We start from the raw sequence: 144179 nt of genomic DNA on the forward strand, positions 1-144179 counted from the left end.
GAAAGGTTTTCAGCTTATCATCAGCAGTTAAAATCTTTGTAGAATGTAGGCAAAAACAGACCAGATGTGATGATCTGAAACAAATGAAAGAAGTGTGTACAATAGTAGAAATCATTTGTTCAACATATGTTAATATAACATTAAAAATAAATGAAAAACAAAAGACCATGTATGGAAAACTTATAAGAAATTTGTTAGCACTAAACTCAGATCATATTATTAGATTAAAATAATAGTTATAGAGATATTTCATTATACAATTAACTATCTAAATGTCACAAAACCAGAAAGAACACAGCATAGGAAATTAGTTATAATCCTTCAAAATCAATGGCACTATGAAATATGGAAAACTTTCAACAAATAGAGCCTTTAGTAAGTGCATAAATATATATATATATATATGTACATGTGTATTGTCATACATATATATGTATATGTTCATGTGAGTCACAATATACAGCTTCATCATGAAATGTCATACAAGCACATACATATGTATGTTTACAGATCCATACATACATACATATATGACTACCTAAATAATGGGATCTAAATTCCAATCAAAAAGCTTTATTCTTGCATTGGAGACTGGCTTCTTTCTATGTCGAGGGCAAAAATTATAAACAAGGCATATAGACACAAGAAGATAAGAAGGATATATAGTTGTAGAGATCAGCAGCCCTGCAGATATTAATTTTTCTTTCCAAACCAGTAAGAGTGAGAATATCTGCAGATAGTTGCTTCAAAATCAATATCTTCTCAAACCAAATTATAAACTCCCATAAGCAGCATAACCGTCACTAGCAAGCGAGTATGATTTCATAGCATGTGTCATGCTAATTGTTTCCAATGTTTATGTAGCTGTGAGCAGATATAGAGATCTTCTTGGCCCTTCCAACCCTAAACCAGTGGAACATCAAGGATATGATACCTGGAGGTATGATACCAGCAGTGGAGTGGTACTGATTTTCAGCTGAGATGACAGGAGCATCATCAAATAAAATAAATTATTGAAGGAACTAACACATTGCCTGACCCACGGTCTCATGTTCATGAACTTAACACTCCTGACCACATATATATAAGCCTTGATTATATAAGTAAATACCTATATAGAAATCTTGATACACTGAGGTTTGCAGATAAAATTAAATGTGACCAGCTATGATGTACTCTGTAAAATCGATCTGTAAGCAGAACAGAAGAAATAAGCAGAACTTATGTAAAGTTCAAAGTATAAATCTTCACCACAATTATTATTTAAATTCTAGCGTTGCTGCTTTGTTTCTTTCTTAGAACCCAGTACTCAACCGTTTCTTGTTTTTCGTTTTTTATTAAAAAAATGATCCAGATAATTAGAAAAGCGAGATGTACATTCGGAGTTTTAGTTATACAATTTTGAGACCTGATCTTTAGCTTACTTGACATCGAAAATTTACATTTAATTTAAGGAAACCTTGATGCTACAATTTGAACCCTCAGAAAATATATAACTACAAACTAAAAGTCGATTGAAATAAAGTAATGGGACGTAACTCTCACAATTTAAACCTAATACAATACTTTTCTCCTGCGTTTTTACTTTTTCTCTTTCTCAACTTCTCATCTATCTATCTATCTATCTATCTATCTACACACACACACACACACACACACACACAGTGAGAACAACTATATCTAAGACGTTTCTGTAGACTTGACGGGGAAAAAAGTGTACACGAGTGCACACAAACATGCTAAAAATATAACTGTACATACATATATTTAATAACCGCTGCTTTGTACACCTTTAGTTAATTAATTTCAGCTTAATTAAGCTTTGTGCATATCACCAAATGTACAATTTGTTATTTAAATTCAGAGCAGCTATTTCTTTGTGGGCTATGAACAACAGATTCAATGTCCATAGTTGATGAAGCACATGAAAGCAGAAACGCATGCATTAAAGTAGAAATGCATGTATCCTTTGATCTGATGTCATTCATAGCCCAGTGATGTGTTTTCACATTATCTCATAAGGAGAATTTTTCTCCTGAGACAAATTCCACAGTAAAGATATTTCAATGTCTGAGAATACACAATCATGTCACATGCGTTAAAAATAATTCAATTCACATTTATTTCAAACAACACTTTGTGCTCATCTAATTGACATATACATACATACATACATAATATATATATATATATATACATACATACACACACACACACACACACACATAAAAGAAGAAAAAGAAAATGGAGATTGGGAAGTTAATAATTGTTTATTATTAACAGCAAATTAATCATCATCTCTTACAGCTGTTTCAATTAATACTCAGTAAATATTAAATTTATATGACCTGAGCATATAAATTCAGTCTGCTATAATAAATAAATAAACACATATATAACATCCAAGGGTATATGTTTTTCCCCTCTGAAGATATTATGCTTGGGTCATATAAATTTAATATTTACTTAATATTTACTAAGTATTAATTGAAACAGCTTAAAGGATGATGATTAATTTGCTGTTAATAATAACAATTATTAATTTCCCCATCTCAATTTTCTTGTTCTTCTTTTATATGAATATAAACTATATGTTTTTATATATATACCTATTATTTTAAGGAAATTAATTCCCCCAAAATACTTAGTGTTGAACCAGTATTCTCTTGGATGAAACCATCCCTTCATGAGGTTAACATAACCTCTAATCAAATATGTGTGTGTGTGTGTGTGTGTGTGTGTTAATAACACATAGAAGGAGGTGCTTTATCCTGCACACAGCTATCCTTTGCCCCTTTCCTCTTGTTCCAATGGCTGTGAGCAGGGAACCCCACTACAGCCAACCTTGACTCGGAAAGTCCATAACTGCTATCCCTTCTTCCTGCAATCCTGCAGAAGGTATGGTATGCTTCAATTCACGTGCCTCATTACATACAACTGTTGCTTTACTTGTTCCGAACTGTGAGCTGCAGTCATGCTGGGGTATCACCATCTTTGTTACTATAGTGATCTTTGATGAATTAAGAAGTTTGATACTACCACCCTCATTTATGTCTGTTGTAATGTAGGTTCATCTAAAACTGAAGACACCATGGATCCTCCTGTCATAGATGACTGATGAGGGTTCTGCAATTTCTTGTCGAACAACCTGCACAGATGATTTGTTTATAATGATCAAATGTTTCTGCTGCACATTAGCTCACTCTCTCCATCAAATTTATGTTGCTTGTATGGATGCACAGTGTGCCACACATCAGATGTTCAAGAACACCATGTATTGCCCAGTCCAATTCAGGAATTGAAACTATGATCTTATGATCGTGAGTACAACACTCTAATTTCTAGGCCACATTCTTTTTCTCTTTTTAATTCAGAGTTTATCTTAAATGGCGTCCTGATTAATAGCAAGGTTGTGATGGAAAGTTTCTTGTTTTGTTCATGCATATTTTTGTTGCCCCAGATATTGTGGTCATTTATAATGCATGAATTAAAAAGTTGCATTCTCTCACATGGAATCTGAGTTCAATCATACTTTGCTCCAGATAAGTTGGTACATGTTTTGTTTCTCTAATAATAATAGGTATGAATAAGGTGGTGAGCTGGCAGAAACGTTAGCACACCGGGCGAAATGCTTAGAGGCATTTCATCTGTCTTTATGCTCTGAGTTCAAATTCCGCCAAGGTCAACCTTACCTTTCATCCTTTCGGGGTCGATAAATTAAGTACCAGTTTTATACTGGAGTCAATCTAATTGAGTGGACCTCTCCCCAAAAATTTTGGGCCTTGTACCTAGAGCAGAAAAGAATAATAGGTATGAATTTGAAAGTGTATCTTGGGGTACTGGATTTGAGAATTCTTATCAATTCTTCATAAATGTTTTCTTTCTCCTGCATTTTTCTGACCACATTGGTGTCCAGAGGGCAGCTGATTTCCACAATAGAGCAAATTTTTCCTTGTGGATCCACACAGCAATATCTGCCCAGTTTGTTTTTAACTTGATGGCTGTTTTAATGTTTAAATTCAACCAATATTCTTTGACTTATTGGTGTCAATTTAGTCAACTTTGTCTGATGATATTTTTTTTTGTCTTATGTTGTTCCTGACAGTGCCATCAATAGCATCGTGCCTTATAGGAAGATGATATTCCTCTCACAGTTGGCTGATATCTTCATCTTAGTTTTGCACAGCCCACATTTGTTGTTTATAAATGTCTTCTGTGGGCTGTGGGTATTTGGTAGGGATCTCTTGTTTTTGAATTGCATGGAGTAGGAAGTCATAAATTTGTCAGTTCTCCATGCCAAGATTTTGATATCATTTAATCCCTCCTTGCTGCTGCTGCTGCTGCTGCTACTACTACTACTACTACTACTACTACTACTACTACTACTAACAACAACAACAACAACAACAACTGACATACAGACAGACAAGGTATCAGAGCACTGAAGGCCGGCTATAGTAACCTTTAGGAGGGACAAGCAAGAATGCCTAAAAACTGATGTGACAGTGTCCGGAGATCAACATATCCTCATGAAAGAAAGAGAAATGTTTGATAAATATGGAGACGTGAGAACTGAGATGGCCAAGATGTGGCAGCTATGAGAGTCAAACATAAAGGTTATGCCTATTGTCATCGGAGCATGATATTGTATACTGTGTGACGTCTATAACAACAACAACAACAACAATGATAATAATAATAATAATAATAATAATAATAATAATAATAATAATAATAATAATAATAATTCTTTCTACTAGAGGCACAAGGACTGAAATTTGTGGGGAAGGGGTTAAGTCGATTATATTGATAATAATAATCTATTTATGCCATCAACATCATCATCATTTAACGTCCATCTTCCATACTAGAATGTGTTGGACTACATATATTTATATATATATATATATATATGTAATCTCACATAGTTCTAAAAATTAACCTTCCCCCACCATCCCCATTCCCTACATCCTCTTCACATCTATCCTACCCTACCGTTACACTATTCCTCACTCAGCAATCAAATATCTTGCTTATTAGAATGGACATTTTTGACAAACCCAAATCCCAATGCAAGGGACATAACTCCGATGAACTAAATAATTCTTACATTTACGGGGGCTTTATCTGATTTCATCCACGAATTATGTTGGGGGTTTTACAGTCGCACCAAGGCCCATAAAACAGGTGTAAATGTTTTGACCCTCCAGTGTCAAAGGGCTAAGACCTTATATTTCCTTCAACCGTTTGTGGTAATTGCTAGGACTTGACTATCCATTTCTAGCATGAAAACCATTTAACTATTGTGACAATATATTACATAACTGCTGCTGCTACTACTACTACTACTACTTATAATAATAACAATAATAATAATAATAATAATAATAATAATAATAATAATAATAATGATAATAATAATAATGATAATGATAATGATAATAATAATAATAATAATAATAATAATAATAATAATAATAATAATATCAGCACATACCCTCATCAATTTAATGCTCATGGAAATCTTTAATATTTATAGAATATTCTCTGTAAATCTGGAGAATATTCTATAAATATTAAAGATTTCCATAAGCTTTAAATTGATGAGGGAATGTGCTGATATCAAGTTAAATTACACTTTACAAATTCTTCTACAGTTGGATGTGAAACATGGGCCATAACCGCTGAAGACATGTGTAGGCTCACAAGGAATGAAGCCAGTATGCTCCGATAGATGTGTAATGACAGAGTGTAAGTACCTTGAGAGAAAAGCTGAACTTAAGAAGCATCAGTTGTTGTGTGCAAGAGAGATGATTGTGCTGGTATGGTCATGTGGCGAGAATGGATGAGGATAGCTGTGTGAAAAAGTGCCACACCCTAGCAGTTGAGGGAACCTGTGGAAGAGGTAGGCCCAGGAAGACCTGGGATGAGGTGGTGAAGCATGACCTTCGAACACTGGGCCTCACCAAGGCGATGACTTTTGACTGAGACCTTTGGAAATATGCTGTGCGTGAGAAGACCTGGCACCCATGCTAACGTCGTCTTCTTCATTGCACATGAAACTCGGCTTGCGAAGACCTGTTAGGGGAAGCAAAAGCGAAATCGTGATGGCACTTGTGCCCAGCATCGCCTTCCTGGCACTTGTGCCGGTGGCACGTGTAAAGACATTCGAGCGAGATCGTTGCCAGTGCCTCTGGACTGGCTCCTGTGCAGGTGGCACATAAAATGCACCATTTTGAGCGTGGCCATTGCCAGTACCACCTGACTGGCCTTTGTGCCAGTGGCACATAAAAGCAACCACTACACTCTCGGAGTGGTTGGCGTTAGGAAGGGCATCCAGCTGTAGAAACTCTGCCAAATCGGATTGGAGACTGGTGTAGCAATCTGGTTCACCAGTCCCCAGTCAAATCGTCCAACCCATGCTAGCATGGAAAGCGGATGTTAAACGATGATGATGATGATGATGATGATGATATATATATATATATATATATATATATATATATATATATATATATATATATATATATAATATATATATATATATGGGAGAATATACAAAAAATAACAACAGACGAGGACAGGTGGTGTAAATAACAAAAGTATATATTAGTATGACGCTCGGGAATACGGAAATATATATATATATATATATATGTATGTATATAAAGCAGTTGTATACTGTCAACTTAATGTGACAGTCCCAATAAGGGAATCATACTGCTGCTCTTTAGCCCTAGGAAGCTGGACCGCTTCTTGTTCGCCTTGACACATTTCCTGTGTCCTTATGTTTGTGAGGGGGAGACAAGCACCTCCAGCCAGCCTAGTCTGCATTCAGGGACATGTTTCTGAGTCTTTGCTTGTCATCAGCCTGAAGTAACAGGACCAGCTGGCTGAAGATGCCTGTCAACCTCTCACAAATATATATATTTCTAGTGAAAACACAAACATTAAGACACAGGAAATGTGTCAAGGCCAACAGGAAGTGGTCCAGCTTCCTAGGGCTAAATAGCAGCAGTATGATTCCCTTATTGGGACTGTCACATTAAGTTGACAGTATACAACTGCTTTATCATAACACTGCTGCGTAAGTCTCTCTGTGAGATTTATAATTAGATCATTACTAATTTTTGTAATCAGTGAATGTGTTTTCACTAGAAATATATATATTTGTGAGAGGTATCTATGTGTGTGTGTGTGAAATATTTGTTTATCAATCTAAGGAAAATCTTTCCTATACAAATCTTGACACTGAGAGTGACAGGTGGATCAAACCAAACAACATTTCTGTGGCACTTCCTTTTCCAGGTGCTAGGACCAGGCATGTAGGAGATGTGGTCCTTAAACCCACTCAGTGCCAATGCCTCATTGTAGTAGGGGACAGTGGCATCAAAGATATCTTGGCTCAAGGTTAGATTCGAGATCCTCTTGCTTACACCTTTCACTAGGTTTTGGAAACTATAGAGGGGTGGCAGGAGGCTGTGCTAATATAAGACAGTTTCTCATTTGGATTGTGATAGGGTCTGTATGTACCAGAGCCTAGATCTAAAGTAACATCTAGGAAATCTACTGTAGTGAGATTAGTCTCAGTAGTGATCTTGAGTCCCATTGAGCCTAAGGTGCTCCCCTAGAGATGGCTAGGGCGTCATCTCTGTAGAAGCCAAAGAGGACCAAAGGAAACCTCTTTCCTAAGATGTCCAGGATGTACAATCCAATAAGATCACAGTGGCTGCATTCCTTTCAAGCATTGGGCCTCATGGAGGCAAAGTGGCTGATATCCTTTCAAGCATTGGGCCTCACGGAGGCAAAGTGGCTGAGTTTCGTTCAAATGTTGGGCCTCACGGAGACAATAACTGAGACCTTTGTCATTATGTCATGCTTGAGAAGAAGGCTCATCAAGCTGAGCAAAATAGCAGTCATGGCAGATACTGGTGTCACGGAAATGGCACCTGTACCGGTGGCATGTAAAAGCACCCATTACACTCTCAGAGTCAGTCTCTTGCTAGTCTGAGTTTTACCTGTAGGTGCACATGATCTTCAGGTGTTTCAACTGTAGGTGAAACTCAAAGTAGCAAATTACTGATTCAAGCAAAATAATATATGTATGTGTGCATTTTTCCATCACATATATAATGAAGGCCGCATGGTTGGGAAGTAAGTTTCTTACTCTCACATCCAAAATATATATATATTAGACAGAATGAGATAGCAAATCCAAGGCTGTGAGGAGTTTTCAGGACATTTATAATGAAATAGTCTTACAGCTGTTTCTGGAATATTATGGATTCCCTTCATCGGAGACGGTGTGAGAAAATATTTGAGTTTGAATTATTGTGGAAAAGGAGGAGACATGGAATATAGAGGGAAATAAGAGAATGAAAGTAGAAATAAGATCTATAAAGATAGTGTAGTTTCAGTTCCATTATTTGATGAAAATGGTGTATAGAAGTGGTAAAAAAAGTTTCCTGTACATGGTATGTAAGTTGGAGTAGCAGTTCATGTTTAGTCATTTCAAAGTATGGAGCTGTGGAATCAATGTTGCTTGTCCAAAATGGTTTTGTGGTGTGAATGAAAATTTGAGAATGTATTGGTAGTATTTGTGGATAGATGGAGGGAGGAGAGATGTGTATGATTAGAAAGAGGAGATAGGTCAAATTTAAAGCAGGAAGAGAAACTGAGAGGAAGAAAAAGAGAAAAAAATAAAATAGGGAGAGAGAAAAAAAATAGTGAAAAAAGGGTGAAAGAAGTGAGAAAGGGAGTGTTAGTTGGTGGTCAAGATAATGTGATGGGAGACGTATGTGATAGGTAGGAAAGAAGATATAATGGCATACGTACGCATGCACTCACATACATATATAGACACATACATACACCTATATATACATATATATATATATATACATATATATATATATATATATATATATATATATATATATACGTACGCATGCACTCACACATATATTCAGACACATACATGCTCACGCGCATTCGTAGATGTATTCATACACGCGTATGTGTATGCATACATGTATATATATATACATGCACACGCATACAGGTATGCATATATACACATATACACACTCATTCATATAAATTTATATACACATATGCACGTATACACACATACATACGCACACATCTATATAAGTGTACATACATACATACATACATACATACATACATATTATTTGTATACATCATGCCTTATTGGTACATTTGCCATTGAATTTGAACACAAATATAGTCGTTCAAATAGAGTTGTAAAAATGGTAAAAAGTGATACAGTAGCATTAAGAACATATGAAATTATTAATGAGTTTTATGCCAATCCATTTTAACACAACCAATAATACATAGGCAGAACTTTATATTGTGTGCAGAACTTAATGTTGTGTGCAAAATTTATTGATAAGTTGAAGCAAAGAATAATACAGAAATTCCATGCTATTGGCTTAGATTAGTGGTTCTCAGTCATTTCTTTTTTTATCTATGGACCACTTTGATTCTTATTTTACGTGTGTGGATCCTCATAGCTATTCAATGTTTAAAAAGATTGCATAGGCACAGGCGTGGCTGTGTGGTAAGAAACTTGCTCTACAACTACATGGTTCTGGGTGCAGTCCCACTGCATGGCAAATGTCTTCTACTATGGCCTTGGGTTGATCAAAGCTTTGTGAGTGGATTTGGTAGACGGAAACTGGAAGAAGCCCGTCATATATATATCTATACGTGTGTGTGTGTGTGTGTGTGTGTGTGTGTGTGTGTGCGTGCGTGTATATGCGTGTGTGTGTGTGTGTGTGTATCTTTGTGTCTGCGTTTGTTCCCCACCACCGCTTGACAACCGATGTTGGCGTGTTTACATCAAAAAAGTCCGATAGAATAAGTGCTAGGCTCAACAAATAACTAACTAACTAAAAATAAGTACTGAGGTCAATTCATTCGACTAGAAATTCATCAAGGCGGTGCTCCAGCATGGCTGCAGTCTAATTAATAACTGAAACAAGTGAAAGATAAAATACTTTTATGAGTAAATATTATTAGGAGTTGTACTAAAATTTCTTAAGATATTCTGTGTATTGTAGAAGTATAAAAAAATAATTGCACATAAATTTTAACAAAATTTTACATGGGCCCCCACCTAAAGGGTCATTTGGACCCTGGTTGAGAACCACTAGTTTAGACGATCTGGAACGAGCAATGAAAAATATATCCCAAGATGAGCTGACTCTATTGAAAGAAAATCATTTTGAACGTTTGTTATAAATTATTCAGTCAATTTCAAATAAAATCGTTGTTCAGTTTAAATATACCATCACATAATTGGTTAATTCTGTGAGTGTATTTGACAATATGTAAATTCTGATGTGTAAATCTGGAATACAAGTCACATGTGTCTATAATATTGTAGTTATGTTCTTCCATACTTTTCATTATACAATATACAAATCGACTGCTAATACGCTTTCTCGCAGATTCAAGTTACGACTGGTTATAAGACGATAGAAGCTTATAGGTGCGCATGTTTTGATTCAGTTTGATTGAAGTGATTCGTTAAGTTTTGACATTAATCATATGCTTTGTAATATTAGGGATGTTTTTAGTTTCATGGCGGCCATAAAGTAAAGATGCCTGAACCTGATGTGAATCAAGCTACCTTTTCGATTAGCGGCATTTGCAATATGAACACTGGCAGCCGGCTATTGAATTGTGCTCCGGCCACTTCGTCAACAACACATAAGCATACGGCTTACAAAGATTTGACTTCAAGACTTGTCCTTAGTATTGATCTAGGCACTACTTCCATAAAAATAGCCCTTGTAGATAGCATCACCAAAAAACCTCTCAAGACTGCTGCTCAAGTTACTAAAGCCGATATTGAAAGTCAAATTGGACTAGATGGTTGCGAGCAGAACCCTGTACAGATCCTTCATGTACTTCATCAATGTATATCAACCTTCGACAAGGAACATTTGAGCCGAGTTGTTTGTTTAGCAATCACAGGACAGATGCATGGTGTTATGTTATGGCGGAGTGAAGAGACTTCTAAGAAAGAACTATCAAGTTTCGGCTCCTCGTCTCACAAATGGAATAAACAAGAACCCAGTCAACTCATTACATGGCGAGACCAACGCTGTAAAACAAAATTTTTAGCTTGTTTACCACCAGCAGACTCACACCTTAGATTAGCCACGGGTCATGGTTGTGCCACATTATTCTGGATGGCCCGACATCAACCTGATTTTCTTAAGCGCTTTGATTGTGCTGGAACTATAATGGACTACCTTGTTTCACTTCTTTGCGGCCTTACTCATCCTGTTATGTCACCTCAAATAGCAGCCAGCTGGGGCTACTTCAATACTGAACATGTATCTTGGAATACTGGAATGTAAGTTAACTCACTTTATAAAGTACTGCACATGCATTTCATGGCAGCTGTTATTAAAGAGAAAGGTGCTTGTGTTACACATGTTTTGGTCCTTTCAATTATATGCGCGAGTGGATGTGTATCACTGAATGGATGTGTTTACACATTAAAAAAAACCCACATTTTTCCAACACGTTTTTTCTAGTACTGTAGTTCTCAACCATTTCTCTTTTTTCGCCTATGGACCGCTGATTTCTATTTTACCCTGATGGACCCTCACATTAAAAAAAAAATCCTATTGTATTTTTATAATTGGGTTGCAAAATACACGATCCGATTTTACCCTCATAACTTTCAGGAAAATCAATATATATTAATTAAATTTTATAAAAAATACCTTTCAAACTGCATAGGTTACGACTATAAAGAAATTTGTAGGGAAAATGTTTTCCAAAAAGGTGTGGAGAGGATTTTGGGAAAATTCACACGATCTGATTTTTTCTCTCCTAACTTTCAGGAAAATGGGCATCTTTTAATGAAAGTTTATACAAATATCTTTCAAACGGTATAGATTACGATCATAAAGAAATTTGTGAGGAAAATCTTTTCCATGGGGTAGGGAGAAAAGTTTCGAAAAAACGGAGTTTCGGATCAGGAAGACCACATAAGTTCATTTTTTTTTTTACTCCTCATCCAACCTGCGGACCGATTTTGGCCAATTTTTTGCACTTAAAAACTAGGGGAGGAGCCTTTTCGGTAATAATGTCAACATTTTCAGAGGGAAAAGTGTGATTTAAGGGAGATTTGGCTGCTGTTTCTTGCATATCCCAGGACAACCTTCCTCGTTTCCTTCTCACTCTCGCATATATTGATGTTTTTCAATATTTTCTCCCCATAAACACATGCTATAGGAAAAAATTTGAAAATTTATGATTTTTTTTTTCAACCCCTGATTGTTTCTGTTTATAATTTAAAATATTGGAGAGCCTGAGGTCGTTTTTGGTATTTATCCACAGTGGTTTTTAAAAGATAGGTATGTAAAAGATAATTTTAGATAGCATACATTTCTGTTAGAAAAATGTTTTTTTTACACACACACACACGGCCTCGCTTAATTAAAGTGGGGGTAAAAGTTAAAATTATTTTTTTGTTGATGCTTACACATCCCACCAATAGAGCACTCGTTTGGTCCATTTGTATCATCATTAGGGAGGAAGAAAAAAAAAATCGTAAATATTCCAAACCGTTTTTTCATAAAAAGATGCTCCCTATCATATTGAAGGCTGTGGTGAAAGACAATTGGAAAAATCCCCGTCAAAACGGAGAAATTCCAACTTATGTGGTCTACTTGATCCGAAACTCCTCTCCCCACCCTCTTGGGAAAATTCTTCTTCCACAAATTTCTTTATAATTGTAATCTATACTGTTTGAAATGTATTTGCATAAACTTCACACTAAAAGATTCCCATTTTCCTGAAAGTTACGAGGGAATGAAAACGGATCGTGTGAACTTTCCCAAACTCCTCTCCCTACCCCTTCGGAAAAAAATTTTCCCCACAAATTTCTTAATAATTGTAATCTATGCCGTTTGAAAAGTATTTCTATAAAATTTCACTAATATATACCCATTTTCCTGAAAGTTATGAGGGAAAAATCGAATCGTATGAATTTTCCGAAAGTCCTCACCCCACCTCGCCGTTCGTTTGCGCAAATTTTTGTTTTCATATTCGTTTTCTACACATTTTTTTACATCTTTTACACGTTTTTTTGTTTTGTTTTGGTGACCGGGAGGTAAAGTAAACATTAACCATTATTAGGGGTTGTATATAAACTGTTAAAATATTTTGTGTATTGTGTATAACTAATTTATTGTTTATTAACTTCAACAACAAAATCTTATACGGACCCCAATTGAGAACTCTTGGTCTAGTAGAATAGTTCAAATTTTTTTGTTTAGGTAGAAACAGTTGATTTATTGTTTAAGTAGAAGCAGTTTGATTTATTGTGAAAGGTAAAATTCAGTTACATTTTTTCTTTCTTTTTAGTAAGATTTTGCCCGCGAAAGTTAAACCCAGCCCTAAAGTTATTAGTTTCCAAATTACTGAGATCAAGTTTTAGGAATCTCATCAGAATTGCAAATGAGCAGGCATGCAGGGCAACGGCGTTCCATACTTATAGCTCACAAAGCATCAGTCTCCTATTGCATTAATTATGTGAAGGATTGACTCGTTCTACAGTGAAATTTTACAAGAAAATAATGTCCCACTGCGTGGCATCTTGGGCAAATGTTTTCTACTATAGCCTCGGGCCGACCAAAGCCTTGTGAGTGGATTTGGTAGACGGAAACTGAAAGAAGCCTGTTGTATATATGTATATGTGTGTGTGTGTATATGTTTGTGTGTCTGTGTTTGTCCCCCCCCCCAACATCACTTGACAACCGATGGTGGTGTGTTTACGTCCCCGTAACTTAGCGGTTCGGCAAAAGAACCGATAGAATAAATACTAGGCTTACAAAGAATAAGTCCTGGGGTCGATTTGCTCGACTAAAGGCGGTGCTCCAGCATGGCCGCAGTCAAATGACTGAAACAAGTAAAAGAGTAAAGAAAACAATATTCGTTCCTAAAAATATACTATATCTGCGCAAAATGACATATGAATAGCTTGTTGCTTTCTTAAAATACCTTCCAGTCCGTAATTATCAGAATATAGAGGATGTTCACTTTTTTTGCTTTTGAAAATGTATCCCTTCTTTAAAAATAACTCGTAAAATATTATGCGGATATTTTCTTAGCGCTGGCTCTTACAAATTCCTATATTTCGATTCCTAGTTTTGACTGACAGGTGGTCTGAAGTTATGAATCATGTTTTGCACAAATACCATGATTTAAAATCGAAGACTTTATATCGTAGTTTTGGTGTGTTTCATTTCTAGTTGCTATTTCACTGCTGGTGGCCGATTCACTTCTAAACATAACTGCACGTTTATACTTGAATAAACGCGTCTCCTTTTTTTTGTGACAATTTTATTATGTAAATATACATCTGTAAATAAATTACATCCTGTGTGTATGTCATTAAAAGAAAATGGGATGTGTAATGATAAATATAAAGATGTAGAGTGCTACAAGTTAACTAATCAGACTTGTTATCAAAAGTGTACGAGCCTTGACTCTTCCATCTTTTGTAGGAGGAAGCATCCAGGACTACATTAATTCGTCCTCTTCGTTTTTTAGATAGTGGTTTGTGGTCTGATTTAGCTGCTATTTCTAGCAGTTGAACTTGTTTGAATTGGTACGCGCTTACACATGTGTTTGCGCCAGCCGCAGTCCAATGAAAAGTAATTATTAAGTCCCATTTACGCTTTTTATTTTCTATCAACCATGTCATCTCTTTCACGTCAAATGTCAACAAATCAGCATATATGATTATCCTTCTCTCTTCCTTATTGTATTACTCTAAACATTTTCCCTTGCCAGTAGCAATTAGCGCTTTAAACGAAGCGTTAAACCTGTTTAATCTATAGTCTTACACACCGGCCCCCACTATTACAGTGTAGAAGCGGAGTAAGTCACGAGATAAACAAAAAATAATTCATAAGTAATTATTTAGTTAAGATAGGATGCGGTTAATTGATTAAATTCCAGAATTTGGTTGATGTTTTGTTTTTATCGACCCATCAGAATAAAATAGCGCTTATTTCTCTGCCGAGAATTACTACTTCCCTAGCGAGACAATTGTTTTGCATGTCTGTTTAAGAACTGTTGATGTAAAGGTGTGTGTGTGTGTGTGTGTGTGTGTGAGTGAAGGGAGTTGAAACATTTACGATGTAAAGTTAAACGCTCAATGAAATTGAAAGTGTATTATTGACGTTTCGGGCTTAAGTCGTTCTTCAGTAAGATAGGGGAAAGGAAGAAAAAATAGTTGTAATGAATGTGTATGTGTGTATGTGTATATGTATGTATGTCTGTATTGTTTCAGTCATTGGTCTGTGGCCATGCCAGGACACTGATCGGAATTGTTTAGTTTAAGAATTCGCCCTCCAATACTTATTTTAAGTCTGGTATTTATTCTGTTGGTCTCTCTGGCCAAGTTACTGGGATGATAACAAACCAACATCAGTTTCCAAGTGGTGGTGGGACAAACACAGACAGACACACACTTATATACTTCATTGTTCTTTTCTTCAAACAACTGCACAAATCATGCATACATATAGAGTAGAGAGAAAAAAAAAGACAAATTCCCATGGTCTGCACTTGTATTATTTCTGAAAGACATATGTTGGTCTGTCATTTTCTTTATATGATAATATATCTATTTCTTTAATGCCCACAGGGGGCTAAACATAGAGGGGACAAACAAAGGAATTAAGTTGATTACATCGACCCAGTGCATAACTGGTACTTATTTAATCAACCCCGAAAGGATGAAAAGCAAAGTTGACCTCAGTAGAATTTGAACTCAGAAAGTAACGGCAGACGAAATACTGCTAAGCATTTCGCCTGGCATGCTAATGACTCTGCCAGCTTGCTGCCCTTTATATGATTATATATTGATGTGAATATATAATGAGTCCATATTTTATTTGAAAATACAGATATTGTCTATATAATCGGGTATGTATTTTGCAGTGGCAGGATATGTCAACTGTACGGCATGGTTTCAAGTCTTAATGCTCTTATGGGATAAAATAGCAAAATCAATGTAACGTAGATTTGAATTCTCTTCAATGCAGCACTTGACTCCCTACTGATTACTCCATTATCATTATCATCTCAAGACAAATAATTGTTGTTACATAAGCATGGAGATTAAGGTTTTTAAAGAATGCGAATTAGAAAGCTGTAAAGTTATATCATAAAAATGTTTTCCACTCTGTGACTTGTGTTAAAAGTTCAGTTAGCAACTATGCAGTAGACCCTATAGCTCTAAAACTTCAACAATAAAAAAAATAAAAGGTACAAAATTCATCCTGAGGCCTTTATAAACTTACAAATATTTATTTTTTAACAGATATAATCAACTTGTGTTACTAACCAGGTTGCATAAGTGTGATAAATTTTGATACCTTAAGAATGAGTGAAAAGGGACAATAGCAACTCTTGTGTTCTTAGGTTAAAATAATCCTTTCATGATGTAATTACATAAAATGAATAATAGAACAATGAATTATAATAGGTAAATCATTCTTTGTCACTTATTCAGTCTAAAGCCTCATGGTAAACAATATTTTGAAGTATTTCCTTGTGATATTATGATGAAAAGACCATCGGTTTCCAACTTTTGAAGTATTAAAATGAAGATGATCATATGAAAAGATAAGGCAGTTTATCCACTAGGTTCAGCCCAATAGCTTTTAATATTTTCCCTTGAGATGTACTGATAGTCATGGTGAAACTGAGTCTGGCAGGAAATTGAGGCTTTTAAATTCAAAAGGTAAATCAGTTGACTTCAGAGGTATTTTGGAAATAAACAGTTTAATCTAGATATTAAACAATTTTTATCCAGCAAGTTTTCCTGATATGACTATCATATCCAAGACGTGGGGCATTGTATTTTATCCCACACTAAAGTTTTAGAAAATCTAAGCTGTGATTTGCTACAGATTTGGTTGCTTTTCCTATCAGCTACCATGTAATCAGCTCCCTTGTTGGTTCATACATACATATACACACAATGCTGTCTTAAGGCATGGACACACTGGGATGTTGCACAGGGGCCTCGCAGGTCTTGGAGCCCAATTTTTATCTATGTACGCTGTATTTTATAGGGCCCAGAGCAGTGATTTACCCAGGGCTTCTAATACTGTTAAGAGGTTCTGTATAGATATACATATATACATTTGTGTGTTCTTATATCATATGTCCTATATATATGTATATATATATATATATATATATATATATATATATATACACATACATATATATACGTACACAGGTGTATATAATTGGCACGCCATCAGTTTTGATGATGAGTGCTCAAGTTAATCTAATCAATGGAACAGCCTGCTCATGAAATTAATGTGCAAGTGGCTGAGTGCTTTATAGACACACGTACCCTAACATAGTTCTCTGAGAGATTCAGAATGTGACAAGGCTGTGTGAAACAGAATGTGACAAGGCTGACCCTTTGAAAAACAGGCATTGCACTCATTTTTGCCAGCTCATTGCACTGGAGTAACATGAAATAAACTCTTGTTCAAGGACACAATGCACTGATAGGAATAAAATTCATGATCTTATGATAGTGAGCCAAATGCCTTAATTACTAAATTAAGTGTTATTAGCATATACATACATGGATACATGAAACAGCAGGGTGTACTTTTAGGGGGATGTAGCTGCTAATTCTACAAAGTCTACCTACCAAATAGAAATGTTCCCCATTGGTATATATGTACATAAGGCAGTAGGGTGACCTGAGGGAGATTTGGTTGTTGTTAGGTTTAGTTTGCTCATTCATGTGCACATAAGATAGTAGGATGTGGTTTGAGGGAGATTTGGCTGTTATTGTCTATCTTATCTACCAATCCTATAAAAGTTCTCTCGGCTCATACATAAGATTGTAGGATGTAATAAAGTGATGATTTAAATAATGTTTCTTTGCAGGTCAAGTTACTATATTGAATTTCTTCTAAGTTCATACATATATTTATATATGCATGAAATACTATTGTGTTTTTGCAGGGAAATTTGCTTGCTATTTCTATCAGGTCTCAATCCTCTATATGCATCACACTGTAGGGTATGATTTCAGGGAGATTTGGCTGTTATATCTCTTAGGTCTAGATGCTATGTAGCAGCTACTTTATTGGCTTGGACACATATAAAACAGTAGGGTGTGAATTAGTGGGAAGATGTGGCTTCTGTTCCTATTAAGTGTAGTTACATATGTAGAGGTCGCCTCTGTTGAATAATATGTATGACCATGCATAAGAGAATATTTGTGCTTTGAGGCAGATTTTGGCTAATATTTCAGAATGCCATGTTGAGGAATTTTCATTTTTGTACCCCACTCCTTTTTACTATCAATATAGATGTAATGCTTCACCAATATATAAAGCATTGTGGTATTGTATATATATTGCTAGTGGAAAGTGTTTTTCTTTTTTTTTTCTTTTTGCACATGTATATGCATTGAAGTTCCAAAGATGGAAGTTTAGTAACTGTTTTAAAAAAACTGTCATTGCTTTCTTCAGATATATTTCTCTACATGTGTGTTTACCATTTCCTCTGATCCAATATGCTAGCTAGAGAGAGAAAATTATTATAAAGACTGAAAGAGAAAGTAAAACAGACTTATGGAAGGATTTTCCATTCCTTCACAGTACATCTTGTTTTCAACTTTATGCATGCATATCTACTTTTTACTATTACGACTAAATTTCAACTTCATCTTTCTCTATCTCTTTTCTTAACAGACAGTAGAGTGTGGGTCGAGGGAGATTTGGCTCTTATTTCTCAAAATAAATATTATACAAATCTATCCTATGAGATAATGGATAATAATATATATGGTTTTGTGGGTGTTCATTTGTTTTGTAGTTTCTGAATATAAGGTGGACATACAACCAGTTCACACTATATGTGTATATATATGTAAAAAAAAATTATTTAATAATAAGTATGCAAATATTCATTATATATATATATATATATCATCATCATCATCATCATCGTTTAACGTCCGCTTTCCATGCTAGCATGGGTTGAACGATTTGACTGAGGACTGGTACAACCTGATGGCTACACCAGGCTCCAATCTAATTTAGCAGAGTTTCTACAGCTGGATGCCCTTCCTAACGCCAACCACTCAGAGAGTGTAGTGGGTGCTTTTACGTGTCACCCGCACGAAAATGGCCACGCTCGAGATGGTGTCTTTTATGTGCCACCCACACAAGAGCCAGTCCAGGGGCACTGGCAACGATCTCGCTCGAAAACCCTACACGGCCAGTCAGGCGGATATATATATATACTAGCAACCCGGTTGGTTTGGATGATGTAGCTGTAAAACTTGCTCTTGTTTGGGCACGCTTACATTAAAAAACAATTTTAGAATGACTTTCTTCTGTGAAAACGCTAAAAACAACTGACCAACAAAAAAAAAAAACAACCAAGATTCAACCAAATCAAAAAATAAACCCAAATACTAAGCGAACAAAGATGAAACATCCCACTTCCATTGCGCGCGCACATGCACACACACACACACACACACACACACACACACACACACACACACACACACGCACACACATTCACATACCCCCTTTTACATACCTACACATATATTCACACAGAGTTGAAACACTGTTTGATTTATTTTTTCCAGTGTACAATTTTCATCATCCCACTACCAAGTATGACATCACCCCTTCCTTTCTCATTCATAAACACAAGTGTATTATTATAGTAGATTATCTCAGTGACCATGGGAGCTATGAAAAAATACAAAGCCCAGCATCACCACTGGATCATTCTACACATCTCTGTAATTTTTCGCGCAACTCTACCCAGTCCTTTGACCGTGAACCCAAGACAAGAAAGAATCGCCCATGTCAAATTTATATGTATGTATATATATATATATGTGTATGTGTGTGTATGTGTGTGTTGATTATTTTCCCTCATTTCTTTTTGCAGTGTCTACTACTTCTCTACACCCACAATTTATTAAAAATGATGATTCAACTCCTATTTCAACTATTTTGTCTGCTGCCTTCTATGGGGATGTTTTATTTGGAAGGAGCACTTGAGATATGGATTATGCCACATTGAATGGCATTTTCTATAGGTTGCTACTTAAACTTCAGTGGATACCTGTTATCCTTTATATTATACATGTATGTCCTATATATATAAAGACAACCTCAGGACACTGAACCTTTCAGACAAGATGACAATGGACTGAGATACCTGGTGCCTTGCTGTATTCAAAAAGACGTACTCCACAGCAGAAATGTTAAGGCTACTCCTTCTAGTGAATAGGATTGATCTGCAAGTGTCCTGTGCCACATAAAAAGCACTCGTGCCAATGCCACATAAACGTGCCACGTAAAATCACCCAGACTGGAGCCAGGTGCAGCTCTCCAACATGTCAGTTGTGGTCAAACCATCCTGTGCATGCCAGCATGGACAACGGACATTAAATGATGATGATGATATATAAATTGTATGGATATATATGACCCAGAACAGATGTACCTGTCAGAATCTCATCTATGGGTTAAATAGATTTCCCAGGGTAGAGGAGGCTCCTATTATTTCAGAAATAATACAAGTGCAGATGTTTATGTGTCATAAACATCCAGCCTTCTCGAACAAAACACTACACTGAAACACATGCATCCTAATCCTTTAAACAAGAGATGGGCCTGTAGTTCCCAGCCTCTGCTCTGCTTCCACCTTTATGGATAGGACATATGATGCCTTCCTTCAGCTTTTTGGGAAGTTTACCACTTGCAAGAAAACTCTGGAAGAGTATCTGGAGTGGTCCCGCTAATTCTTGTTTACACAACTTTAGGAGGACAGCTGGGAAACCATTGGGGCCAGTTGCCGAATTTGAGCTTATTTCGTTTATGGCCGCTATTACAGCTTCCTCTTCAATGTCAATGTAGGTAATGGATGCAGTCTTTTTTTGCTGTGTGATTTGGCAAAGAAATCAGATATATATGTATGTATATATATATGTGTATATATATGTGTATATATATGTATGTATATATATATGTATGTATGTATATATATGTGTATATATATGTATGTATATATATGTGTATATATATGGAAATGTATGTGTATATATTTGTATATATATATGTATATATATATGTGTATATATATATGTATATATATATGTGTATATATATATGTATATATATATTATCGAGGTATTTCGTGTTGCAAGACAGTGTAGGAGAGAGAATAGTGATGTTGTAGGAGAGAAATGTGTTCGCATGGATGATGGTACGCTTGCATTAAATGAGGATGCAAAGAAAGAGGTCTGGAGATGCCACTACGATAGATTGCTTAATAAAGAGAATGAATGGGAGAAAGAGAGCCTGCCTTATGTCGACCCAATAGAGGGACCAGCTATCCGAGTTGATAGTACCAGGGTAGATAAAGCAATTAAGAGTATGAAGACTGGGAAAGCCCCCGGCCCATCAGGAATCACTGCAGAGATGCTCAAAATATCTGGCAGTGTTGGCTATAGCCTAGTCACCCGTATTACGAACCAGGTGATACACGAAGGAGTCATACCCTATGACTGGTGTAGCAGCATCATAGTCAACTGCTACAAAGGTAAAGGGGACGCTTTAGATACAAATAATTACAGAGGCATCAAGCTGTTAGATCAGGTTATGAAAGTTACAGAGAGGGTCATAGCCCAACTAATTAGGGAGCGAATCAATTTAGATGAGATGCAGTTTGGGTTCGTGCCAGGTAAAAGCACTACTGATGCCTTATTTCTAGTGAGACAGTTGCAAGAGAAATACCTAGCTAAGGATAAACCTCTGTACCTGGCTTTCGTTGACATGGAGAAAGCCTTTGACAGGGTCCCCCGATCCCTTATCTGGTGGTCAATGAGGAAACTTGGGATAGAAGAATGGTTAGTGAGAGCTGTGCGAGCCATGTACAGAGATGCTGCCAGTAAGGTGAGGGTTGGAAATGAGTACAGCAATGAATTCCGGGTAGAGGTAGGGGTCCACCAAGGTTCCGTCCTCAGCCCCCTATTATTTACCATAGTCCTCCAGGCAATCACAGAGGAGTTCAAGACAGGTTGCCCCTGGGAGCTCCTCTATGCTGATGACCTTGCCCTAATTGCGGAGTCACTATCAGAACTAGAGGAGAAGTTTCAGGTGTGGAAGCAAGGTCTAGAATTGAAGGGCCTTAGAGTCAACCTAGCTAAAACCAAAATCCTAATAAGTAGGAAGGTAGATAAAACACAAATCCCTTCAGGTAGATGGCCCTGCTCAGTATGTAGAAAAGGAGTAGGTAGTAACTCTATAAGATGTACCTGGTGCAAGCTATGGACACATAAGAGGTGCAGCAACATCAAAGGCAGGTTAACTAGCAAGTTAGTTTTTGTTTGTGGCAGATGTTCAGGTGCAATAAGGACTGCAAACAAACAGGAAACAACTTCTATCTCATTCCAGGGTGAAAAACTAGAGGTAGTCGATAGCTTCCGCTATCTGGGCGACCAAGTTAGTAGTGGGGGTGGGTGCGCTGAAAGTGTAGCTGCTAGAATAAGAATAGCCTGGGCAAAGTTTAGAGAGCTCTTACCCCTGCTGGCGACAAAGGGACTCTCACTCAGAGTAAAAGGCAGACTGTATGACGCATGCGTACGAACAACCATGCTACATGGCAGTGAAACATGGGCTGTAACTGCTGAGGACATACGTAAGCTCGCAAGGAATGAAGCCAGTATGCTCCGTTGGATGTGTAATGTCAATGTGAATACCCGTCAGAGTGTAAGTATCTTGAGAGAAAAGCTGAACATTAGAAGCATCAGTTGTGGCGTGCAAGAGAGACGATTGCGCTGGTATGGACATGTGGTGAGAATGGAGGAGGATAGCTGCGTGAAAAAGTGCCACACCCTAACAGTTGAGGGAACCCGTGGAAGAGGTAGGCCCAGGAAGACCTGGGCTGAGGTGGTGAGGCAAGACCTTCGTACATTGGGCCTCACCGAGGCGATGACTACGGACCGAGACCTTTGGAAATGGGCTGTGCGTGAGAAGACCCGGCAAGCCAAGTAAGATCGTTGCCAGTGCCCCTGGACTGGTTCTTGTGCAGGTGGCACATGAGATGCACCATTTTGAGCATGGCCGTTGCCAGTACCGCCTGACTGGCTCCTGTAGGATTTTCGAGCGAGATCGTTGCCAGTGCCCCTGGACTGGCTTGTGCGGGTGGCACATAAAAGACACCATTTCGAGCGTGGCCGTTTTCGTGCGGGTGACACGTAAAAGCACCCACTACACTCTCTGAGTGGTTGGCGTTAGGAAGGGCATCCAGCTGTAGAAACTCTGCCAAATCAGACTGGAGCCTGGTGTTGCCATCCGGTTTCACCAGTCCTCAGTCAAATCGTCCAACCCATGCTAGCATGGAAAGCGGACGTTAAACGATGATGATGATGATGATGATGATATGTGTATATATATATATATGTATATATGTGTGTATATATATATGTATATATATGTGTGTATATATATGTATATATATGTAGATATATATATGTATATATATGTGTATATATATGTATATATATGTGTATATATATGTATATATATGTGTACATATATGTGTATATATATATGTGTATATATATATGTGTATATATATGTATATAATATATACATATATATATATATATATATATATATATATATATATATATCTGTGTATATATATGTATATATATATGTATACATATGTGTGACCCATATTGTTAACCAGGTGATACATGAAGGAGTCATACCCAATGACTGATGTAGCAGCACCATTGTCAACTGCTACAACGGTAAAGGTGATGCTTTAGATACAAATAATTACAGAGGTATCAAGTTGTTGGATCAGGTAATGAAAGTCACGGAAAGAGTCATAGCCCAACTAATTAGCGAGAGAGTCAGTGTAGATGAGATGCAGTTTGGGTTCGTGCCAGGGAAAAGTACCACTGATGCTATATTTCTGGTAAGACAGCTGCAGGAGAAATACCTAGCCAAAGATGAACCTCTGTACCTGGCTTTCGTTGATATGGAGAAAGCCTTTCACAGGGACCCCCTATCCCTTATCTGGTGGTCAATGAGGATAATGGGGATAGAAGAATGGTTAGTGAGAGCTGTGTGAGCCATGTACAGAGACGCTGTCAGTAAGGTGAGGGTTGGAAATGAGTACAGTAATGAATTCCGGGTAGAGGTAGGGGTCCACCAAGGTTCCGTCCTCAGCCCCCTCTTATTTATCATAGTCCTCCAGGCAATCACAGAGGAGTTCAAGACAGGTTGCCCCTGGGAGCTCCTCTATGCTGATGACCTTGCCCTAATTGCGGAGTCACTATCAGAACTAGAGGTGAAGTTTCAGGTGTGGAAGCAAGGACTAGAATTGAAGGGCCTTAGAGTCAACCTAGCTAAAACCAAAGTCCTAATAAGTAGGAAGGTAGACAAAACACAAACCCCTTCAGGTAGATGGCTCTGCTCGATCTGTAGAAAAGGCGTAGGTAGAAACTCTATAAGATGTACCCAGTGTAAGCTGTGAACACATAAGAGGTACAGTAATATCAAAGGAAGGCTAACTAGGAAGTTAGTTTTTGTATGTGACAGATGTTCAGGAGCAATAAACACTGAAAATGTGCAGAAAACAACTTCTGCCACATTCCAGGGAGAAAAACTAGACATAGTTGATAGCTTCCGTTATCTAGGTGACCAAGTTAGTAGTGGGGGAGGGTGTGCTAAAAGTGTAGCTGCTAGAATAAGAATAGCCTGGGCAAAGTTCAGAGAGCTCTTACCTCTGCTGGTGACAAAGGGCCTCTCAGTCAGAGTAAAAGGCAGACTGTATGACGCATATGTACGAACAGCCATGCTACATGGCAGTGAAACATGGGCCGTGACTGCTGAGGACATGCGTAAGCTTGTAAGGAATGAAGCCAGTATGCTCCGATAGATGTGTAATGTCAATGTGCATACTCGACAGAGTGTAAATATCTTGAGAGAAAAGTTGAACCTAAAAAGCATCAGTTGTGGTGTGCAAGAAAGACGATTGCGCTGGTATGGTCATGTGGCGAGAATGGATGAGGATAGCTATGTGAAAAAGTGCCACACCCTAGCAGTTGAGGGAACCTGTGGAAGAGGTAGACCCAGGAAGACCTGGAATGAGGTGGTGAAGCACGACCTTTGAACATTAGGCCTCACCGAGGCAATGACTTGTGACCGAGATCTTTGGAAATATGCTGTGCGTGAGAAGACCCGGCAAGCCAAGTGAGACCATAATCCAAGGCCTCTGCTAGGGGTGTAGCCAGCCCACTTATGCGTACCTTTCCTTCATTGGACACTAAACTCGGCTTGCGAAGACCTGTTGGAGCAAGTGAAATCGAAATTGTGATGGCCCTGTACCAGTGGAGCGCTAAGAGCACCGTCCGAGTGTGATCATTGTCAGAGCAGCTGTCTGGCTTCTGTGCTAGTGGCACGTAAATAGCACCATTTGAGCATGATCGTTACCAGCGTCGCCTTACTGGTACATGAAAAAGCATTCGAGTGAGGTTGTTGCCAGTGCCGCTGGACTGGCTCCTGTGCAGGTGGCACATTAAATGCACCATTTTGAGCGTGGCCCTTGCTAGTACCGCCTGACAGGCCTTCATGCCGGTGGCACGTAAAAGCACCCACTACACTCTCGGAGTGGTTGGCGTTAGGAAGGGCATACAGCTGTAGAAACTCTGCCAAATCAGATTGGAGTCTGGTGTAGCCATCTGTTTTGCCAGTCCTCAGTCAAATCGTACAACCCATGCTAGCATGGAAGGCGGACGTTAAACGATGATGATGATGATATATAGATATATGTTTCCTTCATTGGACACTAAACTCCACTTGCGAAGACCTGTTGAGGCAAGTGAAATCGAAATCGAGTTAAATTGGACACTAAACTCCACTTGCGAAGACCTGTTGTGGCAAGTGAAATCGAAATCGAGTTAAATTGGACACGAAACTCAGCTTGTGAAGACTTATTGGGGCAAGCGAAAGTGAATTTGTGATGGCACCTGTGCCCAGCATCGCCTTTCTGGCACTTGTGCCCACGGCATGTCTAAGGACTTTCGAGCGAGATCGTTGCCAGTGCCCCTGGACTGGCTCTTGTGCGGGTGGCACATAAAATACACCATCTTGAGCGTGGCCGTTGCCAGTACCGCCTGACTGGCCTTCGTGCGGGTGACACGTAAAAGCACCCACTACACTCTCTGAGTGGTTGGTGTTAGGAAGGGCACCCAGCCGTAGAAACTCTGCCAAATCAGATTGGAGCCTGGTGTAGCCATCTGGTTTCACCAGTCCTCAGTCAAATCGTCCAACCCATGCTAGCATGGAAAGCGGACGTTAAACGACGATGATGATGATGATGATGTTGTGTGTGTATATATATATATATATATATAAAAACAATATTTGAGTATATGCATATATATGTACATGTATGTATATACATTCATCTACATGTACATATAGATACATAACTGGGTACATGACGTGGCAAAAGAACAAGGACAAAATGGTAAACAAGGTGCAACAAACAAGCAGGCCACATAGAAACATCCCCTTCATCAGCTGCCACCATTAAAACTCCGGCGTTTCGAAGAATTAAGGCAGTACGCATCGTTAAAATGGTTCTTCCCATGAACACAAATTAAATTGTTTTCGTGAGGGTAGTGGCGGACGGAAAACAAGACAGGAAAACAAAACGGTGAAATTAACAAACAAAAAGGCTGTACAGCCAGACGTGAAGTGTGTATGTCTTGAACGCTGTGAGGCACGTACAGGAGGGGCAAAGAAGTACGTGCGAGCTTGGTGATTCCAAGAACGAAAAGAAATAGCAGCCGGACACACGTGACCAAGGCTGTGTGAAGAGAAAGAGTAGCAGAGGGAAAAGGAGGGGAGGAAGTAGAATAAAAGTGAGCAACGAGAGGTAGAGAGAGAGAGAGAGAGATAGTAGTAGTAACGGTGAGAGGCAGAGGACGAGTAACAAGAGATAGAGAGAGAGAGAGAAGTAGTGACAGGTAGAGGCGAAGAACAGTAGAGGGAAGAATGAGAGGGGGAGATAGAAATAGAGAGAGTTGCGTTAGAAAAATAGTTAAAACTTACTGTATAAAGGTAACGCGTGCGTTCTGTCGTGATACAAACAATATATGAGTATATGCATATATATGTACATGTATGTATATACGTTCATGTACATATATGTATGTATGTATGTAATTATTGGGACTAATGAGTATATGTCAATTTGTATGTTGAGTAAAGCACATTCATAGTTTGGGCTACCTAATGTCATCCATAGTTGGGGTATATATCTACTGGATCTAGGTCAGGAATTTCACAGTGTTAGTTGAGATAATAAATAACTAACGAAGGAAACAGAATAGATTTAGCACTAGTCTTTATTCAGTACAATGATCATTTCAACCCATCCAGCAACTTGCAGGATGAGCTGAAATGATCCTTGTACTGAATAAAGACTAGTGCTAAATCTATTCTGTTTCCTTCATCAATTGTATATATATGTATATATATTTGGGTATCTTATTTGATACATACCTGGTTAACTTCCATCTGTTGCCCATCTCCATGTCTCACTTATCTTGACCACTCATACTTTCTAACCCTCACATTTATCTTTAATGCTCATTTTCAAAATTTTGATATGCCGATTTGTTTTGCAGATTCGGAATCTCCGCAGTCAAAAAAGTGGGTTTCTGTAGAAGAAAAACAAAACAAAAAAAAAGCCAAAAGAGGGTGCAGTCCATGTCCTTTACCTCTGCCATGAAATGTGGCCCCTAACTATTCTAGGAGGGAGTAACTCCAAATTAGAACTAACTCAGACCATGACAACGTTTCCAATCCATATCAGTATGGGAAGTTGATGTAAAAATGATAATGATGATAATAATATGTGTGTGTATATATACATACATATAAGAGAGTGTGTGTATGTATACAGATATATATATATATATATATATATATATATACATATATACATATATATATATATATATATATATATATATATATATATATATATATATATATATATATATATATATATATATATATATATATATATATATATATTAATATAAATCCTTTCTATTGTAGGCACAAAGCCTGAAATTTTGGTGGGGGGAGGGGTGCAGTCGATTAGATCAACCTACAGTACACAACTGGTACTTAATTTATCCAAAAAGATGAAAGGCAAAGTTGACCTAGGTATTAATATAAATGTGTGAGAGAAGGCAGTGACTGAGCAGAGTCATTGGCATGCTGTGCAAAATGCTTAGCAGCATTTCGTCTGTTTCTATGTTCTGAGCCCAAATTTTGCCATGGTCAACTTTGCCTTTCATCCTTTTGGGGTTGATGTAATTGACTTGCCCCTCCTCCTTAAAAACTACTGACCTTGTGCCAAAACTTGAAACCAATATAAATATGTGAGTCTTATGTATGTTTGGAGAGATAATGTTACCATTAGCTAGGTTGTACTGTATTACTTTTACAGGGTCAGGTCATTGATGAATATACCAAGCTAGCCTGTTAAAAAGGGTTGCCAGAAAACCAGCAGGATAAAATCAAAATTTGTTGAAAGAATGAACTCAATATACAGTGACTATTTAGCTATAGTATATGAAAATATGGAAATACTTATGATGGTGACAGGAGTTATAAGTCCCTAGATTTTGTCTGAACATCTGTCTAGGAGAGAAGTAAATAGCCTTAGCTGTGGATAAGTTGACCTATCTGTACTGTCTTAGTGTTTTGTAAGTGAATCCAAGATGATAAATGTTAGGCAGGTACTGCCAAAGAGAGAAACAAGCTGTAGTAACCTACTTAAGTCAGTTTCTGACAGATTAGATACCTGGAAAACTCCAGCAGCTGGGAAGAGATAATTGTTGTTTTGAGTCATCTTGCCACTTGTTCTATCTCCTCCACAGTGATGATAGTGAAACTGGAAAATACATGCTCTCAAACTTCTGTAAAGCTTCATTACACAGGTATCCTGCAATGTAGATCATGGTTCTAGGATTTCAGGCAACTGTTGTCATTTGCAGCAGAAGGAGCATTACATGCATCTGCAGTGTTGAAATATCATCTTCTCTGTAGTTTCCTCACTCACGAGGACATACAGGGTGTTATAGCATAGGTGTCCTCTGTTGCTACTTCGCTTTTAGTAGTACAATAGTACAATCCTCAAAGGATCCATTAGTGAAGAAGCTGTTGTCATCAAATTCATTGAGCAGCCATAAGCATGTGAAAAGAGCAACATTAAATAACAGTAATCATTTACTAAAAATACTCCTTGTTGCTTGCTTATTCAGGCTAAAAATGGAATTATATGAAATTAATCAGTATGTTGCATCTGTAATTAACTGGGAGTTAAACAGTAGGTCTCACCATAGCTGAAGATCTGTCTGTTGCACATCTTAAGAAAGAAAAAAACTCAAGTGAAATGGTTCATTTGGGAATTAAATCTATCACAACTATTTTTCCAAGAGCTTTCCATAACGCACACACACTCTCTCTCTCTCTCTCCTCCCCCCCCTCTCTTTCTCACACACACACACATATTGAATCTTAACTGCTCAACCCTGGAACATCTGAAGTAAATAACATGACCTGCTTGAAAGGTTCATCTGTAAAATAATAATTTCTTGCTGCAATCAATAACCTAGTGACATTGCATGTTAACAACAATGGGGTCAGGCCTGTCTTGTCTCCTGTTATTGCAATAATACAAACACAATTACTGAAGCAGATAATATGAACTACTTGGTAAGATTTATAAAGCAATAACTGCTTTATCTAGAAATTATTAGGATATTGCCTTAACGCTAAGTAATTTTTTTATATTTGACTTGTAGTTGTTCTTGTGCTGTCCCATTTAAACAGAATATAGGTAGTTGGATTGACTAAGTGTGAATCACAGACCCAATGTTCCAAATACTCCTTGCTTTCCTCCAGGTGAGGACCACACATCACATGATGATATACAGAAGTTTATTGTATGAAGTACAGTGTGACTGTCTGCACATATTGCATTTTTTTCACAGATTTTCCTTGCAGGTTTGTTGTCAGTAAGTCCCAGATCAAGCAAACCTGTGATCAAGGCATTCCAGTCATGTCTATCTTATCTTTTTAAGAGTATGTAGAACTATGTTATCCAATGTGGCCTTTTCTTTCTTAAGATGATAGAGTGAAGTTTGGCTGCTACTTCTTGCAGGTTAGGCAGCCACAAAGAGGCTCCATCATTGGCTCATGATATAGGCTGGTGGTGGTCCTAGAGAAAAAAAGTAGGTGTGGTGGGTTTGGTTGAAGTACCACAGTTGATATCCCTCTGCAATTATCTCTGGTATTCCAACACAATATTTAGGGCTACTGAAGTTAATGCTATCATTATATGTATTTCTGCAGAGTCGGAGGTTCAGTTTGCTTAATATGGTATAACAGATATATTTGAGGTTGATTGAATATACTCTGTGAGTTGCATCTTGTTGAAACATTCATTCTGTACTTTACATTTTGAACATTTTTGATTTTATTGTATAGGGGATCTGTGTATAGCATGGAAAGATGTGACATGTCATTTGTTGCAGGGAGATGAGGTGGGGTGCAAGAAAGTCTGGCATAAAACATTGTGGATCTAATTACTATTTATTTGTACACTATGTCTGTGATTTCTTTAATTGAAGAAAGTCAAATGTTAGGTAGATGTGTCCTGATTTCAATTAACCTGACCAAAATTAAGGAAAGCAATGATATGCAGGAGAAGCACTTAGCAAAAAGTAAACTGCTGAACTTGGCATTTATCAACATGGAGAAAGTCTTTGACAATGTCCTATGCTGATGACCTTGTTCTTATAGCTGAATCTCTACTAGAATTAGAGAAGAAATTTCATGTATGGATGCAAAGACTGGAATTTAAGGGCCTTAGAGTTTAATTTAGCAAAAACCAAAATACTAGTAAGCTGGAAAGCAGACAATTTACTTAACCCTTCAGGGAAAAGGCCCTGTACAATATATAGAAAAGATATAGGTCGAAATTTCATAAGGTGTGCTCTGTACAAACTGTAGACACATAAGAGGTGCAGTGGAATCACAAGAAGATTAACAGAGAAAGTAATCTTAGTGTGTGGTAGATGTACAGGTACAATAAATACTAAGAATATGTAGGAAACAGATTTCCTCATGTGTGCAGGGGGATCATTGGAGATAGTAAATAGTTTTCATTACTTAGGTTACCAAATTAGCTGTGGTGGAGGTTCTGAAAGCATAGTTACAAGAATAAGAACCAGCTAGGAAAAGTTCAGAGAGCTATTACCAGGGCTGGCCCTAGGGGTGCTGGCACCCCAGGCAAGCTGAACTTCAGTATGTACAAGCTGACAGTCGTGGAAAGTTCCTTGTCTTTGTCATGCCCTCTTTGGCCCAAGTTATCGGTACCTTGAGCCAGCTCTGACTATTACCTTTGTTGGTCACAAAAGGCCTCTCCCTTTTATATGATGCCTGTATACAGACGGCTATGTGACATGGCAGTGAATCGTGGGCTGTGACTGCAGAGGACATGCAAAAGCTTGAAAGAAATGAAGCCAGCATGCTCTGCTAGACATGCAATGTGCATGTACAACGAAGTGTAAATGTTTTTAAGAGAAATTGGGTATAAGAGGCATCAGCTGTAGTGTGAGAGAGAGAAGACTGCACATGTATGGTCATGTGATGCATATGGATGAGGACAGCTGTATAAAGAAGTACCAATCTCTAAATGTTAAAGGAATCTGTAGAAGAGGAAGACCTAGGAGGCATAGGATGAAGTGGTGAGAAATGACCTTCAAATGTTTAGCCTTAGATGACTAAGGACAGAGACAACTGGCATTATGATGTGCTTGAGAAGACTGCCCAGCAAAGTGAAATCCTTGTCCATGAACCTCCTCCCTCTCCCACAACTCACCCATACTTTCCTTTGATGTTTTCCCCCACTCTCCTTCATTCTCCTATGTATCCACCTATCAACCTGCATGTTATATGTTCCTGTTAGATCCCCTACCACATCTAGTTCCCACCCTCCTTTCGAAATCTTGTGAACTCACTGACCTACCCATCCTCTCTGATCCCTGGTTCACTCCATTATATACAATACCCTGTAACTTGGATGTACAGGCCCTCACCCATCTTCCTCTCTTCCCCATCTGAGGAAGCTGTATCTCTCTTCTACTGCAAGACACCTTTCTGTCCCTCCTCCCAATTGAGGGATCTTGTCTTGCAAGTTACTTGGTGACCCCACTGCTGCTAATGCCTCATAGAAAGCACCTAGTACTTCCACACAGTTTCAATCTACCAAATTTCAATCACAAGACTATGGTAAAAAATACTTTTCCCCAGTGTACCACAGTGAGGTTAAACCTAAATTCACAATGTTGCAAAGTAGATTAATAACCATTAAACCATGCGTGTGATGAATTGCAGATATATTTAACCCTCATAAGCATGGTAGAATAGAGATAAGGATGATGATGATGATGATGGTAAAAGATTATGTAAGAATGAATTTTAGTGGTAACTAATTATAGCTCAGTGGATGTTAAGATCTTCGTATAGATTTAATATGTATACATTTAGATAAAGATAGGGATTTGATGAAGGTTTTATGATGTGTCAAAGACAGATTCACTGGTGATACATGTACACACACATATATACATAAAATGAAAAAGAAAAAAATTAATAACTAAACATAAATGTCTCAATGAAATGTTTGCACTTTACAGTGTATCTGACTCATATAGGATATTGTTTCTTTTTTTTATATTTTCAAATTTATTATTTTATGTAAGTTCTTTATTTTTGACAATGTCATGTATTAGTACAAAGGTGTTATGTTGCCAAGTTATTTAGTATTTGAGACAATTTTTACCTTGAGTATGTCAGCAATATATATATATATATATATATATATAAATGTCGCGTGTGCATTGTATTTCTCTGCCAGAATTTAATTAGAAGATGGGAAGTTTATAAGGAAATATCGAAAGAATTTTGGTATATGTGTGTGTACAGAACTGCTGCTTTATCTTGTTGAATATTATAATTAACTATAACCTACCTGTTTTACTGAAGTGACTATTGTTATCCTTATACAGCCTAAGAGAAAATACAATACAAAGATTGTTGCCAACTTTTAGTGTTTATTTAGAGGATGTGACTAGGTGGAAACAAATGTTCTATACATTTTGTCTTCCTTCAGACTATTGTTTCTATAGCCAGACAAACTAAGCTCTAGTTTGATAAACTTCCTTCTGTTGTTTTCCCTCTAATGGTAGGTTGAGTATGTTTACTGAATGGATAAAACAAGCAAGTACGTAGATTGTGTTATAGTCAAGTTAATCAGCTCCAGTTCTTAGTGTCTTAGAATAAGAGAGAAATAAAAAAGAATAATAAGTTTTGATTATTGGGTAAGAAAATTGCTCCCATACAGAACTAACAACACCTAATTAACAACCCCAGATTTGTCACAGTTGAGAATTTAGAATCAAAATTTAGAAGGGAGACATTTTCAAAGAATTATTTTAAGCTAATGTAATCTTTTACACAGAAAACAAGGATTGGAAAACAAATGACAGAAAGGTTCGTAACAGTGAAGTAAAACAACTCTATGCAAATTTTGATTGTAGCATTTATGAGGAGGTGCTGAAAAGTTCTTGACTTTAAGGGTCTCGGGATAGGCCTGGTTGGAAGCCCAACCTTCTGAGTTCTTTTATGGGGCTTAAAAAAACTGAAGGACCATTGCAATAAGTGTGTGAATCTGAGAGGGGGATATGTTCATTAAAATCGTAATTAACTGATCCTCCTGTATTTTCTTTTACCCAAAGCTAAGAACTTTTCAGCACCCCATCATATATATAGTTTACAATTTAGATTGCAGTATCTTAGTAATTCAGTCACTGTTTGTCATGCTATCAGAGTGTTGACCTATTCTATCACTGGCAATGACCTGATTCACTAATGTGAAATAAGTATACTGGGAAATGCAGCACAAAACTGCATGTCAAGTAATTTTAGAGACTAAATTACTCAAAAATGACATCCCCGTGAAAAGCAAGCAAATATGATGGGGATGGGGAGCATTAATAAACTAACTAGAAATAATTAAACAGTCACGAAAAAAAATATTAGTGAGTATTTTAACTATTTTGGAACATGTGACGTGTTTCAATTTTATTGAACCTCCTTCATTAAGCTTTAACTTTGCTTTATTGCTAAAATAATTAAATATTGTACACTAGTTGGCATAGAAAACTATAACAGACTTGCTAAATGATAAATGTTTAGAGAATAAAATAATTTGGACATACCAACTGCATGAAAAAGCTAACCAGAAATAATTATGCTATAAAGAAAAAACATTTGGTCAATGAATGACTAATAATGTAATTGTCTTGGAAAATATGGGAAACAACTGTGCACATGACATCAACATAGACTTCCCCAAACTAATAGCAGAGTCACTGATTGTACACTGGTTGGCATAGAATATTGTTGTCTTTTTTTTCCTCACTGCATAATTTTTCTAGTTAGTTTTTTAATATTCCTTACATTAAGTAATTAAATATGTCAACACTTATTTAATTGATTGAAAACTGTTTCTTATAAGGTACATGGAAAAGGAAACTTCCTTTGGATCTTTTCCTAAAAGTAAACACATGTAACCCCATAAGGTTACAGCTGTTTATTTTAGTTGTTGTGTATCTCCAGGCCATCTCTGGTTGTGTCATGCTTTGATCAAAGACCATCTCAGACATGACCATAATGTCTTCAATTCTTTAATAGTATAGCTGGCGCAATATTATCTGATGTGTCCTTTCATAAGATGGTAGGATGTGGTTGAGAATGATTTATTTGTTATTTCTAGCAGATTGAATGGCCAAATAAAGGTTTCCTCATTGTTCAGTTACTTCTGTGTAATATTGGTATATGTTCTGCTGATTATATTTATTAGGTTTAGCATTACTTTGAAAGGCATAATAACTTAATGTGTGTGGCTATAATTTTTGTTTATATAATACTATGCATATTCTAAAAACAATTGTTAAAATAGTCTTCTGTTCATAACAGCACTTGTGACAAGAAGAGAACTTGCTGTAGAAAGATCTTATTAGAATATGATATGAAGGTAATAGGACTATGTTGGACTACTGCTAAGTCCAACAATTAATTTGATGTCATGCTGTTTGGGCTATTTGTGGGATTAAATGTGAAAAGGATAAAAGTTTTTTAAAATAGTGCAAGAATTTTCTGATACTCTCAAGAATCATCATCATTATCAACATTTAACGTCCATTGTCCATGCGAGCATGGGTTGGACGGTTTGACCAGGGCTGGTAAGTTGAGGGGGCTACACCAGACTCAAGTCTGATTTGGCATGGTTTCTACAGCTGGATGCCCTTTCTAATACCAACCAATCCAAGAGTATAATGAGTGCTTTTACATTCCATTTGTGAGACACCTGTATCTGCTATGATTTTACTTGGCTTGATAAACCAAAATCCAGTTGTTGAATGAAATGAAATTGAATGGAAACTTAATTTTAGTTTTTTTTTTTTTTTTCAATGTTGATTGAAGAAAACTTTAATTTCAAATTTACACAGTATTTTGTTTTATAGAATTCTTGTAGATCCCTTGATTTAATAAGTCAAACTGAAAATATTTTTTAGTTATTTATATATTTTTATTATTTTCTTATTTCTTCCTCGTGTCAAATGATTCTACATTGATATGAAACGGAAATTTCAATAACTGTTATCTTAGTACCTAAAAATGAATCACATGCTCCTACGGATGGTTAAGTTTTCAGGATATTCAACGTTGTGTTGTTAAATAAACAAGTAAAATGTATAAAACATAGATATTGTAATTTCTTCGAAAAGAAGAGTCCTGTTAAGTGTTTTTGTTGTGATAAATGTTAACCTCTGAGTTAATTTTTGTCTAATTCAGAACAGATTCATTAAAGAGAGGAATCTGTAAGAAGTTAATTATAAGTTAGCTAATCAATTAACAAACTCAAATTGGCAACGGAAGTTTAAAATTTTGTTGTAGTTCCTGTAGAAATACCTAACTTTTTATAAACTTTTCTAACTTTTAAAGATTTTGCATTTTTTTCTTTCTCTCATAATCATCATACACTTTTGGTTTTAATTTTGTTCTTTGCTTTAGTAATAACTGTTATTTTATACTCGTTTTATTTTTCTGATTGGAAATTTTAAATAGGAACTTTTTCTTTATTTTTTCCCCAATTATCAACAAACTTCCTCTTAGACACCAACTTTTGTGAATTTGTAAAATGGTCCTATGTTTGTATTCACTGTATACAATAAGAAAATAAAGCAAGTATTCACACAACCAAACTAAAATCTGTTTGCAATTTTTTTAATATTCTCTATTAATTTGACTTGGTTAAGTTAATAGAAAATATTAAAGTCTAGTATATGAGTTACCCTACCATATTCTATTCAGTGGCAGGGTTGACAAAACATGTAATATGGATAAATATACTTGACTGTACTCTCTTTTATAAATATGTAACCTTGTACCAATGGTTTGTTTTGGAGGACTTTTGAGTTTTGTCCCATGGATAATTTCCAGAAATCCCTGACATGGAGGTACCATCAGCCAAGCTTGTCCAGGATGCATGCAACAGTTCTTCATGCACTCATCCAGCATTTGAGCATTGCTGGTTTGTGGAGTTATGTCCTGTGTGTGGTGTCTTGCTGTCCTGTGTGTGGTGAGTCCAACTATCAGCTCAGTCCATTGTGAAGATCATCCCATTGCCTTCGTTTGGCCATCAAGGACAGGTAGCTGTTATCTTCTAAGGGCTTTGAGAAAAGAAGTTGTGTGGTGGTCTAGATTGAAAGGGCTGAAGACAAACACCTTCCTCTTTGGCTGAGCCCTTATCAACATTTTTTTAAGCTTCACTTAAAAAGGAAAGTGAAGATGAAGTTGTAAATGCTATGTCTAAATAAATTTGTTGAAAGCTGAGTGGCAAGCATGGTCCCAGTGAATGGGCCTGTTCTGAGCATGTGCCTGTAGATTAGAGGAGGACAACTGAGAAAAGACATGGTCATGGTGACTATGGTCTGGTTGGGTTTCTACAAATAACTCTCAGAGGTCTTCTTTTGGGATTTATTATTTGTTTGAATTTTTTTTATTTCTTATTTCTGTTATTTTGGTATTTTACACACTTTTATGTAATCCCACATTGTATAGTCCTGTACCATCCTCTATGTTTTTGTCAACTTTAAGTGGTTATTCTGTGAGCTAGCAGAATTGTTAGCACACTAGATGAAATGCTTAGTGGTATTTCGCCTGTCACTGTGTTCTGAGTTCAAATTCCGCCAAGGTTGACATTGCCTTTCCTTTTTTCAGGGTCGATAAATTAAGTACCAGTCAAGTACAGGGGTCGATGTAATCGGCTATTCCCCTCCCCTCTAATTTCAGGCCTTGTGCCTTTAGTAGAAAGCATTATTATTATTATTTAAGAAGGGAGGTAGATGACAGAAATAGTAGTACAGTAGACAAAATGATTTTATTTATGCTCCCTTACACTGATTAAAAGTCTTGCTGCCTTTTGCCGTTAATCCTTCCAGGAGTAGTAGTAAAATAAGTATTGTACAAAATTAAATGATCCAATCTACTACATTTCTCTCCATAATTTGCAGCTTTGTCAGCTTATGTAAGAAATCATTATCCATTTGAAAGATACTTGCAGTTTATATCAAATTTACATGCTTTGAGAGAATACTCAAACAGGATTTGAAGACTACGGTATTACTAATTTCTGGAATGTACTTGTCTCTTTATAGATGTCTTTATAGAAGTGATTGCATATCTTTCCAGGTATACCAATTATATGTGATATTGGGCACACATTTCTTAAATACCACACTTTCTATTCAATAACTAATGCATTGAATGTATTAGCGTTTGCACTGATGGTGCTCCATCCATACCAGGTAAAAACAAAGGCTTTGTGCCTCATGTATTATAAAAAAATTCACAACTTAAAATTGTCTATTGCATGATTCACCATGAAATTTTGGTGTCAAAATCTCTACCTGATGGTTTCCTGAAGACAATGGACAACATTGTTAAACTGGTGAATTACATAAAATCACATTTCCTATGGTGCAGACTTTTTGCATCCCTATGTGAAACTATGGATTCTGATTTTAAGTGTTTACTGCTTCATACAGAAGTGCGATGGCTCTTGAAAGGAAAATTGCTCTCTCAATTTATCTCTTAGTGAACTGAAATAATATGTTTCTTCGATGCTGAAAATTTTGGATTTGAATTTCTTAATGATGATAATTGGTGGCTGGAAGTAGTATTTCTCAACGATCTTTTTGAGAAGTTGAATGTTTTAAATTTGAGTCTGCAAGAAGCGAATGAGAATATTATTACAATTACAGGCAAATTAAAGTCTTTCACCAACAAGTTAGAACTGTGGATAAGGAAAGTTAAAAACTCGCAGTTTGATTGCTTTCCAGGCATAGAGGCTTTTCCAAACAAATTAAAAATTTTATCAGAAATGCAGAAGACAGTAGAAAACCTCTCTGTATCATTTTCTAAGTATCTTCCATCACTTGATTATCAAATGTATGAGTGGGTCATCAATCCTTTCACAAGATACGACAGTACACACCTGTCATTAACATTAACAGAAGAAAATTTAATAGACTTGAAAAACAATCCTGTGCACAAAGCGCCTGTACAACGCCACATAAAAGCACCTGTGCAGTATCACATTAAAGCTCCCAGCACACTCTGTAAAGTGATTGGTGTTGGGAGGGCCATCCAACTATAGAAACCATGCCAAATTAGACTGGAGTCTGGGGCAGCTTGCCAACTCTGGTCAAACCATTCAACCCAAGCCAGCATGGACAACAGATGTTAAATAATGATGAGGATGATGATGGAGACCAATATATTTTTTTAGTGGCTACCAAGACTGTACCACAAAACTTGTGTTTACTGTTTCTTACATTTTTAAGTTTTAGAGTTCTGACTATATATCTCAGAAGTTGCACTCAATACATACACACAGGCATACTAAAGCATTCACTCAACATTGCTCTACATCCACAAGTCTACAATCGGAGAAAGTCCTCTCTGTATTCTGTACTGATGCTACATCTGTTCTTTTAAATTTGTCAACTCTGAATTGCGTTAATGGACAGCTATCAGATATAAATGTGGTTTCTTGCTGTAGTGTAGCCAGGTTCTAAAGGTAGTGGTGAGGAAGCAGATAAAAAAAAAGACATCATGACACATACCAAATAATTTTTTATTCATTTCTCTTATATTACTCGAAATATTCCATTAGTTATAATATACATAAGTGTATTCTACAGTTGTTAATTTCATGTTTCAGTAACAGTGTCATTATATATGAAACTTACAACTACTGATATAGGCGTGATATGAAAAGATGAAACTCCACAGGATTGTCCAGTGTCAAGAGGTTATGACATTAGGGTTTGTTATAGTTCTTCAGATGTCAGTGGCCACCAACATATCACAGGAGATTGAGCAGACAGTTCAAAAGCACAGGAGGCTGGTCAAATAAAGTAATGATTGCCAAAAGTTCTTCCAAGGCCATGTGATTAACAAAAAAAAAAAGATTCAACTTTTACCTTACAAGTGAACTAAAGAGTTAAAAAGAAAATTGTTGAAAAGGCACCAGTTATGAAAAATGTGCTCATGGGGAGTGGTTGCTCCCCTTCTCTCTTATTAGTTATGCCACTGGATTCTTGATATGTTCATGAGTTTATAAATTTAAATGAGATTATCACCATTCATTAAGATCATTATGTAAAATAATTGTTTTAATAATTTTTATTTGTAATTTGTTTTGTTGTCTTTACCGGGGTTTTGAACACTTTGATGCCAACCTCTTGTTGTAAAAGTTACCATTCTAGATCCATGTATATCTGAGTGATATTTATTATCAAAGAAGAATAAATATTTATATTCATTTGAAAAAACAACCACAAAGTTCTCAAACTTTGAACAAAGAACATAAATATATAAGTACTTTGTTGTCTTGATACATTTCACTATTTTGTTTAAGTAAATGTTTATCTCCACTATAAACATGGTGACCTAATGTTGCTCTCTCTTTCTCTCTCTCTAAACTTCCTTCTAAGAAATCCTTTAATTAAAGAGATGCAGCCAATCATACAAGCTAGTCACTGTAATTACTGTGTAAATGTTCTTTGTAGTTTGTTTCAATTTCTATTATTCACACATTAAAAACAATGAGAGTAGTGAGTGGGGTGTTCTACCATTCATGCTTTGAAACATTTATCTTTTAGTTCTTTATATTTTTTATATTGAATACTTTTTTTTATATAATTTTACAAATCTTACTGCTTTTCTTTCTTTTTTTTATTTTTTAAGATTTACTAAAGAATGTATAGTGTAAAGAGTATATAATTTCAATGACATTAATTTCTAAGAACTATTGTGTCCTCTACCATAGCTGGTTCCATAGGCCAGTTATAAAGAAGAAATTGTAAGTGAAGCAAGTAACTCTGTCCTGTGAAAAAAAAAAAGAATTTACAACAGAATCTGTAAGGGAAAATTATCCTGGTGAAGGAAAAATCACTGTTCATAACATGTGAACTTTGATGATTTGAATTTCCAGCAATAAAGTAGCAAACATGTTTTTCATTGTCATCAACTACAAGCTATATAGGAGTTTTCAGTCACTCAACCTGCTAAAAACAGCACCAAAATCTCCCTCTAAACACATTTTATCATCTTAGATAGGAAAAGGACTCATTAAATTATGCAGTCTCGCATTCTTCTAAAAAGACTGCATAGTCATGTTGAAATGCACTTTTGAGCAGAAGTCTGCTCTCTCGGGTTTGACTTGGAACTAAACAACTATATTAGGCAAGAACTGACACCACTGGTGTTTGACTCCTAAGGGCTTGATTTATAATTAAGGTAGTCAAACCATGAAAACAATATCTATTTAAAAAAATTTTTGATATAAAACAGTAGAATATGGTTTGAGATTTGGCTACTGTTTTTAGCTGGTCAATGCCAACAGTGGCTTTGTTGCATTCAAAAGAAACGTAAAAATGTTCTGTCTGTACAAGCTGAGTATGACAGTGCATATAATGATGAAATCATGCAGATTGATACCATTTCTTTTGAATAGCCACACCAGTTCACATACCTTGACAGTTTACAGATGAGTGACAACTTCCAAAACATTGTTGGGCTTCAAGTTCTTGTTGCTTACTCAAATCAATATTTAATTGTTCATGTTGACCAGATATCTGTAAGTCTTAATCGGAGGAACAACTTTCTGCCTAAACCTCAATCTGCTACCAAGTCAACCATCAACTGTCAGTTGTAGAACATGGTCGTTGAATACCACAAGTCAACAAGTTATCAACAACAGGACAAGTACCACAAGCCAACCCTACTATCAGCAACATAAAATAGTCGTTTAATATTCACTGTATAGTAGAAGCCACAATTCATTTTTAAACAATGCAAAGTCTGTAAACATGGCTTTAATGGATCATCCTGGAGATGATCAATAGTAAAAAGTGTTCAAAATATATGTTACTCTACTCTGTCAACCTATAAACACACCAACCAATAAGACATTCTTTATGCAATCACTCCACCTACAAGAAATAGCAACCACATCTACTTCAAACCACACCCTACCATCTTAAATAAATAATATTACACTGGATATTTCTGGTATGCAAAGACACAAAAGTCAAGGCAGGAAAACTTTTGATTATAGGTGTGCTTGATCAGAACTGATTTGAAGCTAAACAACAACTAAATATTTAATCCTAGCACAAAGCCATTTGCAGAACTACGTTTGCATTCATGTAAAGATAGATGAAAATGTTTTGTTGTTTAGCTCACCTCTACCTTGATTGAGTTGACCTATGATCAATAGCATTCCAGCCAGGATCTGATAGTCTTATTATTTAATCATAATATAAAGCGGTGAGCTGACAGAATTGTTGCCATACTGAACAAAATGCTTAGTAGCATTTCTTCAGGTTTTACATTCTGAGTTCAAATGTTGCTAAGGTTGAGTTTGCTTTCATTCTTTCAAGGTCAATAAAATAAGTACCAGTTGAGACATCCATGTAATCAACTTGCCTCTTCCCCACAAATTTCAGGCCTTGTTCCTGATATATCTAAGACTGCATTATCCAATGTATTCGAGGATTGTGATTTGATGGAGATTTGGCTGCTATTTTCTTATAGGCCATTCAACTACTTAGAGGAGGCCTCCCTCTCTGACTTATTAGATTGCTGTATCCCTTGCACACCAGTGTGCAAAATTCTTTTTGTTGATAGTAACTCTAGTTCTGATCAATGAATCTAGAAATGACTTTGCATTCCACATCTGGCAGTATTTTTAAGTTACACTAGCCAGATAAAAAGTTCAAAAGCTGACCAACATATTCTCACGGAATGTAACCAAATGTGGTTTATTTTTCAACATAGCCCCCCCCCCCCCCCCCCTTGTGGTCCACACACTTCTTCCATCAATGTTGCAGTGCTTGGATCTTGTTGGTCAAAGAAATCAACAGCAGATATGATGTCATCATTACTAGTTCCCAACCAAGTGTTTTTTTCAGCTACTTGGGTTAAAAGTGTGACCTGCAACTTGGAACATAACATTCATTTCTGTATATTATAAGATAGTACTATATTCGAGGAGGATGGTTGACAAAGTTTTTAGAATGTCAGATAGATTGCTTTGTGGTAATTGTTTCAACTCTCTACACTCAAATTCTGCTAAAGTCAACTTTACCATTCATCTTTTTGGGATTAATAAAACACACCAGTTCTGTTCTGGGATCAGTGTCTTTTTCACTCACTCTTACTTTTTGTCTATCTTCTCATCTGGAAGAAATCAGTTGTGGTCAAATCTAGAGAGAAATGGGCTCTGTCATGCCTAAAAGGGGCCCCACAATAAACCCTGTGTTATGATGACACTTCTATGTCTCCATTAAGGAGTTGTGGGCCCAAGGCAAAGCAAGGTAATGTTATGTTAAGCTGACTTTTGTCATACCTTAAAACCCCATCAACAAAATTCATTGTTCTATATCTTAAATATTGTAAGGTGGCGAGCTGGCAGAAACGTTAGCACACCGGGTGAAATGCTTAGTGGTATTTCGTCTGTCTTTACGTTCTGAGTTCAAATTCCACCAAGGTTGACTTTGCTTTTCATCCTTTCGGGGATGATAAATTAAGTACTAGTTGTGCACTAGGGTTGATCTAATCAACTGACCCCTCCCCCAAAATTTTGGGCCTTGTACCTAGAGTAGAAAAGTATATCTTAAATATTGTAAATGTTTCTTTTTTTTTCTGAACATTTATTAATGGTGGTTAATGACTGAAACATAATGGCCAACATATAAAAATATTAAAACCAATTTATATTTTACGATCATATAATTTTTTAAATTATAAATATTTTGGAATGGTCATTTCTCAAGAATAGTTAGAACAGTTACATATTTTGTTTTCTCTCGGGTATTGTGCATTGCTTTGGTGACCTCATTCTATAATATCAAATGACATTCTCTGTAATCACACTTTCCGAACTAAAGATGTTGAAAATTGACCTGAGTTACCCACTTAATATCATAGCTTTGACAAGTGTTATTTTAATAACCCTTTAGGGATCTGACAGGAGTTAAGTAGTCCTTTGTATCTGCAATATTCAGGTCAGATGAACTGAGAGTAATTGCAAATAACACTGAGCATTAGTCAGCTGTAGATTACTACCTTGTTACAATGTATGATTAAAAGTATCTGACAATAACTAATTGGGTCTCTTTTTGTCTATAAATGTTAACACCTTCATGTTATTAGGAAAAGTTTCTTCCCTGAGTACAGTTGACATAATTACAAAGCATAAGAAATAAATTTCAAATCAGCATTTGCGTTGTATATTTTTCAACTTAATGGTTAGTAGGTTAAATGTTAATCAATTCACTTCATGATCAAATTAGGCTAGTAATTGTGCTCTGCTCTTGGGTACAGTATGTAACTAACTGTATTTGCCTTTGACTACTTGGCTAACAACATACTCTTTCAGACTTACCCATGTCAATCCAAATCATGTAGATCTATAACCAAAAGAATTCTTGTTGTGATCATTCCATCTTTTTAGGGGTGTATGAATTACACTGCATTATCTAATATATCCTTTCTTTATTTGAGACAGTAAGGAGTAATTTGGCTGCTACTTTTGGTAGGTCAAGTGACTATATAGCACTGGTATGAACACAGAGATGTGAAAGCATTACAAATTCTCCATCTTACAGAAATTCACTTTAATTTAGTATGAAAAAGAAAATCATTTGTTTGAAGACTGTCTTTGATGTCTTTTTCTTTTCCAATATGTAAAAAGTTTCTAGAAATTAGGAAGTTTACCATTTGCCATTACTGGTCATAAAAGTAGAAGCTCAAATTGAATAGAGACCACTTATTGAATGAAATATGACAATTTCTCCATACATTTTTTGGATAAATACTTAACAATTTGACTTTTAATACCATTATAAGAAATGTATATTTGATGTAGATTCTTGCTTTTCTTTTATAGTTGCCAACATCATTATCATTTTTCTATATGGCAGCAAGCTTTTATCTGCTTTCTTCTCTCCTTCACTAGAACCTCCTCAAATTATTGCAAAAATAATCTGTAATTTCATATAATTTCAGACTAAAAAAAGCTGACTTTCCAGTCAAACTATTACCACATGTCAAAGAATCTGGTTCTAGTGCAGGAAATCTAAAGTGTGACTGGTTCTCAATTCCAAAAGGAATTCCAGTGCTTGTTGCTTTAGGGGATTTACAATGTGCTATCAGATCCACTATAAAAGATAAAGCAGATGCAGGTTTGTCACATTTCTTTCTTTATTTCAGTCTAGGTTATGTTAAGCAAGAACTAAATTATTCATTTGACAGACAAAGGATGAAGTCATTAAAACAATTTGAAAAGTTGAGGGTTTATATTATCACCAGATTCCTTGACAGAGGTACTTAACTATCAATAACCAAAACCATGTTGTAGTAAAATAGGTGTAAAGTGCAGCCAAATCTTACTTAAATTATCCCAAATCACCTTAATGTTTTAAGAAGCAGAAGGACAAATTGGATAATGCAGTTCTAAATACACTGGGGAATATATCTGGATTGGTGAAGGGCAAGAGGATCACGTTTCACTTAATCAGAACTGACCGAACAAAAATATAGATACTATCCGAAGGCAAATTCATTACTGTAATTGAGCACTATTTAATTTTATTCACAAGTCATTTCACTCACTTGCAGCGCTTAGCTCAAATTCTTCCATTCCAACTGTAGGTAGTTTTATTGGAGGTGGGGTGGGGGGCTTAATGTGATTGCTAATTTTGTAAAAACTACAGGAATGAATTTTTGGAATTTGGCAATAGATTTTAATTTAATAATGCATCATGTTAAAATGTTCTCATATATAGAAAATACAATAAAATCATTGAAAACTGAAGACTATAAACTAAAAATTTCAATTGTTTCATCTTTTTTTTTTTACAATATTAACTAAAAGATGACCTATGTTTAAGCAAAATTGTTTAAAAAAAAAAAAAAAAAAAAAATTATTGCAAGCTTAAAAAAAATATCATTATGCTACCCTTTATTGTAATTGTTTGTATATTTAAGTAAGGCGTTGTTAATCATGCAGGTTAGTGACTTTTCATCACCATTGTCATCATTTTATGTATGCTTTTCATACCTGAATGGGTTTTAACAGGGTCCAATGGGTCACAGGACTACATCTTGGTCCAATGTTTCAGTTTTACCATAGTTTCTATTGCTGGATGCCCTTCCACTTTTTAGAGTTTATTGGTTGCATGAGAATCTGTCTAATCTGCACCAGCATGGAAAATGGCCATGAAATTATGATGACAAACATTTTTAGCTTTTTCTTGATTTTTAGTTTCATCTGTATTTTCCAACCATCATTGCGAAAATACCAAAGTTATGTAGAAATGATGGATCTTTTTTAAAACGGGGGCCACATTTTTCATTAATGTTTTACGTAGTGTTTTTGGTACCGAAAGACTTTCAAACTTCGTATACTTATCTATTTTGTGTTATAGAACAGAAAAATATTTTTGTATTCGAATTTATTTCATGTAAAAAATTGTCTTATTTTGATAATTTCAACCAATCACTGACAAGTATCCAGCTGTTTACATTTACTCCTTTGGCTGATTAAGCCATAGCTTCGTTTTTATTTGCTTTTTTCATTTTAAATTTTCTTTTTTTTCTTCTTCGTTTTATTTGCTTTTTTCTTTTTAAATTTGCTGTTTTACCCTAACCCTAATCCTATCACCGATAGAATTGTTTCAGAATCGTTTGTTTATGTAGTCGGCACTTAATGTATATCGGCTGAATGGACGTCAGTGATTGGTTGAAATTACAGAAATACAACAACTTTAACATGGAATAACTTAGTCTTCTTAAAAAAAAAGAAATCCCTAAGAGAAAAAGATGTTTTATATGACACATTCTACCAGTATTCCAAGTTTCAAAGTGTTTCGTTAATGAAAAATGTGGCCCCCGTTTTAAAAAAGATCCGAAACGATCAAATTGATTAAATTTTCTGTTCAATAAAAGCACATTTTATTTAATACAAAATTAAAACAAAGAAGTATCTTCTTAAATGTGTTTTGTGAGTTGCAGTATAATATTAAAAGAAAATATAAAATGTTATCTCAACAATTTAATGTAATTATGGAGAATATTATTTACTTTTTAATTTTTTCCCCCCTTTTTATTCAGTTCTTAACATCAGTACTTCAACTCAGTTGGGATTTCCCATATCCTTGAAAGGTTTCAAACCTCCACCAACCAACCCAGAAAATGCCATTGAATATTTCCCATATTTTGGCAACACATACATTGCAACAGTTGCTAGTCTTACTGGGGGCAGTGTGATGGCTAACTTTGTGAAAACTCTGCAGGAATGGTTTTCGGAATTTGGTAATTGATTTCAAATTGTTATTTTTATACATATTTTATGATAATATTTACAAATAGTAATATCAGGCGTTAAACAGATCATGTTCTAACTCACTGCTAGTACTTTATTGAATATTCAGTCCAGAAATACACTATCTCAGATCCAGTAATTATTAGAATAGGTATCAAATCATCAAAAAAGGTTCAACTTCAGACCTGTATCCAATAATCATTTCAGTTCATCTTGCCATTGGATTTGGGCTTTGGCTCTGATTACAGGCCGAATGTGGTGGCTGATATGCAACTGCTCATTCTGTATTCAACTCATACCTAGGCTTCCACCACTAGATAGATATCTTTAAATATTATAGGTCTCTCATCATTTCTCCACAAACCACAGGAATTCAAAAAGCCAGTAATTAGTTGTAGATAGTTTAGTTCAATACATAAAGTCTCTCACAAAAAAACTGAGAATAGTATGTTCTCCAAGTAAAGAGACCAAGTTATGTACAACGTGGTTTAAAGAATCAATCAAACACTGAGTCACCATCTCTGAAACAATTTATTTTTTAAATCTTAATCATTCAATTAAAAATGAAGAATTATATTGATTTCTATAGATAAGTATCCTGATATTTGTATTATCAGGATGTAGCAAATTACTGTCTGTTTTTAAAAGCAGCAGCCTTGTGACTATTTTAATTAGACTTAGAATTTCTACTGGCGTTCTAACTTTACAACCAACATGGCAATCTCTATGCAATTCCTTAAGCTCCCAGAAATATGAGTTCAAATATCCTCAAATCACACCCTACCATTTAAGAAAAATAAACATTGGACATCATACAAAAAGACAGGGTGATCTTGACTGGATGCCTTGCTCATAGCTCTACTTGATCGGAGATGACCCTTGGCCTAAAAAACTATGAACATATCCTTTTAGTTTCCAATGCGCCATGACTGCCATCATGTTAGTTTATAGAGTTCCTTCCTTTCGCAGAAAGTAGGCTAAAATTATCTCATTTACTACTCTAATTAGATGTTTTAGTTAACCTACATTGTTTTTTTTTTTTATATAGGTGTACAAGTAGAAGAAGAACAAGTCTGGAAAAAGCTTATAAAGCTTGCTGAAAAAGTACCAAATACTGACCTCCAGATTATACCAACTTTACAAGGGGAGCGCCATAAGCCAGATCAACGTGGCAGTGTAGCTGGACTTAACATGAATAATATGTCTCTTGGAAAAGTGTTTCGAGCTTTGTGTAGTGGTCTTGTTCAGAATTTGCATGAGATGATGCCAAACACTTACCTAGAAGATCATGGCATTAAACGGATCATTGCAAGTGGTTCTGGTGTGACTAAAAATCCTATTGTTCAACAAGAAGTTAAAAAGTTTTACAAGACTCCAATGGTCAATGGTGATCGCTGTGATTCTGCCTTAGGAGCTGCATTATGTGCTATTAATTCCTGTAATAGTTCACACTGAATTGGGACAGGCTTTTATTATATAATACAATGATTTCATAAAGGAAATTAAATTGTGAAATTTATTTCAGAAATACCACAAAGGGTTCTACTGTATTTTACAGGGAGTTGTTGAATACGTAAGCAGAAAAGTAAGTTACTATAAAGTTTTATAGTCATAATACTTACAATTTATCCAGTTAACAATTCAAAATCCTTAACAAAACTGTTTTATTTACATAAATCTATTGTATTACCAAGGCAAGAAATACGTTTTTTAAGACAGAAAATATAAAATAACATTAAACAAATGTAATTATAAATGAAATAATTTTCCCCCTTGCACTTTCTATTGACAATTTTCCATTGAAAAATCAGTCACAGTATTGCAGTATCATTTCATTTGTCCTCACTACATTGTGGAATATTGAGTTTAGTATTTTCTATGAAATATCATAACTTTATATTTTATGGGACTCATTCTGAACAAATGTTATAAAATGAATTTAGGGTTGGTATTTCAAAACAAATCATATCTTTTGAATTTTCATTTGTAGAATAGTGTATCTTATCACACCAAATTTACTTTTCTCATTTGAAATGTCTTTTTAAAATGACTTATAAAATCCTCTTTAGATTATTTTAAAAATTCTTATTTACATTCCTTTCATTGTATTACAATTTTTATGGCCAATATTCACAACTAGATGATGATAACCAAAGATTCTTCTGAACAACCATGAACATTATCGTTATTGTGTATTGATCCATATAGCTACTCTTTCATTTGATTCAATTTTAGCATGAACTTTCTTATCCAATTTAGATTTTCAAAGTTGTTCTGTCATGCAAAACATTCTTTATCTCAGTGACCCTTTTGGATTGATGCTAAGATCTTTTTCATTAGTTCTCTGCAATACCTACATCTCTTTCCAAACTGGAGATAAAAAGATGAAATTTAATTTGACTTGTGGATTAGTGGTTTCTATTAAAAAATAGTTTCTGGAGAGTGTAATTTTGAGGCAGGGCTGGTAGAAGTTTTTACTTTAAGAACATGGTGCAAGTATATCAAGTGGATTTAAACAGAGCATAGTCTGCAAATTCAAATTGAAAGAATCAGTATCCTACACACAGAAACAATGGAATACTACACAAACATTTGCAAATGATACACCAAGTCTAATTTGTCTCCTAACAACATGAGAGATCCCCTACCAGATAATGTTTTAAAAGGAAAAATATCTGTGAAAGGAAACAATGACACTAGTAACATTGATTTTAATATTAAACATTATAATAGAAGTTTTGACTGACTGTTTCTTCAGGTGTAATCTGAAGCTTATAGTTTGAACTATATCTCATAACATTCACTACATTTAGAGATTGTATCTTTAGCCTGTATACATGGCCGAGGATTTAAATATGGAGGGATTTAAGGATGTGGTATGTTCCACTATTTCATCACAGCAGGTTTCAGAGAGCATTGCCACTCTCAGTAACAGTGAGCTGAATTGAAATGTCATCAAGACACATTTTTTACAAGGCAGATAATGAAAGAACACAAAGACAAAAGAACTGTGTCAAAGGTACAGATATATATTTTCATTTAATATAACAGTATGTTTATTTAACTTTTTTTTTATTAATTCTACAAAAGAGCAAGATTCAAAGTGAATGATAGTCTAAAGAAGTAATTACAATGGGTGAATAGACAGAAACATTAGTAATATGTGGATGTTGTTCAGATAGAAATTGAGATCAAGTTTGTCACATAGAAGACACTTAGACATGTCTTCATTCAACAAATGTGAAATTTATTTAAAATTTTACTTCTCCAATCTAATGTTTTTTTATCTTAATAATTTAGTTGACAATCAAATACAAATGGAGGTCTTTTTTTTTCTCTTTTTCTGGTATAAACAAATTAAACTTGAGAGGGGAAAAATATAATGAACATATGTAAAGTCAAACAAATAAATTATAATCTCTCAATGATATGATTTATATAGCTTTCAAGTTTTAATGTTCATACTGTAAATTCAGTTTGCCACTCTGTTAAAACAAAAGAGTAAAACATTAAATATGAAAGCATGATTAATATGAATATTATACATACATCAATAATACATTAACATTTGTATGTTCTTACATGTCACACAAGTCCTGATGCTTCAAAAGATGGTAGCCTGAGAAGGTAAATTTATTATGTAATTCTGGTTAAAGAAAATTCCTGAAAACAATTTTCTCATAAAATGTTCATATTTTTCTTTTTGTCAAAATAATATATTTTTAATGTTATTTTTCAAAATAATATAAATATTAAAAGCAGAAAAAAATAAATGGATTTCAAAATATATTTTGTTGAATCAATACCAAAAAGAAAGGAAGAAACTATTGATTTCAATTTCTTTTTAATGTTTGCAGTTAGCTTGATTTGTATCTGTGTTGGCTGCAGCAGCCTCTCCATGTAAATGTATTCTATTCAGATATGTATGCAGACATGTGTAGAGGTTTGTTTGTAATCTTATTTACTGCTGATGGCTAAATATTTCTTGTTCCATTCTGTTCATTCAAACTCAAGAATATTCTATACAACTAAATTGAAAAACAACTGTGGCTGTATGTGTTATTTTTAGACAGGGATGCTTTTTGTCTCCCACTCTTTCTCTCCCCTATTTTCTTTTTGTCATGTTTGAAGTACTGACTCTTTTTACTTTCAATCTCCATTATTTAACTTTCAACCCCCCCCCCCCCCCCCCTCATTCACCTTTATACCTCAGTCTTCCAATCTTCTCACTTCCCTTGAGTGACAAACATTTTTTTCTCTTTTCTTCACTCATACAGTATGCAAGGCTTGAAATTCTCCCCCATTATCTCTGATTGGACAATCATATGCAGGAAAGATAATCAAAACTTACTAGTGACCCACAAATCTGAACAGGCTAAATAGCTACTACTTTCATAAGAGTAGTAGTTATTATGTTCAGCTTGGCAAACTAATATGATCTAACTACAGGCAAATAGTATGAAACTCTTGACATTCTCATTTATATAGATCAGCACTTTAACCAGAGGACTACTGTATCTATATATAGAATGGTTCATTTTAAAAACTACTTGCATGAAATTAGTTGACATTATAAATAGTGTTTGTTTCATGGCAGATGTATAGTTTTCATTTTTGTGCCCTATGTTTATACCTGAAGTATGAGCAAAATGAGTAACCTGTTTTATTTAAAAGCACTAAACAATAGATAGTTCTGAATTTGAATGTCACAATTCTTTTCAACTTTGTTGGCATTAGATGAACTGATCTAAAAGATTCAGAAATATACAATGTTATTCAATTAAAAGTTTTATTTTTTTTTTTCTATCTAGCATCATGGCCCACAACACAATATCCTATCCTCTCAGAAATTCTTTTCTTAGGCTAGCTAACCTGATAAAGAATGTGTGTGTGGTGGGGTGCTTTTGCATTAATGTGTGCATATGTGTAACAAAAATATACAAAGGATATAAGTTGTCTTTGGATCAATAGCGTCATTAAGTCTGCAAGTGGTTTGAATATTTCAAGGGTTTCAGCATTTCCAATGAAAATAAGCTTACATTTTGCTCGAGTCATTGCAACATTTAATCGTCGGATATCTTTCAGGATTCCACCAGCCTAAAAACATAAAACAATCTCAAATTATAATTTAACATGTTAAATATAAACCATATAAGCATTAACTAATCACTCATCTTTCCATTATTTGTGCTACATGTACAGCAACAGATGGTACAAGACCTAACCATATTCAACGGTTCCTATCATCACCCTCTACACTCAACCTCTTCTGTCTGTCACAAGGTCAATGTATAAGGGTTTACATTGAATCTGTTCATATAGAATACATTCTATCACCCTTGCTATATTGCTAGTCATCAGCTATTGCTCACTGTCCCCTTGACTAAATATTACTGTCATTTATCTTTACCATTATCCAGCTCTATTATTACCCATTACTCCACTCTCACCTTAAACACAGTTTCTACTATCATACTCTTATCTCTTGTTTATACCATCTCTCTCTCTCCCTTGTTCACACTGCCTTGAGTGGATATGTATGTCAGGATAGTGAGAATTCTACTCTTATGGTATAGAAGTTAAGCTTCTTGTGTGGTGCCATGGTAATGCACTCAATACACTTTGTAAAGTGATTAGTGATGGGAAGGGTATCCTGACATAGAAAGCAAACCAAAATATAAAGGCAAGATGTGATACTCCAACCTGTCGGTGTGGGTATGGGAGTAATCTGGATAAGAACTGACAATCCACCCAAACAGTACTGAAAGCAGACATAAAGTAATGATATGATATCAATGCAACTTCAAACATTTTTGACTCAAATTTTCATTTATCCACATACATCATGTTAGAGTAGTTTTGCTACATAAATATTTAAATTTATATCTTGTAATATGCTTGTCTAAATGCTTTATATTTAGCTTTCCGTCAATTTCTTTGAAAGTGTGAAAATGCTCTATGAATAAGTATGGGAATAAAAATATATAAGAAAAAGTGTAAGGATATACTATAAGTGCAAGAAAATTTTCTATTTTAAATTTGTACAATTTCCAGTTGTGTGTGTCAAACACTAAAATTACAGTAAATATTGCAGATTCTAAAAAACGCCAAGATTATTCAATATTAAGATAATTTTTCTTTAACATTATGGATTCTTACTTACATTGCAAGATTTTAAATTTTCTTTGGAACTGTTTCTCACAAATGTTACTATGATTATATCTTTATCACGGCCTTGATACTGATCAACTGTATTCACCTCTACATACTGAGCAGCTTCTTTTCCGATTACATTAATCAGTGTTTGCTGGACAAGTTTTACTTGATTTCTGTATGGAGCTATAACACCAATATCACTGAGGCACATGCCATCCTAAAAGTACACAAAAAATATTAACCAAACACACATATATATTACCTGAAGTGACATAATTGAAGAAACACAAAGAAAATTGATTACAGACAATCTAGTTTAATTGTATCCATTTTTAAACATCAATTTTGATAAGTCTGCAGTATGGGATTTTACTCTTCTTGATCTAATGAGATCTTGTGAGATCTAATATCCTTAGATTTAATCTCTGCATTTTCTCAAGAATTTGATTATTTTTAATTACTATTGAATTCATTAACAAGTTGCATAAAGTTTATTATGAAAATAAGGAATTATGACCTTAGTTCTTTAGCTGCCTCACTAGAAAAAGGACATCACTGATACTCCATGCTGGCATAAATCTAAAACTAATTCTCTTCCTAATCAGTTGTATTATAACTTTTTTTAATACCCTTCATGACCTGATCCAGCAGTTTGATGTTTGTGTAGTACTCTTTCTTTCTAAAATATCACCTTTACTTTTAAAGTAGTTGATGATATTGCTACACCAGTCATTGGGTATTGCATTTTTCTATACAACCAAATGATGTTGAGAAAAAAGAAACAGAAAAGCAAAAGTGGATTTTTAAAATTTTCTATTTACTTACCGTTTGGAAAGCTGAGACTATCATAGCAATCAACTGTGCCTCAATGTTATTTTGAACTTCTCCTCTCGTATTGTAAGTTTCTGGAGCTGGAACCTAGAATATTGGCAATGATTAGTGCAGAAAAATGTCACTACAATTGAACAAAAAAGATTTAAATTCTAGGATTTAGTCTTTTCTTTTTGAAACTATTTCAACAAAACAAGTAGTAAAATGCTTTTGTTAAAATCAGATGTGAAGAAAATTCTAATGTATTAAGCAGAGCGACTGCAAAAATTCCAGCACAAAACATTACAATTCTTAGCTTTTCATAGCACTTTAGCATTATCTGTTATTTAACTTCACTGAAATATTTAGTTTGTAAATGTTTACTAAGTAAAAGGAGTTCAGAAATTGAGTTGAAAACAGGTAAACGTATTCAACAGCTTATGAAGTTTCACATTCAATATTCTTAGTATTCAACTCAATTTATATGAACCTAGAGAGTAATCCTGTACCAACCAAATTAGAAAAGGAAAAGTTAATTTAAATTCAGCAGCAAGAACAGTCAAAGTGATAACAAGAATTTTAGTTTTAAGAAATCAGTTTTATATATTGTGTTGTTGGCATTAAGAAAAGCATCCAACCTTAGAAAATATACCAAAGCTGACACTAAAGCTTGATGCAGCTCCATGCTTGCCAGATCCAGTCAAACTGTACAATCCTTGCCAGCATGGAAAACAGATATTAAATGATGATCATTGTTCTCCATATTAATCACTTTTAAAACATTTTATCAGTTCCTTTTTAGAAACATGGCAATTGCTGACTTTCATTCCCCCACCCCAACTCTTCATTTAGGGAATTATCTGAAGCAGATGAAAACATTAATGGTAAACAACAGGTTGAGAGAAAAGTGTTTTGTAAGGAATGGATGAGGTGCTAAGCAATAGTCATGCCAATAATTCAAACACTACTTTAAAGATAAATGGCATTATTACTATTTAGAAAGGCAACTATAAAAGAAAGCAAATTTCAACATCTACTTTTCGTTCTTGTATGGGTCAGAAAAATTTGTTGTGGCAGATTTTCTATGGCCAGATGCTTGTCCTGTTACCTATTTTCAAGCAAGGTAATATTTCTCATATGGCCAGACATGTTTTCCATGGATTATTGGAAATGAAAGATATCATACATGATGTCAGAACAAGGGTATACACAAGCATCTCTCTCTCTTGTGTGTGTTTATGTTTATATATATATATATATATAGGACAGGCTTTTTCAGTTTCCATCTACCAAATCCACTCAAAAGATTTTGGTCAGCATAGGGCTGTAGTAGAATACACTTGCCCTAGATATCAAACAGTGGGACTGAATCCAAGACCACATGTTTGAGGAAACAAGTGGCATATCATACATCAACACTTTCACCTGGTATCTGAAAAAAATAATGCTTTTCAGCTGAAAGCATTCAAGTTCCAGCCACAACTGCTGAAATATTAGTTTGTAAAAGGAAAAGAGTGCAAGAATAATAACTAACTATGCTCTGTAATATTCATATAAATAAACTATTAAAAGAAAATACCATTTTTGTATTGAGAAACAGAACTGCTTTATTCAATGCTCCACTGACAACATCTAGCATCCAGGATGGGAGATTAGATTTCTGTAAAACAACAAAAATCACAAAAATAAAATATGAATTTTATAACATTCAGAAAGTCTGAACTAAGTATAGACTGATCACTTAATATATTTGGTAAAATAATATAACAAAATCATCATTCAATATAAAATAAACATTGAAAGTTGTGTAAGTAAAATACCTAAAAAAACTATTTCCATCAAGCTCTTCCTTACTACAGAAAATCTACAAAAAAAAAAAAAAAAAAAAAAAATCAGGACTTGGTAAATTTTTAAATTGAGTCCATCATTGCCGTTTAATATCTATTTTCCAATGAGCAACACTGAGCTCTGGTGTTGGACTTGGTATGGTTTCTATGGCTTGATGCCCTTCCTAACACCAACTGCTTTACAGTATGCACTGGGTGCTTTTTTTCTCATGCCACCAGCACTAGTGAAGTTACCAAGTAATTCACATGAATTTCTAAGAGGTATCCTAACAGATTGTTTCAATTTTTTTTGTGTCAAACCACTCTCTAAAAGTATGCCAGTGGTGTTTACACTGATTTACATTCTATTGACTTTAATGTACCTTGGGTACAGATATCTCACACCTTCCTACAGTATGGAAGTCCTCAAAGACTACATTTATGAAATCAATGCAGGTTTAGGATACATGTGAATAATGCATGATTAGGAAGGAATGAAGTGTCACGTCATATCAACTATATCAATTTTGCTAACCCGGAAAGCTCTGCAAAAGCTGTAAAGCATCATTGCTTTTTCTCCTCAGACTAAAATGTGAAAAATATCTTAACTAAACAAGGAATGGAATATATTAGCAACTGCTGTTTGTAACCTGCTTCAGTTAAAATAACTCTACAAAGGATAAGATAATATTTACACAGAAAATGAAAAAGACACACCCTTTTAACACACTTAGAAGGTTGAATGGTTCGTGTTGCTACTTCTTCATTACCACACTGTAGACATCCTTCATAAATCAGCTCATTTGACAGTAACATTATCTCTCTGCAATGAAAAAAAAAGTAGTCTTTAAGTGTTCTTCCACAGCTTGCAATTTTTCTTGGAGGTGGGGAGTGGGGGAATGTGTTGAGTCAGTGTGCCAGTGGTATGAAAAAAGCACCCAGCACACATAGTAAAGCAGTTCACATTAGGAAGGGCATCCAACTATAGAAACCATGCCAAAGATGACACTGGAGCTTGATGCAGCTCTGTACCTCACCAGTTCCCTGTCAAAGTATCCTACCCATGCAAGCAAGGAAAGTAGATGTTAAATGATGATACTGATGCAAGAATAGTAATAATCTTGACTTATTTGTATGGCCTTACAGACTGGTAGAGAAAGGGAGGAAGAAACCAGAAAACAAGCTTAATTTCAAACAACATAAACTTCAGCAAAAGCAGGCAAGACAAATGGTAGTATTAAATTGGGTTTAGCATTGACATTAAGTCTACCAACTAAAAGTAGTTGTAGTCTATTCAATAGGTTTCTGCACAGGTACAAGCTAACCAATTTCACTCACAAAACTTGCATTGTCCAAAAGTATCATCATCATCATCATTTAACGTCTGTTGTTCATGCTGGCATGGGTTGGACGGTTTGACCAGGGCTGCTCCAGCCTGATTTGGCATGGTTTCTACGGCTGGATGCCTTTCCTAATGCCAACCACTCCAAGAATGTAATGGGTGCTTTTGCTTTTACGTACCACCAGTATCTACCACGACTACGATTTCACTTTGCTTCTTCTCAAACACAGCATATTGTCAAAGTTGTCGGTCATTGCCTCCATGAGGCCCAGCGCACGAAAGGTACTTTCACATGCCACTGACATGGGTGCTAGTTACACGACACTGGCACTGGCCACATTGCCTCCATGGGAAGATATTTGTCTAAGATGACATACAAAGAGAACAAAGTTGGAACCATGTGATTGCAGAGTGTATGCCTTAAACACTAGGTTATGCATACAATGGTAGTAAATACAGGGATAAAAGTTGAATTATGCTTTGGTACGTATATACAAATACAATATATATATAAGAGCATTACCTGTTCATTCTATACTGAAGATTTAGCTGCACAGTTGCACCCTTATCTTCAAGCTCTACAAAAAGACTTTTGTCCATGCCTAAACTCCTGAAAAATGTAAAAATAGAATAAGTTTAAAGAATTATTAGCAAACGTTTTATAGAATTACCACCACAACCACCTTATACACCCTCATCAAAAGCACCACTATATTTTCTACATTGACGTGGTATTAATATGAAGAATGAAATCGTTATGGATGAAAAAAAACGAAAAAATTTTATGTGGAATTATTGGAGTAAGTTGAGGCATTGATTAAATCAACCTCAATATGCAGCAGGTACTTTGTATCATCCCTAGAAGGATGAAAGGCAAAGTTGGTCCAAGCAGGATTTAAACAGCTGCCAAATATTCAAACCATTTCACAAGCAATGTATCTATGCTGAACTACACATCATTCCCATACTACATTACAATATTTCAAGAGTGTCAATCCTCAGTATTTTATCTATAACTATTTATAGCAGCAACATTTCACTCACTACTGCCATCTTCATTCCTACAACACTAAATCCTCATTGTTAATGATAGGTTTTTATTCTTTACCAAGTTAGTATAGAATGGCAGAAACAAATATGATGTTAAAATTTATGTAAGAGATGTATAGAACAATTACAGATTTAGATTTGTTTGAATTAGATTAAATACACCAAAGTCCACAACTCTGAGATTTAATATGCACAAATAATGAAATCATGATTGGAACACTGCCTCTTCACTTCATCTGTTAAAGCTATTATGGTAGCAAGATTAAGAACAGGACATCAATAACCCACAGAACATGGTTCTGGATTGTGGTAGCTAAACTATGAAAAGGCAGGAAAATATTCATTTTCTTTGTTAAGAAATCTAAAACATCTCTTCAAAAAAAAAAAAAAAAAAGAGAATTTTTTGTAGTATCCCAAAATTTGGCATGCTCCCCTACACAGACTCTCCACTTATTACACTCTCCTATCAACATTTCTAACATTATCAAAAGCAGCATCTGCTTACATAATACCACAGCCTCAAGCAAGGCCAATATAAAACATTTTTCAGCATTCAGTGTCATTTCAATAACACTCACAAGCACACACACAAAAACATGCTTTTTACCCGCCAAAATAACCAGCTGAATTACTTACTACACTTTATTGCAAATGAGTAGAAGTAGTTATAAATCAAAAAACATGTATATATATATATATATAGATAGATAGATATAGATATTTTGTATAAATTTTGAAAAATTATCTATTTACTTGGCCTGATCGCTTTGGACAATAGGAGGAAGTTGTTTTGAATCTCCAACTAAAATGAATTTTTTGGCAGCAAATAAAGGGCCAAGGCACATGGGCAGCATCACTTGAGAGGATTCATCAATAATACAGACATCAAACTGACGTTGACATTGAGAAAAGAGTGTATGGGACATGCCCACACATGTAGTTGCAACAACATTCTGGGGAAGAAAATAAAGGAAAACAGTTTACCAAAACATTGTACAAGAGCTCAGAAAATAAAATATTAAGCTTCAATTAAAAATATCAAGTTAAATTTCTGTTTTCATTCAGTAAAACGTTTTTCTAATCAAGTTAAAATCTAACAGACACTGTGTTATAAACTGATTTAAAATTTTAAACTCTCTCCAGAGAAAGTTTTTTGTCAACAAATTGTTTGGATAATCTCAAATGACCAAAGTTTTTCGATGCCAAGGTATTTTCTCTTCAGCTATATTGATGATGTTCATAATTAGCGTCACTACATATATTCTATCTTTTATCTTTTATTTGTTTCAGTCATTGGACTGCAGCCAAACTGAGGCACCACCTTGAAGGGTTTAGTCAAATAAATTGACCCCAGTACATATTTTTTTTTTTTTTGTTAAAGTCTGGCACTTATTTTGTTGGTCTCTTGCCAAACTGTTAAGTTATGAGGACATAAACGATCTAACACTGGTTCTCAAGTGGTGGTGAGAGACAAACATACACTGCAATGTATTTGGTCTGCTGCACTACCATTTATGCCATTCAGTCACTATCTTCAAAACCCCAAATACTGAGTATGTAATCAAATTCACTGTGCTCTCAGGAAAGTCACACACGAGCTAAGAGAAGAGAGCATTAATCTCTTGGCTGAAGAATTAGGAGTTATGATGAAATAAAACTGGTAATTCTGAGTATTTTCTCTTGATAAATACTTGGACAAATATCTATATTCTTACAATGGATTCATATACAGCTTTCAATTCCTGCACAGATTTCACATTCTTAGTCAGTTCATCTGTTGAATAAGGGTAGATATCAGGGTGGATACGATCCTTCCGGCCCATACGTAAAAACTGGATTTTTTCCTAAAAAGGACAAAAATGTAATTCAAAGATTAGAACATGTATATTGAAAAAAAAAAAAAAGTATATTAGAAACTGGTTATAGGAATTAACAGAGAAATAGAAGTTTGTCAACATTTAGATAACATTTCTGTTCATTTGTGTAACATCCATTTTCCATGTTGGCATTGGTTAGAAGTGCTTTTCCCATTGACAACCTTTTTGTTTTTTTCCAAGTACTGGGATTTATATTCCACTGGTCTTCAAAACTGCAGAGTGATTGGTCATAATCTCAATAAAGTATGTAAACATCATTTACTATTTCACTTGAACAAAACCATGAATTGTCAGCATTCAGTCACTTCACATATACGACAGGCTTCCAACAGTTTCCATCTCTCAAATTTACTCATCAGGTGTCAAGTCAAGGCTATAGCAGAAGACACTTGCCCTAGGTATAGCACAATGGGATTTTGGTGAGTTAGTAGATGTGGGTCCCATTAGTTGTGTCATGGACATGACTACCTCTGTAGTGCTGGTGCCATGAAAAGAATACACTTAGTACACTCTATAAAGTGTTAAGTAAAGAGGAACTGTTAAGCTTGTCGAGGACATGACACCTCCAAGGATGGCACCATGAAAAAAAGCATAAAGTGGTTGGCATTAGAAAGGACATCCAGCCATCAAAGCCAAACCAAAAATGAAACTCATAAGCAAGATGAACAGTACCAGTGAAAACATAAAAAGTGGATGCAAAAGTGATAACAATACAGACACACACCATACATGTACAATTTATATTCATTCAGAGTCAAGTGCTGATTCACTCTACATTTACTCAGTGCAGTTACTGCTTGATTGAATTCACATGGTGCAATCCTCAACTGATGTGTGAATTTGTAATTGGAGTACAAATAGTGTGTCAAATCAATAAACATTAACTGCAATATCTGACATGAGATTTCTAAACAGATGCTGTTTTGTCTTTACAGTGAAATACTGTGGTGGTAACATATTACAACTCCAAAAGGAATGTTAATCAAATAATCCAGTAATCACAGATTAATTAGTTGAAGTAAATAGGTAGCATTACGATATTTCATCTACTTGGTTGCTTGGCTTCAAACCTTCACTCTCTTCCACATATACAGTAAGTAATTTAGCCAAAATTTCATATCTCAAGCACAGCATATCGCCAAAGATCAAAAAATAATATCTGAAAAATTGCAAATTTCCATTAAAAAGAAAAAAAAAACATACTTTTCTCAGTTTAAGAAGTATATTGTCAACAGCAGAGTGGGTAAAACTGGCCACTAATATTGAAATACCACTAGCAACTAGCATCTGAATGAGGGCAACTATAGTGGAAGTTTTCCCTGAAATTGAAAAAGAAAGCAAGTGTTAGAGTTTAATCTGAAGAAGTATCCAAACAAAGGTGGGATTACAGACACAGAAACATTGAAGATCTGTCTACCTACCTGTCCCTGGATAACCACAGATAACGACATAGTCTTCACTCATGAAAACCTAGAAATAGGATAAATTTCCATTAGAGCAGATGATTCATCAGTGATGAAGCTGATATTTAGCTAAGCTAGAATAACAGTGACAAGCTTTAAAATGTTAAAACTATTAGTTCAAAGAGTAGTCTATATGAATCCTACCACAAGAATTAAGTTGTACTTTAGATCTAGGTCAGCCCTGATAAAGCAGGCCTATGATCCAACCTTGATCATTTCAAGTTATTTTCAATCAATTTTACCTATGATCTCATACATAAGCTTGTGGATTTCATTTCCAATGTGACGAACAAGATGTACTCTTAGTCAAGGCACTTCAATTCATGCTGTTCCAGTCAAGCCAGCTAGTAAACTAAGTATTAAGACTGACAGAGCACCAGGTCATCATCAAGTAGTGAAGCACTACATCTTTACTCTTTTGTTTTTTATCTATCGCAAGGTCACATTATTCAATATATTTTTTATCCCTTTTGAAATAAAATTCAGATGCAATTCGAGGGACATTTAGCTAGGTCAAGAAACAGACTACAGGCTTCTTTGTTGGCTTGTAATGCATTCACAAGTACTGTGTTATGTTATTCAACAAGAAACACGATCCTACTTTGACAGGGATCAAAAAGAATTGCTATTTCACAAAAATGATACAGCTGATCAAAATGTGTCTGAATAAAACACAAGGTAATATTCTTGTGCAAAGCTTGCTGCTGTTCTATAAACTGAAGTATCTAGAATTGTTTTGTCTAGTGGAATACAAATTTTTAAGTCAAAAGTCAATAGCCTTATAATAATTTGCCACTCAAAAAACAGGAAGCACTTTTTCTTCATTGATATATCAGCATTAAAATTAATTAGGTTGCAAAATCTTTACACAAATAATCTATTAAAATACTTAGATTTGCAGAGACATTCCAATATAGCGGAACTTAGTGTGACAATAGTTTATTTTCAACAAATCTATTCAATCAATGCTATTATGGAAAAATGGTAATTCAATCAATAATTGTTTCAAATTTTTACACAAGGCCAACAATCTTAGGGGGAGGGGGATAGTTGATAACATCAACTCCAGTATTTGACCCTGAAATGATGAGATTTGAACTAAGAGTGTAAATAATGTTAGTGGTGCTGATGATTGTACTGGTGGCATAATGATTACAATGTGAGCAACACTGGAAGTGATTCAGAAAACAAGCAATGAAAAGGAAGATAAAATCATAGATTCACCTTTAAAAGTGCCACTTTTTGAAGTTTGTTTAAAGGCTTGAAAATAGATTTAACTAAAATAAAAAAAAAGGGAGAAATAAAAATTTAAGTTAATAAAACAGTTGGAGAAAGAAATAAAAAAAACACTCAAGGATTTATAATTATGCTCCAATTCTAAGTTTTCTCTCAACTGAGTAGGCATATTTCAAAAAGTTAGCATTGAAGGAAACTAAAGCTAGTCAAATAATACCTTATGAATAAACCAAGTTTAAAACCTTTAGAAGCTCAGAATACCCAAACTATTATTCTTATACTTAACAACAACAAACTAGTTTCTTTTTGGTGCACACTCATTATATATCCTTTTCAAATGTACCTAAGCTACAGAAAATGCAGGTAAACATCATTTATAAGTAACAAATAAAACCTGACAGGTGCAGAATATGATTTCTTTTCCTTTTAGAATCATGCATATCTTCAATCCTTGACAATTGTTACCTGCATTTATCAGATTTCAAGCTAACAAGGGAGCATGTATATAGTTGCTTGATTTGCTAGAAATATCTGCCAAATTTTACTTGGCCATTTAATAAAAAAAGACACTCCTAGATATGATATGCTTAGAAAAAAAGACAAGACGGTCCAAGCTGGAAGGCTTTTGATCATAGGTTACTTGAGTAAAGTTTACTTCAGGTAAACTGACAGTAACTAACAGATCTTTTTTCCCCCCACTTTTTCCTAAATTTTCCATGTATCCTCTTGTATCTCCCCTCACTGCTACTTGATTTATTTCTGTAGTACACCTAATTATGATTATTATACTCATTATGATAATTACATCTTTTCTGACTTGACTAATATCTAATAAATACAACAAAACATTGCACATCAGTTATAACAGATTAAAATGTTTTACTAATGAAACAAGATTAAGTTATAAGACCAAATGACAAGTAGTAAATAACGTTTCCTCAATTCAAACTAGTAAGAATGTGGCATAGCAGCAAAACATCCCACTGAAGATTAACTGCCAGTTAATCTTAATCCACATGTAAAATATACTCAACAACCAACTGTAATGATAAGCAAGATTTCAGTCAACATACTCAGGCACTGCCATTGAGAAATGTAGAGATCTAAACCCCACTTGGCATCTGACTTCAACAAGGTATTTGACAGCATACACAAACCTTCATTTAGTAATGTAGCATTCTTAAAGTTGTTATCATGGAAATCAAACATGCCAACAGAAAATATTGTGTCAAGACTGAAAACAAGTACTAGCAGCTGATTCAAAATGCTGACAGAAGTACACTGAGAATGCTTTCTATCACTTGTATTTGCCCTGGCCTATGATTGGGTGCTGAAGAAAGCTACCCAAAGAAAGGACATACAAATTGCTATCCTAGAAAAAATACGAAATAAAAAATAAAAAGGTAAAATAAGCCTAAATAAGCTTCAATTTATTAAAAAAAAAAAAAAAAAATGAACAGGTGCTCTTCATTCTTAGTCAAGTTTTAGAAAGTGGTGATTTAAAATCTTACCTTTCTGAACAGTGCTTTTTCCTAATGTTGAATGCACTCTAGGTTTTTCATGGTCAATTATCAATTGTCTTAATCTTTCACTGAAAATAAGACATGTTACTGATTAAATTATTTACTCAAGAATTACATTTTACACAATACTATGAAAAATATATAAAGTCTATATATATTATGAAAATAGATGTTGTGTATAGACATGTAAGTGCTCAGCAACAGAAAAACAGTAAAAAAAAGGAGAGTAATGGCAGAACATATACTGCAGAAAGAGAGACTGCTGAGAAAGATATACAAATTGTATTATGTAAACTACAGACAAGAGAAGAATTTTGATATTTTGGCATCTTTGTTACTGTTTTAATGCTATATTATACTTGTAATTTCATTTGATGTTAGGTGTTACAGTAAACAAACCTGACTTCAGTATTCTACAAAATATCAATGTTAACAGTAACGAACAAATATATTAACAATGCCAACAATAGCTAATGCAGTTTTACATTATATGAAACATCAATATAAAACTACCTTTTGTGACCTCTATCAGTGGATAAGAAAACTTTAATAACAAAACTTTTTTACCTGTGAGCAGTATTTGCCATTAAAGTTATCAGATTATTATAGCATGTGCCCCAATTCTCCCAGTCAGAACATTTGTCGACTTTGAAAATTTCTGTATTAACATTGAGGTGGTCATCAAAGCTCCTGGAATGAAAATGAATGAAATTATGTCATTATGTAAATGAAAAGGATTCTGAAACTTTTAGTTAGTTATTCTTTGTTCTGTTCTTTTGTGGTCTGGGTCAATCAGATCATATATGTCACAGTTCCTTGGGAAGACTAGGCCACCTATAGACATGACGCTAACATTATAATTATAAATGTAACTGGTTCTTTCATATCTAAACTGAAGATTAATAGCTACTATCTACTCAACAGAATAACTTTGATAGTGGGTGTATCTTATCTTGGAGCACAATTGAATAACTTTGGCAGTAGTCAAACGAATTTTAGTTTTGCTTTAACCCATTCATGAGAAAAAAACACCCGAATTGCATGGATGTACCTCTTTACATTTAAACCAAAATATTGAAATAATTTGTCATACATTAGTGGTAACACGATTTCACTAGATAAAGATTTCCTTTACACAGTATGACATTTCTATAACTTAATGTTGTGGTCACTGAAACTTTTTGCTTTTTTTTCCAAATCATTTTTTATTTCTGTAATGGCCTATCATCATCTCAACTTAACATTGACTTTTCCATATTCACATATGTTGGATGGAATTTTACTGAGGCAGATTTTCTATGGCCAGATGCCCTTCCTATCACCAACCCTCACCTGTTTCCTGACAAGGTAAGATTTTACCTATGATTAGTACTCAAAGAAGATTGGAATTGAAAGACACTGCTTACAAAACAGTGACAAGGCAAGGAGACAGTAACACACACACACACACTTTATATATATATATATATATATATATATATATATACATATATATATATATATATATATATACATATACACATACACACACACATCAGACTACTTCCAGTTTCTCCTCAACCAAATTTACTCAAGACTTTGGTCAGCCTGAGGATTATAGAACAGGATACATGCCCAAGGTACCACACAGTGGGACTGAACTCAATACCATGTGGTTGGGAAGCAAACTTCTTACCACAGAGCCACAATTGTGGTATGGTTTCTATGGCTGGATGCCCTTCCTTAAACCAACCACTTTACAGAGTGCGCTGGGTGCTTTTTACGTGCCAGCAGCACGGGTCCGTTAACATAGCACTGGCACAAGTGCATTTTATGTGACACCAGTGGATGACAACACTTTTACTGAAGGGTACATTCTGCTATGAGTGGATGAATCTTCTGTAGCATTACATATCACCAGTCAATACATTCCTTTGACATCTTAATGACATGTAACATCCTCGGGTCAGCCATCACCACTTCATCTCAAATTTTCCTTGGTCTCCCTTTTTCACAAGTTCCACTAACTTGGAATGCCTGGCACTTTTGTATACAGCCATCATCTTCCATATGCTTCACATACCTGTACTGGCACAGCCTCCTCTCTTGCATACTACATTTGATTCTTCTTATACCCAGTTTTTTTTCCTTAGTTCATTTGTACTCTGGCATACATGCACACTAACATTAAATATATATAGAGCATGCTAGTTTTATTTCTTTCTAGTCTTTGTAAATCTTCTTCATTTAAAGCCCATGTTTCAATATTATGCAGCATTGCAGTTCTAGCACAAGCATCGTACAATTATGCAGAATGTGCTCATGAACAACACTACATTTATTTAATGATTTTCTCATCACTATTTTGGTAAGTCTATGCTTTGCTGCAGAGATCTAATAAGATCAAAATAGACTAAAGTTGTTTTCACATCTAGATTGTATAACTAAAAATAATATTAGCCATTGACTAATATTATCTTTCTCTCATCAAATATCATCATTTTAACATCTACTTTTCCATGGGTCAGATGGAATTTGTTGAAACAGATTTTAACAGCCAGATGCCCTCACAGCATAATTACTTCAAATTGTTTTTTCTATGTTCTTTGCATAAAATATGGTAGCACTGACTTACAATACATTAGATTGTTTGCTATGATAAATAATAGAGTAAAGAATGAAGTAGTAAAATTTTAAAGATAGCCATGACACCGACAGAAAACATAAACCAAAATGTCATCATACCTGTCACACATAACAACAAGATGATCCTCAGAAATACTGTAAATGTATCCTCTACAAATAACAATCTGTTGTTTGTCTTCAACACTAATTGCAACACTGTCATGAACATTCAATCCAACTGTATTAATGGGTTCAAAAGACTGATGTAAGCTGGAAAACAAAAACAAAATATCCATCATAATCATTTCCTTGATAGCAACAGCAATTACACAAATTAGCTAACAATATTTTTTCTAACTTGATTCTTAGATGCTGTCATCATCATCATCGTTTAACATCTGCTTTCCATGCTAGCATGGGTTGGACGATTTGACAGAGGACTGGCGAACCAGATGGCTCCAATCTGATCTGGCAGAGATTCTACAGCAGGATGCCCTTCCTAATGCCAACCACTCCGAGAGTGTAGTGGGTGCTTTTTTGTGCCACCGGCACGAGGGCCAGTCAGGCAGTACTGGCAATGGCCACACTCAAATGGTGTTTTTTTACGTGCCAGCTGCACAGGAGCCAGTCCAGCGGCACTGGCAATGACCTCGCTTGAATGTTTTTTCACGTGCCACCAGCACAAGTGTCAGTAAGGTGACGCTGGTAACGATCACGCTCAAATGGTGTTTTTTATTGTATTTAATTCTATTTCAATCCAGATCAGTGATTTTCAAATGGTGCACAGCAAAGGAGTACCTAAGTGAACTGGCTGTTTTAAACTATAATATAAGGCTTAAGAAAATCCAAACTAATGCTTGAGCATCTTGTTGAGTAATGAAGACAAACCAATATTACAAACTGGAACCAAAGGAGCTAATTATGAAACCTGTAATAAAACAACAATCTTACTTGGAATATGGGTGTCTTTTAAACGAGTTGAGAAATTTTTCTGTGTCAGGGAGTGTTTGAGAGCCACAAAACTGGAGGTTGCTAATACATTCCCCTTTTTTTTCTCTGAAATACATAAAGAAATAACATTACATAACCAACTTAAAAGAGAAATAAGATAAATATAATTATTTAACTCTTTCAGCACCAATTACTTGAAATCACTTCTGGCTATTATATAAAACTTATGTTCATATTTAAGCTAAAACCCCATCATAATTTTATGTAAGGCCAATTATTTTGTTAATAATAATAATAATAAATAATAATAATAATAATAATAATAATATGCTCAGGTGCACTACAACTGATCAGACAAGAGGCAGTACATAGAAAAATGCACAGAAAGTGAACAGTGAATGAGTCATTAATAAAAAAGGTGAGGTGGGGAGATCAGGTGTACTGATAGCAAATTTCAGGAAGCATGAAAGATTTGAAGAATGTAGTGTCCCAACAACTAAAAACTGATAAGAGTAGTTTATCCCATGCTTCAGCAATTCTGAGTGTGAAAAAATGTTTTTGAAAGTCATGGGTGTTGTGCTGTATTTTGATTTTGTAAGAATGTCCACAAGTGTTAGACATATGGAATTCAAAAGGGTGCCCAAGGTTGTTATTGGAAAGATGGTGGGTAATCTTGTGTCAACAAAGTCAGTTGCTAGATGTCAGAGCTGAATGTGAGCATGCCCAGGGAAGTAAGACATTCAGAGTATGGCAGATATTCATCTGGTTGCATATTTCTGAACAGTTTCCAGGAAATTGATATGCCGAGTAAGATATGGGGCTCCAGACTGGTGATATGTTTCAAATCAACTTAAGTACAGGAAGATGTCACACAGAATGATTGGCATAACAGTGTCCTCATCAACTACTACAAGAGTGAAGAGAGAAATCTACAATGGTATCAAACTGATGGACTAGGTTGTGAAAGTTACTGGAAGAGTCAAAGCTTAACTGATTAGGAAGAGAATTAGCCAAGATGACATGCAATTTAGAGATACCATGATGAAATGTACTCAGTGCATTCTGCTGCTACAGTTACAATGACAACACAAGCCCTGAATTAAACATTGAAAAATAACTGGTCTTATACCTAGGTAAAAAATATAAATAATTGTAACAAACCTGTCAATGCCAGTTGAGCACCATATATCACGGATCCCTTCGCCATGGATACTGCTTTGTTTTTCAAATTCAATCATGATACACCAGCGAATGAAAAAAATAATATGTGACTGGCTTAAATGAGATAAAGATATTTGGTGAAGTTCTTTACGGTTTTTAGTCATGTTCTCAACATCTGAAGAAAAACTGGAAAGATACAAACAGTACAATAAAATTCAGAATACTCAGTGGTATAAAAAATTTACAAATTATGCATTTAAAAAGCAAAATATGCAAACAAGATGCTCTTGAGCTGGCCTTTCTCCTCAACAAACTTTTCAAACTTTCTCTCCTTATAAGTACAAAGGAATACAACAAATGGCAAAACATGTGAGACAAGTGTTGGAAAAGACCTATTCAACATATTTAAGCATGGAAAAGTGAATGTAAAAATGACAAATTCAATTAAAAATTAACTTACTTTTGATAAATAGAGCAGCTTAGAAGATGGGGACATTTACTACAAGCAGACACATTGTTGATGGGCTCAGGTAATTTACCAAGAAGTTTTGATAAATCCTCTGGAAGTGAATTTTCTCTAAGTAAACTGTTTTGTATATAATACAAAATCTCATTTCTGAGCTGGATTAATCCTGTTAATGAAAAAACAAAAAAACAAAATGCAACCAGTGAAATTTTTCAAGTGTAAATATATAAAAACATTGGTGTTTGTAAATTTTTTTTTTCTGTTTGTAATCAATTTGATCCTATTTTTAAAAACGATTCCATATTCCTGTATATGAACTATCATCATTTAACATCCATGTTCCTTGCTGGTATGGACTGGATGGTTTTACAATGGCTTGACTGTCTACTATAACATGGTTTCTACAACTAAATGTCTTTCCTAATACCAACCGCTTTACAGCATGTACTGGATGCTCTTTTGGTGCTACCAACACTAATGAGGTCACCATGCAACTTGCAAGACAACAAGACTTTATGCTACAACACGAGGGAATTAAAGTATGACAGAATAGAACAGGTTTTTTGTTGTAGAGGGGATACATGGCTAGCCATATTAAAGGGTGTAAGGTGATGAGGTGTTTATGTGAACTCTCAAAAGTAAGAGGAGAGTAAAAATGAATGGAGGCAAAAGAACTGGAAGTGTGGGTGAGTGAAGGTAACTAGGACATATAGGAGAGTGAGAGATAGGGAATGGACAAAGAGGTGAATATAATGAATGAGCAAGTGTTGAATGATAAGTAGGAGAGGTAGGGAAGAATAGGTGAAAACTGTAGAGACTGGATAGGGTTGAGGAGTGGATATAGTGAATGGTGAATAAAGGGTAGGAGTGACTAATGATGCATGAAAGTAATTCAGTAGTCTGTTGAAGAGAGAGAGAGAGAGGGGTGACAGGAGGTTGGGCAGTTGTGAGTGGAGGGAGAAGAGAAGTAGGTGTAGTGCATGGGGAGAGTGAGTCTCTATAGTAGTGAAGGTAAGATGATATGGCGGCTTGGGGTGCATGACAATATTAAAGATGAAAGATGGATACCAAGTGAAATGGTTGAAGGTAGTAAGAAAGATTAGCCAATATCAAGGAAAAGTTGCATTTAGGGAGATGAAGGGCAATGGGGGTGACTTGGTGGAAGGAATTGGACAAGGGGCCCAGTTGTGTGAGTGTGTATACACACAAACACACACACACATGCACAGTGTTTCCAGAACTTAGTTCCACTGAGTTGGGTAGGTCTTCTAGAGAATTGCATATCACTAATCACCTTGGTCTTTTGTTATCTCCTCTGAGAAGTTCAAGATCCTAAAAGTATTGATTATATTGTTGTGCTACTTTGATATTTGAAAACACATAACCAGAACAACTTAGCCATGCTTTCAGCTTGTTCAACTTAGCCCTTCATGACAATGTCCCAACATGGTTGCAATTCATATCCACTTTCTGACAGATGGTCAAGCTTGTGCAGTGGAGACCTCAATTTTTCTTGGCCACCACACTACAGTCCCTGCTCACTAAGATAACTTCCCACAAGTGCAAGCCCCATGAGTCAGAATGGTTGTTCCAGCACATCTCTCTCACCATCCTCTGGAGTAATGCCTTTTCCATTTTGTCTGCTGGGACCACGAGGCAGACCGACAAATCTTTTTAGTTATAGCTGTTGTAAAGGGTAATTGTGGTAAGTGGAAATCAACTTCAGCTTTGCTGTTATTTGTGCATTTCAAATTCCTTCACCTCTCAAAAACATACCCCTTCTTTCTAATTCCTAACTAATATAACTGAAACAAGTAAAAGAATAAAAATAAACTGAATGAAACTTAATTTTTTAGATTGAATCATAAAAACATAATCTACCATACTCAAGAACTAAGTCTTGGGATTATCAACCAAAATCTATATAGTTATTTCAAATGTTATGTTATAGTTCTATATTTTAGATTGGTCAGCAAAGTAAAATTAATCTTTAGATCTGTAATGAATAATAATGAATACATTTGGTTAATTACTGTTATACCTCTTTTATTTTGATGTTCAGCTGAAACAGGACTCATGTTTGGTTGATCTTTCAAGTAAAGAAGTAAACCCTCTTTTGGATCTTCTCGGCGATCAGACATCATCATAGTGTACAAAGTAACCTGGAATAGAGACAAAAAATTAAACAATGGAAGGTAGAGAAAATACCTTTATTGAAAATCAGTAATTCATTTAATTGCTACTTAATACATTTTTCTACTTGTTTCTAGACTTAAAATTTCCTTCAGCTTGTGTAACCTAATACATTAAGGTATTTTCTCATCAAAATATGTGCTGAGAACTTAGTCTATTCAAGACAAACAAGTAAAAGAAAAACATAAGATTAAAAAAATAAAAGAAATGCAAATAATTCAACAACTTTTGCAATGTAAAATACAATACAAATACAACAAACAAGAATATTTGTCTAAGAGACAATGAAAGAAATCATAAGAAACTATACCTATATCTTTTCTCAGGTGCTTAGAGCACAGTTTTGCAATTAATTTAATTAGTTACCAGCATACGTACTGTTATACAAATTAGAATCTCCAGTTTGCTGATATGATAATATTTGATGAACTTATTATTGAGACTATAGTAGAAGACATTTGCTCAAAATGCCACTCAGTGGAAGTGAACCTGAAACCACATGGATATGAAGCAAGTTTGTTAAACAAACAGTCATGCATGGCTACAGTGCTACAAAGATTAAATATATTACCTGGCCTTTATGTTCAGCAGAAAAAGAAGGATTTCCAGTCTTCAATTCAAGGGGCACTACTTTCCTTTTTAAATTGTGTGTCTGTTGTTAGATAATAATATATAATTTAAATATTAGTTGCAGAAAGAGTATCTGAATTTTCAGTATTATCCTGACACTCCACCAGAATAAAGATTATATAAAGACAGAAAGAAAATATACTTTTAAAGTTGAGTACAAGATAAGAGAGACAGCAAGAAAATAGACCAACAATTTGGAATGAATAGCAATCGCAACAAAGTCATGCCGATGCTGGACTTTGCTGGTTCTAGTAACATCCAGTAGTTTCTAGTTCTGAGCTTTGAACAAACTTATGAATGCTTCAGAATATGTTTCGGAATATTTCTAATATGTATGAGTACAGTAATATTGGTCTCAAATTTTGGCACAAGGCCAGCAAGCTCAAGAGAAGAGGTAAGCCAATTACATCAATGCCCCCGAAAGATGAAAGGCAAAGTTGACCTCGGTGGAATTTGAACTGAGGAAGTAAAGACAGATGAAATGGCGCTAAGCATTTTGCTTACATTACAAAGTGTTTCAATATGGGGATGGAAACCAATTAATTGCCATGAACCAGCTCATTTTTTAACATTTACATCATAAATATATAGTGAAAGCAGGAAATGTTTCAACAAGTTGAGTTATGCTGACCATATAGCTAAGTGTTCAAGTTTTCTTTACTTATAGCCTTTGTTCCAGCGCCAGGTTAGTCTGAAAACACAGAAATCAATGTGATCACAGGTGTTCCAGCTGTAACAATATACTTTTCATGCACAGTGATCCCAGATATATTATATCTAGAATTACACTGTCCACTGCATCTTTTAATACGGCATGGTGATTTAGCTGCTATTGTTTTCAAGGCACATAACTCTATTAGAGTTCAATTATTCTGCCAACAGGTTTATGCAATTAACACTAATGTCATCTGTAAATATAAAAAAAAACTGACACAAGAAAACAAAACCCACCTTTGCTTGCTTGAAAATGCATGCATTTAAGACTTGACTTAGATCTGTCATGAACCTTAGAACTCATAAGGCTAGAGCCTAACACAGTTTCTCTAGCATATAAGTGTCAGATTATAATACACCCCTTAAACAAGATGCTGGTTCATCACAGGGTTAACTGCCCAGCTAATTCTGGAACTCATTTACAGCCGAGTGGACTGGAGCAATCTGAAATAAATTGTTTTGCTCAAGAGTACAATGCAATGCCCAATCTGGGAATCAACAATTTTACAATTGTGAATGCAACAGTCTAATCACTAGGTCACACACCTTCAAAAAATGCAAGCCAAAAAGAAAAAAATAAGAGGTATGTGTTTAAATAATATAAAAAAATTTATATTACATATGTATATGTTTATCTATGTAGTATAGAAAGGTTAATAAATATTTAACAAAACACCTATAACTATTTTAACTTACTTTGATTTCCACAGTGAGATCAATTTTTCCTTTCAAACCAAACCTACAGAGAAAAAAATTGTAAAGTTCAGAAATAATCTTTTACAGGTTTTGGTCATAAGATTGTGGCCATGCTGGAGCACTGCTACTGTTAGTTTAAGTTAATTATATTGACCTCAGTACTTTGTCGGTTAATTATTTTATCATCCTAGGAGGACAAAAGACAGAGTCAACTGGACATAAAGAGACATAACTAAAATGGATTGGAACCATCATTTTAACATCCACTATTCCATACTTGCACAGATCAGGTATTTATTGAGGCAGTCTTTCAACATCCAGATGCCCTTCCAGTCACCAACCCATAGCTATTTCCAAACTAGGTAATATTTCCCCATGGCCAGACATGTTTCTGCAGAATATTGAGCGTGGCCGTTGCCAGTACCGCCTGACTGGCTCCCGTAGGATTTTCGAGCGAGATCGTTGCCAGTGCCCCTGGACTGGCTTGTGCGGGTGGCACATAAAAGACACCATTTCGAGCGTGGCCGTTTTCGTGCGGGTGACACGTAAAAGCACCCACTACACTCTCTGAGTGGTTGGTGTTAGGAAGGGCATCCAGCTGTAGAAACTGCCAAATCAGACTGGAGCCTGGTGTTGCCATCCGGTTTCACCAGTCCTCAGTCAAATCGTCCAACCCATGCTAGCATGGAAAGCAGACGTTAAACGATGATGATGATGATGATGATGAATGACACTGCTTGTATGTCAGTGACACTCATTTACAATTAACATGCAATATCAAGATACACACACACACACAGAATGGGCTTCTTTCAGTTTCTATCTATCAAATCCACTCACAGGATCTGGGTAGACCAGGTCTGTAGTGGAAGACATTTGCTCAAGATGCCATGCTGTGGAACTGAAACCATTTGGCTGGGAAGCAAATTTCTTAATCATACAGCAATGTCTGCACCTATAATATTGTAAGATATTGTCATTTGGCTCACCAATTTTGTGATTCTATTCTGATACACATTATATAAACTCATCATCAGTGTCCTTTCTGCTGTTTACTTAACCATTATCCATATTGGCATAGGGTTAAGCAAGTTAGGGGTCCAAGTCAGATCTTACTTGGATACTGCCCTCTTAGACAGGTCAGAGACAACATCCCACTAGCATGTTCCATTTCCACCAATACATATCTGACAGATTTCTACACTGTTTCTGTCTCCCAAATTTCACTGACAAGGCTATAGTAGAAGATGCTTTCTTAAGATGTTGCATAGAGCTTTCAAGCCTCTAAACCATGCAGATTGTCTGTGTCTATTATTAAGTAACTTAAAGAAATTACCAATTTTCCAAAGAAATACTCCCCAAAATTTTCAGCCTGTGACTGATTTTTAGTTATATTAGCTTAATTTTTCATAAGAGACATCATCATCCTCCTAATAAACACTTTCTTTGTACTGGTGAATTATTTAAAGTTTAGTCACAGGAGGAAGAGCAGTGCCTATTGAATTTTTCAGGGCCTCCAAAACTGACAATGGTGGAAGAACAAAGAAATTGTCCTCATACTGAAGACATGTTCTTTGCATTTAGCAATGTTATAAATCAGTGAAGCTAAGGCTGTATTGCCTTAACGAAAATGCTTTTTAGGTATATTAAATATTCATATGAAATAATTGAATATTTGAACAATTTCTTATCTTAATTAGATATCTTGATTAAGTAGTGAAAAAGGTAGATTTTTGATTTTTGACAGAGAATGTATGTAGCATATCTTTTCTCCACAATTCTGACTGGTTATCTTTTAAATATAAAGATTTTTATTTCTTTGGGCACAAAGGAAGAGTTCATAGCCAATTGAAGCAATCACAGTAAACTACTGACACATATAAGAGGTGGTATCAAAAAGTTCCTGGACTGGTTCTGTAGTGTGCCAACAGATGGCAGTACATGGATATGTGCAGTGAGTGCTAGCAGTGACCATCATGAGGCAGTGTGTCAAGTGACACTGCTGTGTGAAATGCATTTTTGTGATCACATGTATGCTGTAATCTACAATTTTTGTCATGAACAGGAAGTTTGAACAAAGTGTCAACATGAAATTTTGCATTAAACTTGGGAAGTCTGCTACAGAGACATTGAACATGCTTCGGCAAGCTTATGAAGAGGCAATGGGTCATATGCAATGTTTCGAGTGGCATGGGCACATGACAGAGCCACAGCCCAATCAAGAGTATACTCATCATTTCTTCAACATCTGTGGTATTGTGCATCAAGAATTCGCCCCCACCCCTGGACCAGATCGTCATTCAAGAGTTCTACTGTGACGTTTTGAAGCGTTTGAGGGAGGACAGTTGGCAAAAGCGACTGGATCTTTGGAGCGTGAAGAATTGGATTCTTTATGACTACACTGAGCTCTCCTCACTTGTGAGTTTCTCACCAAAAACATGGTATCGCTTCCACACCCACCCTAGTTGCCAGATTTAGCACTTGCAGGCTTCCATCTCTTCCCCAAGATGAAAATGCAGCTCAAAGGTTGCCGTTTTAATACTATTGTCAAGATCAAGAGTGAATCACAGAAGGTCCTCAACTTGTTCACAGATAATGGCTTCCAGGCTGGATTTAAAAAGTGGCAGGAATGCTGGGACCAGTGTATTGCTGTACAAAGTGACTATTTTGAAGGAGATGATGTTAAAACTTAAGTAAATAAGTTATTTTTTATTAAACATAACTAGACCAGGAACATGTTGATACCACCTCATATTAAGAAGGAATCCCACAAAAATGAAAAAAAGGACTCCAATAGGATTTGACTGCCATTGCCACCACCTAACATCTGCCTGAGTTGGAGAGTTCAACAGAATGCAACAAGTCAGAGGACTACAGTGTTCAAAAGCTAGATTTCAACAGCTAGATACCCTTCTTGATGCCAACCATATTACAGATTGTACTGGATGTTTTTTTCTGTAATACCAACACTAGTACAGTCACTTCGCAACTAGTGAAACTGAAGAACCTATAGTAACCTCTAAAACTGAAAGAGAATGAGAGAGAGAGTTTGATTTTAAGCAAGGTTATGAAAGAGAGTAATGTATAAGAGGAACAGATTTATAGTGTGAGAGGTTGGTAGTGGAAAGTTACAAAGTAGATGAAGATGATGATGAGTTATCCTTTATTATGTTATTTAAAAAAAAAAATCAATTCATTTAAAAAATGAAAAGAAGGAAAACTGGAAGAAATACAATGTAAAGTGAAGGAGAGAGGCAAGAAATGATAACATGATCCATAAAGTATTATTCCAAGGTAGCTTAGCCAAACTTACCTGGGTGACCAAATATTTTCTTCAATATCACAGACAGACGTAACTATAGTTCTACTGACATCACTACCACTGAATTAAAAGATACACAGATAAATAGCATTACAAAATGATAGGGACAAATTTCAAAATCAGATCCATTATTTATATGAGTCTGTATTGACTATTTTTTTTATTGCATTTACATCTGAATAAAAAGATGAATTTTCAAACTCAGCATTAACTGATACTCTATTAATAGCTTTCATTTTTTTTATGGTTCATAGAGTAATTCTCATTACTATATTCCCAAACAAAACTGTCAAGCCACAACAATGATAGGTCTATTTTTTTCAATGGAAAGAGCATTGGTAGTGATCATTCATATGTGTTTGTACATAAATGTGAGGATGGTCAAACATCAGATTCTCTATATACAATAACATCTAGTCTGTTATACAATTGTGTATGTACAGCAGGGCTTGACTAATGAAATAATACATATTTGATACAACATTTTCTTTATTAACCACCAAGAGTTCACAAAAGCATAAGGGATAGTTGTAACATGTTGCTAACAACACATGCTTGGTATATAAGTTGTTTGGTAATTGTATCATCTATGCTATTACCAATATATTTATTACTTAAACATATCAATGCAAATAGCTCACCAAGAGATTTTAAAACATAAATGATGCTTTACTGAGAAAACAAAGATTCAATGATATTAATTTGTCGTCAACATCATTACAGCAATCTTCTACTTCAATTTAAACTGAATATACAATTCTTACCTCTGTTGCTTCATAAAATCTGTATGATGCTCAATCCATTTCACAATATTTGGAATATATTTTAAAACTGCTGCCAGCACCACAGATTCATCAGTACCAAGACCATAACTAGAAAAAAACAAAAGAAGCAACAATCATTTACAGAAACAAGGTTGAGTTCTATAATAAAATGTGGTTGTTCTTCAATACTGCTTCTATTTTCTCTTGCTTGCACATTTTTTTAAACCCTTTAGCATTTAAACCACCTATATCTGGCCCAGATATTCTACCATGGACAACGGACATTAAATGATGATAATGAACTTTACTCCACAACTCTGTTCATAATATTCATATATATATTTCAAGTATATTCATAATACTTATATATATTTCAAGCATTACGTTTATCTACTACTTGAAGCCAAGCATTTTAGAATGAGCCTAATTTAGATCTAACTTATATAATTTATAGTCTGAACTGCTAATTGCAATTAAACCTTTAAAATTATTAAACAGAATTTTGATAATTTCCAACAAAGCATAAGGCCACACACTGAGGTGGAAGAGCACAGCCTCTTATAACTACACCAATATTGCACCAGTTCTTATTTTACTGACCCACTAGTAGATGAGAGGACAAGTTGGCTTAGGTGGGATTGAAAATCAAAAGGCAAAGAGGTGTAACTAAACACTACATGGCATTTTGTCTGCTACTCTGCTAACCAGTCTTTAAAAAGGATTGGTTAATACTCATCTCAGAAAGGTTAAAAAGATAAACACAAACATATGGTTATAGTTCAGTATATAACTGGCCTAAGTTCAATCATTTATATACTCAATAAAGTCTATGAGTTTAAACACGCTCATATGTCTTCGAAAGAAGAAAATCTAGATTTTTTCTTAAGCATATCAACTTATCCAAACTCATGAACTCTACTGTACAATACAAAAGAACCACCACAGGTTTCCCTGAACCCAGTTTTTTAACAAATATATATATATATATATATATATATATATATATATATATATATATATATATTATACACACACATATATCAATGCTGCTAGCTGAATACAGATGCTGTATCATATTTTCTAGATTAATAACAGGCATTTTATAACTTTAATCCCAATATTTATGAAAATGTCTAGATTTTTAAAAAATAGTAAAATAGATGTTGGGAATTACTACCGCAAGGATATAAGTAGAAGCTTCAAACAGTATAAATTCTTACATTTCATGTAGAATATATTTCCTTTTCATAATTGATTTGGTTAATAATATAATTTCCTTTTCTTTGAAAATTTTATTTCTTAAAACCTGGAGAAAATAAAAGGTATAACTCAAAAAAAAAAAAAAATTATGGCATATAAAAATAAAGAAATAGCAGACAGTTTATATATGAACATAAAAGATTCTTGTAGAGTATATTGCTGTAAATTATTTCAAGGAAGAATAAGTCTAACACAGATTTCCAAAATTCTTTTCATATATATATATATACATACATAGTCAATATTTCGCTACATGTAATCAGACTCCAAAGAATAAACAAAGATGATCATTAGTTAAAAAGTTCATCCTGGACTTTTCAGACTTGTAGTAGATAGTTGAAATTTAATTTGAACATTTGTAAAAGTGGGTAGGAAGGAGATGTATTAGATGGAACACAGCTTGTTAGTTTAGAAGTAAAGTAATGTTGTAGTAAAGGTAAAAACACAGAGGGAGATATTATAGTGTATTGGTGTGCTTGTGGTTGTCGTGTATGATGGTTTACCAATCAGTCACATGGCCTTCGTTAAATACAGTATAGAAAGTTTGCACATATAAAAGTTGTGCCTTCCCAGATATGTGAACAGCAATCTATTGCAGGGCCCATTTCAACCTTGTTGAGGATCAGCAGGTGTTCAAAGCTGCAATGTCTTCTAGCATACAAAACAACTAGACTTTAGTATGTTATGGGTATATTAAAGGTGTGGTTACCACATGAGAGATCATCAGACTTTGTGGAGCAAAGCATTAATAAAGCATGCAAAAATTTTAGTTGTGTTGATCATGAGTGAAGCAGGTGTTGTGCTATGGATAGGGTGCTAAAAGGCACAGGCATGACTATGGTTAAGAAGTTCACTCCCCAACCATATAGCTTTGGATTCAATCCCACTGCATGACAGCTTGAGCAAGTGTCAGGGGAGCCTCTATATGGTTTGCAGCTTGTTAGAAATAGCAGCCAAATCTCCTCATACCATATTCAATATTTAAATTATAAAAAACAAAAAAAATCATTGGATAATGTAGTCTTAGATAAAATAAAATAGAATGTTCACTGTTGGAGTGCCTTTGATCATTAGTCTATTTGATATGAGCTGACCTGGGACCTATCAACAAAACTCAGATTTCCCATTATCGTAAAAAAATGATGGGTGATGGGTCTAACTGAGGATGTCTCATTCCATATATACCTTTCACATGCATTTCTAAAAGTTTCATATTTCTTCAATTCTAATTCTATTTTCCCTTCAAAGTTACAAATTCATTCAGATCCTGCAGTAATATACCCATTTCTCATTGAACTTCTTCCAAAAGCATATTCTAAACAACATATTTTCCCTTATAAAATCAATAAATCTAGCCTCGAGTCAGATAACCTTCAGCCTTCTGGAAGAATGCATTAAAAACCTGTTTACATTTTATTTCTTTCTTTAACACTTAAAATTATATTTTCATAATAAATGTGCCTTTCAAACACAACTTTTATTGCTTAATCTAGCCAATAAAAGTCTGTATTTCAAACGGCAATAGTTTTTTTTTATTATTATGATTAACAGATTCTAAAGCTAGAGTGTTCTAGAAATATTTAGAAAGCTCACTTCATAGACATTCCAATTCTGAAGCTGACAAGAGTTTTAAAAAATATCAACTGTACTACATTTAACTGCCTCTTTTCTTGCTGTTTTTTACAAGTTGACTAAAAAAATAGATTACTATTATCGACTCGTGAAAAGAAATTTATACATCATCATCATCTTTTAACACCTGCCTTTCCATGCTTGCATGGGTTAGATGCAATTCATTGCAACAGATGTCAATCTTGTTGCCAGCCTTCAGGTAATATTTTCCTATGGTAGGGTAGTGGACTGGCAGAATTGACAGCATGTCAGGCAAAATGCTTAGTGGCATTTCGTCTTGTCTTTACATTCTGAGTTTGAATTCCACCAGGGTCGATAAAATCAGTACCAGTTGAATACTGCGGTCAATGTAATCGACCTACTCCCTTCCCTGAAATTGCTCGCCTTGTGCCAAAATTTGAAACCAACATTTCCTTCATGGTGGATATGCTTATATGGAACACTGAAATGAAAGACACCACTTGTACAAGTGATGCTCATTTACAAAAATCACACAATGTCCAAACAACACACACACACACACATGTATTAACACAGTGGGCTTCTTTCAGTTTCCATAAACCAAATCCATTCAAAAGGTTTCAATTGGTCCAGGGCTCTAGTGGAAGACACTTGGGCAAGTGTCTGGAAAGTAAACATTTTAACTATACAGCCATGTCTGCACTTTTATTCAAGTAATTAGAAGCAGTGTGTAATCATAGAAAATAGTAAACCCTTTTCTTCAACTGAATTATTTCTATTTCCTTAGTCAAACTCTGTCCCAGATACTGTTGAAATAGTAATTTTTACACAATTCTCTCTCTTTATTTTCATTACAAACTGAAACCACCATTGTTTCTTCTAAATATTACAAGTAATGTTTTGAAGCATTAGGTATTTTCTTCATCCATCTCTGACTTATTCATGAAGCAAAGAAACATACAAAACAATCTAAAGTATACAATACAATGAAAGAAAATTAGTGAATAAAATGCTATATTGAAAGACAAAGCACTAACCTCTTGTAAAAGACAATGCACAATACTCCCATATAACATATGCAAGTTTCCTTTGTCAATTCCCTGCAAATAAATATAAATATATTTATCAAAATAAAACTAATTTTTCACCAAAGTCACTCTAAAACAAACTGTCTCATTTTAAAGTTATTCAATCAAAACTACTATAGTAACTACTCCCAAGAGGTCACATGCTCATAGATGTTCAATTATTTATTTCTCAATACATGTGTGTGTGTGTGTGTGTGTGTGTATTGCATATGCAAATTAGTGTTTATAATGTTTAATATCATTTTTCATTAGAAATTTTAATAGTTTATTCATTCACAATTTAACTTGCTTGTCTCAAAATTACTCCTAATTAAATATAATATAAAATACTTATACATGTAACTTTCTATCACAGCTGACTGTGAAATAAAAGCAAAACTTGTTTTTTATCAGATAGAGTTATATATCTTATTCAGGTGTTCTTTAGTGAATTGAAAATTTGAACTTCTGATCATGCCATCCTCCCATTACTCTCATCATCATCATCATCATTTAACGTCCACTTTCCATGCTAGCATGGGTTGGACGATTTGACTGAGGACTGGTGAAACTGGATGGCAACACCAGGCTCCACTCTATTTTCTATATTTTCCAAAAATTTCAATTAACTGATTTCATTAGTTATATTCCTTGCTTTATTTTTGTAGACTTTGAGCACTTTCACAGGAATTGTTTTTTACTAATTGCATAGTTAATGAAAGCATTTTTAAAAAATCTTTCTACATACGAGACACAACTATATAATAAATCATGTGGCTTACTGATCCAGCATTTTAATTTCCTATTATTCATTCATAGACACATATGTGTATCTGTACATGCATGCATAAATCATTTAAAGGACAAAAGAAATATAGTAAATAAAATACTAACTCTGAACCTCTCATTCAAAACTGCTCTGAAATAGAAATAAAAAAGATTTTTAAATAACATAACTATAAAGAGGAAAAAATTCATTTCAGTGCATAGAAATAAGAGCAAAATACAACAATCAGTATATTTTGAATTCAAAATCTAGAATTTCTCCATTCTGAGCAGTTATTCTATTGACATTTTGGTCATTGTATTCTCATATAAATAATGAAATTAAGAATATTTTTATCGATGTTCAGGCAACTCTGATTGAGTACACATACATCTAAAGGTATAACCAGCTCATTCTTTTCAAATATAGTATATTTACGACCACATTAATTGTGCCTTTCTCTCATTGCCTCTTCCAAAGTATCAGTTGATCTACTCTGCTACAAGTACTTTCCACAGCATTTTTGACACACAGTAGGTGTCTTCTGTAGGTTTAGTATTATATAATCATAACAGTGTTTACTGCTCCTTCACACATTAGCCGATACCTTTATTGCTAATACATTCTTAATTTTTCATGCAAGCCAATGTTACATTTCCAATGGCTCATAGCAGTTTCATTTCCCTGAAGCCTCAACACACCTTCCACATTAAATGCTCACATCTCATCATGCAGCATCACACTCTTTATCCAAATGCTTCATAAAGTATAGTCTTTACAGTAACTAATCATTTATATAATATAAACTATCTTCTATAACTAAGAAATCATTTGACTAATTCATGGACTTCATTTCACTGCTGCCTATTTCTGTACAGGTAGCACAACTCAAGTTTTCATTTTGATATCCTGACAGAGGTAACACTGCATATGCTCTATAAAAATCATTTGTACTGAGTACATAGAATTATAGTAACGAACAGATGACTAACTATATAACTTACCTTTCCTGAAAAAACAACCTAAACTACAGCATAATATGTCACTCTAAGGCTTTAAATCTATTTAAATATATATAAATATGATGACACAATATGTATAAACAATGTTTCATGATAGGCTATTCTTTAAAATTTGCCATTACTGAAACAGAAAAGGTATCTTGCTAACATATTTTTTCAGATTGTATATTACATGTGAGAGCTATTTGCTCTGCAAGTTAGTTTGGCCATACCTGATGTAGATAGTTAATTAAAATATGAAGTATGGGAATATTAAAAAGAATAGCCATAATGGGTTCTATCAAATAACAAAAACAGTCAAGATAATTGATACTTACTTTCTCATACAAAACAAAGATGACACGACAGTTGTGCTAGAGACCAAAAAGTCAGGATTAATGACAAGTAACCCTGTTTCATCAGTTATGTGATAAACACCAGCTGAATCAATGCTGGCATCAAGAACATGGACAATATCACCTACAGCAGCATAGCTATAACACCTGGTAAAATACAATGCCATTAGAGATACTAAATTAGACACTGATATTGTAGTTTAAAAAATATTAATAATTTACTTTGAAGGTAATTATTTGAAAAAAAGATTGAATTTATAATCCAGGCAATTGCAGATATATATATATATATATATATTATAGCCAAAGTTTTGTTTAATTGTTAATATTTAATAGAAATTTTGATCAATAATAAATATTTAATAGGAATTAATATATTACAAACTTCACTACTGATTTTCAAATTATGTGTGAAAGTACGCTCAAGTTTGAGATTTTTTGATATTGTTTTATTAAATGAGAAATCAAAGGATGACTGAAATCGATTGGAATTGAACCAAGAGCTTGTTTATTAACTGATGCGAATGTGTTAAGCCCTATCATGTCAGCATCAACAAATGAGACACATAATAATTACCATATGTAACAATTGCAGCTATAAATATATTATCTAATCAGCATCATCATGTGATATATATATATATGTCCTACCCATGCCAGCATCGAAAATAGATGTATAATGATGATGGTGTGCGTGTGTATGCTTGTGTCTTCTTGTCTTGACATCACCTTATAGTTGTAAATCAGTGTCAGTCATACAAGCAGTGTCATTCATTACCAATATTCTACAAAAACAAGTCTGGGCATATAGAAATATTACATTGTTTGGAAACAGGTAAGGGTTGACAACAGGAAGGGCATTTGTTTATAAAAAATCTGTCTCCATAAATGTATGACCCATACAACCATGGAAAAGTGGACACTAAAAGTGTGTGTGTGTGCGTGTGTGCATGTTACTGTCTCCTTGCCTTGACTTCATGTGATAGTTGTAAAATGAGTATCACCATCAGGCAAGTAGTAACCTTCATTTCTAATCTTCTGTGAAAACATCTGCTCGTGATAAAATATTAGCTTACTTGGAAACATGTGGGAGTTGGTAACAGGAGGGGCATGCAGCTTTATAAAATCCTCCTCAACAAATTCTATCTGACCAACTCAAGCATGGAAAGGCAGACATTAAAACAATGATTATATATATATATATATATATATATATATATATATATATATATAGGCACAGGAGTGGCTGTGTGGTAAGTAGCTTGCTTACCAACCACATGCTTCTGGGTTCAGTCCCACTGCGTGACACCTTGGGCAAGTGTCTTCTACTATAGCCACGGACCGACCAAAGCCTTGAGTGGATATGGTAGACAGAAACTGAAAGAAGTGTGTTTGTGTGTGTGTGTGTGTGTGTGTGTGTGTGTGTATGTATGTGTGTATGTATGCGTGCATGTGTTTGTCCCTCCATCATCGCTTGACAACTGATGCTTGTATGTTTATGGTTCAGCAAAAGTGACCAATAGAATAAGTATTACGCTTACAAAAAATAAGCCCTGGGGTCGATTTACTTGACTAAAAGTGGAGCCCCAGCATGGCCACAGTCAAATGACTGAAACAAGTAAAAGAATAAATAAATATATATATAAACAACTTAGAAATTACATACCAAAAACCATGTAGCATACATGAAATTGCGTGATCTTGGTTGGTCAAAACCAACTCAATATCTTGTCTGAAAGAAACAAATAAATATCTAGGTGTTAACATTTTAAAATATTATCAGGTGGGCAGTAAGAAAGTTGGTTTCAAAGAAAATACACAATGAGAAAGCATTCAATAATCTTAGAAGAATATTAAGGAGATGATGATGATAAACAGCATTATAGGATGGACAGGTTAGCAAAATGTCATTTTTTCATGAATCTCAAACCTACTTGCACCACTGCATTTATGAGATCCAACAATTTTTGAGACTATATTAAGTATAGTTAAGACAGACTTACTAGAAGATAAGAATAATTAAGTAATAAAAGTATTAACCAATATATAGCTGAGGAACAAGTGCATGAATAAAAATGATGGCTAAGGAATGTACAACTCTTGTTATGCTGGTAAAATTATTTTAACAGAGAGATCAAAGGCTTGAGAAAAAGCTGGAATAAATATTGGACCTCACAGATAATCAAGTTTCATGAGAAAATTATTATATAACAATGCAGTTTATCATGGTTAAAAGTAAACATAAAAATGATGATTATGGTGGCAGCAGTGGTGATAACAATGACAATGGTTTATCAGATATATTTAGAAATACCAGTTTCAAATTATGGCACAAAGCCAGCAATTGGGGGGGGGGGAGTCAACCTTGGTGAAACTTGATCTCAGAACGTAAAGACAGACAAAATGCTGCTAAGCATTCTACCAGGCATGTTAATGATCCTGCCAGCTCACTGCCTTGATATATTTAGAATATCGAGTGAAATCGTTGCCAGTGCCATTTTGAGTGTGGCTGTTGCCAGTACTGCCTGACTGGCCTTCGTGCCAGTGGCACATAAAAGCACCCACTACACTCTCTGAGTGGTTGGCGTTAGGAAGGGCATCCAGCTGTAGAAACTCTGCCAAATCAGATTGGAGCCTGGTGTAGCCAACTGGTTTCACCAGTCCTCAGTCAAATTGTCCAACCCATGCTAGCATGGAAAGTGGACGTTAAACGATGATGATGATGATGATGATGACGATGATTAACTCTCCAAATTCTTGATTACTTACCCTTGATATTTGACATCATTGACTTGGTAGCGATTATATAATGAACACACAGGAGAACAAGTCAGTGGATTATCTTTGGAACTGAAAACAATAAATCATGAGTAATAATAGAACAGTAATCAAAATTCAAAATAGAAAGGAGAAAAGCTGATATAAAAGAAAAATTAACATACGTTTTTGTTTTAGATTTAAAAGGAGAAAGATTTTTTATATCATCACAGAATTCATCATCAGATGCTGTTGACTTGGGCACATCATCAAAGTCAAATGATGAATTCCACTGAGAAAGTTCAATATTTTCTTCTTCATCAAGTTTGCTTTGTGGTTCTGAGGAAATATTGTTATTGCTCACAGAAGAAATATGTTTTATGTTGGGAACTGGAGAGAATGAGGTAGGCGAGTTAGGTTTGTCCTGAATGTGTTTCAAATTAACATCCACTAAATTTGCATTATCATTTTTACTAGTATCATTCAGACTAATACCACTGGATCTTTGCATATTTACATCATTGGAATGATTATGTTTCATATCTGGAGAAATATTACTTTGAATATGGTTAGGGTTAATGAGGTTGTTTGATAATCCCTTATCACTGGAATTTATTTCTTTAAGAATTTCAGATAATATTTCATTATCATTAATAACAGATCCATTTTCAATACGAGGTTCACTTTTTGAAATTTTTTCCATATTAATCTTTACTTCAGTCATAACTTGTTTTCCTTTAGATAAGTTTTGGCTTTTAGCAACAGGAATTTCTGCGAGAATTTCAGACAGAAATGTATCATTTGTATTATTTAGTTTTTTAGGAACCATATCTTTTTTTGCACCCAACCAATTAAACACTTTATTTTCAGTATTACTACCATCATTTTTTCTCAAAGTAGAAACACTTAAATTATTTTTAACATTAGATTTTTTAAGTTCATTACAAGCACTCAAATTCTTTGGAAAATTTTGAACTGGGCTTTTTAAAGAATCATTTTGCTCCCAAACATCATTTGGGTCCGGGTTTAAATTTTCCCACATAGCTAACTGCTCATCTGAATAGGCTTCACTTAAACTGTGATCTTCTAGCGTATTGTTTTCATTATCATCACTATTATCAAGAAATAAATTAGATAACTCAATGCTACATCCAGTATTAAGTGATAGTCCAGTTTTATTTAATTCACTGCTGAGGGAACGTTTTGATAATGGTGAACAACCTGGAACTGCTAACCGTTTAACAGATGTTCCTGACAAACCAGTGTAATTTTTTACAGGGGTCAGAGGCTTATTAATTGGTTCTGCTAATTTCAGTGTAGTATATTCTACAATACTGTCTTTTTTCTGTAGTGATTCAACCTTCTTCATAGATTTCTTTGAAATTTTAGACTTTAGTTTACTTTTACAATCTGCTTTTTTATTTATTCGGTTTTCCACTGTATTTTTTAAATCAGAAGAGGAAGAAAGAAAACTGCGTGCAAAAGATTTTTTTTGTATTCTCTCAAGAGTATCTGAATAATGACTAGTTTCAGGCTGCTTTGCAAATATTGGAGAATTAGATTTTTCAGGAAAATTAGAAATGTTATGGTTAGGAGAAACAGAGCAAGAAAATATTTCCATTTCAGACTTTTCTTCGCTTCCTGGAATGTCTGTATTATGTTGAGGAGAGTTTTGAACAAATTTTCCAATGCCATCAAATACATTTGCTTTTTTGATACAAATTTCTTTAACTGGTGTTTCAAGAATAATGTTGGAATCATCAAGATTAACAGTTTCTGCATTCATAGATTCTGACAGACTGGAACAACTTAGCAGAGGATGTATACTGGAAGTAGTTAAATTATCAGACGCATCGTCATTCTTTGTACAGGTCGGATGATGAGAGACTTCGGAAATTTCATCTGATTTGTGAAGATGAGCAGTTTCCTCTTTTACTGATTTCAATATGCCTGAAGTAGTTGGGAGAGGATATGGACCAAAATTAGTTAAATCATCAAAAACAGGAGATTTTTTAGAACAAGATCCTTCAGGTTGTATATCAGGAATTGTATTTGATTCATTAATGTCTGTGATTTTCTGTTTTTGACTACCATACATTTTAAACAACAATGGATCAGTGGAGGTCTGACATGAAATAGGTGGCTTTTTGGTACTTTTAGAAATTTCTGTTTGGTCGCATGCTTTAAATTGACTATTTGTGAAATTTTCTGGTTGTTCTGCCACATAAACAGTTGAGGCCTTTTTTGACAGCCGTAATCGATTTTTGAAATTTGGTTTTCCAACACCAGAAAACATGCTTTTATTTGAATTATTCTGAAAACAAAATAAAGATAATTTCTTTTATTTCTTATATGATCAACAAATAGAACATTACAATACAATATAAAGATACATGGAATGAAGTTATATGTGTGTGTGTGTGTGCATACAGGATGCAATGGGTAAATTGTTGGCCTTTTATAATTTTAATTTCGCATATTGTTTATTTTTGATTTTGTCGGCTACACAGTATGGTGGGTGTCAGTTGGGCACCGTCTGTGAGAAAACCAGCACCATAAAGCAATTCACTCTGCCAGAAATTTGGAAACAACATGCTGTACTGCTTGACATTCGCACCAGAAGCTCCAATACAAACAGATGGTGAACACACAGAACTGTTGGCTTGCCATGTCCCCAAAACATGTACTGAGAATGATAAAAATCAAACATCCAGTCAACATCATGGAGTTTGGAGCGATCACTAGTGATGGTGACATTATTCATCTTCCCACATGGCTTCAGACTCAACAGGGTGGCTGCTGGAAGACCCTATGTCTGGCAACAGGATTCTGCACCATGCCACACATGACCTCAATATTCTGATAATGATACAATAAAGTGCAAAACGTGAAATTGGATACATATTAAATGCTGTGCCTTACCATAAAAAATGAAATTTTTGGCTGGCTGGAATCCTAAATTGAAAACAAATATATATTACAAAAAAGTTGAACATATTACAGGCAGCAAAAGTATAAACAGACTCAATATAATTAAGGTAGAAAATTAAGTTACATTTTCTATAATTAAGGTAGAAAATGTTTGTTGAAAACATTTCCATATTTATCTTTGTAGCACTCAATAACAATCTATTTCAAAATCTCCGAATATAATAATGAGCGTAGTGATCTTATATATATATTTGTCCAAAACCACATAGGAAGGAGGAGAAATAGTAGTATAAATGAAGGGAGAGGAGAGAAAATAGTAATTCAGTAAAGGAGAAGTAGTGAGAGTAATAGCCCTGACTAAGAGGAGTGAGAGAAAGTAATAGCAATGAGAGAGAGGAAGTGGCAAAGAACGTGTCATGTATCTTGTTTTTCTCTGCCACAACGTATGAATGAGAAAAGAAGGGGTGATAGATGAATAACAACGGAAGGGGTGAAAAAAAAAAAATCAGTGTTTCAACTCTGTGTGAGTATATGTGTATGCAAAAGGGAGGTATGTGTATGTGGGTGCAATGGAAGTGGGATAGTGAACGATCAATGCTGAAAAGAAAAATCAAACAGCATTTCAACTCTGTGAGTATATGTGTGCATGTGTGTGCGCGAACAAGGGAGGTATGTGAATGTATGTGAACATTCACAAGTGTATTAATTTGATTTACCATCCATATCTTCTGCTATAATAATACTCTTGTGTATTTCTCCATCACAATATCGTCATCATCATTGTTTAACGTCCGCTTTCCATGCTAGCATGGGTTGGACGATTTGACTGAGGACCGGCAGGCCAGAAGGCTGCACCAGGCTCCAATCTGATCTGGCAGAGTTTCTACAGCTGGATGCCCTTCCTAAAGCCAACCACTCCGAGAGTGTAGTGGGTGCTTTTACGTGCCACTGGCACGATGGCCAGTCACACGGTACTGGCAACAGCCATGCTCAAAAAGGTGTTTTTTACATGCCAGGAATAGGTGAAAGATGAATAAGGAAAGAATGGGTGATAAATGAATAAGGAAGGAAGGGGTGATAACAAACGTGATAGTGGGATAATGGAAGTTCTATGGTGAAAAAAAAAAAAAATCAAACAGCATTTCAACTCTGCGTGAGTATATGTGTATGTATATAAAAGGGGGTCATGTGAATGTGTGTGTGTGTGTGCAATGGAAGTGAACAAATAATGCTGAAAGGAAAACTCAGTGTTTCAACTCTGTGTGAGTATATGTGTATGTATATAAAAGGGGGTCATGTGAATGTGTGTGTGTGTGCAATGGAAATGAACAAATAATGCTGAAAGGAAAACTCAGTGTTTCAACTCTGTGTGAGTATGTGTGTGTATGTGTGTGTGTGCATGTACAAGGGAAGTATGTGAATGTTTGTATCTGTGATTATTAAGTACCTTATTTATATATTAAATACTACAATCAGCCGTCATTTTTGATGGCATGGAGCCAGCTAGTTAAGCAATAATACATAATGCAAACATAAGTTAGGCATAATTTCCACATCAAACATAAACATAATTTGAAGGTAATCAATTATGCAAATAATTAAAATCTTCATAAAGACTTTTTAATCTGATAATTGTCTACCAATAAATATTTTTATTTATCAAATGATGAACTTCAAAAAATATAATTATTTAATGCAAGAAAAGAACAACTCCACTTTACAGTCAATTTTTTCCCCCATTGAACTGTTTTCAGTCTGCTGCTAGATGAAAAGTCAGCACACTTTTGCCAACTTAACTATGCTAGTTCAAAGTCAACCAACACAAACTGGTCAATTCTACAGGGTGGGGTTGTAAAAAATTAGTCCTGATCACTATTTTGTACAACTGTTTCTTGTATTTTCTTAGATATACCCAGTTGAACAAACTTGTTTTGTGAAAGACTACTGTAGTTACTATACTGCATCCAAGAAAAGGCCATTAGCTTGACACAATCTAGAAATATGACCTTTCTACTGTGACAGAAACAATACATTTTCATGAGAGCAACTCTATACTACTCCTACCTACATCCACTCAATGAATCCACATGCCCTAACCACATTTCAATTCTCAGACCAGCACTCCTATGTGTGTACAAAGTTGTACATCTACATAGTGCTTCTTTCATAACAAATTCAGCATGTATGGTGATGGTTAAAGTTCAGCAATGAAATCTATTAAAACCAAAATATTCTTGAGTAATTCAAAAGACTATAAGTCATTAACTAATATCATCTTTTCCCTGCTGCATAATTATTCCTATCAGATACAGCTACACAAATTTGACCAATATTAAATATTTTGATCAGGCATCTTAACCTTCAGATCCTCCACTTCTCTGGAATTCTAATTCTGCTCATCATTCTTCTGCTAATTATCAATATTTAAGATTGAATGAGAGGAACTGTATGAGTCAGCTTGTTACTTGTTGATTTCAAATTCTGGCACAAGGCTAGCAATTTTCAGGGAGGTAGTAAATTGATTACATCAATCCCAGTGTTTAACTAGTGCTTATTTTATTGACCCTAAGAGGGCAAAGGGCAAAGTTAACCCCAACAGCATTTGAACTCAGAATTAAAGATGGAAGAAATGCTGGAAAGCAGTTTTTCCAGTGCAGTAACAATTCCACCAGCTTGCCACATTAGTTTGTTGTTTAATAATAGTTTCAAATTTTGGCACAAGATCAGCAAGTTCAGGGGATAGGTAAGTCGATTACATCAACCCCATTGCTTAACTGGTACTTATTTTATAGGCCCCCAAAAGGATGAAAGGTAAAGTCAACCCTGGTGGAATTTGAACTCAGGACATAGACAAGCAAAATGCTGCTAAACATTGTACCCAACATGCTAACAATTCTGCCAACTAACCATCTTGTTTGTTACTTAATTTTTTAAAAACTATTAAAAAGATACACAACACTGAATTTAATTTCAAATAAATAATCCTCATTGAAATAATGATAGTTAAATTTTATTTTACATCGAAGTAGCTATGTTTAATAACATTTTTAGACTTAATCTGTAGACCAACTTTAGATTAACTGACTCTTGGGACTCTTTAGCAGAGTTCACTTTGTTACAAGCATTTAGGCCAGGTTTCTAGAGTGAGGGTAAATTTCGATCTTCCTTCAACTAGATGATAAAAAGCCTGCATTTATGAAAACAATTCAATACAGGTGAGAGACAATCATCTCTAGTTTTAAAGTTCATTAAAAACAGATATATTTACCGAGTTGTCTTTCACAGGTTTCCCCATGGTTTATCACAATGCTTGTAAGAACTGGAAGTTTAAAAAGAATATAACAAAATCAATTCTAAGATAACGGGTTGTATAAAAAAATACTTTCAAGATTTATTAAATTTCATAAATCATTTAGAGAGAGAGAGAGAGAGAGAGATTACTATCACACTACATAGCAGAGGCTCACTCCATTTCTTTGTTTATACAAGCAAATTAAATTAAATAGACTATGCTGTCACTCAACTAGCCAGATACACCAACTAAATCTTCTGCAAATCACATCCTTTCTTTTTAAATAAATAAAAACAAACATGCTTACCCACTAAAAAATAGGATGGTCACAGTGGAAATGTTCTTGGTCATAAGTCTGCAGGATAAGAGCGACATGGGTAAACAACAACAATTAATGTTTATATGAATATTGAGACAAAGAACGCAAAATTAAACGTTTTATGACAATTACTTTCGTCTACCTCTCTGGTATCGACAACATAAACACCAATTCGAATGGAACACAAATTAGCCAAAAGAATTGACCTCCTTCCTCTTCGGTAATAAAAAAATCAACTAAGTGTCGTGAGGGGCTAATACAGTTTCGCACCTCTCCTTGAAAAAATTTTTCAGATTCCTCCAGTTTGGATGTCAGAGATTATGAATATGCAAAAAAAAAAAAAAAAAAAAAAAATAATAATAATAATAATTTTAAAAATTTCACCTGCCCTCCCACATTAAAATTTTTGATTTTGTTTACTTTAAAGAGATCGAAGTGAATTGACGAGCATATGCAAATCAAAATCAAACACAGACAAAAACATTAAAGTGGAAAGAATTTGCGTTTTACTTGTTTGCCATATATAATCGTAAATAATGATTTAATGTAAATTAAATATACACCATTTTATGAGAAACAAGCAATATCTAATAATTAATGTTATAAAGTTTAATAAGGAGCTCAAATTTCACCCCCTCCCCCAATTTTAACATTTCCTCCATTTATTTATCTTTTTCATCCATTTATTTATTTATCTGTCTATCTATTTGTCCCTGTCCGTTTATTTATAAAATATATTTGTCAACTAAATGTGGCAGTCCTATAGAAGACAGTGTTACTGTTGTTTTTAGCCCCAGGAAGACATTCATATCTATCTCTTTATACACATATCTATATGCTTATTGAATTTAAAATTTTGAAAACGTGGTTTCTTGCAGATTCGGAATCTCCATCATCTAAAACACTGGGGAAAAAAAATTTAAAAAAAGTTCAAAATTTTAAATCGAAGTGGGGTTGCAGCTGGGGGTTAATTTTTTTTTCTTCTTGCATATTCATCTCTGACATTTAAAACGTAGGAATCCAAAAAATTTTTTTTTTGGAAATGCATTTTTCAAGGAGAGGTGCGGAACAGCCCCTGTCGTGATTGTCTTTTAACCTCTAATTAACAATGTTTTACTTTGCTCCCCCACCCACTCCAAAAAACTCCTGTATCTATTGGAAAAAAGTTATGAAGTAATAAGTGTAGGAGTGGCTGTGTGGTAAGTAGCTTGCTTACCAACCACATGGTTCCGGGTTCAGTCCCACTGCGTGGCACCTTGGGCAAGTATTTTCTACTATAGCCTCGGGCCCACCAAAGCCTTGAGTGGATTTGGTAGACGGAAACTGAAAGAAGCCCGTCGTATATGTGTATATATATATGTATGTGTGTGTATATGTTTGTTTGTCCCCCCCCCCAACATAGCTTGATAACCGATGCTGGTGTGTTTACATCCCCGTAACTTATCGGTTCGGCAAAAAGAGACCGATAGAATAAGTACTAGGCTTACAAAGAATAAGTCCTGGGGTAGATTTGCTCAACTAAAGGCGGTGCCCCAGCATGGCCACAGTCAAATGACTGAAATAAATAAGAGTACCAACCCCTTCCCTTCCCAATTCTACGGCCTTGACCTTCAAGCAGGCTACCACATGCTAGAAATAACAGTAAAAAATCGGATCTTGGGAATTTTCCGAAAGTCCTACCCCCACCCAGGTTCGTTTGCGCAAATTTTTTTGTCATATTCGTTTTTGTTAACACCCAGCAGGCTGGGTCTTTCTTTGTTTTTGTTAACGGGTAAAGATCTTTATATTAACCGATTTTAGTTTGATAACTATGTTGTTTCTAACGAAAGTATACCGGTAAGGTAAATCGTTTATTCCCATAAATATTTCTTTTAACATGCTGATCATGATATTAGTTAATAAATCCTTTCGGTACTTATTCCAAAACTCCAAAAATGCATATAAAAAAGATAAAATGTATTGTAAATAATTTCAAAGTATTCAATTAAGTGTATAGGCTCACGTGTTCAAATAACTCACCTTTACATGAACTGATACTTGAAGTGAGTGCAGTTATGTTTTACTAAAATATCAACGTTTTTCTCCTGCATCATCACTGTTTTCATGAAAGGAGCCTCTGCGTAGTCGTCCGAGACATTAGAAATAGCAGTCAAACTACACACTACGATCTTACAAAAAGAAAAAGAAAGAGAGATTGGATAATGTAGAAAAAAAAAAGGTAGAGACGGACTATATGTAATCTGAACCTTCCCCTCCCCCCCTTATTAATTAATTTTTTTACGGAATCCCACGTTTTAGGCTATGGAGATTCCGATTCTGAAAAAAAATTGTTTGAAAAATTTCAATCCCCCCCCCCCACCAAGTAGGCTATTTACATGCTAGAAATAACAGCCAAATCTCACAAAACTAGTGTTAGGGTTAGGTTTACCCTGTGGATCTATATAAAAACGGGGGGGGGGGGTTCGAAATTTTGAAATTGAGATTTTTGAAAATTTTTTTTCAGAATCGGAATCTTCATAGCCTAAAACGTGAGATTCAGTAAAAAAAAAAAAAATAAAATAAGGGGGGAAAGGTTCAGATTACATATAGTCCATCTGGACCATCAAAGCGGCAGGGATTAATAGTATATACTTTCACAGTATTAAGCAACATTTGAAGGCGTATATTTTATACAACTGTTTTCCAACTCTGATACCACTAAGCGTGCTTAGAACTAAGGAACAATTGAATTTCTACCAACTGTATATCTAAAACATCGATAAGTATCTAAATTTTCTAAACAAATACGAGAGATATACCTTGAAAAGATGTTTACAATATTGAACTATATTTATTTCGACTCGGTATAATGCGACTTCCTAAAGTAATATAGTGTCGATTGAATCACGCTTAGTTTTAGAATGGTGGCAGCTGATGAAGGAAATGTTCTCTATGTGGCCTGTGTTTTCTGTACTCTGTTTATCATTTTGTCCACGTTTTTTCGCAACGTCCTGTACCCAGATATGCATCTATATATACATGTAGATGTAGGTATGTACATACATGTACGTATATATGCATATACTCATATATTATTTGTATTACATTATAGATACTGATTTCATCAGATCGGGGGAGATAATGACAATTAAAAAGAATAGTTTTGTAGCGTTGACAGATTTGTGATAAGCAGGAGTTTAAAAAAACAAACAGAAAAGAATGGAAATAAATGAACACATAAATATATATGTATAATTTTGTTTTCGAAATAGTATATATTTTTTAAACAACACAGCTTACCAGCATTCGGCTGCGATGACAATGTTTAGTTTAAAATTGGCGCGATCTGTCCCGGAAAGACCGGTTCTTGTGAAGAGTGAAAATAAGTTCCGTCAATTATAGAAGTCCGTTGTATGTTTTGCAGTATGACTTGCAGTGGTTCCTAACCATTTTTAGCAGGTGGCTCACTTGGAATCTTTAATTTTTCTGTGGTCCCCTGGTCATTATTTGTGAAAAAAAGTATTTCCGTTTTGTAAGAGATGGGATTAATAGTAGAAATAGGTCACTTTTGATAAAAATAAAATTTGTAAAATTTATGAAATAATAACCATTGACATATTGTTTTAAGTTAGTGTCATTATCACGAAATGTATTTCAACATTGATAATTTGTAATGAAAACAATTTCTGAACAAAAAGTTTATCTGTTTTCAACTATTAATGCACTAAAATCCATAAAAATATCAGTGTCTATTAATTGCATACTTAGTCCCTCTATTATTCTATTTTACACACAAAACAAATATATTTTGTGGGTTCAATAAAACAACCATTCATAATCATACATTATAACAAAAAATCTTTAATACCCAGGAAATTAATATAATAACTTCTAAAAAAATATATTACTCTCTGGTTATAAAAATATAATTGTTCAGCAAAATATAAAAAATATCATATTACCTTTTTACTGTATTTAGTAAGAACCTTGTGGCTGATACAGTTTCATAAGTTTTTCAATATCAGAAGTCCATGGTTGTTACAGACAAATATCACCTCTACTTATAATTTTTAAGCAATTACAAGCTTTTGATAATAGAAAGGGAATTTCAAAGCAATTTTACTACTTGTCCATAAGTGAACCCATGGTTAAATTTTACTTGAGTAATTTGATTGCTCTGCAACTCAATAAAGCTTTCTTGTAGTTTGATACCAATACCAGCTGCATTTGTCCCAAAGGGGTCTATGACCAAGCTTGGAAAATTCATTTCCAGGAGATCTTTTAACCAAATTTCTATATCATTGTGCAATTTCTTCAAGAGCTCAATGTACTCTAAAATATCACCCTCTTCCTATTCCTCTTCACTAATATCAAGAGTTGGTAATTGCATAAACTCCTAATATTCATCCTGAATTTATTAAGTTTTCCAAGGAAAGCACTAATAACCTCTTTACAAATTAAAAAATTGTTATGTTTTATTTTTTACCTTATAACTTTTGTTCAGCAAATTTAATCCTTCAAGTATATCAGAAAGGTAGAATATGCCAGCTAAGATTTCTTCTCCAAGTGGTTTACAATACAATACTGTCTCAAAGTTCAAGGAAGCCACCCTTAAGGATTATCACTGGATATATTTCATTAAATATGTAATCTTTTTCATTAACCCTTTGCTTAGGATTAATTATCTGTTTGCTCAATATATCTGTCTTGCAGAGGCAGTGACAAGTGACTGAGACCTTTGACGATATACCATGCTTGGGAAGACCTGTCAAGCCAAGAGAGATTGTAGTTGTGGCTGATGCCAGTGTTACATAGCTGGCACCTGTGCTAGTGGCACGTAAAAAGCACCCACTACACTCCTGGAGTGGTTGGCATTAGGAAGGGCATCCAGCCATAGAAACCTTGCCAAATCAGATTGGAACCCTAGTGCAGCTTACCAGTTTTCAGTCAAACCATCCAACCCATGCCAGCATGGAAAAAAGGACATCAAACCCCTTCCCCTTTACTCGGTGGTATAATTCAGAAGGGTGTAGGAAAGGGTATAGAAGGGGGCCACAACCTTACCACTGGGAGTATCAGCATACAATATTTTAATCTATATCCAAGTATAATTACTCACATCTGATTTAAAATAGAAATATCCAGTGTTAATAAGTTGAGTTGCTACAAGAATGTTAAAAATATGTATTGGAAGTTTATCAAGATATAACATTTTCTAAGCAAGTAGAAATAGTCACATCAGATTTAACGAGTGTTCTCTAGCTAATTTTATTAGGTCCATTCTATGAACAATTATTTCAATAACTCATGTCGATATCTCTAACTTGTGTCATGGGAATATTGAACTTAAAAATTTCTAAAGTTTATAGTATAAATTGAAAGATATCCTACAGTGTACATTGTCTAAAGGACCAAATGAATGAATGAATGACTTATATCAATGTAATAAGAGTTTTCTCTGGGTGTGTGTATGTATAAATACCTTTTGTTATTTAGAAACCATTATTTTTCTGAAAATTACATAAGTTGTGTGTAACATCAAATTTTAAGTTTTACGTTATAGTAATGCCAGTTTTTCACGGAGGCCTCCTGCGATCACAGGGGTTGCAGGGGCTTGGTGCTGGCCCTGCTGTAAATAAATTTATGATTTAGGGTTACAGTTAGGGTTGGAATTTAGCGAGTATAGTCTTACTGTAAATATTTACCAAATTTTTATCCAGTCACAATTATGTTTATCAGCAACCAACCGTTGTGTGAAAGTGTTGGTGTGAATGCACACGTGACAGGACTGTACACAGAAATTTTGTTTCAGAAGAGTACTTCTTACATACCTTGCTGTCAATTTATTGGATTAATCCCAACAAAATACTACAAGTTTAGTCACTGGCTCAGCACCTATGTTTGTGTTCTTCATTCTAAAATAATAAAAGCTTTAACATACTTCCAAAATGGGACTTTGTCCATGTGTATCCACATGTATATATGTGCCAGTGTCTGTGTTGGTTGTGGTTGGGGTCGGTTTAGTGCGCAAGAAAAACATTTATAGAAATGTACTGATAAAAATTCTATTAAAATAAGTTATCTTTATATGCCATGTTTGCAATTCTCCATATAAATGATAGCAAAGTGTGTATCAAATGAAATTAAAATTCTGGTTCAGTGACAGATCGATCAGGTTAGTAAAGTTTTAATGTATTTGAAAACAACATATTCTCTCTTCTAATTAAATATTGAAAAAGAGAGAAAATGCTACCCACTCTTTTGCAAGAGAAATTAATTTTGGCAGTAAGGACTAAACTCCTTGTTTCATTATCACAATTAAAAAGCGTTAATCTTTACTTAAAAAAAAAGAGGTGGGGTTGTAGACATATGATGGAGAATTATTCAATAATGTGTTTGCTTCTACCAGAATTGTTTACCTTTAAACCAACAAAACAAAACTGACATATATGACAGGTATTTAAAACATATTTCTGTTTACTTTGTTCATTCGCATAAGCTATAGAAACTTTTGCGTGCACGCGCACACAAACAGAAATTTTCCTGACATTTAACTGTTATTTTTAGCAGTTCATTTTTAGTGGTAGACAGCGGGATGGGGTGGTGAGGGGTGTATGGATCAATTTTGAAGTTCTTCATAGAAAATTTGAAATTAAAAAAGTTTTTTCCCATATTCCTAATCTCCGTATTTTTCCACATAGATTGAAAAAATTATTTTTTAAAGTGAAAAATTAAAAATTTTGTGGGATGGAGGAATTAAAAATATTGAAAACATAATTTTTTGCATATTCGGTATTTTGATCACTGAAAGCATAAGAATTCACTGAAAAAAAAAAAAAAATCGGAAGGGTTGTATAGGGTGGAGGGAGCTACAGACCCCTATATGGGCAAGGGTCAAAATTTGATCCCCTGAGAACATTCCCCAAGTAATAAAAAGCCTTCATGTCAAATTTGGTACAGATTGATCCAGCAGTTTGGCCATGCATAGAGAACACACACACAGTGAATTTTATATGTATAGATGGTTATGAAAATTTTAGAAACATTTCATTTTATTTAGAAAAAGAGAGTGTATCTTTCTAACCATTCAGTAATTAGCTTATGATCTTTACACAACATCAATGAAAGTGAGATTATTTGAATTCCTTATTGATTTGCTCTAGGGAATCTTCAGGTGATTTGAGACCAACAGACAAGTATGTTAGAAAAGTTAAGTTGACCATCTCACCAAGCTACATAGCGAAGCAAGACATATGCATAGACATGCACAAATATGTACACATGCATGTACTTACACATCCTCATATATTTATAGTTTCCAAATATATGCATACATTATAAACAATATATGCATAACTAATACACCATAGAATTATATAATGTGCAGGTTGCTGAGAAGACAAAGAGATTTATTTCTGAAGTTAACTTGCATAATTTTGTGGTCAACATGCTATTAGTATTGTTATTGCTACTGTGAAGGCACATGGCTCAGTGGTTAGAGCATCGAGCTTACGATCGTGAGATTGTGAGTTTGATTCCTGGACCGGGCTGCGTGTTGTGTTCTTGAGCAAGACACTTTATTTCACGTTGCTCCAGTTAACTCAGCTGTAGAAATGAGTTGCGACATCACTGGTGCCAAGCTGTATCGGCCTTTGCCTTTCCCTTGGATAACATTGGTGGTGTGGAGAGGGGAAGCTGGTATGAATGGGCAACTGCTGGCCTTCCACAAACAACCTTACCCGGACTTGTGCCTTGGAGGGTAACTTTCTAGGTGCAATCCCGTGGTCATTCAAGACCATAGGGAGTTTCCTCCACCTCACTACTTAAGTACAGTAGAGAGAGCTGATTATATTTAGAATTAGCAGAGTTATTTAAACTATTTATTGTTTCATATGATGCATTATGACTAATATCAATATTAACCATATGATTATTAAAGCCACTGGAATAAGGATAGTTTTTAGATAGTTGTGTAATCTTCCTTTACATGAGAGTTAGTGCAATTATGAGGATGAAAGTTGATGGCAGTATTAGAGATCAAGCAGGAGAATTTGAAGGCAAGATGAAAGGACTGTACGGAAGAGAGGAAGGAGTCAAAAGGTGAATGAATTGGTGATGGTGTAGGGGTGGTGGTGGGTACCAGTGAAGATAGGGGTGTTGGAGAGGTAAGGTCAGGTGTAGCAGTGTGGTGAAAGCAAGGGAAGGATCCAGATTGGGTGCTAGGAGTGGGGAAGAAGCTAGGGACCAGAAGGTCACATAGGTTATGGGCATGATTGAAGGAGGTGAGAGGTGGTTGAGGAAGATGTGGGAGGTGGAGGGATCAGGGAAGGGTAGATAGGTGCAGGAAGAGAGAGCAGATGCACAGTCAACAGAATGTGCATAGGCGAAGGTAGTTTGGATAATAGTGGGTGTATATCCCCATTGAGTGAAGTGGGGGACATCTCCGTTGGCACTGTTTCTCAAAGACATAGCTGTTACTACAGAGATGGAGAAACTGAGAGTAATGTATGGACAGATTTGTGTAGGTAGGGTGAGAGGAGTAGCAGTTGAGATAGGAGTGTGAGTCTATAGGGCCACACTCATACCATCTAATCACATCCTAAGACACTACATGAACATGACAACCAATAACTTTAAGAGAAAATACATGAACATATGCACTCCTTCAGGTGTAGAGACAGAAAAATCTCCAACTCCCTGTTCTGTTTCATCTGAAGACTCTGGTACCATCAACATGACTTATCCTACAGTGCATAAAGCATCCTAACATGATTCCTTCTTACTCTGGAGCAATGTCCCTAAGAACCTGCAAATATTTCTCCAATCTGCACTATTCAGTTATAGGAAAACTAAGCTTTCTTATTGTTGCCACAAAAGGCACATCCTGTTAATGATTTTCAAACCATTGGCCACTGATATGCACACTTTATCTAATGTCATTTCCATTGGTGAAAGTATTCCTGGAACTCCTTTTTGAGTGAGTAGCTGTCTCATACAATTAAAGAGATCCTGTTCAGCTGAAACCTGATCAGCTGAAACCTGATCAGCTGAAACCTGATCAGCTGAAACCTGATCTTCTTTTTGAGATAACCAGACACTAAGAATGAATATTCCATAATTAGACCAGTATTTGACTGCTAATTTATTTCATAGACTTTGTAAATGTGAATGATATTGTTGAACCAGTGTGTATCTTATTTAATGTAAATACATAAAAAAAGTAAATTTACTGCAGTACTTATCTGGAGATAATATTTCATATGGACAAGCTGCATTTAATAATACAATATATATTGAAGGCAGATGAAAATTGTTCTAGCAGAAGCTGGTGAGTATGCCAGATGTATTTCTGTCTTGTTGAGCATTGTCAATGGCACATACTCAAAGCCACAAATGTCATGTGGTTGGCTCTGATTACATGCTATTGATAGTATCCAATGAGACATGAATGCATCTAGCATTCTCATCAACCACTGTTAGGATGATTTTTTCTGCCTCTGATAAATATTGAATATTGAAAGACAGCATATTCATATGAGATATTATCTCTGGATGAATACTGCAGTAAATTTGCCTTTTGCAATGTATTTATATTACATATAATACATATATATATATATATATATGTTTGTTTATATCTTGCTTAATTTTTGCAAATTTTTTTTTGTATTGAAATGTAAGTTTGTAAATATTAAATAAAGCCCCATCACTAGAATTTCAGTAATGACAACAAAAATTAAAAGGTATTTAAAGATTTCTTCATGGATTCTTGTTCTCCTTATAAGCAGAACTTTCAGAGTACACATTAGATAACTCTTTACTCCTTGAGAATACCAATTTTATTAGATTATTGCTTAGACATTTAGTAGCGTAACTACACACATGCACACATTGTATGTATTTATGTATATGTATAAGGTATATTGGTTGTTAACTTTACAAAAGACTTGTAACACCACAGTTATTGAATCAATGTAATTCTTTAATCAAAATCCAAGATTAAGTTACCAGAGGTTAACAACAGAACTCAAGAAGTTGAAATGTCTACATTTAAAACAAAGCTGTAAAATGCCAGATGCAATTAACACACATAATGATTAAATATTTAAAGAAATACTTTATTAATATAAACTGAAATGAAGCATACAAGCAAGCATTGATTTCACTTTATTTAACCAGTAAATGTTTACAAGCAACAATATATATATTATTAAAATAAATTTGCTAAGAAAAGATATTTCAAAGAGTGTAATATTTTTTTGTAAATGTATGACAAATACAAGTTGATAATATTGATTTAGATTAATGCAATTTTATAATCTTTCATTGGGTAGATATGATCATAATCCTGCACAATTACAACTATAATGACTTAAGTTAACCTACTAAAAAATATTCTAAATAAATTTGCTCACTTACATTATCTACATAATGCAAGGAGGAAAATCTTTGACAGGGCAATATCATCTTATATTGTAGGGTTTGTTACTTTACCAATGAAATGAATCATTTTAGCTTGGTTGTCAACAATTAAAAATATGAATGGGTGATTTACATCAAATTGCATATCAATTTCTATTATGCCATCCGTCACCATCACTCCAAATGCAGCTACAGCTTCTGTCCCTTTTTCATTAACATCAACAAATGCTTTATGAAACATTTCATTGGCAAAGATATTGTTATTATGACGAGTCATTCCAGATAAATCAGCTTTTTGAGGATCAAAAATATCAATGAGTCCAAGCTTTTTCAAAACATCACCCAGCTGAAAACTACTTTCTAAACGAAATTTTGGCATATTTAATTCTAGATACCTCATTTTAAATCCTTTTCTGTTAACAATTTTTTTGAGAAATTGAGCATTAATCTCCTTCTCTAAAACAGCAAGACCATTGATTTCATTGGGAAGAATTACAAACATACTAAAAGATTTTCCTGTATAAGGTAACTCGACAACTTTATAGTTCTTGCTTACTTTTGTACTAAAATATTCAGATATATACATAAAATCATGCGATACAGTCTTGTCTGGACTTAAATAAAACTGTTTAGAATATGTTTCTTGTTCTGGGAATTTGTCAGCCCATATTCCTTTAAAGTACACAGCATTAATAAGAAGTAGTACCGTCCGAGGTGTCAAACTTCCACTTGGTAACAAATCAGTAATTTTATCATTTGTTTTATTCTTAACCCAATCATTAACAGTAATTCTTGTTTTTTCTGCATTTTTTATAAAATCTACATTTTCAATATCTGAAAAAAAATATTTTATAATAATGTTCTTGTAGTCTTCTGAAATGTGGTATTTTTCATTAGCATACAAACAATTCACTGAATTGAATGTGATAAGTTTATCCGAGTTTTTCAGAAGTGAAAAATATTCTTTGAAAGCCAAAGCTACAGAATCTGGAGTTGAAGTTATGTTCAAAACATTTTCCAACTGTGTGGCAGAGTTTTGTCTTGCTCCAAAATAAACCATTGCTAAAACAGTAGCAACACTGAATGGTGATATGAAAACGTTTTCATTGGTTCCTGCAGCTACAGCTTCATAAAGACTGTTTGTAAAATAATCAACTGAAGCAGCAAGGTCACTGATGTCTTGTTTCTTTGCTGAGTCCATATTATATATAGTAGTGTCTGAAGAATATAGATTACGAAAATAAAATATACAAAATAATTGTTTGCAAACATTTCAAAATATTGTAATATACATAAACTAGTAGAGATACCCGGCGTTGCCCGTGTTACATGCAATTGAAGAATGAGAATTTTGTGTTATATTTTCTGTAAGGAACTGGAACACATATGATTCGAATTTCATGAAAATTGCACATGAGGGTTCTTTCCCTCTTTACACACCCTAAAAAAATTCTAATCATGAGACATGTATTCCATACTATTGATCTTTATGCGCATATTCCAAAATTTCAGTCTTCTGGAACCTGTAAAAAGGATTTTGCTCCTGAAAAATGGAGCTCATGGAACTCTAATATGTAGGAATGAAGGCCCCTATTGGGGGTGGGTGTGTTAATGTCAACCAGAGAAGTTGAATTGTTTGGAATGTTTTTAACTTGGGTCTTATAGTATGCTTGTATATATGTGAGAGTATAGTCTCACTTTAATAGTTTCAGTATGAAATTGAAAGTATTAAAGTGAAAGTATTTGAAATTACAGTAGCGACATGTTATTGTTTCACTTTTGACAGGTAATACTGAAATAGTGGAATAGTTTCAGTGTTAAAGTGAAAGTATCTGACATTACAGTAGAGTGATGTTATTGTTTCACTTTTGACACGTAATACTGAAATGGTGGAGGAGATATGATATTACTGTGGCTCGAACTATGCAAGAAGTTAAAAAAATTTTTGGCCTAAGACACTACATGGACCCTAAAAGGATTTTGCTCCTGAAAAATGGAGCTCATGGAGCTGAAAAATGTGGGAGTTAAGGCCCCTATTGGGGGTGGGTGTATTAATGTCAACCAGAGAAGTTGAATTGTTGGGAATCTTTTTAACTTGTGTGTAATATGTATTGTCTGAATTTCTTTGAAATAGGAAATATATGTATGTTCACTGGGTTTGTAAAAGAGAGCAAAGCTACAGGAAAGCAAAAGACGAATGATCATGATAATCAGTCAGCTACCGTAGCCTAGTTGTTACTACTCCCCAATGTAGGATTCCTCACCATACAGGTGACAGGCACAGCTGTAAGATGCATTACGGATCTATAGCAATTGGAAGGGCATGACCCAATTGAAATAACAACGTGTGACGCTTGGAGTAAAGGGAAATGAAAGTGTAACCTCTGGAGTTTGCAAATGACCACTATACCGATAGGTAACTGTGCAGAAAAAATTTATAATCGATAAATGTCTTAGAACAACCAGTCACTCATATGGGAAGGCCTTGAAATCAATGTTATCAACTGGAGACTATATGTGTCGCAGTGATAATAAAAAAAACTCAAAGGAGGTCTGCAATGAAATAATTTTACTCAACACTTTGCAAGTGAATCAGTGGAGGCAAAGATGCGTCTCATTTACTTGACAATTTATGCACCACATTGCAGAAATCACAATGTAAGTATACCTGAAAGGATAGTCTTACACTGTTGTACCGTTGAATTACAAATAATGCTCATCTGTTATGTTCAGGTGACCCTATAGCTTCCAATGGTACAACTGTAATCGTCTTTGCTTAGGAAAAATGACTAAATTGTGGGTGTGAAGTCCCCATGAAGGGGTCTTTGTAACTTCTAAGAAGAAGAAATTTTAGAAACATTACTTTATTTGTGTGTAATATGTATGGTTAACATTTCATCGACATCAAAAATATATGAATGTTCATGGGGGTGATGGCCGTTATGCATAGAATATAATTTCCAAATTTCATAAAGATCCATTCAGTACTTTTGACGTAGTTTTGGATAAGAAAACAAATGACTAATGTGTGTGTTTGTGTGGATGTGTGTGTGTGTGTGCGTGTGTGTGTGATGGGTGTATATATGTATAGATATCTGTATGCATGTATATATGTGTACATATTACATGTACATCTATATATATATATACATCTACACATATGTATACATATAAATCTATATCTATCTATATATATATATATATATACATATACGTGTACATATACATCTATATGTATACATATACTTCTATATGTATACATATACATCTATATGTATACATATACATCTATATGTATATACATATACATCTATATGTATACATATACATCTATATGTATACATATACATCTATATGTATACATATACATCTCTCTCTATATATATACATATATATATATACACCATTAAAGTGAAAGTATCTGTCATTATAGTATCGAAATGTGATTGTTTCAGTTAGTGGAATAGTTTCATTTTTAAAGTGAAAGTATTTGACATGAGTGTTTTTCTTTCACTTTTGACACGTAATACTTAAATAGTGGAGGAGATATTATGTTGCTGTGGGCTCGAACTATGCAAGAAGTTAACCTAAGTAAGGCATGTGTAAAATTTGAATGAAATTGGTTGTGTAGTTCTCGAGTTTTAGGGATTCACACAGACAGACAGACAGGCAGACATTCTCATTTTTATATATATAGATATAAATGAAGACATCTATGAGAGCAAAGTCTGAAATATATCTTATTTCAAAACTCTAAATTTAACTTTTCCCTGAATATATTTCTAATGTAACATAGAGTTGATGTGTTCCAAAAAGTTTTTAAAATAATCAAGAACTTGAAAGATTTAATAATATAACTATTTCTTCTATTATTTATCTGGTGTTTGGCACATATCTTAAAAGTTGTCAGGTTTACTTTAAATACAAACACTTGAAAATGTGAGTTTTTATATCATAAAACAAGAGATAGTCTCAGGTTGGTCAACATTGTTTACTAAACTTCAGATGTAACAATATATCATTTTAAGATCTTTTATTAATTTTTAACTTATTGTGTTAAGATTAATTTTGATAAAACAAGATAGTAAATGAATAATGTATTTAGGCCGTAAATGCCTAAATGTCTAAGATGAATGTTGAATATTTTTTTTGCCCCATTAGCTATTGAATGTGAGGTTAATTGTCCAAAAGATTATAATCTTATCTGAATTACGTTCATCTTTGGTAAAGGTGGTTGTCTTTGAATATAGAAGCTCAAGTATTATAGAGAACAGGAGTTCAAGAAGCTATTATTTTTGATGGATGCAAAGAGAGGATATTATCACATTGGGCAAACGTCAGACTATATGAATGAAATGTGTATGAAGAATATGATGCTACATGAAGCTCAGACATGGAAACAAAGTGTGGAACTACAGTATAGTTCAAGAGAAATGAAATACGATTTTTTTTACATCCATTGTCATGTGGTGCAGCAAGCGGAGGGACAAACACAACCAAACGCGCACACACACACGCACACACACACACACACACACACACACACACACACACACACACACACACACACACACACGAAGGGCTTCTTTCAGTTTCTGCCTACCAAATCCACTCACAAGGCTTTGGTTGGCCTGGACCAAGTGGTTGGGAAGCAAACTTCTTACCAGACAGCCATACCTGCACCTCTTTAGTGGATGTGTAATATATTCTAACAACAACCATTTTCCCCTTCAAATTGGTTGTGGACTGAATTTTGCAATTAAGGCAAAAACTCATGAAATGACTTTTTTGATTGTATTATAAAATGCATTGGGCAAAGATTTGAACCTTGATGTAACCAACAAAACAGTTAACATAGGTAGGGGCCCCACCCTTGTTGCTATAGCAACTCCAGCAAGCTGCGGGTAAAATTTTCCATAGAAAGAAAGCAATTCAGAGTAAGGACAAGCCCAGCAAGGTAGAAGAGATTAGAGGTGCTGGGCTCAGTGGTAGTGTGATGGTCTAAGAAGTACTTGAGGATGAGAAGACCTCCATTATGTGTAATAACAGTAAGTAAGGATTTAATATCCAGAGTGAAGAAGAATATGGAGGAGCAAAGGTGGAAAGCAGATGTTGAAAAGATGATGAGCAAAATTAGTATTATGAATGTAGGAAGCAAGGGCGGTAACTAAATGTTGGAGGATCATGTTGAGGTATTTATTGAGGTTTTTGCAAATGAGGCAGGCAGGGTTGTCAAACTTATGAAACGTTGGGAGAAAAATGGTTGGGTACAGATGTGCAAAGATGATAAGGTTGACAGTAGTAAAAGGGAAGTAGAGCAGTCTCTATTTATTACTAGTGAGGGCTGGTTTATATTAATTTTTTTTAAGGGTGGACCTGGTGGTCCACCTTTAAGGTACATCATTAACACATATTTGTTTTGAACACAAATTTTGTATAAGAAGACTGTGGAGAAAGCAATATATCTATAAAGTTTTAATTTTTCATGCAGAGTAAAGTAGTGAGACAGAAATTGTCTGCATTGTAGCGATGTCAACTTTAAGGTTGTACTCTGGGAAATTTATAGTTTAGTATCTGTAAAATGACCGAGCCAACCTTGTCTCGCACCAAATATGTAACCAATAAAGGGAAATGCAGAAACCTGTGACCCACAGCTCCCTGTCAATAGAATTATTAATTTGATATTTAGTTTAATTTTGATGTGGTTTTCCACAGTTTATTCAGCGAATGGTATACTTTTCTTAATAGTTGAGAAACATTCAGTTGAAACGCTGGCTATGCCCATCATGCGTCACGCTGATTCTGTCCCAGAATTACATTAAGGCTACATATATTTATGGAATACTCAGCCAAATTATACTATAATTAGATCCTGGACTTGTAATTAAAAGGCCTAGCCATGTCACACTGGTTTGTACTGATTCTACTTATGGATTACGTTGTGGGTACATGTGTGCTGTGGGATACTCAGTCAGTTATATGTTAATATAATGTGTAACCATAAGACTACAAACTGACAAAATCATTAGCACACTGGGCAAAATGCTTTACATTCTGAGTTCAAATTCTACCTAGGTTGACTTTGCCTTCCATCCTTTGAGGGTTGAATGCATAACCAGTTGATTTGATCATATAACTTGAATGATCATTTAATAAATGTTCACAAGTGAAAGGGTAAAAAGAGAACTGAAGTATATCAGTTGAATAATAAGGAAAAAAAAAAAAATTATTATATATAGAAGTATAAAGTACAGTCAGCCAGTAAAGTGCCTGAAAATACTGGCATTGAATTCAGAATTGTCACTGAGTAAAGAGGGAAAATTCTGGTCGTTAATGACAAGAATTATTTATAATAAATACCATGACATAAATGGTTCAATTTGACAAAACTCTGCAATATTTTATGCTAGTTGTATTACTTGGGATTATAAGTGCTAATGGCATCAATTATTTAATTTAAACCTTATAACTTAAGTGTTCAGAACTGCAGATACGCAGTTGTGTATTATTGTCACAGAGAGATAGTTAAATAAGTGTGGTAGGTGAGATGGTTACATCTATATACAGATTCAGTATGCTGACGTATGGATGCAATTAACATTGGATGAGACGAGCCTCCGTCATCAGGGTAGAGATCTTACACGCTAGCGTAGCTAGAGTGTGTACCATCTGGCGTGTGCCACCACCGGACTCCACAGAAAACACATATTGCCTACGGAAGACCCAAATGTGCCGCCCGGGGTGGACCGCCCCTACCGTGGCCCACCGCACATCACCCCACCAGCTATGTTAGTGATCTTACATTTGAGATCTTAATGCAGAGAAGTTCGAAGATGGAATGGTTAAATGTGGAGAGCTAGCTGTATCAGGGGTAGGATTTGAACATGTATGTACACACACACACACATTTACTTGATCAATGGTACAAACATATATATATATATATATATATATATATATATATATATATATATATATATATATATATATATATATACATAAAAAACAGACAGAGTTGGAACTCTTTTAAACAAAATTATATATATATATATATATATATATATATATATATATATATATATATATATATATATATATATATATATATATATAGTGAACTTCATGTGGATTTGCACCTCGATCGCCAAATTTCACTTAACAATTCAACAGCAATTTTCTCACAATAAAACATTAGTTTTCTGTGAGTGACAGCAGTTACATTTGCCAGATGCCTTCGCTAAGCAAAATAATGTCTTTGCTACTTGACCCTTCTAACCTCTTCTAGGCCACCAAAAGTTAGAATTGAGATAACAAGCACCACCGACGAAATTTATTGCTCTCAGTAATATGTCTCTCATTTTGACTGGTTTTGCATGGTTATAAACACTAGAATTTTCATAGCCACAAGCAGGCAGCAACTAAAGACAAATGGCCAGGGGAGAAAGAAGATTACAACCAGCCAAATATGAGACACAACGTCCCTCGACTCTTTAACTTCCACTATCTCAATTTCTTTTCTCTTACATCATGCTATTACTATCTATGGATTACTACTGCCTCTTTGTAACTCGCATGCTTTTCCATTTACTAATTATACATACCAACCCGTTGTGGTTTTGGATATATATAAAGTAACGGTAAATAAATATTTCTTTACAACTTCGATCATTGTTCTTCGTCCATCTTGCTCATCTGCAACAGCAACACTCGTTACAATCGCTAACTGTCAGCTCCAACATATATCATAATGCAAAACGTTACACTGGCAAGCAACACCAAGCAACGGTCGTAACAACAACCGTTACAATCGGTGACCCTCGACTGCAACGGAGAACTAACCGTTATATATATATATATATATATATATATATATATATATATAAACCTTTAAGAGAGTTTAAAGTTACAAGGTAAAAATTGCACAAACATGTTTAAACCATCAAATGTTCACAGAAATTTCAATGAGCTTCACAGGGGTAGATAGTAATATCAATGTAAATGTTCAGTTAAGATTATAACAAATGTACATTATAGAAAGTTCAGTTATGTTGAGTTTTTTTTTTTTAATAAGAAAAGAAAGAGGAAAAGGTGGAGAGAAAAAGAAATAATTTTTTTTTTACGATTTCTGTCGTGGTGCGTGTAGTTTTTTTTCAATTCAGTCTCAGTGGTTTCTTCACCTTCACAGTATTTTGGAGTTGGAAGAGTTTCGGGTTCAAATCTTTTAGTATATGTATATTTTTATAGAAAAGGATCCAATTTTAGATGACTTTATAACAGAGATGTTTTTAGCTCGAGATCACCACTTATAATGAAGTGGCGAGTGAATGAGGAAGTATGAATTATGCAACTTCATAGTTAGGCTGGTCTGCCAATCATATATCAGCAAAATTGTGATCTTTTGTTGATGCTGATACCATGCTGATAATCCACTTTTCTTCAAAACCACAACTGTTGCTTCCATCACTCAACCAGTTAACAAAGCAGTTGTATTGACATTAATGTTATGGGGTTTATGCATTCTGGAGGTGAAATGCGCAATTTTTCTATTATATCTTTTTGAAAGAGCACAAATCTATGTTAACCATTTACCTAAATCATCGATCAAAACGGCCAAAAAATAAACCAGTAAAAGACTACTACAGCTTGAAATTTCTTGGGACTCTCTCAGTAAAACCACACAGATATAGATATTTTTAAAACTGGCTCATCAAGCTACTTCTTATGATATCCGTATTTGTATGGTATTGTTGAAAAAATGTGAGAATTATCTTTGAAAAATGGACATATGCTAGTTTGGCTTTCAGAATGTTGTGATTAACCACTATGTTGAGACACTGAATGTTCTATATGTGAGGATAACTGCTGGCAGATCCGCATGCAGGGTGGCCTGTGTCCACACATAACCCTAAAAATGAAAATCGTACTGCAGGCCTTACCAATGTCTTAATCAGGGTTCCCGCGGTTCCTTGAATTCCTTGCTTACCCTTGAATTTCAACAGTAAAATTCCAAGCTTAGCAGACCCTTGAAAATTATTCAGACACACAGAAATCCTTGAAAACCCTGGATTTTTATTCAAAAGTTTTATTTTCAGTCCGCTCATCGAACTACAGAAGGAAAATGTCCTACTTAAACCAATAGTCTGAATTCATATTTGCAATGTTTCCACGTCAGTGTTGGTTGCCTGTACAGCCAGCCAACACTGGTGTGGAAACATTGCTACACATTAGTCAACAACTTGAGGAAATAGATTGGGCAATATTTAAACTATGATTTGAGAACCTAAGTAGTGTAAATAGTTTTGTTTTATCAGAAGAATGTCCTTGGAAACCCTTAAATTTTTTGTGGAGTGATCATGATGGTCCTTGAATCTAGCTTGAAAATACGCTTAAAAAACCTGGAATTTTCTTTTAAAAAACCCGCAGGAACCCTGTTAATTGTTTTTGATGTTTGACAAAAAGGTTATTATTCTATATTTTGCTTTACATTTGAGCATATATTTCATCCTTTACTCATAGAGTACTGAAAATGATTGCATTTTTAAAATTTTGATTTGCAGTCATTGGACTGAAAATGGCCCTGGGCTGAACATATGATGATATCAATATTCGCTTTGAGTATTGTTTTAGCCTGAGGGGAAAGTAGTTGTACTAGCTTTGAGTCAAATCTATGTAACTTTTGTGAGTAGATTTTTGCCTTTGTGAATAGTACATGAGTGCATTTGTTATTCTCACACTAAGAACTACTTTCAAGTAACATGATTAATTAATTTCAGGGGCTGTTCGCAAGACTATGAAAATTGCAACAGAAGCAGAGGTTGTGTTGGTGACTCGAGAATGGCTTCGGACTGCCAGAGACAGAAATGGTGGCCGAAGGAGGAGAGAAAAAGATATTTGGACAAGTCTGCTCTTGACAATAAATCTGTCACAAATCTCGGGTCTGCACAAATTGAAAATTAAGACAACCCATTTACAGGTTATTTTAGTTCTTTAAGGTAATCCATTTTAACGATGCACTAGTAACAATAGGCTGAATAGCTTTTCATACATGGTTTTGTCTTCCATTCAAATGACTCATTCACCAGGTTAGTAAGTAATACTCCTATCTGTGGTTTTAAATATGTTGTGTCGACGCCCCCGGGCGAAGAAGTAGGATCTCCCAAGACACATAAATAGAGGTAGTCTGGCCGTGGTAAGGGTGTTGAGTAGCAGTCGTGTAGCGGTTGAGTAGAGATCATCCGAAGGTGCTAGATAGCAGTAGCTTGAGACATAACAAAGTACGATTTTATTGATGATATCTCTTGTATTTAATCTGTTTTCCCTATTTCTGCACATCCTAAATATATTTATTTTTAACAAATCTCTAAAACTTTCAAGTCATAAAATCGAAACTTAAAATGAACACCGTTACTCCTTAAATCACTTTTGCTACAACTTCTTATTTTATTTTGGCTAACTCGTGAGCACCACAGTCAAGGAACAAGTTCTGATTGGTTGTAGGGTTCGTGACGTCACTTTATTTTGATCAAAAATATTTTACATTTTGGAGAAAATATTTTTGTTTTGATAAAGTTCCAAATTTGCAAATTTTAAAAGCTATTAACTCTTTATTTATTTATTGATTTATGGCGAAAATGCATTTCTAAGCCTTGATTAGCATATAAAACTATATTATTACACTGAATATGAAATCAATTCGAACAGAAATTGAAGAGATTAAAATTAAGACAATTGACGAAAAATATCTACAATAAAATTCTAATTGATAAATATAAATTTTTATTGAAACAAAACACGCGGGTGAAGTGAATCTCGTGGTGTGAAGAATCAACACAATACAACATGCGGGTGAAGTGAAACATCACACAACGTGCGGTTGTCATGCTAACTAGCTGTTAATGCCTTGCTATCTGTTGACTGGCTAAGATTCGCCAAATTTCCCAATTTTAATTCCAAATAGCATCAGATTCTTTAATTTACAAGATAAATTATTTGGTTGATCGTAATCAAATTTCAGAGTTGCATCGAAACACCATAGACAAAGATAACTTTCGGCTACATACACATACATACCATACACATGCACACTGTTTGGTCACAAACACACACACATATGTGCAAACACCACATGAAAAAGCACACATCAACTGCTACATACAACACACACACACACACACATGTCAGAGTCACTCGCCCCTATTCACACATACACACACACACACCATTCTCGCATACACACACATGCACGCGTACCTTCCCTTGCTGGGATCACTAGCACTATTATTATCTCCCTTTCATTCAATCTCTTTTTTTATTATCTTCATTCCTTTCAACCTCTTTTTTTCCCAATCATTCGCAATGCTGGACTGCTGAACTCTACACGTTTTTTCATTCTCTCTGTTTATTTCGTCTTATTTCTTTCTATTGAAGAGCATAGGCTCGAAATGTAAAAGGCTTGTTCATTTTTCCCGAGCGTCAAACTCATACACTTGCTTGTTGTTCATACAACCATGCAAAACCAGTCAGAATGAGAGACATAATACTGAGAACAATAGATTTCGTGGGTGGTACTTGTTATCTCAATTCTAGCTTTTGGTGGCCTAGAAGAGGTTAGAAGGGTCAAGTAGCAAAGACATTATTTTGCTTAGCGAAGGCATCTGGCAAATGTAACTGCTGTCACTCACAGAAAAATAATGTTTTATTGAGAGAAAAGTGCTGTTGAATTGTTAAGTGAAATCTGGCATTCGAGGAGCAAATCCACGCCATGCCTGCATGAAGTTCACTATATATATATATATATATATATATATATATATATATATATATATATATATATATATGCTGGAGTTGGCAGTTAGCGATCGTAATGAGTGTTGCTGTTGCAGATGTGCAAGATGGACAAAGAACAATGATCGAAGTTCTAAAGAAATATTTATTTACTGTTACTTTGTAACTAATTCTACTTATGATTCCGCTGGTGGCATACCCCAGATGGTACACACTCTAGCTACGCTAGTGTGTAAGATCTCTACCCTGATGACGGAGGCTCGTCTCATCCAATGTTAATTGTATCCATACGTCAGCATACTAAATCTGTATATAGATGTGTAGGGACGACCGTGCGAACCCCAAAAGGAGATATGGTGACGAATGGAAAAACAGAGGACTCCTTTTATTTATCGTGTCACACGGTCGAACACACAATAATATATCAAAGATGATATACATGATATGTTATGCTACGATAACATAGATGACCAGTAATGAAAGACCACAACCGTATAAGATGAATAACAGAAATATTTATTGTAGCGTTAAAGATGTATGTCTGTGTGAGAGTGTGAATGCGACATATAAGAACATAATCAAAGACAGGCCGTCGTACAAAGAAAAGTATGTATGTGAGTGATACATGTATGTGTATGTGAGTTATTACAGCAGATGGAAAGAGAGTCAATAACACGTGAGCAATTATACCAGTTCTTAGGTACACATTAGTATGAGTCTGTATGTGAAGTGAGTTGGCTGTGTGTGGCAGAGCTGATCACTAGTTGTGATGTCGTGGCATCGATGCCGGGCCGTGATTCTTGTTATACAGATGTTCGTCGCTGGCTGAGATCTCTTGTCTGTTTATAATCGTGGTGAAGCTGAGTCACCTAACAGAATCGAAGAGAGAGATGTGTGCCGCGGTGGTTTGGTTTGGTGTACATATAAAGTCGTGTAGACGCTGGTGGTGTAGAGGCTGCTTGGTAGTAATCGTGTTGGTCATGACGATGGTGCTGGTTAGTAGTCGTAGACTCATGTTGCTGATGTGGCGACGGCGGTGGTCATCGTTGGCTGGACGAAGCTGTTGAAGTGGTCGCTGGCTGATTGTTGCTGCTGCTGTCGTGTGGTACACGGAACAATCTCTCAGAGAAACTGGACCGAGACCAATTTGCTGGGTATGAGTTGCTCTATTTAAGGCGTTAAGGGGGCTCCAAGACGGTAGTAGGAAAACACTATCACGTGACCTTATTAAGGGCTGTGATTGGTCAGTTTGCGTTCTGGCGGGAACGGTTCGAAGAAGTTGCCGATTCGAATAATGATCAGTCACGTGATGACAAGGTTGATGTTTTCCGCTACGTCCGCGTTTGTTTATATTTAAATGAGAAGAATGGCGATAGCAGTTTTGTATGGCGGTAGGTAGTTTCACTACACTAGCCTCGCACCAGTCGGTTTGTCGAAGACAAACAGACGAAATAAAAAAAAAGATGTAGTGAAAAAGACTTAAGGAACGGTTGGTCTATTACTGGTATGCAGTCACCATTTTTGTGAATGGAAAAACAGAGGACTACTTTTATTTAAACGTGTCACACGGTCGAACACACAATAATATATCAACGATGATATACATGATATGTTATGCTACGATAACATAGATGACCAGTAATGAAAGACCACAACCGTATTAGATGAATAACAGAGATATTTATTATGGCGTTAAAGATGTATGTCTGTGTGAGAGTGTGAATGCGACATATAAGAACATAATCAAAGACAGGCCGTCTTACAAAGAAAAGTATGTATGTGAGTGATACATGTATGTGTATTATTACAGCAGATAGAAAGAGAGTCAATAACACGTGAGCATTTTATACCAGTTCTTAGGTACACATTAGTATGAGTCTGTATGTGAAGTGAGTTGGCTGTGTGTGGCAGAGCTGATCACTAGTTGTGATGTCGTGGCATCGATGCCGGGCCGTGATTCTTGTTATACAGATGTTCGTCGCTGGCTGAGATTTCTTGTCTGTTTATTTATCGTGGTGAAGCTGAGTCACCTAACAGAATCGAAGAGAGAGATGTGTGCCGCGGTGGTTTAGTTTGGTGTATATAGAAAGTCGTGTTGACGCTGGTGGAAATTGATGCTTGGTAGTAATCGTGTTGGTCATGACGATGATGCTGGATAGTAGTCGTAGACTCTTGTTGCTGATGTGGCGACGGCGGTGGTCATCGTTGGCTGGACGAAGCTGTTGAAGTGGTCGCTGGCTGATTGTTGCTGCTGCTGTCGTGTGGTACACGGAACAATCTCTAAGAGAAACTGGACCGAGACCAATTTGCTGGGTATGAGTTGCTCTATTTAAGGCGTTAAGGGGGCTCCAAGACGGTAGTAGGAAAACACTATCACGTGACCTTATTAAGGGCTGTGATTGGTCAATTTGCGTTCTGGCGGGAACGGTTCGAAGAAGTTGCCGATTCGAATAATGATCAGTCACGTGATGACAAGGTTGATGTTTTCCGCTACGTCCGCGTTTGTTTATATTTAAATGAGAAGAATAGCGATAGCAGTTTTGTATCTAATGGCGGTAGGTAGTTTCACTACAGATGTAACCATCTCACCTACCACACTTATTTAACTATCTCTCTGTGACAATAATGCACAACTGCATATCTGCAGTTCTGAACACTTAAGTTATAAGGTTTAAATTAAATAATTGATGCCATTAGCACTTATAATCCCAAGTAATACAACTAGCATAGAATATTGCAGAGTTTTGTCAAATTGAACCATTTATGTCATGGTATTTATTATAAATAATTCTTGTCATTAAGGACCAGAATTTTCCCTCTTTACTCAGTGACAATTCTGAATTCAATGCCAGTATTTTCAGGCACTTTACTGGCTGACTCTACTTTATACTTCTATATATAATCATTATTTTTTTTTCCTTATTATTCAACTGATATACTTCAGTTCTCTTTTTACCCTTTCACTTGTGAACATTTATTAAATTGTGGTTTGGAGAGACGGAGTAGGCGCTAGCAGAGACCAGATGAGAAAACCTTGCCTGTATTTTTTAACCGATGTGTCAAGTAGCTGTCTTTTCAGTTAGACAAGAAATTCTTTAAATTCTGCTTTAAAGCTAATATCAGCTAGACTCGAAACCGGATCAAGTTAAATTGATTCACAAAATCAGCCCCCTTTAATTTCGTTCAGATTGCTTTTGGTGTTTCGATGCAACTCTGAATTTTGATTCAATCAACCAATTACTTTATTTTGTAAATTAAAGAATCTGATGCTATTTGGAATTAAAGTTAGACAATTTGGGTAATTTTAGCCAATCAACACACAACCAGGCATTAACAACTTGTTACCATGACCACCGCATGCTGTGTGATGTTTCGCTTCACCCGCATGTTGTGTTGATTCTTCACACCACGAGATTCACTTCACCCACGTTTTGTTTCAATAAAAATTTATATTTATCAATTAGAATTTTATTGTAGATATTTTTCGTCAATTGTCTTAATATTTTATGTATTTTTCATATATTTTTTTCATATTTTACATATATTTCGTGAAGATTTTCTGTTTACTATTTCTGTTTTTACTGTTAAACTCGAATAGCCGCATCCACATTCAAGCCATTTAATTGTACCACTCAGTTTAAACACAGGTGAGGCCAGAATGAGGCATTCTGTATTTTTATTAAAGATGTAGGACAACATAATTCAATGTGTCCTTCATTTTTAAAAGGTTAGAGAACAGTGTGAGGGAAATTTGACTGTTATTTCTAGCAAATTGAACAACCACATAGATTACCTCATTGGCTCATTTGCTGATGTGTATACATAAGCAAAAATTAGAGGAAATGGATCTTCATCTGCTTCTAGGATGATCATTCAAGTTATATGATCAAATCAACTGGTTATGCATTCCACTGATACTTATTTTATCAACCCTCAAAGAATGAAAGGCAAAGTCAACCTAGGTAGAATTTGAACTCAGAATGTAAAGCATTTTGCCCAGTGTGCTAATGATTTTGTCAGTTTGTAGTCTTATGGTTACACATTATATTAACATATAACTGACTGAGTATCCCACAGCACACATGTACCCACAGCGTAATCCGTAAGTAGAATCAGTACAAACCAGTGTGACATGGCTAGGCCTTTTAATTACAAGTCCAGGATCTAATTATAGTATAATTTGGCTGAGTATTCCATAGATATATGTGGCCTTAATGTAATTCTGGGACAGAATCAGCATGACACATGATGGGCATAGCCAGCGTTTCAACTGAATGTTTCTCAACTATTAAGAAAAATACACCATTCGCTGAATAAATTGTGGAAAATCACATCAAAATTAAACTAAATATCACATGAATAATTCTATTGACAGAGTGCTATGGATCACAGGTTTCTGCATTTCCCCTTATTGGTTACATATTTGGTGTGAGACTAGGTTGGCTCGGTCATTTCACAGACACTAAACTATAAATTTCCCAGAGTACAACCTTAAAGTTGACATCGCTACAATGCAGAAAATTTCTGTCTCACTATTGGCTAAAAATACACAGTTTTTTCAATGTTTAAACCTCTGCAACTTTTCCCTCAAATTTTTTCTCCACAACATCATGGCTTCACAACAATAAGAGTGGAAAACTACATCAATATAACAGATTTTTTACTTCCTTTTAAAAAATGCAGATTCTGTGAATCAGTTTAACTAGATCCCTCGAAACCTTGTTGTTGTTACTATTTGTATCAGAATAGTAGAACTCCTTTTAATAATAATAACGATAATGATAATAATGTATGGTGACCTTTATCACATTTTGTGTATGTTCTGTACATGTACGTTTCGTTAACGAACTCTGTCAAAACATTGGCTTCCTGACTCTCTTCTTATATACTTGGTTTCCATATTTGTTGACCAAACAAGCACATTGTCAATGGTGTAATATGTACTTTATTCGTAGAAATTCAATCCAATCTATATATTCTATACAATGAGGTACTCTCCTATTTCATTGTAACAACAAGTGGATGAGTAATATCTAAAATGACACATACAAGTACATAAACGATTATAAACAATTAAACTGTCCTAATACTTTACTCTGCATGAAAAATTAAAACTTTATAAATGTGACATAGCTCTTCTTTAGCAATAAACCAATCAAAGCTTCCACTATCACTTTCTCCAGTCTTCTTATACAAACAAATTTAACAAATATGTGTTCAAAAGATTTGTTAATGATGTACCTTAAAGGCGGACCACCAGGTCCACCCTTAAAAAAATTAATATAAGATATTTTCTCAAATGGTTATATCTTTTAACTTAATTTTTACGCAGGAGTGGCTGTGTGGTAAGTAGCTCGCTTACTAACCACATGGTTTCGGGTTCATTCCCACTGCGTGGCACCTTGGGCAAGTGTCTTCTACTATAGCCTTGGGCCGACCAAAGCCTTGTGAGTGGATTTGGTAGACGGAAACTGAAAGAAGCCGATTGTATATATATATATATATATATATATATATATATATATATATATATATGGGAGAATATACAAATAATAACAACAGACGAGGACAGGTGGTGTAAATAACAAAAGTATATATTAGTATGACGCTCGGGAATACGGAAAGTCTTTGACGTTTCGAGCTACGCTCTTCAACAGAAAGAATACGGAGACAAGGAGAAAAACACGGAGAAAAAAAATTGAATAGTGTTCAGTCAACGGTCAATCATAATAATGGCCGATCATAACAATGGCTGACCGGAAGTTAGAAATTCTTATTTCAGGAGAGCTAAGAAAGGGGGAGATAACAAACGGTGATCGGGAACGAGGGGCTGTGTGGGGGAGGTAGAATGCTGGTGATCTTGACGTATGTAGTGTGAAAATGGGGAAGGGAGAAAGGGAGAAAGTAGTTGGTCAGTTGTAGCGTGTGCGTGGTGTGATGCGAGGGTATTGGTGTGGTGTGATGTGAAGGTGTTGGGAGGTGGGGAAGGCATGGGTGGAGTGTGGGTTAGGCTGAGGGTGGGGTAGAGGTAGGGGTCCGTGGGTAGGGTGGGGTATGTGGGTAGGGGTGGGTGGTGGGTGTAAGGAATTGGATGGGGTGGAGTGGGAAGGTAGAGTAGGAGTGTGTTGGGGTGTGGTGGGATGAGCTTATGAGGGGGTGTTGACGAGGAGGGAGAAGGGGAAGGTGGATGTAAGAGAGGGGGAAGATGGGTATGGGAGGGGAGAGGAAGAGAGGAGAGAGGGTGGGTATAAGAGAGGGAAGGTGGATTGAGAGAGGGGGAAGGTGGGTATGGGGGGGAGAGAAAGAGGGGAAGGTGGGTATGGGGGGAGAAAGAGAGGAAGAGAAAGAGAGTGAGAGAGAGGGAAGAGGGGTGTGTGTATATATGTTTGTGTGTTTGTGTTTGTCCCCCCAACATCGTTTGACAACCGATGCTGGTGTGTTTCCCTCCCCGTAACTTAGCAGTTCGGCAAAAGAGACCGATAGAATAAGTACTAGGCTTACAAAGAATAAGTCCTGGGGTCGATTTACTCGACTAAAGGCGGTGCTCCAGCATGGCCGCAGTGAAATGACTGAAACAAGTAAAAGAGTAAAAAGAGTAAAAGAGTAAGTTAACATGCCATGGTTATGCCTGTAACAATGTTTGCTCATATCTATCTATATATATATATATATATATATATATATATATATATAGAGAGAGAGAGAGAGAGAGAGAGAGAGAGAGAGAGAGAGAGAGAAAGAGAGAGAGGTGGGTACTGTTAATCGAAAAGTCAAATTCGTTAATCATTAATCTGTTAACCAAAATTTAACTTCGTTAATCAGTTAATTCTTTGAAAATCTATCAGAAGTTAACGTTAACTTTTATTGAAAAAGGCATAACTACAATTTAATAACCCACCGACTTTGTTGCCTCATAAATTCCAGAAAAATGGATACTTTTTAACGAAACTTTCACCAAAGAATCGCATATATCCTGTAGGTTGAATGCATGTAAAGATTTGTTGGAAAAAGTTTTTCCGAGGGTTTGCGGAGAGGAGTTTCGGAAAATTCATAGGACTCGACATTTTTCCCCTCATAACTTTCTGGAATATAGGTATTTTTTAATGAGATTTTATACAAATACCTTTTAAACGGTGTAGATTACAATTACAAAGTAATTTGTAGGCAACATTTTTGGAAGGGCGAAGGGATATATAAAATATCCTGGAAACAGCTGTAAGACCTTCTATTTATAAATGTTCTAAAATATTTCACAGCCTTGGATTTTTATCTCATTCTGAAAATTTATATATATATATATATATATATATATATATATATATATACGTGCATACACAAACACATTTCATAGACTACGACTTCAGAAAAAATATTTTTAACATAAATACACACAATATAAATGTTAACATATTAATTCATATAGTAACAACTAATAAATATTTATTTAATAATGAACCATGTACTTACCAAAATCTTACCGATAGTTTTCCTCTGTCGTTAGGATATGCCTATGAAAAATGCTATCTTGAGCTTCCAGGACGCATTAGTCGGCCTGAGGCTATGGATGAAGACACTTGCGCAAGGTGTCATGCAGTGGGAGTGCACCCGGAACCATATGGTTGGGAAACAAGATTCTTATCGCATACCGATTAAAAGATATCTGTGTGAAATCGTAGTTGTGGCTGATGCTGGTGTCATGTAACTAGCATCGGTGCCAGTGGCACATAAAAAGAATCTTTCGAGCATTGGGCCCTCACAGAGGCAAAGTAGCCGAGCTCCTTTTCAGTGTTGAACCTCACGGAGGCAATGATCGTGACCTTTGGCATTATGTTGTGCTCGAGAAGACCCACCAAGCCAAGCAAAAGTGCAGTCATGGCGATGATGATGATGATGATGATCATCATCATCATCATCATCATCGTTTAACATCCGCTTTCCATGCTAGCATGGGTTGGACGATTTGACTGAGGACTGGTGAAACCAGATGGCTACACCAGGTTCCAGTCTGATTTGGCAGAGTTTCTACAGCTGGATGCCCTTCATAACGCCAACCACTCCGAGAGTGTAGTGGGTTCTTTTACGTGCCACCGGCACGAAGGCCAGTCAGGCGGTACTGGCAACGGCCGCGCTCAAAATGGTGTATTTTATGTTCCACCCGCACAAGTGACCAGTCCAGGGGCACTGGCAACGATCTCGCTCGAAAGTCCTTACACATGCCGCGGGCACAAGTGCCAGAAAGGCGACACTGGGCACAGGTGTCATGACGATTTCGCTTTCGCTTGCCCCAACAGGTCTTCGCAAGCTGAGTTTCGTGTTCAATGAAGGAGACGACGTTGGCATGGGTGCCAGTTGTCGAATTTAGTACGATTTCGATTTCACTTGCCTCAACAGGTCTTCGCAAGCGGAGTTTAGTGTCCAATGAAGTGAAGGTACGCATAAGTGGGCTGGCTACACCCCTGGCAGAGGCCTTGGATTTAGGTCTCACATGGCTTGCCGAGTCTTCTCACACACAGCATATTTCCAAAGGTCTCGGTCAGAAGTCATCGCCTTGGTGAGGCCCAATGTTCAAAGGTCTTGTCTCACCACTTCATCCCAGGTCTTCCTGGGCCTATCTCTTCCACAGGTTCCCTCAACTGCTAGGATGTGGCACTTTTTCACACAGTTATCCTCGTCCATTCTCGCCACATGACCGTACGATGAGTATATATGTGTGTGCATGTGTATTATGTATACATATATATGTGCTATGTAAATGGTACCCACGCCGGTGGTATGTAAAAGCACGCCGGGCGAAATGCTTGGCGGTATTTCGTCTGCCGCTACGTTCTGAGTTCAAATTCCGCCAAGGTCGACTTTGCCTTTCATCCTTGCGGGGTCGATTAAATAAGTACCAGTTACGCACTGGGGTCGATATAATCGACTTAATCCGTTTGTCTGTCTTTGTTTGTCCCCTATGTATGTAGCCCCTTGTGGGTAGTAAAGAAATAACACTCTTGGTGTAGTTGGCGTTAGGAAGGGCATCCACCTGAAGAAACTATGCTAAATCAGACTGGAACGTGGTGCAGCTCTCCAGCTCATAAGCTCCAGTCAAACCGTCTAACCCATGCCAGCTTGGAGAGCAGACATTAAATGATGATGATGATGATAGTGTGTGTGTGTGTATATATATATATATATATCATCATCATCATCATCATCATCGTTTAACGCCTGTTTTCTATGCTGGCATGGGTTGGACGGTTTGACTAAGGTTTCGAGAACTAGTGGCTGCACCAAGCTCCAATCTGATCCAATATATATATATATATCATCATCATATATATATATATATATAATCATCATCATCATCTTTTTCTTCTTCTTCTTCTTCTTCTTCTTCTTCTTCTTCTTCTTCTTCTTCTTCATCATCATCATCATCATCATCATCAACACCACCACCACCACTACCACTGCCACCACCACCATCATCATCATCATTTAACATCCGTTGTCTATGCCGGCTTGGATTGGATGGTTTGACCAGGGCTGGCAAACTGGAAGCTGTACCAGACTAAAGTCTGATTTGACATGTTTTCTATGGCTGGATGTCCTTCCTAAGGCCTACCTCTCTGAGAGTGTAATAGGTGATTTCACATGCAACCAGCTTGGGTCCCACTTGCATGACAGCAGTATCTGCCATGACTATGATTTCACTTGGCTTGATGAGTTTCTTCTCAAACATGGCATAATACCAAAGGTCTCAGTCATTTGTCATTGCTTCTGTGAGGCCCAACACTCAAAAGATGCTTTTCACATGCCACCGGCATCAGCCATCTTGTCTCCATGAGGCTCAATGCTCAAAAGGTGTTTTTTACATGTCACCAGCATGGGTGCCAGTTATGTGACACCAGCATCAGCCACGACTACGATTGCAGTTATTGCTGCTCACTTCCTCAGACTGCTGCCTCATGGCCTCCTTGACCTTATCCTCCGTGCTTCTCCTCACATTGATGAGCTTGGTGTTATCATACCTCTTCAACCAGATGAGGTGAAACCTGGGGTGGAAGGCAGCTGCTAGTTGGCATTCATCATCTTCCAGGAACTGGTCTTCCTGAGTCTACCTCTACCACAGGTTCCCTCCACAGCTAGAGATCGATACTTCTTTACACAGCTGTTCTCATCCATACGCATCACATTACCATACCAGCACCGTTGTCTCTCTTGCACACCACATCTGATGCCTTTTTCACCCAAATTTTCTCTCGAGACGCTTACGCTCTGTCGTACATGCACACTGATATTGCACATCCAGTGAAGCCCCTTTGTCACCAGCAGTGGTAGGAGCTCTCTGAACTTTGCCCAGCCTATTCTTATTCTTGCAGCTATGCTCTCAAAGCTTCCATCTCTGCTACTGACTTGGTCACCAAGATAAAGGAAGCTATCTACTACCTCTAGCACTTGAAGGAATCTATTTCTCCAGACGTTTCATAAGCTTGACAACCCTGCCTGCCTCATTTGCAAAAACCTCAATAAATACCTCAACATGATCCTCCAACATTTAGTTACTGCCCTTGCTTCCTACATTCATAATACTAATTTTGCTCATCATCTTTTCAACATCTCCTTTCCACCTTTGCTCCTCCATATTCTTCTTCACTCTGGATATTAAATCCTTACTTACTGTTATTACACATAATGGTGGTCTTCTCATCCTCAAGTACTTCTTAGACCATCACACTACCACTGAGCCCAGCACCTCTAATCTTTTCTACCTTGCTGGGCTTGTCCTTACTCTGAATTGCTTTCTTTCTATGGAAAATTTTACCTGCAGTTTGCTGGAGTTGTTATAGCAACAAGGGTGGGGCCCCTACCTATGTTAACTGTTTTGTTGGTTACATCAAGGTTCAAATCTTTGCCCAATGCATTTTATAATACAATAAAAAAAAGTCATTTCATGAGTTTTTGCCTTAATTGCAAAATTCAGTCCACAACCAATTTGAAGGGGAAAATGGTTGTTGTTAGAATATATTACACATCCACTAAAGAGGTGCAGGTATGGCTGTCTGGTAAGAAGTTTGCTTCCCAACCACTTGGTCCAGGCCAACCAAAGCCTTGTGAGTGGATTTGGTAGACAGAAACTGAAAGAAGCCCTTCATGTGTGTGTGTGTGTGTGTGTGTGTGTGTGTGTGTGTGTGTGTGTGTGTGTGTGTGTGTGTGTGTGTGTGTGTTTGAGTGTGTGTGCGCGCTTGGTTGTGTTTGTCCCTCCGCTTGCTGCACCACATGATAATGAATGTAAAAAAAAATCGTATTTCATTTCTCTTGAACTATACTGTAGTTCCACACTTTGTTTCCATGTCTGAGCTTCATGTAGCATCATATTCTTCATACACATTTCATTCATATAGTCTGACGTTTGCCCAATGTGATAAAATCCTCTCTTTGCATCCATCAAAAATAATAGCTTCTTGAACTCCTGTTCTCTATAATACTTGAGCTTCTATATTCAAAGACAACCACCTTTACCAAAGATGAACGTAATTCAGATAAGATTATAATCTTTTGGACAATTAACCTCACATTTAATAGCTAATGGGGCAAAAATAATATTTAGCATTCATCTTAGACATTTAGGCATTTACGGCCTAAATACATTATTCATTTACTATTTTGTTTTATCAAAAATAATCTTAACACATTAGCAAGTGACCTGATCTGAGATTGTATGCTGGAACGAAAACAATTGCAGCGTGGAAGGTGTTTATAAGCCATTTAAAATAACACACAAAAACCGTTAGATCCACTTCAACATTTAAATTTAATTTGTCAAAATATTTTCTTCGCTTTGAGACCATGACATGGCTTATAAACACTTTCCACGCTGCAATTGTAATCTTAACACAATAAGTTAAAAATGAATAAAAGATCTTAAAATGATATATTGTCAGTTTAGTAAACAATATTGACCAGCCTGAGACCATCTCTGGTTTTATGATATAAAAACTCACATTAAATATGATACACACTGGTTCAACAATATCATTCACACTTACAAAGTCTATGAAATAAATTAGCAGTCAAATACTGGTCTCATTATGGAATATTCATTCTTAGTGTCTGGTCATCTCAAAAAGAAGAACAGGTTTCAGCTGAACAGGATCTCTTTAATTGTATGAGACAGCTACTCACTCAAAAAGGAGTTCCAGGAATACTTCCACCAATGGAAATGACATTAGATAAAGTGTGTGGCTACATAATGGGACTATTTCCAAAGAGATTAAATGCCAAATTGATATGTATTGTAGTTTTCTTCTTATAGCACCAGTCCTGATGTTTTTTGATTGGACCTTGTAGATACAGTAACATAATATACATCTTAACAACCAAAATGAATTTATAGAAAATATGGTTTGAGAATAAGTTTTCAACTTTACACAAAAATGCTTTTTGTTGACAGGAAAGTTTAAATGGCACAAATATCATTGTAGAGAAAAAAGAAAGGCTTTTGTTTCTACATAAAGTAATGTGGAAATAGTTAATGGATGCTATATAAGTTAAAACACTATAAAGCAGTCATAAATGATTGGTAGCAGTTGATCCAAAGAAAATTATGGCAAGTTGGAATGAAATGCTCAAGAGTGGAGAAAAACAAATAAAAGATGTAAGCCAAGAATCTGAGAAAGGAAATATGTATGTGTATGCATGATATATATATATATATATATATATATAATTATAAATATATAGGGATTGACAGTAACCTGCTTCTCCAACATACTGAGAATTCAGAAATAGCAGTCAAAAAACTACTGATTTCAAAACTACAAATTATTACTCTAGATTGATAGCGATATTTTTGATACACACAGAACAAAAAACAGTAGAGAAGAGCAAAAAAACACTTGCCTTTAGTTAATTTAGTACAATTGTTTCACAGTTAAGAGTACATAATACTCTATTCTGATCTTCAGCTTAATTATTAATTTTATTACTAATTGATGATTCCCTGCCCTGCATATCTATATATATATATATATATATACTAGCAGAGGCACCCGGCGTTGCTCGGGAATGAAATTGTTGCTTATATACTTGAAGAAAAAAAGGCATAATATGCTGTATAGAAATTTGAGAGGACATTCTAGACTCTCAGATGAATGATGGCTGGGCGCCTCTCATGAATGGGGAAAATTGAAGATGTGTCAAAAAGCCTTATTGGTACTTGGAAACTTTTATAAAAATTAAAATGGGGATTAAATGAAAAAAATGATTTACGTGAATATCCTCACAAGAGTAATTGAAATAAATGGCGATTGTGGAACCCCACGCGCGCGCGCGCACACACACACGTGTGTCTTTGTAAATATGTTTGTATACATTTATGTATGTGTGTGTTTGTAAGAGACAGAGTGTGAGTGAGAGAGAGAGGTTTGTTGTCATGTATACGTACATGCATAAATATACATACATCTTTAGATGTATGCATATGACAACACAGCCCTTGACTCACTCACACTCTGTGTCTTACAAACACGCACGCGTGCGCATACACACGTGTGTCTTTGTAAATATGTTTGTATACATTTATGTATGTGTGTGTTTGTAAGAGACAGAGTGTGAGTGAGTCAAGGGGTGTGCGTGTGTATGTGTGTGAGACAGAGTGAGAGAGCGGTGTGTATTTAGTATTTACTCTCTCTCTCTCTCTCTCTCTCTCTCTCTCTCTCTCTCTCTCTCTGACTCACACACAAAATAGAGAGTGAAGCTTTTTTGCAGTTATTACGTCAATACCGGAAGTTGACATTGAGGAACCTTTTTAAAGAAGCGAATCTTAAATATAAAGCAATGTTATTTATTTTTAATCAAAAAAATCAAATGAAGAGCCTAAGATTTATCTGAGGTCAAGTTATTCACGCATCGCAAGTATGGAAGCATTTGGTGAAGTCGATTTCACGTGAAAAGCGATTACACACACATCTCTGTTTTATATATAGTATAGATATACACACATACGTGTGTGTGTGTGTGTGTGTAAATATCTGGAAATGGGTGAACAAACAAAAGAAAGTATCACCCAATATATTCAGTTAGTTATGTTTCTTTAATAGCACTTTGACAGAACTCCACATTACTTAAAATTTTAGGAATGGAGAACATTTCCACATCATCAGATATTCAAGGAGAGAGTGAAGAGAATTTTAAATAATTTTGAAATAGCTTCAGAGCTAATATATTTAAGACTCCAATGGTCAGTTTGAGTCATCTTGTTGTTTTTGCTCTCATACCAACATCAGTTCATTTACAGGAAGTAAACATGATAGTGGTATCACACAAATAATATTCTGCTGGGTGTGATATTTCAGCAACAACTGCGTTTTATATTAGATGCTACATGTGGTAAAGCAGGCAAGATGTTGGTGTCACTTGGCCAATATTTAGCAGGATGTGATTTTTTCAGTGACAGCAGTTGACATGCGAGGAGTTAACTGGTATTGTGGTGTCAGGTTGCACATGAATTTGCCTAGGGTTGCATATCAGTGGCCAATGGTTTGAAAATCATTAACAGGATGTGCCTTTTGTGGCAACAATAAGAAAGCTTAGTTTTCCTATAACTGAATAGTGCAGATTGGAGAAATATTTGCAGGTTCTAAGGGACATTGCTCCAGAGTAAGAAGGAATCATGTTAGGATGCTTTATGCACTGTAGGATAAGTCATGTTGATGGTACCAGAGTCTTCAGATGAAGCAGAACAGGGAGTTGGAGATTTTTCTGTCTCTACACCTGAAGGAGTGCATATGTTCATGTATTTTCTCTTAAAGTTATTGGTTGTCATGTTCATATAGTGTCTTAGGATGTGATTAGATGGTATGAGTGTGGCCCTATAGACTCACACTCCTATCTCAACTGCTACTCCTCTCACCCTACCCACACAAATCTGTCCATACATTACTCTCAGTTCCTCCATCTCTGTAGTAACAGCTATGTCTTTGAGACACAGTGCCAACGGAGATGTCCCCCACTTCACTCAATGGGGATATACACCCACTATTATCCAAACTACCTTCGCCTATGCACATTCTGTTGACTGTGCATCTGCTCTCTCTTCCTGCACCTATCTACCCTTCCCTGATCCCTCCACCTCCCACATCTTCCTCAACCACCTCTCACCTCCTTCAATCATGCCCATAACCTATGTGACCTTCTGGTCCCTAGCTTCTTCCCCACTCCTAGCACCCAACCTGGCTCCTTCCCTTGCTTTCACCACACTGCTACACCTGACCCTACCTCTCCAACACCCCTATCTTCACTGATACCCACCATCACCCCTACGCCATCACAAATTCATTCACCTTTTGACTCCTTCCTCTCTTCCATATAGTCCTTTCATCTTGCCTTCAAATTCTCCTGCTTGGTCTCTAATACCGCCATCAACTTTCATCCTCGTAATTGCACTAACTCTCATGTAAAGGAAGATTACACAACTATCTAAAAACTATCCTTTTACCAGTGGCTATAATAATCATATGTACGTACGTACATCGATACATGCGTACGTAGGCACGAACGTACATAGATACATACGTACGTAGGCACGTACGTACATCCATACATACTTACATAGGCACGTACGTACATCCATACATACGTACCTATGTACGAACGTACATACATACATACATAGTCACGTACATACATCCATTCATTCTTCCGTAGGCACGTACGTACTTCCATACATACATACGTAGGTACGTACGTACATCCATACATACATATATACATACGTAGGTACGTACGTACATCCATACATACTTACGTAGGCACGTACGTGCATCCATACATACGTACGGAGGTACATACGTGCATCCATAATACGTATGTATGAATGTACATACGTACCTACGTACGTATGTATGGATGTAGGTACGTGCCTATGTAAGCATGTACGGATGTACGTACGTGCCTACGTACGTGTTTATGTATGTAATTTCGTGCCTACGAACGCATGTATGGATGTACGTACGTAACTACGTACGTATGCATGGATGTACGTACGTACCTACGTATGTGTGTATGGATGTACGTACGTACCTACGTAAGTATGTATGGATGTACGTGTGTGCCTACGTAAGTATGTATGGATATACGTACATGACTACGTATGTATGTATGTACGTACGTACAAACGTACGTATGTATGTATGACTGTATGTACATACCTACGTATGTATGTATGGATGTACATACGTACCTACGTGAGTATGTATGGATGTACGTGCGTGCCAACGTAAGTATGTATGGATGTACGTACATGACTACGTATGTATGAATGTACGTAAGTATAAACGTACGTTTGTATGGATGTACGTACGTACCTACGTATGTATGTATGTACCTAGGCTTGTATGTTTGGATGTACGTACGTACCTACGTACGTATGTATTGATGTACGTTCGTACCTACGTATATATGTATGGATGTACGTATCTACGTATATATGTATGTACCTACGAAAGTACGTATGGATTACGTACCTACGTACGTACGTATGTATGGATGTACGTACATACCTACGTACGTATGTATGGATGTACGTACATAAGTGTGTATGTATGGATGTACATGAGTACCTACGTACGTATGTAAGGATGTAGGTACGTACCTACGTACGTATCTATATATGTACGTACGTTACTACGTATGTATGCATGGATATACGTACGTGCCTATGTACGTGTGTATGGATGTACGTACGTGCCGACGTAAGTATGTATGTATGTAAGTACGTGCCTATGTAAGTACGTATGGAATGTACGTGCTCCCTGCGTACGTATGTATGTAGGTAAGTACGTGCCTTCGTACGCATGTATTGATGTACGTTCGTACTTACGTACGTAAGTATGGATGTAAGTTCGTACCTACGTACGTATGTATGGATGTACGTACGTACCTACGTATGTATGTATAGATGTACTTACGTACCTACGTGTGTATGCAGGGATGTACGTACGTAGCTACGTACGCATATATGGATGCACGTACTTACCAACGTTCGTTCCTACGTACGTATGTATGTGAGTACGTAGGTATGTATGTATGTACGTACCTACGTACGTATGTATGTATGCACGTACGTACCTACGTGCGCAGGTATGTATGTACGTACATACCTACGTACGTATGTATGGATGTAGCTACGTAAATACGTACGAATGCATGGATGTACGTACGTTCCTCCGTACGTATGTATGGGTGTACGTACGTGCATACGTATGTATGTATGGACGGACGTACGTCCCTACGAACATATGTATGTATGTACGTACGTACCTACGTATGTATGTATGAATGTACGTACGTACGTACGTATGTATTTATGTATGGATGTACGTACGTGCCCACGTAAGTATGTATGGATGTACCTACGTATGTTCCTACGTATTTATGTATGGATGTACGTACGTGACCACGTAAGTATGTATGGATTACGTACCTTCCTACGTACGTATGTATGGATTTACGTAGTACCTACTTACCTATGTATGGATGTACGTACCTACGTATGTATGGATGTACGTACGTACTTACGCATGTATGTATGGATGTACGTACGTACCTAAGTATGTATGTATGAATGTATGTACGTACATACGTATATATGTATGGATGTACGTACATCCCTAGGTACGCATGTATGGATGTACGTACGCACCTACGTACGTATGTATGGATATACGTGCGCACCTCCGTTCGTATGGATGGATGGACGTACGTATGTATGGATTTACGTACATACCAACGTACGTACCTACGTACGTATGTATAAATGCGCGCACGTAGGGATATACGAACGTAACTAGGTACGTAGTGCATGGTCGCACTTACGTACCTACGTACGAACGTATGTACAGATGTACGTACGTATCTACGTACGTTAGTATGGATGTACGTACGTACGTAGGTATGTATGGATGTACGTACGTACCTACCTATGTATGTATGGATGTTCCTTCGTACCTACGTACGTATGTGTGGATGTACGTACGTACCTATGTACGTACGTATGGAAGCACGTACGTATGGATGTACGTACGTACATGCATACGTAATGTATAGATGTACATACATAACTACGTATGTATGTATGGATGTAAGTACGTACCTATGTACGTATGTATGGATATACGTACGTACCTACGTACGCATGTATGGATGTACCTACGTACCTTCGTACGTATGGATGGATGTACGCACGTACCTACGTACGTATGATGGATGTACGTACGTACGTATGTACGTTTGTATATATGTACAAACGTACGTATATACGAATGGATGTATGTATGTTCGTACCTACGTACGTATGTATGGATATACATACGTACCTACGTACGTATGTATGGATGTACATACGTACCTACATACGTATGTATGGATGTACGTAAGTACATACGTTCCTATCTATATATGTACGCACGTACCTCCGTAAGTATGTATGGAAGTAAGTGAGTGCCGACGTACGTATGTATGGATGTACGTACGTGCCTATGTAAGTATGTATGGATGTACGTATGTGCCTACGTACGGATGTATGTGTGTACGTACGTGCCTGCATAAGCATGTATGGATGTACGTACGTATTTATGTACGTATGTATGGATGTTCGTGCGTACCTACGTACGTATTTACGGATGTACGTACGTATCTATGTACGTCCTTACATATATACGTATGTATGGATGTACGTACGTATTTACGTACGTATGTATGGATGTACGGACGTATGGATGTACGTACGTAACTACGTGCGTAGTGTATGGATGCACTTACGTGTCTACGTGCGTACGTATGTACGGATGTAAGTACGTGACTACGTCCGTAAGTATGGATGTACGTACGTACCTACGTACATATGTATGGATGTAAGTACATGCATACGTACGTATATATGGATATAGATATGTACCTACGTATGTATGCATGGATGTTATTACGTACCTACGCACGTATCTATGGATGTACGTACGTACCTACGTACGTATCTATGTAGGTACTTACGTATGTATGGATATACGAACGTACCTCCGTACGTATGTATGGGTGTATGTACGTGCCTACGTAAATATGTATAGATGGACGTAGTTGCCTACGTACGTATGTATGGATGTACGTACGTGCCTACGTAAGTATGTATGGAAGTACGTACGTGCCCACGTTCGTATGTATGGATGTATGTACGTACCTACTTACGTATGTATGGATGTACGTACGAGCCTATGTAAGTATGTATGGATGTACGTACGTGCCTCAGTACGTAAGAATGAATGTACGTACGTATGTATAGATGTACGTACGTGCCTATGTAAGTAAGTATGGATGTACGTGCGTACCTACGGACGTACTTACGTACATATGTATGGATTTACATACGTACCTAGGTATGTATATATGGATGTTCGTACGTACCTACGTATGTATGTATGGATGTACGTACGTAATGTATGGATGTACGTACATACCTACGTATGCGTGTAAGGATGTAAGTACGTACCTACGTACGTATGTATGGATGTACGTACATACCTACGTACGTATGTATAGATGTACGTACGTACCTATGTACGTTTGTATATATGTACAAACGTACGTATATACGTATGTATGGATGTACGTTCGTACCTACGTAGTACCTACGTACGTACCTACGTACGTATGTATGGATGCACGCACGTAGGGATGTACGAAGGTAACTAGGTACGTAGTGCATGGATGCACTTACGTACCTACGTACGTACGTATGTACAGGTGTACGTACGTATCTACATCCGTAAGTATGGATGTACGTACGTATGTATGGATGTACGTACGTACCTATGTTTGGATGTTCGTACGTACCTATGTACGTTTGTATGTATGTACGTACTTACCTATATACGTATGTATGGATGTACGTTTGTCCTGACTTACGTACGTACGTACCTACGTACGGATGTATGGATGTACGCACGTATGGATGTACGTACGTAGCTACGTACGTTGTGTATGGATGCACTTACGTAGCTACGTGCGTCCGTATGTACGGATGCACGTACGTGCCTACGTACGTAAATATGGATATACGTACTTATGTATGGATGTACGTACGTATGTATGGATGTACGTACGTACCTAAGTATGTATGTATGGATGTACGTACGTATGTATGTATGTAAGTACATATCTACGTACGTATGTATGGATGTAACTACGTACCTACGTACGTATGTAAGGATATACGTACGTACCTCCGTACGTATGTATGGATGTACGTAAGTATGTATGGATGTACGTATGTGCGTACGTACGTGTATGTATGTACGTACGCTCCTACGGTCGCATGTGTGGATGTACGTACGTGCCTACGTACGTATGCATGTATGTACGTACGTAAATACGTATGTATGTATGGATGTACTTACGTAATTACGTATGTATGGACGTACGTACGTACCTTCATATTTATGTATGGATGTACGTACGCACCTACATATTTATGTATGGATGTAAGTACCTACGTACGTATGAATGAATGTACGTACGTACCTACGTACGTATTTATAGATGTACGTACGTACGTATGTATGGATGCACGCACGTAGGGATGTACGAACGTAACTAGATACGAAGTGTATGGATGCACTTGCGTACCTACGTACGTACCTACGTTAGTACCTACGTACGTATGTACAGATGTACGTACGTATCTACGTACATAAGTATGGATGTACGTACGTACCTACGTACTATGTATGGATGTAAGTACGTACCTACGTACGTATGTTTGGATGTGTGTACGTTTGTATATATGTACGTACTTACGTATATACGTATGTATGGATGTACGTACGTACTGACTTACGTATGTACGGATGTATGTACGTACCTACGTACGTATGTATGGATTCTGTTTTAGTTCCTTATAATTTAACACTCACCAATAAAATTTCCTCTCATTTACCTATTTATTTTTCTAAAATTTTCGTTGTATCTTGCAACCTTTTCAAGAGTTGTTGACTCTGTCCGTTGAGTGGTAATTTTACCGGTGTGTGTTAAACTATAAGGCGCTAAATGAGAATGACTCTCCCCAGACACAATAGAATATGCTTCAACACACGAACTCACATGAAGAATGTTGGAAACCAAGTCCAAAAACGATATATATATATATATATATATATATATATATATATATATATATATATATTAAATATATACTTTTATAAAACAAATTTTACAAAATATATAGTATCTGTTAACAGTCTTAACCAAAAACTCACAGTTGAGTTTTTGTATATATATATGTATACATGTCTCTTAAAGGATAGAGCTCAAAATCAATGCATTGAAGATACTTTATTGCAGCAACAATTATAATAACAGAAACAACCACAATAAGCCAAACCTATGCACATTTCAATAGGGTATCCCGGAAAAATAAACCACATCATAAGATGTCTCGTAAAATATTGTAACAAATTACAACATATTACAAATTTCTGGATACTCATGCGACCCTGATGAGATGGAGTATCCAGAAATTTGTAATATGTTGTAATTTGTTACAATATTTTACGAGACATCTTATGATGTGGTTTATTTTTCCGGGATACCCTATTGAAACGTGCATAGGTTTGGCTTATTGTGGTTGTTTCTGTTATTATAATTGTTGCTGCAATAAAGTATCTTCAATGCATTGATTTTGAGCTCTATCCTTTAAGAGACATGTATACATATATATATATATATATATATATATATATATATATATATATATATATATATATATATATATATATATATATATACAGAGAGAGAGAGAGAGAGAGAGAGAGAGAGAGAGAGAGAGCCGAAAGAGCTTGTAATATGAGGAAGAAAGTACGATTCATCTACCTCTCAGTGTCGATGACACACACAACATTTTTATCTTTTGTTTCAGTCATTAAACTGCTTATGCAGTGGGCACTGCCTCGAAGAATTTTAGTCGAACAAATAAATTTGCTACTTATTCTGTCAAACACTTTTGCTGAATAGCTAAGTTACGGGGGGCGTAAACAAACCAATGCCGGTGGAGGACAAACACAATTCAAACACCAAGACACACACCCTGATATATACACACTGGACACTTTCCCAGACTGAACTCGAGACCACCTGGTTGGGAAGCTATCCTTTACACCGTCGCGCCTGCATACAGAGACACAAACACACACTCGCGCGCCTGACCTATAAAATTTAGGTTCAAGATGTACATTGATCTAGGGCTCAGCGAGCCATAGAGGATCCGTGAATATTTGCTGGGAACACCTTCCTAAAAAAAAAAAACACCTCGGAGTTCTCTTGAACTGTGAAAGGACATCATCCGGGATGTGGGCGAATGTCGTTTTTTTCTGCTTTACAAAATTTATTTTAGAGGCCTTGTACACACACTACACATTCACACACACACTACACACACTTGCGCACAGACACACTTGAAATATCTTATCATACTAACACATTCCGATGAAAAGATCCAGCAGGCGCAACATGGACTAATATTCGACTGATAACTAATTTTCTCCGTTACCGATAATCGCAGGTTAACCTCGAAATTATTGTTATATTTGTAGAGAATGTATCTTCTGTTATCAGTTGCTGCAATACGGTACGTTGGAATAAGTTTAACTTTGCTAAATGTCATGAATTAAAACGTCATCCGATAGTATCGGCATTTACCTGTATACATATATAAATACTCACATGCACAGTATATATATATTGTGTGTACAATAGATAACACCACCTTAGATATTTTCAATTGCCAAACATAATAAACAACCTTTATCGTTGTTGTTGATGGTGATATATAAAAATAAGATCGCCAAATATTTTATTGTCGTTTTCTTCTAATCTTAGATTGAAAACATAAACACCGTATGTTTTCGTTTTTGTTTACTTTTCTCTGCAGGTAGTTCTACAGTTGGGGTTCGGAATATCATTTGATTGCATTTTTTAAAAAGCCCTGATTTGTTGACTGATCTACACGTTATCGAAAATTCATTCCGATTGTCGATTATTAGTGAACCGTCATCGATATCTTGAACGGAATCGAATTAAATTAATTTTTTAGAGGGGTGTAAGAGAAAAAAAAATGAGAAGCTTTTAGTACAATAATTTTAACATGATGTGTTCCTGTTTCTTGTTTGAATCGTACTGGATATAAGGCGTTGCGTCCGAAGATAAACTAGATCTGTTTCGTAACTGGCTACAGTTGTTTGTTCGCTCAGGTCAGCCATGATCTTGTGGATCTGTGGTCAAAAGCGTTCTAGCCGTGGCCATCCCAGTTTTTCTGGGACTGCATTATCTAATGTCTTTCCTATTTTTTAAGACAAAGAATGCTTAGGAAACGATTTGGCTGCTATTTCTAACAGTTCGTGTGACCACATTGAGACTCATTTGGCTATAGTTTGTGCAGCTACGGGAAGATATTGTTTTGACCTATTATGTCTTGTCTTCCATTGGTTCATGAACTTAAGAACTCTTTACTACTCACCCAAACCTATGTATCTTCTCACTGCATCGTTATGCTTCACATTATTTCTGAATTCGTCTTCCCTAAAACTGTCCAACGCTGGAAGTACAAACTTAGAATAATTGAACCTGGGTACTAATTTTTTTCTAACCTCACTCAGTTTTTCTACTTGTAGAAGGCATAAAAAGGTTCTCGGGTTGTCAAACTAAAACAGATCCTTAGTTGTAATTAATTGGAGTGGATAAAATACAACTATATGCCCCATTGTTGGTATTGGCGAAAAGAAGAAAAAAAACTAATGAAAATTATTTTTACGTGATAATAAATCAAGTCAACAGCAGAATTGTTAGACTCGGACAAAATTCTTTGTGGTAATTAGTTAATGTTTCTACTACGCTCTGAGTTCAAACCCTACCAAAGTTAAATTAATCTTTTATTCTTTTAGGTTCGTTAAAATAAAGGGTAAATTTTGGGAAGTACACCCGCACGTGTCTCACTAAGGAAAAAAACAAAAAAACTTTGGATTTTTTGAGAGGAATCAAATACCCTGACTTCCTAATGTGCCGCAAACCCCTTATTACATATTAATTTACATAGTACCAACTAGTAAATATATATTTAATAACGAACCATGTAATCCACATTGTCGAAAACGTATTTCTGTAAAATGTTGAGGGTGGGAAGTAAAATTTCCGAGGATTCCACCCCCTCCCATTTTCCGGACCCAAAAAAGTGTTTTATGACATATTATGAGGCCACCGTAATTCATTCAACGAAAAAAAAAATTACAATGATTCTGGGAGGGGAGGACAGTTTGCCACCCAACCTTTTTTCCAAACAAAAATAAGGGGCTTGCGACACATTAGGACATCAGGGCACTTGATTCCATGCAAAAAATCCGAGGTTTTTTTTTTTCTTAGTGAAACGCGTGTGGGTGTGTACTTCCCAAAATTTACTAAATAAAGTTCTAGTCAAATACAATGATAGATTTAATTGACTGTACCTTCTCTCAAAATGTTTGACATTATGACAATGTTAGAAATTAGTAAATTAAGTCAATGGGTGGTACTTCAACATAGATTCAACCATCTCGCTGTTGCAGTGAGGTCCTCCTCTATATTCTCCTATATTTAAGATGGGTTTTCACATGGCTAAAATATTGTAAACCATAAGGAGACTAGTCAGGTGAGTTGTCTTAATCACATGGCTGGTAGGTACTTGAGGTAGTCAAGGCTAAAAATCTTCAAGTTGTCTTTCTGTTTGTGAACTTCTCAAAAGCTTTTGACTGGGTACACTGAAGCAAAATGAACTTCAAGAAGTAGCAGCAGTTGTAATGATACTTTACAAGAGCTAAACTACAATCACCTAATTAAGACACACCAACTTCTTTGGCATCAGTGCAGATAGATGCCTAGCAAAGTGATATGCTTTCATTGTTCCTTATCATATGCCAGGACTATGTCCTTCATATTTTAATTGACAAAATTAAAAAACTCTGCTTCACTCTAACAAAGTTCACCCTCCTTCTTATCACTCAACCACAATGCAAAGTATGCTGATGATATTGCTCTCTGTAAAGACATCTTCTGCATGACCTTAAAAAAGCAGCCGATTTGGGTTTGTATGTCAATTCTACAGAGACTGTATATGTCTGCTACCATCAGGAAGGCTTAATAGGGAGAATTACATAAATGTAGGCTTCTTTGTATATTTAGGAAATAATATCACATCCCTAATTCATCTCTGCAAAAGCATGGGCTGTTTTTGATGGCCCTAGTATCATTTGGAAGTCATTTGTTACCTGATGATCTTAAGAGAAGGTTCTGAACAGTGATGGAATCATCTATTGTATGGGTCCACTGCTTGGACATTTACTAAATATCTGACAGCAAGGCTTACACCTGCCGTTGTAAATATCTCCTGGTAAAAATATCCTGCCAAACAAAGACTGTTTAGCAGTCCTTTCACAATCATTGATGTCTTTGGATAGAGTTGTATACAATTTGCTGGAGAGATGTATGCTGAGCAAGGACCCATTAGTGACATACTGCTTTGGACATCTTGATATGATAAACATGATTCAGTCACTCACAAAAACCTTCATGAACTAGCACTGTACTAACATGACCTCTTCAATGCTATGAAGGATTATTACTATTTCCATGTACTGTGTGTCCGTGTGTACATTATTTTTGTGTGTGTCTATGTGCACACACGCAGAGAGAGAGAGACACACACACACACACACACACACATACTCACATCCTACAGCTAATTTTAGTATTTTTTTCTTTTATTTGCAGGACTGAATTTCTATTGATATTTTGGCTGCTGTTTCTAAATCTCATCTCTTTTGGAATAATCATAGTAAATCTCCAGTTAATGGAAGAAGAAAAGAATAATGCTCAACAAATATATGTGTTCTATGATCGTACAGAAGAGTAACTAATGTTCTACATATGACCCTTGTCTTTCAAAGAATTAAATACAAGTTCTTAGAACCAAGCATTAAACATGAAAACAGATAAAGTAGTTACCTTTTCATCACATAAGGTCACTGACAGTTTGAAATCAAAGTTTTTCCAATGGCTACATTTAAAATACAATTGGTGGCACAGTTTTACAGAAACATATTACGTTATCTAGTTTTATAATAATGCAGTATTTTTAATTGTGCTGCCACTGTCAAGTTTTCAGAGTGGAATTATATATTACATGTGTGATCCTAATAATCTTTTACCCACTTTATAAACATCTGCTCACACACAAACAAACACACATGCATAATGTTTGCTATATTTATAAATGTAGCATGTCACATGACTTTTATTTTAGGAGATTGATGTTCATGTTTACCTTATGGTTCCCTTCTGTTTCAGTATTCACAATATACTATTGGCAAAAATGGTGAAAATATGCGTAATATAAACATGAATTTTGATGAAAATTTCAATGGCAGGTCTCTTAAAAAGAAAACTGTCAAAAGACTGTCAACTTATAAGCTGGAGTTCTTAAACTAATTAATATAACCATTTAGTTGTAGTGACAAAGTTATGCAATCTGAATGAAAATATAATATATATATTCAGCACAATAATCAAGCATTCCTAAAGCAAAATTTCTTTCCAAATGAAAACTTTATGGAAAGATTTTTTTCCCTACATGTTTAGTTTTCTTTTTTTCTTTTGTTATTTTGAAAATTAAGAAATCAGTAAACATAAATTTTCAACAATTCTACGTATCCTAGGTGTTTGAATAGTGGCCTTATATATGAAAATGTGCTCTTATACAAGTATGACTAGGAAATTTGTATTTGATTATGTACCAATATGACATATTCGTGTATGCGTGTATGTGTGTTGCTATACTCTATTATAGAATATATCTATAGAATAACTTTTTCATCCTGCTGTATTTATCAGTGCTTGTAAACAACATTTCTGCATATAGTCATGAACAGAAAAAGCAGAAAACAACCTGACATACACTGATTCATTTCTTCAATTCTTGAATAAGGATTTCATCAGCAGCAATGGTCTTTTTACTGTCCATGAACACTGCTTATAAAACCCACTATCATTAGGTGGAGTACAGTTGCTGATAAAAAATGAATTTAAAGATTAAAACTTAGCATGTCTGGATCTTTTCTGCCTTTTCTCTCTACAATATTGCATACACAAATCTGTTGTTTACAATCGTGAAAAAAATCTATAAATACCTTCTATGGTATAACAGAACAAATAGCAATGAAATAAAATGCTGCTAACGCACCACTAATTAATTTCTCTCTCTCTCTCTGTATGTATATATATGTACGTATACATGTGTGTGTGTATGAATATATATATATATATATCATCATCATCATTTAACGTCTGCCTTTCATGCTAGCATGAGTGGGATGGTTTGACAAGAGCTAGCCAGGCAGAAGCCTGCACCAGACTTCTGTAACTGTTTGGCAGGATTTTTACAGCTGGATGCCCTTCCTAACACCGACCACTCAGCAGAGTGGACTTAGTGTTTTTTATGTGGCACAAGCACAGGTGAGGTCAGTTTTAGCTAGGTTTTTACAGCTGGATGCTCTTCTAAATGCCAACCACTTTACAATGCAGACTGGGTGCTTCTAAGTGGCACCTGCACTGACAGAGTCACCAAATATTTGCAAGACAGAAAAATAACTGTTGAGAGATGAGGGGGCATTGGAGAAGGTGATCTTGTGTTGGATGATGAAAGGTTATAGTGAGGCAGAGAGACATACAGGTGTCTTACTGTAGAGGAGATACAAGGTTACCTGGCCGGAGAAAGAGAGAGAGAGATCAGGAATGAAGACCGAAGCAAATGCGCTGCTGCAAAGGAAATATGTGGTTACCCAACCTGAAGGAAGTGCAGGAGAAGGAGAGAGAGAGAGAGAGAGAGACAGCAGGATAGAGATGGTGGCAAAGTGCCAGGTATACACAATGATACAGTGAGACAGAGCATGGGTGGAACACACAGGTCAGAAGCTAGCAGAGGGCCAAGAGGACAGGTTTGGAGAGTGGGCAGTAAACCTAGTGCATGAAGTGGAAATGTGAAGAAGAGAAGAAATGTAGAGATGTGGTTTGTTGTGGTAGAGTGTGTGAGAAATTTTCTTAAGTGTGGGTGAGACACAGCACTTCTAGAACTCAGTTTCACTGATGTGGGTAGGTCTTCTCAAGAACTTCATATTGCCAGACATCTCAGTCCATTGTCATTTCCTTTGTGAGGCCCAACATCCTGAGATCAGTCCTTACCACTTCATACTATGTCTTCCTGGGTCCCCCTCTTCCGTGGGTACCATCTACTTTCAATGATCAGCACTTCTTTATGCAGTTGTCCTCTTTCATACGCATCACATGTCCAAACCAACATAGTCTTCTCTCTTGCATGCAACATTTGATTCTTCTTATGCCCAACTTTTCTCTTAATACATTTGCACTTTGTCATATATATGTGCATTGATGTTGCACATTCAATGGAGCAGACTACCTTCATTTCTCTCCGGTCTATGCATGTCTTCTGCATTCAGAGCCCATGTCTCATAAACTGTGGAGTAAAGCTGTTTGCACACAAGCATCATATAGCCTACCTTTCACTCTGAGAGAGAGCCCTTTTGTTGCCAACAGA

The 144179-nt window shown here is 35.5% G+C and overlaps 3 protein-coding genes and 2 long non-coding RNA genes across 9 annotated transcripts in view; 2 read left to right on the top strand and 3 right to left on the bottom strand.

Moving 5' to 3' along the window:
- Positions 1 to 1507, bottom strand: part of LOC106878929 (uncharacterized) — a 7621-nt gene extending 6114 nt beyond the window's left edge. Inside the window, exons 1-2 of the long non-coding RNA XR_001410571.3 lie at positions 1112 to 1507; positions 1 to 74 (exon numbers count right to left, since the gene is read on the bottom strand). The exon at positions 1 to 74 is cut by the window's left edge and continues 158 nt beyond it. This is a non-coding gene — a long non-coding RNA (uncharacterized LOC106878929). The remainder of the gene's footprint in view (positions 75 to 1111) is intronic.
- An 8873-nt stretch (positions 1508 to 10380) lies between these two features.
- Positions 10381 to 50992, top strand: LOC106878938 (sedoheptulokinase). Its single transcript, XM_014928309.3, has 4 exons — positions 10381 to 11392; positions 44889 to 45064; positions 46995 to 47195; positions 48254 to 50992. Exons 1-4 carry the CDS (start codon positions 10632 to 10634, stop codon positions 48658 to 48660), a joined length of 1545 nt encoding a protein of 514 aa, XP_014783795.1. The 5' UTR covers positions 10381 to 10631; the 3' UTR covers positions 48661 to 50992.
- Positions 50212 to 96746, bottom strand: LOC106878937 (DNA replication ATP-dependent helicase/nuclease DNA2). 5 transcript variants are annotated; one of them, XM_089350684.1, is made up of 36 exons: positions 96611 to 96746; positions 95351 to 95499; positions 93320 to 93367; positions 92989 to 93039; positions 89712 to 89744; positions 86975 to 89103; positions 86802 to 86882; positions 85699 to 85764; positions 84015 to 84179; positions 82804 to 82828; positions 81880 to 81942; positions 79210 to 79295; positions 77990 to 78097; positions 77217 to 77285; positions 73904 to 73946; positions 72435 to 72515; positions 71712 to 71832; positions 69665 to 69836; positions 69205 to 69390; positions 68044 to 68148; positions 67213 to 67362; positions 65056 to 65178; positions 64477 to 64556; positions 62954 to 63006; positions 61688 to 61736; positions 61470 to 61585; positions 60105 to 60233; positions 59143 to 59342; positions 57863 to 57949; positions 56715 to 56820; positions 55751 to 55831; positions 54187 to 54279; positions 53369 to 53578; positions 52156 to 52302; positions 50788 to 50845; positions 50212 to 50690 (listed from the first exon to the last, which is right to left on the bottom strand). In XM_089350684.1, exons 4-35 carry the CDS (start codon positions 93013 to 93015, stop codon positions 50810 to 50812), a joined length of 5220 nt encoding a protein of 1739 aa, XP_089206810.1. In that variant the 5' UTR covers positions 93016 to 93039; positions 93320 to 93367; positions 95351 to 95499; positions 96611 to 96746; the 3' UTR covers positions 50212 to 50690; positions 50788 to 50809. The 5 variants fall into 5 exon arrangements, with proteins under 5 accessions (XP_089206810.1, XP_089206817.1, XP_089206805.1 ...); XM_089350685.1 differs by having other exon boundaries at positions 50553 to 50690; positions 50788 to 50842; positions 52153 to 52302; XM_089350691.1 differs by having other exon boundaries at positions 50212 to 50845; positions 69205 to 69258.
- A 6674-nt stretch (positions 96747 to 103420) lies between these two features.
- Positions 103421 to 112036, bottom strand: LOC106878927 (serpin B11). Its single transcript, XM_014928290.3, has 2 exons — positions 111853 to 112036; positions 103421 to 104950 (listed from the first exon to the last, which is right to left on the bottom strand). The coding sequence occupies exon 2, from the start codon at positions 104931 to 104933 to the stop codon at positions 103779 to 103781; it is 1155 nt and encodes a 384-aa protein (XP_014783776.2). The 5' UTR covers positions 104934 to 104950; positions 111853 to 112036; the 3' UTR covers positions 103421 to 103778.
- A 25439-nt stretch (positions 112037 to 137475) lies between these two features.
- LOC149137533 (uncharacterized) overlaps positions 137476 to 144179 on the top strand; it is a 7628-nt gene continuing 924 nt past the window's right edge. Inside the window, exons 1-2 of the long non-coding RNA XR_016241495.1 lie at positions 137476 to 138170; positions 141341 to 144179. The exon at positions 141341 to 144179 is cut by the window's right edge and continues 924 nt beyond it. This is a non-coding gene — a long non-coding RNA (uncharacterized LOC149137533). The remainder of the gene's footprint in view (positions 138171 to 141340) is intronic.

The sequence above is a fragment of the Octopus bimaculoides genome, chromosome 1 (genome assembly GCF_046866305.1).
Source record: "Octopus bimaculoides isolate indiv1 chromosome 1, ASM4686630v1, whole genome shotgun sequence".
NCBI lineage: Eukaryota > Metazoa > Mollusca > Cephalopoda > Octopoda > Octopodidae > Octopus > Octopus bimaculoides.

Excerpts from the sequence above, each read along its gene's own strand:
- LOC106878927 (XM_014928290.3), bottom strand. The coding sequence starts at position 104,933 with ATGGACTCAGCAAAGAAACAAGACATCAGTGACCTTGCTGCTTCAGTT.
- LOC106878937 (XM_089350684.1), bottom strand. The coding sequence starts at position 93,015 with ATGGGGAAACCTGTGAAAGACAACTCG. Across the intron at positions 79,296-81,879 it reads TGCATTGTCTTTTACAAGAG|GTTTTAAGAAATAAAATTTT; the intron begins GTTAGTGCTTTG and ends TATTTTCTCCAG. Across the intron at positions 53,579-54,186 it reads TAGTCTCAGCTTTCCAAACG|GATGGCATGTGCCTCAGTGA; the intron begins GTAAGTAAATAG and ends GTGTACTTTTAG.
- LOC106878938 (XM_014928309.3), top strand. The coding sequence starts at position 10,632 with ATGCCTGAACCTGATGTGAATCAAGCTACCTTTTCGATTAGCGGCATT. Across the intron at positions 11,393-44,888 it reads GTATCTTGGAATACTGGAAT|ACTAAAAAAAGCTGACTTTC; the intron begins GTAAGTTAACTC and ends ATATAATTTCAG. Across the intron at positions 45,065-46,994 it reads AAAAGATAAAGCAGATGCAG|TTCTTAACATCAGTACTTCA; the intron begins GTTTGTCACATT and ends CTTTTTATTCAG.